Here is a 122,427-nt window from a genome sequence, read left to right as displayed (position 1 = left end):
ACCCTTTGTTATTTAAGGACTTAGCGCAGTAAACTATGGATATATCTGAAGCATGGTACAGTTTTAATTCCCAGAATCCCATACGAGCGGAAAAACCGACCAGTAGAAATGAGTGGGATGCTCGACTGTTAACAAAATACCAGTATTTATGTCATGGTGGAAGTTTTGTGATAACAGTAATGACATAAGAGGAAGCTTTAGCTCGGGTGCTCCTATCTAAATACATGTAAAAAGAGAATTCGTTTTTCTCGGCAACCACTGCACCAATTTTGACGAGGTTTGTTGCATTTAAAAGAAAAACTTAAAGTCTAGTGACTGTTGGTTTCGAATTTTCTAGTTATGGCGTCAATCTTCAAAAAACAAAACTTTCAAATTTTCAAAAAACAAAACTGTCAAGTTTACAACTTCGTAACTCCTATAGGAAAAACGATAATACAATTCTGTGAAATGCATATAATAGTATATCCAAAGCGGACAAAATTGATATATTACACATGAATCTCAAAAAATTTAGTAACATGGAAATACAGCTTTTGCAGAACCCTTGTAAACAACATAACGAATTCACGTAAGATGTAAAATGACATATCGAATTTGTCCGCTTTCAGTTATCTAATGGATGCCGTTCACAGAACCGCGATATCTGTTTTTGATACAGAGCTATCAATATTTAAAAATTGTGCTTCTATTTTTTTCAAACGGTCAAATATTTGAAAATCGTTTTAAGAAAATTCAAGCCCTAAATAGATATTCCGCTTCCAACAGTCACTAGAATTCAACTTTCTCTTTCAAATGCAATAAATTTCATTGAAATCCGTCCAGGGGTTGTCTCATAAAAACGTTTTTGCGTTTTACATGTATTTGAATAGGCCGCGTCGGAGTTGGGCCCGAGCTAAAGCTTCCTCATAAGACAAAAAAGAGACGAGCCCCCCCGCCCCCCCCCCCCCCCCGTCCCACTTCTTGAGTGGCTGCGTGCGCCACTGCGACGAGGTGCAGTCGACTAGGACAGCGGTCATTTCGCGAGAGGCGCAGCTAAAGCAAAATTCACCGGTTCCACGCCTTTTCTCTGTCAAGTTATCTGTCCACGCCACTTGGGACGAGAAAGAAGTTTGGTTCAACCTCGCGCCGTTTCGGTTGGGACAGAAGAAGAAGACATGCAGTCATGGATGGCTGCACGGCGTGGGCGCTGCTCTGCCGAAGGTACAGCGTCGTGCTGGTGCAGCTCTGTGAGTCGTGGGGCCTGCTGGGAATCCTTCGCGCTCCTGTACATCGTCTTTTCGCGTCTCTGGGCACGGACGGCTGCTGCGATATCGACGCGCCCGTTCAAAAGTTGCACCTTCACTTGCCAAGGTACAGTTTTGCCACGAAAGGCGCGGCCGCATCCAAGGCGAACCACGACCTAGTAGAAAGTTCTCCTGAACCAGGCGCGTTGGGGGCTGACCAGCCGGATTTTCGAGGTGACATGCGTGCCTGGATGAGTCGCAACAAGCGCGAGAAGCCACTTCGCACTCAAACCACTGCAGCCAGCGATGTGCGCCAAGGAGGTCCTGACGAAGACAGCGTAGGCTCGCGTTGCAGCGGCGTCGAGAAGGAAGCAACTTCAGCGGTCGACGAGCCGGTCGTCAGAATGTTCGCTAGCGACGAAGCACCGAGAAACCGCAGCCGACCATCCAGTCAGGGTAGCAGTGATTCGCTCGGCAGCTCTCAGGTGCCTTCAACACGGAACGAACCGGTGGCCGCGGGAGCTGCAAGGAGCGAACCTTTAAGCGAACCTAGTGACTCGGCATGTACGGAACACGAAGCATGCGCCGTGTGGCCGAGACCATTACTGGAAAGCACAGCGGAGTCGCCCGAGACGTCGGCGTCCGGCAGCGCTGACTTCCTCCCCTCCTTCGGTGTCCGCAACATACTGAACTTCAACAAGAAAGACAGCATGAAAAAACTGTTTCGCCCGAGAAGCAATGAAGACGTTTTGGAAAGTGAAATTGAAGCCATCGAGTTAGACGTTCTGAAATGGGAGACGTACGAACCGTCTCATGAAGAAGCGCAAACATATAAAGGCCGCATTGCGACGCCCGGTGGTTCCCCCCAAAGGCCGTTTAGCGACGTTGACCAAACGGTGAAGACCTGCACCGCGTGTGACGTCACCACATATGAACCACGGGCTGATAGCTTCGCAGTAGAGATGGAGCTGGTGCGGCTGACAAATGAAATTTCGCCGCACTCGCCTGCGGATGACGAGGGAGACGAACACTCGGACGAAGACGAGGGCGTCGGAGACCGCGGCCTTTGGTCGACGCTGTTTGATGGCCGAACGCGAAGGTCATCCCTCGAGGTAATGTCAGCAGACGAAATAGAGATAGATGAAAAGGTGGCTGCGTGGGACCCTTCGCAAGAGAACAGCTATGCTTTGCAATCTCCCGGTGAGCTGGAATTGTTCGACCTGGAAATCGCGGATCCCCGTGACAGGCAAGCATCGCAAAGGCCTGCCGAATTTCGAGCACGTATCGAGCATGCAGTGGATGATACGGTATCGCAACCGTTCAAGAAGGCTTTGCCTGCAGCGACTGCGGATCACGGGCTGTACGACGATCTGAAGTGGATGACTGAGGAATCAGACAAGAGCGAAGACGAACCTACTCGGCGGATATTAGCAGAACGTCTCTGTAAAAGAGGTCCTAAGCAGAGGTTTGGCAGAATGTCGCCAAAAAGAATATCGCAAGTCGCGGCTGCTGTGACAGCAGTATCTTCCGTTGATCTGAAACCGCAGTCGAAATCGTGCGAGCACCTTGAAACTCGCCACGTTAATTTTCTGCCGACTTTATGCGCGCCGAGCACCAGTAAAATGTGGTTTCCTTGCGAAAAGCCAGACGACAGCCACTCACCGCAGGAAACCACGGAAGAGTTTTCTATTGGCTCCTCTTCACCCCCTTATTGCCCGGACGAAGAAAAGCAGCTCGAGCTCGTTGAATGTCCAGACGAGGCCGGAGCACTAGAAGTTCGGAGCGTAGACACGCACAGCAAAGCCGAGTGTTCAGACGACACCCCCGCTTCCGAGGCGTTGGTGGCCGCTTCGAGAAGCGGCGTCAGCGTTATTCCTCGAGCTAGTGGTTTTGTTCCCGACGTTGAAGACGAGGTCTTGCTAGACCAGGCAGCTTTACGTGCGCCAAGCAAGAGACGAAAGAAGCGTCGCAAGCGCTGCAAAAGGAAGAGTCACCAAAAGAGGAGGCTGGCAAAGATAAAGAAGAAAGAACGGAAGGCGGCCGCCACACGGAAGGAGACGCACGTAGAGACCAAGGATGAGAGCCCCGGGACCACAGCTGAGACCAGTGTGGTCCGCCAGCTGGTCCCTCGCACGCACACCGAGCTACCTATAGAGTGGGGTCTGAGCTGTACCTTGAGCGGCGTTGGGACCGGTCTGCGTGCCAGTGAGTTTCAGGACGATGAGGTGAAGGTTCAGGACACCGGCGATGTCACTATCTGCATTCGGACCTCAACGCGAACGAAGGCTGCCATGGTGTGGCCTTTCGGACCTCCTGCCGACTGACGGTCTCGTCGGAACAGGCGTCGGACAACTGTTCGTAGCACCTGACTGTGCTCCACACAGACGCTTCTGCAGTTAGGCTGGACAATTCGCACCTGTTGCGTGACCTTATGTGCTGACAGTAAAATGCTGCGAAAATTTGTCGAGACTACGGCGCAGCCATATACTTTCGAGCTATTGTTCATTAGTACAGTTGTCGAAGGACAATTTAGTTGCGCTTGTACAAATGTCTAGGAATATGCGCTGGATTTTGTTATTAGCCTGCAAGGTATTTGCAAAAATTAACTGGTGACATTCTTCATCAAGCACACGTTTAACATGATTTCTCGGCGTATATGGGCTATTTTGAATTTTGGACGTTTGCGCGGTGGTATGACTTTCAGCCTAATCTGTACTAGACGAGAAAAGGTTACTTTATTAAAGCGTACCTTCACGCCACAAAAGTGGGCCTGCATTCCCGAAAATGTTCTTATAAAACTGTGCTTATAAGAGCACATTCAATCACTGCGTCGGACGCGGCAGACCAATGGCAAGCTGCACCTACGAATGAAAAAAAAAAAGTGACTTCGGCCCCATAGTTATCAAGTAAAAAATTTATAGGCGACCCTAATGCTTGACTTACGTGTCTCCTAGTGGCACTCGCACCTCGGCGTTTGTGTTCTTTAGGTTAACTTCAGGCGAACGCAATGCACTAACCGAACTCGGAGGCAACTGTTTTTCATTAATTATAGCTGGTTAAATATAACGCCACCTTCTTGTGTGTGACGTCATTAGTGATGTCATTACTTCCGGTTTCTACTTCCGGGTTTCTAGGAATCTTGCCAAAGGGGTGCTCAACGTGGCGGGTCTCTGAAGTCTACGATTCTGTGCTGTGCGCGGTAACCAGTGATTCTTAATTCTAATTTTTCCAGACAGTTCAGTAACACAACTTGTAAATAAACTTGTGATCTGTGCTCGGATATCAGATCTACAACGAAGCTCATACATTTTGCAGTGTACAATTTCTTTTCTGATTTATATTGAATTTCGTCCCCGGTCGTCCCAGTGACTTGTAATTAATTCCATTCATTTCAGACACTTCAGTAATTCGGTTTGTAACTAAACTTATGGTCTGGTTAATGAAACCCATAATGAAACCCACAAATTTTGAACTGCACTATTGTTTTTCTATTTTTTTCTGATTTATTTTGAATTTCATCTCCGGTCTTCTTAGGAGGTGAACCGAAAGTGCTGCGCAAGAAACAAGGGTGTCACTTGATGCTCGTGCTACTAAAAAATCGTCAAGATAGAACGCTTTTGTGATATACCTTGTGGGAATCGGTCCTCCTGTCCATTCCCGCGCTTTTTCGCATAGGGAAATACACGCTACATAACACACGGCTCCTAATACGCACGGAACGTCACACGAACTCTCGTAACAGGAGCCGCCACCAGTGGTATCCAGGTGTCTGTCCGTCGCCACGCTTACGTAGACAGACAGACAGTGAAAGCGGACCAGAAGTCGTAGATAGGTGACGTAGATGAGAAAGTAACGCGGCTGTTTTGTTTGGGGAATGTGATTGTGGCCAGGAAAAGACGCTACTTCAACAGCACTTGTAGGGAGCTCAGGCATGCTATAAGCGCCAGACTGGTAAACCACCCCCACCCCCGCTCCCTCTTGACCTGGGGAGGGGGCGAGATGGGGGAGGTCCGGCAGGTGTTGTACGTCTTATGCCAGGTATCCTGGTACACAAAAATTTGGGAGAGGGGGCATGTGCATAGTGTGCTCCCCCGCCCCTCCATTCCTGGCTACACCTATGTGTCGAACTCTTGACACTTTTTACTTCGTCAATGCGGCTCGTATGCTTCGTCAATGCGGCTCGTAAAAACGAGAGGATAGATAGATAGATAGATAGATAGATAGATAGATAGATAGATAGATAGATAGATAGATAGATAGATAGATAGATAGATAGATAGATAGATAGATAGATAGATAGATAGATAGATAGATAGATAGATAGATAGATAGATAGATAGATAGATAGATAGATAGATAGATAGATAGATAGATAGATAGATAGATAGATAGATAGATAGATAGATAGATTGTGCGAAAGGCAGGGAGTATAACCACGCTGAGCCCATTTGGCTGTGCAGTACTGATGAAAGGAAAAAAAAATAGCGGACATAATGAGAAAGAGAAGTTCACAGCCACATACGTACACACACTCTGAAGCGTTCATACTGTCGATAACCATCGTCATCGTTATATTTTTTTTATGTCCACTACAGGACGAAGGTGTTTCCCAGCGATCTCCAATTATCCCTACCTTGCGCTTGCTGATTGCAACTTGCGCCTGGAAATTTTCTAATTTCATCACCCCACCTAATCTTCTCCCCTCCTCGATTGCGCTTCCCTTCCCTTGGCCTTTGTACAGCCTAAAGAGTGTACACTTACAAATAACCTATGCCCGCGCATTGGTCGTTCCCACATAAACACATCCACCTAATTTACGGTCGTCCGTCCGGAATACAGTAGGCATCCGAATCTGGTAGCGCCCTCTTGGCCAGCTTGTAATAGCGGCAGCGGATCACTTTTGCCGCAGCTTTAGGCTGGCGTTCCCTCGTCAAGATGCCCTTGCGGTTCCCGTAAACTCGGTTGCCCTTCTGCGTGGTCATGAAGTCGGCGAAGTTCCACACGTGCTCGCCAAAAAAGAAGCCGCTCTCGCGCAGCTGGTCGAATGCCCGGTGGAAGCAGCCGAGGGCCTCCGTCTGGAAGTCCTCGGTGAAGACGAACGACGGGTCGGAGTGGAGGCCGACAACAGAGCCTGCTCCGTACTCGCTTATCATGATGGGCTTGCGGTATCGCTCCCACATGTGTCTGTACTCGTCCACGATCTGCGGCACAATGACCTCGGTCGAGCCGGTGTCACTGTACCAGGCCGGGTAATTGTTGTGCATGATGACGTCCATGTGGTCACCCTGCAGCGCGTGGGAAGATAATGGGTTTGTCCTTGAGTCTCGAACCAAAAATCTTGTCCTTGAACCGAAAAAGACTACCTTTTTTTTGGTGTTGCATGTGTATTGGTAATTTACTAAAACAGCTGTCATCTTTTTTTTTTGGTATTGTTACTAAACAATAAAGAAAAACATCGTGATCCCCTATCTGCTGCGCCCCGGCTGAAGTAAGACGTCGCATTTGTGGTTAGTTGGACACAAGCTGTGACATTTGTTTCTTAGCGTCGATAAAGTACACGAATGGTTACTTTACCCCGAAAACCCATCATCAGAAAAGCGAATTGACAACTTCAGTGCAAAATTTAAAGGTGCGTTTTGTTTCGTCCCAGTCGCCATGTTTTTTTCTAGTGAGCAGAAGGAAAAAAATGGACCCTTGCCTTGGGAGCTGCAAATGGCAACAAGAGGAAGGCAGCAAATATATATCAGTCATGGAAGTATGACGGTAGACCAAACGCATCGACTATGATCAGAAATTATGAAAACTTGAGACAAACCGGCAGCTTCCAGAAATGGCGGCGGGGGACTTCATCTTTTGAGTCCTACTAGCCTACGCATGTGTGTTCTAGCATTTATGGCCTCAAACCCTCATGCTAGCGTGCGGTACATAATTGGGCGCCCAGGTACCGATTTCCAAGTCATCAATTTGGAGGATTCTAAACGACTCGGCCTTTCACTTGTACCATCTTAACAAGCACCAATGATTGAAAAATAGGGACCTGCAGAATCGTCTAGATTTCTCTAATTGGGTCCTCGCAAAAGCTGATGAGTCACCGGACTTTTTCAGCAACGTCATGTGCACAGATGAAGCGAGTTTTTGCCGAAACGCTCAGGTAAATTTGAATATTGCACACTAATTTGAGCGCATCATGATTTGCGCATAATGCACACCGGTCATCTTTACAACTCCTATATCCTCCTCCCTAGTGCAGGGTAGCAAACCGGAAACTCGCCTCTGGTTAACCTCCCTGCCTTTCCTCTCTTTCTCTCTCTGTTGGAGTGACCCCAATCCACACTGGGTAAAACACAATCGGCACTAGTACCAGTGGTCGTTCAATGTGAGGTGCGGAATTTACGTCGGTGTTATAATCGGTCCCATCTTCTCCGATCGCACACTTAACTGGACAGCGTTACGAGGACGAAGTCCTTGAAGGAGTGGTAGGTGAGTTCTTTAGCGAAGTCCCGCTGACACGTCTTCCACTTTTACGTTATCGGCAAGATGGCGCGCCAGCACACAGCAGCAGCCGAGCCCGAAACTGGCTAGATGCGACTTGTCATGCGCGATTGATTGGAAGGCACGTGCCTTTAAATTGGCTGGCTAGGTCCCCTGATCTCTCTCCACTCAATTTCTTTCCTCGGGGTTATGCGAAAGAGCGCGTTTACATGATCAAGACGGACGTCATATGAGCTCAAGGCAAGGATAACGGATGGCTGCCGTAGGATTCCAGCGTCGGTCATCAGGAAAGCCACAGAAGAGGTGATAAAGCGGACTCAGTACTGCGTAGCTGCAGAAGGAGACCTATTAGAACACGTCCTCTAAGCAGCACAATACCCGACCAGGAAGGCTTCCGTTGCCACCACCATCAATAAGCAAGGTCAAGTCACAAACGCTCTCACAGTCAAGACCCACAAGTCCGAGATAGCAGAACAGGTGGCCATCGCACTCGCGCTCACAGACCCGACCACCACCCACGTCTACAGCGATTCACGCTCGGCTGTCAAAGCCTTTCAGAAAGGAGCAATTGCAAGCCAAGCTCTACAAATAATCAACAGATCCGCACCGCTGCAGCATCACACCATCTGCTGGTTCCCGGCACACCTCGGAGATATCGAGGACGCCCCTCGCAATCTCAATGAGATGGCTCACAGGAGCGCGCGAGACCTAACCCTCCGCGACGCCACCTTATCTGGTCGTGACCATCCCAGCGAGAATCGCGACCCTCCCTCCACATATAACGAGATAACAAAGCACTTTTATCTAGACCGCAGAATATACAGCACACCTCACAATAAGCTCACCAGGCCTCAAGCCCTCACGTTCAGAATGCTTCAAACAAACACGTACCCCACGCAGAACAGACTATCTCACTACATGACTGACCTATACAAAACATCATATTGCGAAAATTGCCATAGCACACTAGACGTACATCACTTGCTCTGGCCGTGTGGTCGGACCCACGCAAACAAGGATCAAGACTCCACCAGGCTACAAGAAGCATTACGCAGCACGGACCTGGCGGAGCAGCTATGGGCCGTCCAGCGAGCCCACGATGCGGCCAGGGAGTTACAACTCCCGGTCCCAACGTGGGAGTAGCCCGCTCTATGGGACCTTGCGTCCCGTAGCTCGCAGGACCACTCATTAAAGTTATTCAATCCAAAAATCTAAGCAGCAGCTGGTGTTCTACGGCGCTTACAAATTCATAGATAACAAGAGCACATTGAAATCTAATGTTGCTGTTTTTATGCACACGCTTCGATTGCCAATTCGGCTCGTGTATAAGTGGTACATTTACTTTATTGAACGCATCGTTTTGGCGTTTTCTCTACGCGTGGGTCGCTTCCCGGTCTGTTTTCATTAATTCTGGTTGCATTCTTTTTTTGCCTCGAACCTGCTTTTGCTGCAAGTATACAATCTCATGAAAAATAATACCGTCACTTTAATTTGGCATTGGTCCGAAGCAAGCTTCTGATGCGGAACATAGATGCTATAGTTATAGTTAATAGTTATAGTTAATGAATATAGTTATAGAATAACTCTTTCGATGCGGTGCGAACACTGCCGGTATTTTGAAACATTCTATGCCTATTACATTGGTTCTCGCGTTTCGTGCGGCATAGAGAGAGAGAGAGAGAGAGAGAGAGAGAGAGAGGCTGCAGTTTCTCCGGAAAGGCGAAGCAGTCATAGTGATAGCTGAGTATAAGACAACTACACAAAGGAAGATTACACCACCGAGAGACGCCAGATTATTGATTTTGCGAGAGGACTCAGTCTGTGAAATTGAACTGTCTCTTACTATGAGGTCTTGTGTATTCTAAATTCTCATATTAGGCCGTCACATTGAACAATTATTCGAGGTCACACGAAGTTTCTTCCAGTGCAACTGTTATTAAAGGTTATATATATATATATATATATATATATATATGAATGGGGTTCCAAAAGCTGGTCCCCGCTGCCCCCAGGCCTCCCGGAAAAAGAGAAAACTTGCCGCCTGTGCTTCTCGGTTGCATTTTTTAAAATATTGCCTGTCAATTAAGTTGGGGATGCAGCCCTTACACGGATATCTACAGTAAGAATTTTCCTTCGTGTAATTACATCGCTATCACTAATACTGATTCACCTTTCCGGCGAAACTGCAGCCTCTCTCTCTCTTTACTGGGAGTCCGAGTATAAGCGCTGCTGCGCATGACTGGTATCGAACGTGATTTTGAGTGAGCCCGGCTTGGCCTCATTGCGGTTACCGAGTAAATTATATATGACATCTGCATCCAAGTGGTGATGTCTCCATCCCTAATAAATGTTATAAGCTATCAGAAGTGCTTTTTTTTTCCTTGAGTCGTTAGCATTGCGGACTGGGAAGAGAAGCAATACTGAGAGACATATAATCGACGTGTATTTCTCATGCCGTTGGTAACAGACTGTGCCGAAAGGGTCCGTAAAATCGGCAAGTTTTTTTTTAGGGTAAAAAAAGCACGCAAAGCAATTTGAACCGAGGTTAACATGCAGCAACATATTCATTCTCTAGGCATAGGCTATCCAAATCATTAAAAATAATTGTTAATTGGCTACCTCCCCTTGAAAAAGATATATAATAAATCCCTTACAATGTATATAAATATACTATGTTTGTGCGTGGTGTTCACAGTGCAAATAAAAAGAATGTTGAAGTTAGAAAATATGGCTGAATGTGAATGTGAATGTAAATGAATGTGGATATGGCAGCTGGTGCCTTTAGTACGCCTGTCCTCTTATTACCGGTACTTGTGGAAATAAAGCGAAAGTATGAATTAAAAGCTGTACCCGTCCGCATCGACAATAAGTAAGTAAGTAAGCTTTTAACCACAATAAAATTCTAAGTGAGAAGGTAGAGGCCACTCGAAAAAATCTCAAATCATGTGGGTAACAGAACTATGGTAATAACACTTTAGGGGGCTTGGAGGGGTAGGCTTCGGCATCGCGCACCCCCCCCCCCCCCCCGGAGATGCCGAAGTCTTCCCCCCCCCTGTCTCGGGTCTCGGAGCCCCGCGTAGTCAGCGCCTATGGTGCCGACTGACGTCGTGCAAACCGTGTCCTCACCGCTAGGTCCTCGTCGTAGTTCTTGTTGAGGGCCGCAGTAATGGGTCGGGTGGCATCCAGCTTGCGGACGTAGTCTGCGAGACGGGCGAAGTAGCCACCTGCAGGATGCACGTTGGAGCGCGGCTCGTTGGCCACCGACCAGAGGATGACCGAAGGTCGGTTCTTGTCGCGCTGCACCAGCTCCCTCATGCGCTCTTTGTGCTGCTCCAGCATGGCGTCATCGAACGAGCTGTGCCAGAATGAATTAACGATTGATTGATTAATGAACTGACGGACCGACCGACCGACGACCGACCGAACGACCGACTTAATACGCATAATTGAATAATTAGACAAATTTACCTAATTAACTTTTCGACTAGTTACATTAGCGCACATGTTGCAAGACATGAATTAGAACCAGTATTTTCAAAAGCTCACCCATTCGTAACGAATTTCGAAACTAGCGCGCCATTTCTGAGATAAGCGTACCCAAGCTTGCTGTAAAAGATGCACTGTTGTTTTACTTACTTTTTTTTAGCAATACGCCTCTTTATGCATTTTTACTGTTATTGGAACAAACGTTACAGAAACACTAATCCATTTCGTCGCAATCTTTCGGAATGCATATCTCGAAACTGGTGTCATCCTCAGAATTCCTTCTAAGTGGATATGACTTTAAATGTCACCAGCTACAATTCTTGAAGTGCAACATGTGGCGTCAACTTAATTAGCCTAAATAGCACACATTTCTTAATTAGTCAGATATTCGCTTTCATCTCTTGTGCAAATAATCTGTGCCTCTGAGAGTAATCCAGCTCAAGAAATAGAATTGTGCTACATGTCACCGGTGGCATTAAACAAATAGTCGCAGTTTCGCCCGAAAGGCGAAGTATCGATTGCAATAGCAAATTAGTAAACAACTATACGAAGTAACGATAGTAGTTTTTTCGGTCATACAAGCTTGTAAACATAGGCATACTAACTAAATTAACAAGCATGGTGTCACGCGCGCACAAGCAAACATGAACACTTCTCACTCGATGACCGCGAAAACTCGCTGTCAAAACAATGGAGCGAGGAAGCGCGGCAGCAGCAGCGAGCGAATTGACCTTCGCGCAACGTCTCGCATCAACGCGAACTAAGCTGCGGAAACAGTGCACGGCGAACTGTGTCCCTGTCGAGGATGGCTTTCAAGATACAGCGGCCCGGGCGGACGCGCGCGGCAGCCCGGGTCGCCCGGAGTAACGCGCCCCCCTTCCCTTCCTACCGCCCCCAGAGCCTCGCACAACGCAAGACGACGCGTTTCCTTCCCGCTTTCCTACCTTGCGTGCGTGAGTTTGAGCTGCGATGGCCCGCTCATCCCCACACGCTTTCACTCGCACATAGAGCATACGGCGCGCGGCCGTAGTTATAGAGTATTTATACAGTATATATATATATATATATATATATATATATATATATATATATATATATAAAAGCAGTTACTCTTAATGAGCAACAAAGCTAAGATGCATATTGTATTATACATCCCAAAAGATCACATTTAAAATATAAGCACCTGTCACACTGATCTCGAGGCCGTGCGGATGTTGCGGGGAGAGATGGAGTCGGGAGACACAGGCGAGCACAGCAAACAGACTGTACTAACAATAACCCCAAAATAAAACACACTCAAAATGTAATTCAAAACTCAACCGACAAATATAAAACTCCACACTCAATTGCCTATCCTAAATAATGTCCTTGTCTTCGCCTACGTGCGTCCTTAGCGCGTTTCGCGCGAATATGTCCAGTGACCCTGGCCTGTGGCTGCACGCTAACAAAACAGAACGCTCTTACGAGGCCCAGTCGTGGTACGCATCTTCAAGTCCGATGTGCGTCGGCTCTTGTTCCCAGTCGGTGCTCCCGCCGACTCCGCAAGTTTTGCTTCCTTGGTGTCGGCCGGTCAGCTTCTCCGTCTCGGATGCCGGCGTCCCGAACTATGGTGAAGTGTCACAAAGACCTGCCTGGCTAGGCCTAACACCGGGCCCCGCCGCTACCTCTCCGTGTGCCGACGAGAAGCCCCGGGGTCTATCGTCCGTGATGGTCTGCCGAAGAAGGGGGATCCAATTCCTGGAGTGCTCGGTAGCACCGTGGGAGGCTGCGGCAGGTCCAGGGAGCCTCGCTCGACCGTCGCCGAGGTCAACGGCTACACCCTGGGTCGCCAGCACCACGGGCCTGTCCGAACCTCCATGGGTCCCGTCGCCAGTACAAAGCTGGTGCTCCAACCTTCCTGGCCCAGAGCCCTGTCGATAATGCCTCCTTGGCGCTGTTAAGAACGGCCCAGCTGAGGTGCAAGTTTTGCCAGCCAGTTGCGACAGCGGCGTCAACTTTCCTGGAACGCCACCGCAAACCTCTAGCCACGGGGTCACTAAGTCGACTGTGTGTGAAGAACAATACGCGCGTCCTTGACTCTCCGTCGCTGAAGCCAAGATGAGTGCGACGAAGCAGCCTTTGTGCCTGAACCCGCCACCGCCAACCTGATCTGCTGTGAACGAGGGAGTCCCCGAGGGAACGTAGTTCGAGGCTCCCTCCCACGCGCCGTTCAAGAGGCAAGACAATGGGCACCTGGCGGCGCGCTGCGGGGGTCAGCTCGGGGAATAAAGGCGCCTTTCCTGAAGTAAGCCCCGAGTTCTACGAAGTCCATCTGACGTCGGCTCCGGACCATGAATCTTTGTGGAAGTGTGTGTGTGTGTAAGCCGTCCCCCAGAGAGGCGGCTTGTTTACGATGACTGGACGAACGTTTCTCTCACCTTGGGATCGAGGGGGGATCGAGTGTTTATAAACCGTTTGTGCGGCTGCTCGGTACTTTTCTCTCGCAGTCATGCTAGACTGATGAACTGCAACGTCCTTATGTAGATACCGTAAATAAACCCATATTCCTCGTTCTCGATGAGAAGCAGTCCTTACCTTCATCAACGTCCTCAGCGTGGATAAGTTGGACGACGGCATGGGCCAGCTACCTTCTAATTCATTCCCAACTCCAATATTGACAACTGATTACGAGCGATGGGATTGAGCCCTCAATCCTTACAGCGCCGCTTCTCCTCCGATCACACCTCGGGTCACGCGCCTCGAGGGCTCGTGCCGTTCGGACCGGTCGGCGCGCATCGTCCTCTTCTTTTTTTTTGTCTCCCCTGCCTCTTACATATGACAGCACCACAGACATGTCTAGGATGTACAATATTATGATACGTTAGCTTATGAAAATACTGAGTGCGAATGGATATTACATACAATAAAGAATGTGAAATATAAATTGCGTTTCTCTTTATGTGTATTCAGTCAAGTTTACAAAAATACGCTCTAATTTGTTTTCGAATCAAGGTACTTACGATAACATTTTTTCCCCTAAATGTATCTAAGAATGAACGTTGCGTGTGTTTTAGTCACTGCATGAGATAATTTGTGCGCCTGCATGGTACTAACCACCTGCCATTGCTGCTGGTACGCGCCTCACTAATTTCTCATTCAAGTGGTGACGCATGCTTTAAAAAGGTTCTACAGTTTTCGGGGGCAAATAAAAAAGGTTACAGTAGCCGGTATTCATAAAGTTTAGTTACTCGTATTATGTCATATTTACCAAAAAGTTGCGCAGTAGAATGGAAATAAGGTACATTCGGTACATGTCGAAGTGCTCGTTTTTGAAGTTTATGTGCATGAAGATTACGCTTCGTGGCGGTAGCCCACACAAGCGCACAATAATTCAGATGCGATTAAAACAAGGCATAATATATCTGCAACTTTACTTTCTCTGGAAAAAATGACGGCAATGGGATAATACACTGGCGGCAGATGACAAAGATTTCATAACTAATTCAATGTAATATGTCCAGTTCCTATCTTCCGAAAACGCAACGCCCCATACTTTGTATTTCGTCGAGGTTTAAATGTACGCACCATCCAAGATAATTCTTGATTTAAATAAGACAGCCTGCATCTTTCCTTGAATAATATGGCCTTTGATTTGGAACTATTAATTGTCAGAGCGTTATTACGAGACCAATTCGACAAATTGCAAACGATACTGCGAAATCTTTGTAACAGACGGTGAAGATTATTGCCAGAGACATACAGGCTCGTACCGTCAGCGTATAGTACAATGGATGCGTCACTTGCTGTTTCAGCAATATTGTTTGCATATATATTAAACAAAATCGGGCCCGAAACGCTACCCTGTGGCACCCCTGATTTAATTTCCCTATAGGAAGAGCAGCATTTCTTTATAGCAACGCACTGGTTCCGCCCAAACGAGTATGATTGAAACAACTGACTTGCCCCGCCACGGATAGCATATCCTTCTAGTTTACTTATTAAAATTTGATGACTTAAACGGTCAAGTGCCTTGCTATAATCAATAAAAATACCCAACGTTAGTTCTCCCGCATCAATGTCATTCTTTATTAGCTCTTTTCGACGTAAAAAAGTTGTTTCGGTTGACCTGCCCGGGCGGAATCCGTGTTGACAATCAGAAAGAATGTCATTCTTCGCAAAGAAATCGTTGATACGTGCAGAAATGAGCTTTTCTAAACCCTTATAAAATGCTGATAAAGTGGAAATAGGCCTATAGTTCCCTGGGACATTTCGGTTACCACCTTTGATGGAGTGTATTTGGATGTATTGATTGTAATACATGGATGTATTAGCCGTATTAGCTCTATATCATTAGAGTAGGCACCACTGCCGTCAAGGGGAGCGCGGGCTTCTGGAAAATGTTCCGTGCCGGCTTCGTGTGAACGCTTGCTTATACTCAAAACACGGCCGCTCGATCACGACGCGCTTGCATGTTCGGATCGAGCAGTCGTGCTCAAAGTTTCCTCATCTGTTCAGGAGTCACATAGTTTGATAAAAGCGGTCATCATGGGCCAAAATTGAATAGAGGATGAAAGGGTGTAGAGATCGATTACCGCAAGGTTGTCAAGAGCCCAGAAAGAAGGCACGTAAAGCTCACGTACGAAAGGCCCACAGCAGGCGCCTCGTCGATGACGGCGATGCCCTGGGCGTCCGCCTGGTCCATAATCTCCTCGGCGTACGGGTAGTGAGACGTGCGGAACGAGTTGGCGCCCAGCCAGTGGATCAAGTTGAAGTCTTTCACCACCAGCGCCATGTCGAGACCCTTGCCACGGATCTGCAGTGAACGCCGCAACTAACGGTACGTCACCTGCCCGCGGAGTCCATGCCAATTTGCTCATCAATGTCATGTTTTCAAATAGCGTTGACGCAAATGACGCATTCGGCAGGAGCGAAATATCGATAAAACGGGTACTATTCCTTCTAGCAAACTGTTTCGATACTAAGAACGCATGCTTAACGTCTTAGTACGCGGGTTATTCAGCCGCGTATTTAGAGAATGTGTGTGTCTGTTCTTATGGTGTTATACGAAGGCTTGCTTCTAAGGGCAATGCGAAGGCAATGGTGCTGGCCCGTGAATTAAAGGCCAACTGCAACGAAATTTCACTTTGGCTTAACTTGGCAGTAAATGAATGGTATACAGTACTGAAGCAATCTTGGCAAATATGTATTGCGTAACTGCGTAATGTTCTTCTTAGCAGAATTTAAATGGCACCTAAGCAGACGACATGTGCAGCTGGTGGTTAGTGGTTATGTCGCCTCCGAGATTTTTCAGCGCGCCACGGGTTGCAGCGGCCGGCGCCAAATCTCGGAGGACATGCCGAGGAGCGGCGAATACATAGTCTAATAATAATAATAATAATAATATTTGGGGTTTTACGTGCCAAAACCACTTTCTGATTATGAGGCACGCCGTAGTGGAGGACTCCGGAAATTTTGACCACCTGGGGTTCTTTAACGTGCACCTAAATCTAAGTACACGGGTGTTTTCGCATTTCGCCCCCATCGAAATGCGGCCGCCGTGGCCGGGATTCGATCCCGCGACCTCGTGCTCAGCAGCCCAACACCATAGCCACTGAGCAACCACGGCGGGTCAATACATAGTCTACCTGGGCGACTTCACACGGTTTTGGCGTACGTGGGACCCGGGTACCTATCTCGCCTCTTGGTCAAAAAGAAATCGTCAACCAAGTGTCGACGCTAGAAGATGAGATCGACGTACGCTTTGGTTCAGATGATTCTGTGATTAAATGTTAAATATATATCTCCATTCTATCCTTGTCTGCTTGTTTTTCCCGTTAATTATTCACTCATTTCCTTTATAATTCATACTGTGTTTCACGCGCAATGAAGTCTACCTTGTCTTCTTTAGCGTCGCAACTTGGATGACCCTTTCTTGACCAAGAGGCTAGTTGGGCCAATCTCGGAGATAGTGGCCTATGCTGCAATATGGCTAATTTGCAACTATACAGCAAAATTAGGCCAGTACAGTTAATTTTGCCTAATCTGCGACTAATTATCACTTCTGGTGGGCACCGGCGAAGGCTCCTTCCCGACAATTACCTCGCCCAAGCCCTGCTTATCAGGGTGTCGAACCAAAAAGTTTTTGGGTTCGGTTCGTGTTTAGGCCCGGGCTTCTGCATACTTTCCGATTCGGTTTAGGTTCAGCTCCGGAGGAAAACATAACGGTTCGCACCGGTCTAAACGGTTCATACTGGTTCGAAACGGTTCCAAATTAAGGAAAATGAAATGTTTCAGGAAAAAACGTTTTTCAGCCTCAACCGCGAATTTATTTGATTGAGAGGTAATTTAGTTCTACGCTAACGTGACACGGACCGATGTATCACCGGTGTTTCAATATTGCAAAAGAAATTGCATATGCTGTGACCCCAGATGCGCAGGCGTACTGTGATTTGTATTCGAAGGCCACAGTGCTCAAGGCTAGAGCTGCACGAAAAGTGGGACGTAGACGTAGGGTGCCTCAATGGATGTGACCATGGCGCTCGCGTTTAGGCGCCCTAGTTGGAGGAGTGTTCCGATATTTCTTAACATCATTAGAGCTACGCAGTTCAAGAATCCTACCGGAGATAGCTTCCCCGTACATGTAGTTTCCGTAGTAGTATACCGTTTTGTCGTGGAGAAGTGAGGGTGTGCGGAAAATCGGCTTTTCGACTGCACCAAATATAAGCAAACAAATTTATCGCTACCATGTGAAGGCCAGAACAGCAGGGCATATATCTGGATTAACAACAATCATAAAGACATGCTTTACTGGGGTTTTGTCTGTTACTGTGCTCTTAGGCTTAATCAACGACTCTTCCAATGATTCGCTCAGTCTCATGAACACGGAAGGAATGGGACACATATGTATATACGATGGCTGGAGGAGTGGAACATCTGCCCCACACCTCCCTAATTGCGACACGTGCCTTGGTCATTTTTTTAACCGCAGATTTACTCTGTATAATTAATTGGCTACTTATTCTGGCATATATTAAAGCTTTTCTTTTCTAAATATTTTTTAGAACTTAATTACTACATGTAAGTAGGTATTCTACGGGATAAGCGAACTGCCCCAGGAATAGCGGCAGAACAGAGCATGACAATTAAGGGAACATAGACGTTGAAGAGGCTGCCAGCACATCGAACGACAAGTCCTTTTTCTTGACGTCAAAACAAACCGAGCTGGAGTGGGACCTAACTCTCCCTGACAGTGAGCCACAGTAACCGACTTTAAAGAGTTCTCGCGGCAGGTTAAAAACATTACTTTTCGTAAGGCTGTGCTTGTACAGTCTTAGCAGGAAAATATCCATAAACATTTTTAAGGGCAAGAACAAGAGCACTGACGTAGTAGTTCTGCGGAAACCCGCAAGGTGGAGAGAAGTAATGAATAAAGGGAAAAACAGACATCCCTTTATTCATTACTTCTCTCCACCTTGCGGGTTTCCGCAGAACTACTACGTCAAACTCTTGCCTCTGCTTCGTGTTGTCGACAAATTCGACTTCGCCCTGCTATCTGCTAGCCGCCTGGTTAGCTCAGATGGTATGAGCGGCTGCCACGGAAAGGCGGTGATCCCGGGTTCGAGTCCCGGACCAGGACGAATTTTTCTTCAACTATGAAGCTTTTCTTCCGAGGAGCCCGTATGGGTTTCCTTTGTAGCAATTGCTACGAACGGGTGGATGCCTGTTTTTCCCTTTATTCAACAAGAGCGCTGATAGCATAAATATAGTTAGGAAGGTCATGAAAGAACGGTAGGCACACTGTTTTTTTCTTGTCCATCCGGACGCATAGTCCAGTTTCAAGCAATGACATTGTTACAAAACTGCCAGAGCAACAAATGGCAGGGGGAACCAAACAACTGAGGTCCTTGTTTGTGTCCAATATTGACTTGCTCACGTGATGCCCCACTCCTACCAACAAAAATTGTGCAGTAGGACACATTTTATTGTTCGTCACTGTCGTTTCTGCAAACCACCCAGAACTTCCTAGAATAAAGAATTTTGTTGTTGTTGTAGCCGAATGTCTGGTTTAATTTGAGATCAGTTCAATGTGTATTTATGTTGTAAATAGACTAAGCAAGACATTCAAACCTAGATACTGTCCTGTTCGTCTCGCCTCTCCCTTAAGGGCAACTTTGGGTGCGCAAAAATTAACAAATTGAGCATCACAACCAGGCACGTACCCAGGATTTTTTTTCGGGGGGGGCCCACCATTTCCATAATAATAATAATAATAATAATAATAATAATAATAATAATAATAATAATAATAATAATAATAATAATAATAATAATAATAATAATAATAATAATAATAATAATAATAATAATAATAATAATAATAATAATAATAATAATAATAATAATAATAATAATAATAATAATAATCCTGTTTTATGTCCACGGCAGGACGAAGGCCTCTCCCTGCGATCTCCATTTACCCCTGTCCTGCGCCAACCGATTCCAACTAGCGCCTGCGAATTTCCTAATTTCATCGCTCCACTTAGTATTTTGTCATCCTCGATTGCGTTTTCCTTCTCTTGGTAGCGATTCTGTAGCCCTAATTGTCCAACGGTTATCTAACCGGCGCATTACATCACCTGCCCAGCTACATTTTTTCCTCTTGATGTCAATTAGAATATCGTCTATACGCGTTCGCTCTCTGATCCAAACCGCTCTCTTTCTCTCTCTTAACGTTATGCCTAGCAATCCTCGTTCGATCGCCCTTTGCGCGGTCCTTAACTTATTCTCAAGTATCCACCCCATATGTCAGCACTGGCAAAATGCACTGATTGCACACCTTAGTTTTCAATAATAATGGTAAGCTTCCAGTCAGGAGCTGGCAATGTCTGCTGTATGCGATCCAACCTATTTTTATTCTTCTGTGAATTTCCTTCTCATGATCAGGGTTCCCTGTGATTAATTGACCTAGGTAAACGTACTCCTTCACAGTCTCTAGTGGCCGACTGGCGATCCTGATCTCTTGTTCCTTTGCCCGGCTATTTATCATTATCTTCATATTCTGCATATTCAACCCCACTCTTACACTCTCTCTGTTAAGGTCTCCAATAATTCGTTATAACTCGTCTGCATTGTTGTAGAATGGAACAATGTCATCGGCAAACCGAAGGCTGCTGAGATATCTGTCGTCGATCTTCACTCCTAAGCCTTGCCAGTTTAATAGTTTGAATTCTTCTAAGCACGCAGTGAATAGCTTTGGAGAAATTGTGTCTCCCTGTCTGACCCCTTTCTTTATAGGTATCTCCCTGCTTTTCTTGTGTAGAATTAAGGGAGCTGTAGAACCTCTGTTGATATTCTTACGCGAAAGAAGAGTCAGTGAGACGAGAAATTATTTACAGATTATATTTACAACAACGGTTGCAGCGCTGACCGGTTAGATTCACAGCGCGAGCCCAGTTAGTTCTTCCTCCTCTTTTCTGGAGTGATGGCACCCACGCACCTCGTTCAAACAACCAAATACCACACGCATGTAGCAATATTTTTCAAGCTTTTTACGTAAGCGTTCTGTAGTCCTTGATTACGCAGTGCCTCTATGACTGCTGGTATCTATACTTATTAAAATGCATTTTCGTAATCTATATAAGCCACATAGAGAGGCTTATTGTACTCTGCAGATTTCGCGATAACCTGATTGATGACATGGATGTGATCCATCGTAAGGTATCTCTTCCTGAAGCCAGCCTGTTCCCTTGGTTGACAAAATCCAGTGTTGCCCTTATTCTATTGGAAATCATTTTGGTAAATATCTTATATAATACTGGGAGCAAGCTAATGGTCCTATAATGTTTCAATTCTTTACCATCTCCTTTTTTTGTGAATTGGTATAATGTCTGCATTCTTCCAGTTTTCTTGGGCCCTTGCAGGCGAAAGACACTTCGTATAAAGAGCCGCCAGTTTTCCGAGCATTATGTCTCCTCCTTCTTTGAATAAATCGACTGTTATTCCATCTTCTCCTCCCGCTCTTCATCGTTTCATGTCTTGCAGGGCCCTTCTGACATCGCTAGTTATAGGAGAGTTTCTGTATCCTGTTCATTACTGTTTTTAAGTGAAGTATCGTGACTCCTCTGGGTACTGTATACAGGTCAGCTTAGAATTTTTCCGCTGTTTTTACTATATCTTCGAGATAGCTTATGATATTATCCTTCTTATCTTTTAGTGCATACATCATGGTTTGTCCTATGCCAGGTTTCTTTTTTACTGATTTCAGGCTGCGCTAATATTTTACGGCTTCTTCAGTGTTTCTCATGTTATAGTTTCGAATATCAGTTATTTTCGCCTTGTTGATCAGTTTTGACAGTTCCGCGAATTGCGTAACGCTGTGCGGCTGCCAGTCCCATACAACCGCGTAGAGTGCAGGACTCTGTGATTCCAGATGTACTGCGCTCACCGCGAAAGGTTAGAAAAACACCCACATAAGCACAGCAGAGAAGTGGCTACGTGAGGCGGTACGACCGATAACTGTAGAAGCGTCATTCAAAACAAATAATTATTCTCCACTTCCGGCGTGGCGTTTTCTCTACTTCCTGTTTAAACAAAAAGATGTTGATCCATAAATATTCTCATAAACAACGGTTACCTTTTCTTTTTATTCGCTTTTGCTTGCAGTTTGGTTGTTGCCTTGGCTCTCTTCCTTAGTAGATCGCTTAATTTCTCAACTCCTTGCGATTTTTGTTTCCAGTTGCCAACTTTGCACGAAAAGGGCTATACAATTAGGGAAAAACAGACGAGATAACGGGCGACCGTCATCTTGCTTATGGGTTTAAGGGTTATTGCAGGGTTTCATGATGGATGCTCTTTCACATTATTTTATTTCCCACCTTATCTAACCCACATCACGTGTATATGGTTCCGGGCGTCTGCCAGCGTCGCGGCGAGCCGAAACTCAAGGAAATAATGAAGCAAAGGGAAAAGTTAAACGCAATTGGCGTTTTCTCCGGCCGCAACTTGTTCAATGAGAGTAGAGACCAGCTGAGTAACAGCCGCATCCCTCTCCTGGTCCCAGGATCAGCCTAAACAAAGAAGGTTGAACTAACAAAGCAACAGCTATGCGCGTGACGATTGAATAGATGGTGACAACTGAACGCATCTCGAGTTAATCGCGCGGGTGCGGAATCTATGAGAAAACTGTCCTTCACATTACAAGAGATGCCGATAACTACCGCCATCTAAAAGGAGTGAAAAAGGCAGCATAATGCTGAGCGATGAAGAGCTGCCAAGTCTCAACATTGATCTGGCGGCGCTTTAGGAATATGTGAGGAGTGGTGTCGTGGGTGGGGAGGGGGGGGGGGGTATGCCAATTGATTTCGGGGGGGGGCCCGGGCCCCCCCGGGCCCCCCCCCCCCCCCCTGGGTACGTGCCTGATCACAACTGTGTCAAGGTTATATGAAGGTTATATACTCGTTTTTATCGAGTGGCCGTTCCTTTGGTATCCTTTCACGACACATCCACTCATATTTCGAAAGTAAAATTTTGTACTGAGGCTACTTTGTGTATCTACACTATCTTAAACTGTAGGCTTTTTAGGCAAGCCGAGGTTTCGTTTCGGTTGGCCGCGCCAGTTACTTTAGCGCGTAACCATACTGCTGACTGCGCTGATGCCCGTTTTCTGAACATGACACCATGCCCCGCCCCGGCTGCTCACGTTCGAGTCCTCGTGCTTGCCGAAACCCATCAGGTAGAAGGGCCGCTCGTTGATGAGCAAGCTTTCATTAGTGACCCGAACGGTGCGGATGCCCACTTTCTGGTAGTAGACGTCGGTCGCGTCGCCCACCGTGGCTTCCACCTGCACGGAAGAAATTACCAGATGTGAGTGTAGTCGAGCACGCAACAGTGCGCGGTGACGAGCATAAGGTGTGGCAATGGAGGAGACGACACAATAATGCATTTCCGCCTCTCGGGAGAAAATATGCTTTCAGAAATACTTATTTCAGGTCTGATTTTTGACGGGGTTGGTTGGCGTCAGCGGCCCAATTATTTGGCCCCGGAGTAACTTCCAGTTTTCCGTCTGGATCGCTGTCCCAGTGGGTAGTTAAGCTTTAGCTGAAGTTGTGCTCGCTTTGTAAGAGTTCTCAGGGAGATGACAATGATCTGACGAAGATTATGATGATGACCATCATTAGGAGGAGGGCCAGGGCTATGGCAACGACAGGCAAAATCGTGGGAAAGCCGTTCACTTAACGAGTTTGTTCATTGCCATAAAAACTCGCAAAATTTGTCAGTGCTAACCCGAATAGGGTGCATTTGAATAGTGAAACAGCCTTTCCGATTCCACCACTTTCATTCCACCGCGCTAGACGAGCGTAGAGCCTACAAAAAATGGAGTTTGGGGAGCGTGCTCCTCCGTTAAATATGAAGGAATGTCAACCTACATATAATATTTAATGGATTCAAAAATGGAAATAGGGTCTATTTTCTATTGTAAGGCCATCATGGCGAACCAGCTCACGTCGTGCACACGAGGAGGCGTGTCCTAAGCACGCTGTCTTACCCTGGCCGTGTAGAGGAATCCCGGCTCACTGTGCATGCCCACGGGCCACCACAGCTTGGCGTCGCTCAGGGACAGCTGACCTGCGCAGCCTGCGGACGAAGCGGCCACATCGCCCCGATCGTCCAGCAGGACCACGCGGCAGGTGGACGTTCCGTTCTCGGTCTTCACGTCAACGCTGAAATCCACCACAGCTGGAGTTGCGCAGTACGGGAAGATCAGTGTTTGCATAGTGTTGTTACACCGTCATCACGTTGTACTGTGGAGGAAGTTGTACAATGCTGTGAATCTATAATAATAATAATAATAATAATAATAATAATAATAATAATAATAATAATAATAATAATAATAATAATAATAATAATAATAATAATAATAATAATAATAATAATAATTACTATTATTATCATTATTATTATTATTAGTAGTAGTAGTAGTAGTAATAGTAGTAGTAGTTAACAAGTGTAGCAGTTTGGGTGGCTGTCCTAAAATCAGCGCGTGCAGCACATGCACTGCGCTGTATGCGTGTACTCGTATCAGTGTTTCCTTTCTTCATCCCTGTCTAGTGCGAGTTACTCATAAAGGTTTTTCACTCAGAGAGTAAAGTATGCATTAACTGACTCAGAAGTGGGCCATATCAGCTGCACCATTGCGGGGGACGAGTAACAGACCTATGGACTCCTGAGGGAGAAAGTGCCAATGGTAGGTAAAGACATCGATCGCTCGAAAGGTCCCGCTGTCAGGATTGGGGGCTCAATCCCATCGTCCGTGGTCCTTTGCCAAGATTGGAGTACGGCATGAATTCGAAGGTAGCTGGCCCATGCCGTCGTCCAACTTATTTACGCTGACATCGTTGATGAAGTGAAGAACTGTTTCTCATCGAGAACGAGGAAAAGGGTTTATTTACAGAAACTAAATCAGTCTAACATGACTGCTTGAGAAAAAGAGTATTAGTCCAACAGGACTGCATGAGAGAAGTGACTCAGTCTAACATGACTGCTCAAGAGAAGTGTCCTCAGCATTTGCACAACCACAGTTTTTATACACTCGATCCGCCGGTCCTACGACGCGGCGACTGTTCGTTTACTCATCAACAACGCGCCGCTGCTCTGCAGAACAGTTTACGTACACAAAGGCAACCGCGCTCTGATGCCCGACGACGGCGTTGGCGGGTGCCGTTCCGGGAACTATCGTTGCCGATCGAGGATCGCTCGTTGTTCCGTGCCACTCCGAACCGGGAGAAGCACAAAAATACGCCGTCCCCACGGCGGCTTGTCCATGCGTGTCAAATCAGCTCCGCGTTGGGGAACTCTGGAATCATTGTCCACACACCGAACTCGTCCCGTCACAATGTCGATGGGGCTGGAGGAAGGAAGCGGGTTTTCAGCACAAAGGCCGCTTCTTTGAACGCCTCCCAGCTGCAGCGACGGAGAGGGAGAGGTGCGCGTCTTGCACCCCTTGTCGTAATCGGGTGGCAAGGTGGCAATCTTGCCTAGCGGCTCGCCATTCTTGACAGCGCCTCCATGGCCCGAAAAATCTCGACTGTCTAGCGCTGACAACCGCTAGGCAGGAAGAGAACGGCTGCTGGTCAGGGGGGGATTGATGTCTTGGCTCGCAGCGACCACTTGTGCATTGATGTCACCACCCCAAAACATCCAACAAGGACAGGCAACTGCAAAATGAACCCCGCAACACGGCTCTGCGCCGAGATGGCGTGCATTGGCTATCACTTTAGACTCGCTAGGCTTCAAAAAAAAACAACAACAACATAAGTGCAGAAGCAAACAAAAAATGCTGCATTTCGCTATGCCAATTTCTGAAGCAAATTCCTGCTGACACATTCAGCAATCATGGAGGGAATCCTGCCAAATGAGAGGGGATCTTCTTCGCTTAATAAAATTAACACTAGTAACCCTAAAATTTAGGCGGGACCCCCAAACGCAGAATTCAAATTAGCCTGCTCAAACCATCCGCATTGCTATGCAACTTTCCCTTCTTATATCTAACGGAGAAGTTGTACTCTTGGAGAGTGAGGCTCCATCGGAGCAAGCGGCCGTTTTTGTGTGACATTTGATTGAGCCACGTCAGAGGACAGTGGTCGGTCTCGAAGATGAACTTCGCTCCGTACAAGTAACACGACAACTTCTGGGCGGCCCAAACCAAACAAGCACATTCCTTCTCTGAAGCGCTGTAGGCTTCCTCTCTTACATTTAGTTTACGGCTGGCGTAGAGGATAGGATGCTCCTCGTTATCGTCGCCGACTTGACTAAGTACCACGCCCATACCTCTGTCGCTTGCGTCGCATTGAACTATGAATTCCTTTGTGTAGTCTGGCGCGCGAAGCACAGGGCGAGAAACCAATAGCGTTTTCAAACTTTGGAAAGCGTTCTCTTTGTCCTTATCCCAGTGTCCGTTACTCGGTGCTCCCTTTCGGTGGGCGTCTGTTAGTGGACTTGCCAATTGCGAGTAATTCGGAATGTACCGTTGATAGTACCCCACAAGTCCCAAAAATGAACGAAGGTCCGTTTTCGGGCGCGGCTGAGAAAATTCTCCAATCGTAGCTATTTTCAGCTCAGCCGGCCGTCTCATGTCCTGACCGACAACATGGCCCAGATAAGTAACCTGCGAACAACCAAACCTACACTTTTCCGCTTTCATCGTTAAGTCGACTTTAAACGTACGAAGCCTCGCATTCTTGTCGTAATAGAATTTGGCGTTCCTTTGAGCTATTTCCATGTCCTTTCCGACTAGTTCTCGGTTTGCGCTCAGCCGTTCCAGTAAATTTAGCACGTATTCAACCACTGTCGGGTTCTCCCCTCTCTCCTCCCACATCTCTCTTAACATTCTCAGTGGAGAACGGAGTGTCCTCCCATACACTAGTTCTGCTGGTGAGAACCCTGTCGCCTCATGTGGAACCGTTCGCAAAGCAAACAAAGTTGCCGGCAGACAGTTCTCCCAGTCCTCCTTGTGCTCGTAACAGAGCGCACGCAAAACTCGCTTAAGCACCGAATGCCACCTCTCTACACTGTTTGACTGAGGGTGATAGACAGAACTGTGTATTAACTTTACCCCGCACTTTTGCAAGAATGTGGAAGTCAGTGCGCTCGTGAATACTGACCCTTGATCTGCCTGAATTTCGGCTGGAAACCCAACTCGTGCAAACACTGTCAAAAGCGCGTCTACTACTTCGGTGGAGCTGAGCTCCTTCAAAGGGATTGCTTCTGGAAACTTGGTAGCCGGACACAGCATGGTAAACAAGTACCTGTAGCCTGATTTTGTTTTTGGAAGAGGCCCTACCGTGTCTATTACAAGTCGTCTGAAAGGCTCTGTTATTAAGGGCACTACCTTCAGTGGAGCTTTCCAAGTCTCTCCTGGTTTACCAGAACGCTGGCAGGCGTCGCATGATCTTACAAAGTTTTCTACAGCTTTGAAACAGCCAGGCCAGTAGTATTCCATAAGCAATCTTTCCTTTGATTTGTTTATGCCTAGGTGGCCGGACCACCCATTTCCATGACAAAGACTCAAAAGGTCCTCCCTATACTTAGTAGGTATGACTAACTGATCTAAAATCTTACCCTTTCGATCTCTGTAATGCCGATACAACAATCCTTCTCTCTCATGTATCGTTAGGTTGCGCCTAGCAATGCCTTCTTTAGCTGTGTCACGTAATTTAGCTAAGCTCTCATCATTCTTTTGCTCAGCTGCCAGTGACTCTCTATCCACGCGTAAGAGTTGATCGAAGTTCTTTGAGGCCGGTGATAATAACGACCCTGTCTCGCTTGTGAGCGCGTCTGCTTGCTCTTCCTGCAGGCTAGAACTCTGACACTCTAGTGCTACGCTCTCATTGAGCTGGTCAACTGGCAGGCTCTCCTCAACTGTTCTTTTGTCCCTCGGGCCTAGCTCGGATTCGGGTATTGAAGCTATCCCCTTTTCTGCTTCAGCTGGAGGAGCTTGAGCATTTTCAGCCGAAAGCGCCGCGATCTTACGAGCTTGGCCTCGGGTCAATGCCTGTACTATGCCCTCTCCCAGTTTGAGCCCTCTGTCACGCAGTAACTGATTCGAACGATTCGAAAAGATGTAGGGATACTGCAGTGACAAAAATTTGGAAACTGCAGCCTCAGTCTCTACCTCCCCGAATGGTCCACTGATTTTGACTTTGGCCATGGGCAGACACACGCTGTGTTCTTCTACAACCTGTTTTATCCACGCTACTTCTCCGGTGAAGTCATCTACCATCACGTAAGACGGATGGACAATGTCCAGCGTGGCGGCACTGTCTCTTAGCACTCGGCATGGTTTTCCATTAACTTGCAGGTCGTGGAGATATGGACTTAAAAGTTCCATATTCTCATCCTTTTCCTCCACGTAGGAAAAAACTACGCTAGACTTCTCGCAGTTTACAGCTATATGTCCCAGTTTGTGGCATTTGTAACAGCGAATTGGTCTAAAAGATCCGAACTTTCTTTTCTGTTCTTGTGCGGTTTCTCCGTTAAGTTTCTCCTTGCTCTTTTCTGCGGGCTTTTCCGCCATGTCTACAGGCTTCGATCGTCTAGTTTGCGCACCCTTTTTGAACGGAAATGGTTTCCGCGGTCCATTTCGACCGTCCCAGTTTCCCTCCTCGGCGTTCAACTTTCTACGGGTTGCGTACTCTTCGGCTAATTCAGCCGCCCTTTCCACAGTGTTTACATTACCTCTGTCTTGCACCCACAGTTTCACAGCTTGGGGGATGGTTTTGTAAAACTGCTCTAGACACATGCATTCAATGATCATGTCTCTGCTGTCGTACGCTTCCGCGCTTTTAAGCCACTCGACTAGGTTGGCCTTTAAGCTATATGCAAACTCCGGATAGCCCTCGCTATCTTTCTTGCCTGTGCTCCTAAACCTTTGCCGAAAAGCTTCGGCTGAAAGGCGGTATTTCTTCAGGAGACTAGCCTTAACTTTTGCATAATCATATGCATCCTGCACACTCAGTCTGGCGATTACTTCCGCCGCCTCACACGGCAACATAGACAGCAACCGCTGTGGCCATGTACTCGGGCCGAAGTTCATCTTCTCGCAAGTCCTTTCAAAATTGCTTAGGAACAAGCCTATGTCGGTCCCGACCTCAAATGGCTTTAATAGCCTGTCCATGCGGTACGATTCTGCCTCACTTGATCGACCCAGAGCGCCTTCACTTCCTTGAGGCAACTCCAAACGTTTGCTTTCAAGTTCAAGTTGCATTTTCCTTAACAGAAACTCGCGATCTTTATCGCGTTCCTCTCTCTCTCGGTTTTCTCTGTCCCGTTCTTCTCTTTCTTTTTCCCGTTTCTCTCTCTTTTTGAGAAGTTCCAATCCCATTTCAATATCTTGCTCACTGGCCTGATTGGAAATTAGCTCCAGTAATTCTGATTTGAGCATTTCCTTGCGTACATCTAGGCCCAGTTCCTCACCAACAATCAACAACTCGTCTCTCAGCAGTGTCCTTAACTCCATGACTGCTGCTTTACTGCCTTGATTCTGCTCTCTAAATCTAGCTAGTAAAACACAACCTAGCTAACACACAAAAATCTAGCTTCCCTACTGTTCTAAACAGAACAACCACAAAATGAAGCCTAGAGAGTCAAAGCAAAAACCAAGCACTCACCGCAGATACAGCACCATGTCGCAAAGTCCATCTCACCGCTGTCAGCCAGTTGTCAGGATTGGGGGCTCAATCCCATCGTCCGTGGTCCTTTGCCAAGATTGGAGTACGGCATGAATTCGAAGGTAGCTGGCCCATGCCGTCGTCCAACTTATTTACGCTGAGATCGTTGATGAAGTGAAGAACTGTTTCTCACCGAGAACGAGGAAAAGGGTTTATTTACAGAAACTAAATCAGTCTAACATGACTGCTTGAGAAAAAGAGTATTAGTCCAACAGGACTGCATGAGAGAAGTGACTCAGTCTAACATGACTGCTCAAGAGAAGTGTCCTCAGCATTCGCACAACCACAGTTTTTATACACTCGATCCGCCGGTCCTACGACGCGGCGACTGTTCGTTTACTCATCAACAACGCGCCGCTGCTCTGCAGAACAGTTTACGTACACAAAGGCAACCGCGCTCTGATGCCCGACGACGGCGTTGGCGGGTGCCGTTCCGGGAACTATCGTTGCCGATCGAGGATCGCTCGTTGTTCCGTGCCACTCCGAACCGGGAGAAGCACAAAAATACGTCGTCCCCACGGCGGCTTGTCCATGCGTGTCAAATCAGCTCCGCGTTGGGGAACTCTGGAATCATTGTCCACACACCGAACTCGTCCCGTCACAATGTCGATGGGGCTGGAGGAAGGAAGCGGGTTTTCAGCACAAAGGCCGCTTCTTTGAACGCCTCCCAGCTGCAGCGACGGAGAGGGAGAGGTGCGCGTCTTGCACCCCTTGTCGTAATCGGGTGGCAAGGTGGCAATCTTGCCTAGCGGCTCGCCATTCTTGACACCGCTGCCTGCTGCTTGAGTGCTGCCAAAGATTGCTTTTGTTGCGATAGAAATTATATGCGCACTCCAAGTGCATTTCTGCCGTCACCGTGATGTTTCGTATAAAGTACTAACGATAACATCGTCGCCGCGCGCCGTACGCTGTATGTGCGAGTGAAAACTTGCAAGGGTCCACCTACGATCGCTGCTCAATCTCGCGCGCGCGAGGGAGGATCGCGGTGCGTAGAGTTACTGTATATGCTACCAAAGGTAGCATATACAGTATATACCTTTGGTAGCATATACAGTAACCCTAGCGGAGCGGAAGCGCGCGCGCCGTCTTCTGTCACGCGCGAGGCACGTGGGGATGCGAAGAAGGAGGGGGGGGGGGGTTCTACTCCGGCGACTGTAAAGGCGCTTTAGGCGGCTGCTGCTTAATGCGCGCCCGTGCGGGCTTCATCTTCAAAGCGATCTGCGATGTAGACAAAGTGCGCGGAGTGCCGGTAGCTTCGTATGTGCTGTGCTTTCGACGTTTAGTTCGTGTTGCAGCGAGAGACAGCACCAAGGTCAATTCGTTCGCGGTTGCTGCCGCGCTTACTCACTCCCGCGTTTTGACAGTGAGTTTCCGCAGTCATCGAGCGAAATGCGTTCACGTTTATCAGTGCGCGCGTGACACTGTGCTCTTGCCAATACTCTTGCACACATAAGGGAATGTTTGCAAGATTATACGGCCGATTAAACTAATATGCTTTAAAGGGTAGCTTATAGCTGTCTACTAATTTGCTATCGCAATCGATGCTTCGCCTTTCGGGCAAAACTTCGACTTTTTTTTTCTTATTTTCTTTGCTTTTAGTTCACCTCTAATTTCCTCGTATCTGGGCAGCGTGCGTACCTGCAACATTGGCGCGCCCTTTCTTCGCCAAAAGCATACGGAAGACGCACAAATTTAACAGTCTTTTGTCGCCGTGAGTGACAGCTAGAGAACTTAGCACCAGCAGACAAGGAGAACACGGTCTCCCATGCACACGACACCTCGTACAATGATCTAGACGTTAACGACGGCAATTGCACAACGCGCACGCAGGCATTCACTCACCGAGTTCATTCGTGGCCTTCTTGGTCACGAAGAGGACGTCATCTATGAAGTTACTCGGAGTGGTGTACAAAGCGACGCTCCTGTGGATGCCCGCATAGTTGAAGAAGTCGAAAGGTACATCCAAGCGATAGTAGCCTTTGGGATACCTGGTAGTGGATTGGTGATGTCGGTAGTAATTTATCAGCACATAAAGGGGATTCGTGATCGCTTGACACACACACACACACACACACACACACACACACACACACACACACACACACACACACACACACACACACACACACACACACACACACACACACACACACACACACACACACACACACACACACACACACACACACACACACACACACACACACACACACACACACACACACACACACACACACACACACACACACACACACACACACACACACACACACACACACACACACACACACACACACACACACACACACACACACACACACACACACACACACACACACACACACACACACACACACACACACACACACACACACACACACACACACACACACACACACACACACACACACACACACACACACACACACACACACACACACACACACACACACACACACACACACACACACACACACACACACACACACACACACACACGTGTGTGTGTGTATATATATATATATATATATATATATATATATATATATATATATATATATATATATATATATATATATATATATTGCCACATCCTTTATGGTCGCCGCGGGTATGTGCGGCGCGCGAGTAGAAAAACAGAGACGACAACGACGTCGCGTTGATTGCGCTGATAAAGTGCTTTTACATGTCCTCGACACCGGCTTTCCCGTCTCCTACTATAGGCTGTGACAATATATATATATATATATATATATATATATATATATATATATATATATATATATATATATATATATATATATATATATATATATATATATATATATATATATATATATATATAGCTTTAACGGACACATCCTGAATGCATGCATGCGTGCATTCGCGACAGCCTAATACGACGCATTCACAGGCGACCTCGTGTAACCTATATCCAAAACACGTACACTTGCTCTGCAGCGAGGGCGTCGGCGGCACCGAACGACAGGTCAACCTAGTGTGAATGCGATGCGCTAAACGTATAGTGTGCTCTACGATACACTGTACTAGAAGGACGAAGCGACTCGCTGTATAGTTGCGCATTTACGTGAACGCGTGCTCTTGTTGCTCTTGTCTGGCTTGCTGTCGTAATGAACCGGTCAATGCGCGGGAAAGTCTTATGTGCGAAAGTCTTCGTGAATTAGGCGCCATCTTCTTTCGCATACGGTTTGTTATATCTGTACAAGTGCGAGTGCATGATCAAGCGGCATCTTATAATAATCAAAGGTAAACCTCACCTGTCGGTGTTATTCGGTCGAAACAGTGTACCCGGGGGAATGGTTGCCGCGGTGAGCGTGTTGTTTACCGCCACGGTCAGCAGGTTTTTGCGTCCATAGTGGAGGACTTCCGTCACCTGAGGAAATTTGTCATCGCAATAAATAATAGTGACGAGAGTTGTTTAGCAGAAGCAGTATTCCTCCTCCTCATATATATAGTGCTCCTCCTCACAGCTCTCACGCACGGGCGAGCTCGTGTGGAAGTCGTTAGCATAACAATAACGGCCAGACCACACTGTCTGCATGTGCGCGCCTGTTTACGGAAAGGACAGTTAGCCTCGACTCAAAACACGCACCGTCATCCACCACTTGAGCGTATCCCCAGGGCCCACACTCACGAAATCCGACCAGTAGCGCAAGCCGTTCTCCAGCGAGCAAGTGCAAGTCAGCCGTACATAATTAAGGCGTGTCCCAGTTATAACGTTAGCTGGGACAGACGGTACATTATGTGTTATCCACGACACAGGCGCCCAGACTGGCTTTGGACATTGCATGAGCTATCTTTTCCTCCGCACTCGCAGGCTCTGATTGGTGGGATCGCAACCTGCCGCGCAGGTGCGCTCCCACCTCGCGGTCAGACCCGCATATGGGTCAGGCTTAGTTCGCTAACTTCTGCCCTTCGTTGCTCGTCAATCGTTTCTCTCTGCGCTTTAGTTGACACCGCGGAACACGCTTGCTTGGGGTTCCCTGTATAGCGCACATGCCAAATATGTGCGCACGTTTTATGGTGGTGGACTCTTGTTCGCTTTCCGCACTGACTGATAAAGTTATAAAGGCTAGCATTTTGCTGTCGAGTGAGTTGTGCACGCTATAGCAGGTGCTTTCTTGCATACGTGCTGTGTATGTAGGCCGCATGTCCATGTGAAGGTGCGAGAATGCATTTTTACCTGGAATACGATTCCGCTTCGAGCGAAGGTGCGAATATATAAAAAATCATATACGGGAAGGATGTCCAGATAACAAAGAAGGAATAAATGCTGTCGCATTTAAGAGAGATCGAGCTTTGTTTCGGAGCATCATACGCTCACAGCCTTGTTCGCTGATAATTGTCATTCGTAATGAGCTGCGCAAGATGTGTGCTGCGTACGGTATTATTCACCATCCCGAACTTTAGAGATCCATGAACTCCAAACGCTAAACAGTGCATCATTATCCAAGCTTCTGAAACTCAACTATAGTATATATAGTGGGATTGCCTGTAGGCCGCACTATCGTGTCTCGGCAGAGACGAAGGGTATTGATTAAGGCTTTGAACTATACAACAGGGAAGGTGATAAGAACTAAGAGAAAGCATGATTTTGAGCAACGCAAGTTGCGAAAATAACCGATTGTTCCACGTTTGACTCCATTTTAGAGGGTTGAGGGTGGAAACAGACACTTCCACCGAAACAGTCACTTCCGGAGAAGTGGCGGTGCTACGAGCTCTCTAACAGCGTGTACGCATGAAGGAATTCACCTCTGCTGAGAAGGGCAGATGGCCGCCCACGTGCGTCACCACTGGCGCCCCGTTCAGGTAGACTCGGGCCTCGTAGTGGACACTGCCGAAGCGCAGAAACGCGCGAGGTCCTCCGGGGCCCCGCCGTGGCTCCCAGCGGGCGGGAGCGAAGAACTCCACGTCGTACCACACCCAGCCGACGAAGTCGCGCAGCGCCTTGCTCTGCGTCACGTCGTTGAAGCTGGACGGGACGGGCATCGGGATCACCGGCCCCGACTGCAACGAGCAAGAGCGAGCGCCGCTTACACGTCTTTGCGCTGGGACGACCCAAGAATGAGGGAGCACATATACCTAAGGCGCCACGTGTCACACCACGCGAGGCTTCGTTGAGTATGGGCAGGCTATAGCTTACGTAAAGGGCATAAGCGACGCCGCTAAGGAAAACTGTGTGCTGGGTAAAGTTTGTTCAGGGCTCGGATATAGTGACATTTAGGAAAGATCGAAAGGAGGAGGTAATCCGGTACACCCCGCTTTCAATGAAGGGGCAATAAATAAATAAATAAATAAATAAATAAATAAATAAATAAATAAATAAATAACGCTCCAAAAGAGCTTCATGTACCGGCTGTTACGTTTCGCCTACGACGCGCGATATGGCCGGCGCGGATACAACGGACGTCGGGGCTTCGTTCAAAGCGGCGGACATTTTGGCCCGTTCGGAGCGGCCGCGACGCATCCCCGCCGAGCGCGTCCCGGCATGTTCAGTGCCACGTGTCTTTGTGTGTGCGTGTGTGTGTGTGTGCCCACGCTTGTCAAAGCGCGGCAGCCGGGGAGAGGAGCTCCCCCAGTGTGAAGCGAGGAGGTCTGACCGGCGCCGGCCCGGCTGATGCGTCACCTCCTTGTCTCTACATGTCTTTCAGTCCGTCCGTGCCTCGCTGTCACGTGGTGTCATCTCGTGACCTTCCTTCTTGCCCGCGACGCCAAGAGTATAAGAGCAGCTGCCCCCGGACGCCAGGAGAGAGGCTCCGATTTCTTCTGTTGAGTAACGTGCTCTCCCGTCTCTCTACTTCGGTCGACCTGACCGCCCGCTCTTTGCGATGCTAGAATAAACAAGTTGTTCTGTTAGCAGTCGCCTCATGCTTTGCTGGGACCTTCGGATGCTTCCAGTGTGCCCCAGGCCGCCAGGCCAACGCTACCCTTGGGGCTTGCGACCCATTTGCAACAACGGGCGCCAACGGTCCGGTTGCAACAACGGGTGTCAGCACTGAGGTCGCAACAACCGGTGGCAGCGCTGAGATTCCAACAGCCGGTGCCATCGGTGCGGTTCAAATACGGCATGGCATTATTCATGGCATTATTCACTCATCTTGTCGCCTCTCCAGTACTGAATATATCACCTTTGCAAAAATCTCTTCTGGTATAGGAGACATCACGCGCTTAACATTACACCATTTTTTGCACGCACTAGTGCTTTTAAGTATAGCTTTTTCCCTAAACCAATTGAAACATGGAATTCGCTACCAGGAACCAACCGTATACTCTCCCATTAAATGAATTCTTGTCGGTGCTCCCTCAACATCGGGATTAAACTTTCCTTCTTTGTTGCCTATTGTATTTCTTTCTTGTATTGTAGTCTACTATCCACTCCTGCTGTAGTCCTACCAGGGGCTGCAGTATGTGTAAATAAATAAATAAATAAATACCCAAGGAGGTTTGAAACCTCCTTGCATATATACACCGAAGAGGGTGCCTCAAGGGTCAAGTATAGCAAAGGAGGCGTACGGAGAGAAAGCTGAGCGTTGGATCATTTATTTATTATGCGAAGCATATTACGAGAGCTCAACCCAGCTCCTCAGGCGCGGCGGTGTCGCCTTGAATACCACGTGACACCGTGACGTCACGACAGAGAAGAAGTGGCTTTGGCTCAACTCTTGCAAGATGGGCTGGGTGGGAATCGAACCAGGGTCTCCGGTGTGTGAGACGGAGACGCTACCACTGAGCCACGAGTACGATGCTTCAAAGCGGTACAAAAGCGCCTCTAGTGAATGCGGTGTTGCCTTAGAAACGAGCTGTTTCTAAGGCTCAGGCGAGCGTCGCTTGCTCAGGCGCACATTTCGTTGCCGCGCCGAACGCTGCGTTGCTCGACGCTCACCGCGTCCAATGCGGGGCGTCCAAGGCGAAGCAGAGTAACGCATGAGTTGTTTCTTCGTCTAGCCGAACCAAATATAGCCAAGCAACAGCAGTTCACCAAGCTAAACAGTGGTTCAACAACTAAAATAAAGGCTAGTATGCTTCGCGTCCTGGGCTTAACCTTACCTAAGCCACAGCCATTTTTTATTTATTTATTTATTTATTTATTTGTACATATGGCTATAGCGGCCAAACTGGCGTTAGTGCTGTGCCCAATTCGTGAAACTGTTCATTCGTATAAGAGTCGTTTGCCACTGCCCACTTGTCTCCGCACGTGCTATTCGTACGGTGGGCTTTGTGAACCCGCGCCCAGAGCTCCGGAGGTGGTCTAGAAGAATGCGCGCAGACGGCGCTTACGCCTCGGCTAATGCGACGATCGACAACGTACGAAGTTGGTCCGTATTCTTCAATCTGCCATGAGGCGCCTTTCCTATATATATACACAGAGGAAATCGGGTGCATCCTGAATATCATGCTTTGAAAGCTCCAAAGTTGATTACGGTGCAGGCATTGCGCGTTTTCACGTGAAAGCCGCCTCGGCAATAGTGGCGCAATCCACCTTTCGATAAGAACAAGGACATTACCACGCGTGAAGTTGCATATGCGGAGAGCTGCTGTACAGCAATATACAGGGTGTTTCAGCGAACACTTTCAAAAATCTTTAAAAGTTGCCTGTGCAGATATCACAATTTTAGCTGATGAGCTGGTCTACTCGAAGCGGCGGACAGTACTTGCACAAAAGAATTGAGATCCAACATTGAATAATTAATAAAAAATCACTAATTAAGTTTTTAACTAATTACATTATGGCCCATATTGCAATTTACAAATTTTAGTTGTGGAGTTCGCAAGGTGGATCCACTCGGAACGAATATTCAACATGGCCCCAGTTTCTAGAAATAAATTCCCGAACTTTGCGGAGAAATTCATTGGCGTTCCAGTTAATTTGTTAACAAAACGTCGTTTCATGCACTGAAGCACGCAAGTAACTGGAACGCCAACTTATATCTCGAAACTGGTGTCGTCCTTAGAATTAATTCCAAATGGATCCGCCTTGTGACTGCTAGAATTTGTAAATTGCAATATGGGTCATAAGATAATTAGCTAGTAAGTTAATTAGTGATTGTTTGCTAATTAGTATATATCGCATTTCAACTTTTTTTTGCAAGTTGTGTCCACCGCTTCGAGTAGACCAGCCCATAAACTATAGTTGAGTTATCTGTCACAGGCAACCTTTAAAAAAAATTTAAAGTGTTCGCTGAAACACTGTATATTCGCGCCCATTCTGCCTCATTTTTTTTTATTTTTTTGCTAGGTTAAGATTTATCGTAGCTTGTGTGTGAGCGTAAGTGCTGTATTGTTCGTTGCTCACAAACACGTCGTACTCATGCGTCCCTTGCTTTCGTCGAGTTATCAATTTCCCGCCCCGCGCGCTCAAAAGGCCCTTGCGATAAGGCAGCTTGGTCGTGCGCCGCGTCCGTAAACGGGTTCGTTGTACCTGATCGCATACATTAGTCTCGAACGATATAGAGAAAGAAATTCTAAAAAAAAGAAATTATGGGGTTTTACGTGCCAAAACCACTTTCTGATTATGAGGCACGCCGTAGTGAGGGACCTCGGAAATTTCGACCGCCTGGGGTTCTTTAACGTGCACCTAAATCTAAGTACACGGGTGTTTTCGCATTTCGCCCCCATCGAAATGCGGCCGCCGTGGCCGGGATTCGATCCCGCGACCTCGTGCTCAGCAGCCTAACACCATAGCCACTGAGCAACCACGGCGGGTGAAAAGAAATTCTCGTACCTTGCAGTAGATGCGCGAAATCGGGGCTTTCGTTGATTGATTCAAGGCATTTAATCAGTTTAATGAGAAGCTTTAGCTCGGGCCCAACACCGATGCCGCCTACTCAAATGCATGTAAAACGCACAAACGCTTTTCTGAGATAACCACTTGCCCGATTTTAATTAAACTTGTTGCATTTTTGAGAGAAAGGTAAATTCTAGTGACTGTTGGACGCCAAATTTTGATTTATGGCTTAAATTCTTTAAAGTAATTGTCAAAACTTAGCAAGCGTGAAAAAAAAATAGGAAGCCGAAGTTTACAAATATGTAGCTCTGCACCAAAAACAGATGCCGCAGTTCTGTAAACTGTATTCGTTATAGCTCCTAAAGAGGGTAACTATTAGGGGTGTGCGAATATTGAAATTTTCGAATACGAATCGAATACGAATAAGGCGAAAAACTGTCTTCGAATATCGAATCGAATATCGAATATATGTGTAGTATTAAAAAATTGCAAAACGAGGTAACAATAGCTTTATTACCCTTTTCAGATCAGAATCAGAATCAGTTTTTATTCATGACAAAATGATGATAATTACAACATATGTATATACAGAAGGAGGTCCCGTAGTTAGAAACTGAAATGGGACCTCCTGTGCATGATGACTAGAATTAATAATACATACAACAATGGCAACATGAAAAATTTACAAACAAAGGTTTTAAGAGACAAGGCATAAATGAACAGAAAAGCAGCATATGTAAGTATTAAGCAAAAAACAAGGCTTCGACTTAGTCAACGAAAGGTGAAAAAAAAATAGCTAAAAGAAAGTGAAATAATATATATATATACGCATATATATATATGCCGGAAGGAAATCAAGAGACAAAGAGAAAGTTAATAATACAACTCATACAATACTCAAATGGGAAAGTCAGAGGAAGTTAAAAGAAAATGCTTAAGTTCTGTACGAAATCTGTGAGCTTTGAACAATTTTAAAGGGAATGGTAATGTATTCCACAGAGATAATGCTGAAAAGTGTAGTGATTGCTTACCATAGTTCGTGCGAACTAAGGGCAAAATGAAGTTAATATCTTCAGCAAATCTAGTATTATTAGTATTAGTAAGGGATGTCTTCGGTATGATGGTTACTGGAATATCATTGTTTAATGCCCTAAAAATAAATATGGCCTGGTTATATTTAACAAGGTCAGTCACATTCAAAATATAATGTGCATGTAACAGCGGAGTTGCGCTAATGTTACGAGGTGAAAATGTTATTAGCCGAATAGCTCGATTCTGAATGACTTGCAACGAAGTTAGGTGACTGTTATAAGTGTTTCCCCATGATTCAATGTTAAAAAATAATATTGAATGAATGTTAATAAATAATAATAAATAATATAATAAATTTAAAAATAATATTGCATTTTACGAGGCTGCTTCAGGTTGAAGAGGCACTCATTATTGGCAATGCACTCAGGTAATGTCAGGTAATGCTCTGTCAGGTAAACGCTTGTTACAGATTATCGCGAAGGAAAATTGACTGCTCAACATGTTCAGAAAGTAAGGGCTCTCTATGCACTGTGACAACATTTGTCCAGGTAACATTTTCTAGGTGCATATTTTATTGCGCATACTTACAAAGCCCGAAATTACATCATATATTGTTATGAAAGAGCCCTGGAATAAAGCTTGGTAAAAAAATTGAAATTGATCATGTCTTACGGGCCTGATGCAGATAGACTGGAAGAGAGCCTACACATTCATAGTAAGGTTCGTTACAGCACTTAAGATCACAGTGCTGTAACGCTGTGTCGTCGTTTTGTACCTTCTTTTGTCCCTGTTTTGTGTTGCGCTGTAACGAACCTTACTATGAATCCCAACAAACTGGCCCAACTTGCCATCTTGATGCAGAGCATACAGATAATGAGCGGATCATGTGAAGCTCTCAGTGAATAAACATGTTCTTAGGAGAATGTGGAGCAAGCATATAATTCGTTAATTGCTAAATTATTCACAGTCTTTCCGAATATTCGCAGTTTCAACCATTATTCGGCCGTCCTCGAATATTCGGGATCTTACGAATATGCAATGCTCGAATCGAATACGCTTCGAATAAGGAAAATATTCGATTCGTATTCGAAATTTCGAATATTCGCACACCCCTAGTAACTATGATGCATCAATTTATATCTTACGTGAATTCAATGCATTGTTCACAGTGGCTTTGCAAAAGTCTTACTCACGTTAGAGTGGTATATTGGAGAGCCATGTATGATGCATAAATTTTGTCCGCTTTAGATGTACCATTCATAGCGAGGGCCCCGAATCTGGCAGTCTTGATGTCGTTAGGTAGCATACGAGGGTTTATTAGGCATGTGCCTGCTCAACTAAGGTCACGTGTTACGTGACGCCATCGGGCAGAGGATGATCCACATCCACCCACCGTTGTTCCAAGTGGCGCTGGCTAACACTCCTAGGTCTAGATCTACTAAATACACAATTAAGTGGACGAATTGATAGCCGTCGCCGTTGGACAATTTGTAGTGCAACGCACGCGTAATGCGCAGGTTGTGGGTTTGGCCTCCACCGGCGACAGGTTATCTTTTCGTTTACTTTCATTTCTTTATTTCTTTATTTTTCTGCATTCTAATTTCAACCACAGCTAATTTTCCCGATGCTTTCCTTGGCTTCATTGTCTGTTGGCTTTAGCTGATTATTATGAACAGTACACACTTTTTTTTTCTTTTTTTCTGGGGGTCGAGTCTGTTCGATGAACCGTTCACTATCACTTTCCTCACCTGACACGTTGTATGTACTCTGACATACAAAGGTTCGTATAAGTATCATAATAACATGGAACACTTAAGATCACACAATGGCTATGCGTATCACACAATGGATATGCATCTTTCAGCATGCTGTTGCTATTACGGCTCCGATTCGCTCCTTGGTGTTGTGCTCTACAGATACAATGGCAATTATCGGTGGAAATAGGGGAGACTTACTAAATAAAAGAAGAAAAGGTTTCACACTGCGTACGTCGACCCTGTTTTCCTCTGGGTTCGATTATTGCAAAGCTGAATTGTTCGGGGACTGGCAAAAGCGGTACGTGACATCCTGAAACCCTGATTACTGGCCCTTGATCCGGCTTCCTCACTAACACTTTGTTAGGCTGCCAGTTTTGCTTGTTTTCATATTAAATTAGTGCCTTAATCCCTTTCCCTCTCCCTTTTTTTTGTCAGGTTGCTCTATCACTCACTGAATGATTGAGTACACCAAGCCCTCAATGTATAACGTTTATTTCCGCAACGAACGGGCAAGTTTATTTATCATTACACGAGTAATACGGACGCGCACACAGAAAGCCTGGGTCGCATTGTCACGCGCTGTGTCGCATGTATATATACGGGGCGATAATTTTGAAGCTTTATGGAACGTTTAAAAATCGCCTGTGGCGGGTAGCTTAGTTCTTGTCTTAGACCTCGATTATACTAAGAGGCGGTCACTAGTATTGGCCTCGAGCTCCACCACTGGAAAAGCTGGCGCCACCGTCGGCGTGACGTGCTAGGAGGGATCACGTGGACATAGCGGCCGCGTCGGCTGCTTCGGGTGCGCCGAAGTGAGCTGAAAACGAGTTTAAATTCCCTCGTACGCTGCGGTCCTCATTTAGTGGCGAAATTTTCCCGCTTCGAGTGTCTCTTTTACAACGCTTGAAAGCACTACAATAGGTAGTGGCTGCCTTTGAAGGCGCGCAACATGGTAGGCTACTGCTCGGTACCGCAGGGTCGGACGCACGTAACGGACTCATTCACACGTAGCCGCAGGACAAGAAGCTGCGTGAAGCTTGGCTCGCGAAACATAAAACCGGCAAACAGTCATCGGCTACAACTCGGGTATGCAGCAAGCACAGACGCGAGGAAGATTTCTGCTACGGCGCCCGGTCTGCGATGTTCTGAAAACGCGCACTGAGACGCTCGCCCGTGTCCGCTGCCCGACTAATGTCATGACGGTTTGGTCTATGAACTTGTCGATGCTATAGATACTGGCAAGTTCAGTGGAGTGGAAAGGCAGCGGTAAGAAGCACATTGAAAAAAAGCATGGCATATGGTCATGTTTGTGTTATGAATTAATGCACTGGATTACAAAAAAGGAGCAGCGTGAAATTGCACGCTGAGACCACCGATAAACATACAGTGCGACGCAACTCGAGAAATAGTATTGAAAGGTCAAAGAATTTAGAAGAAAAAAAAGATTGAATCGTCGCGATGGCACATCACAGTCCCCATAAGCGTCGAAGCTTCTACAATGAAATTATTTTTGAACAGCTCTGATAGCGCCTACGCAACAATGGTTGCTTGTATACTGTCAAATTCTCATATTCTGCGGCCTAAAGCTCATGGCACGGTGCGAAAACGCGCGCGCGGAGAAAGCGAAACAGTGCACGGACAAGCATGCATGCAGACGCGCAGTCGGTCGCTGCGAATCTGCGCGATCGCTGCATTAAGGCTTCGTTCTATTACGCTCCATTTAGTAATACAAACGCTATAAGAACATATTTCACATAGTTTGCTCTCAGCATTCACCTACCTTTCACGCAAGAAGCCGGTTCGGGAGACTCCATCGCGGCGACCGCGCGCAGTGGCGTTCACTGTACGTATTCGGTAAAGAGATAGCGTCTGTAAACGATTGTGTGCTTTCAGTTTGCCCAAGATTATTATGTAGACAGTAAGAAACTTCTCTCGTTTCGAAAGTACTTACAGAAATGTCCGGGAGAGCTCGCGCGTGGTGTTTTCAATGAGCGCTGACAGCAAAACCTATGAGGAGCGCGCCACGTGATCCCTCATACTACGCCAGCGAGGCGCTTCCGATAGATGGCGACTCCGTAACTCCTCGCCGCCAATAGCACGAGAAATCGAAACACATATTCAGCTGATTAATAAAAATTGTCTAGTTACCTTGTTAATTAATTAACTTACGCCTCATATTACAATCTACGAATTGCAGCCGGTGAGCTTGCAAGACGTATCCACTTGAAATTAATTTCCAAGGTGACACCAGTTTCGATATATTATTTCCCAAAGTGCGGGACGGAATACGTGGGCGTTCCAGTTACTGCTGTGCTTAAATCCGTAAAAGAGTGTTTTGTTAAAAATATTTCGAGGACATCTAAGCACTCATTAGTTCTAGATGCGAACGCATTAATGTCCAATTGAATGCTGCTGAGCGATCCTTCGAGTGTTGCGCTGCGAGTACCATACCATAACAGTACGTGCTCCGAGCCAGCAAGCAGTAGCAGCAGCTTTCGGCGCCAACGCTGAATGCCACCGACGCCCTGCGCGACAGTCAGACCGAGGAACAAGCAGTGACCACCAAGGCCGGTAGGCCAACACCCTCTCTGGATTACGTTCATACCAGGATATGCCTAATAAGTGCTGTGTGCCCACCTGCTGGAGCAATTACAAATCGGCGCCGAAAAATCATGCGTTCATGTTTCCGCAAGATCAATGACAGAATATTAGGTGCCAATGCTAAGGCAAAGAAAAGCTGGAATTCTGCGGAATAAGGCAGCTGTTTCTTTGTAAATAGTTGCACGAATGTTTTGTATCCCCATTGCTAAACTCGTTTGAGGTGTTGTAAATATGTGGACTGCGGCACTGTATGTAATAATGCCTCGAAAGCGGAATTATTCATTTAGAGCCTAATCTAGACTGGAATAAATACATGCGTCCTGAATGTGAAGAAGGGTACACCAGTGAAGTTGTCATAAGATATGTGTTATGGTGCAGTGCTGACATTTTGTTCAATAACTTTTGTGGTCGCAATAACGGCAAACTGTTTGACGCCGACGATAAATCAAGGCAAAGAAGCTACTCTGAAGAAAAGGGCAGAACTGTGACTTTTCAATATAAGCCATGCTCCCTCTCATCATTTACCCGAAATTCATTCTCAATCCTAAAATTGAACCATTTCATTTTTTATGGAGGGGCTTTTTAATAATGCAGCGCGTAAATAGTTTTGCATAAATAAAATAATCTTGGAACATCTTGGAACAGCCGTAGCACGACTCCAAACTACACCTGGACAATTAGAGAACCTTCTCAGGAGGGTCTCCAACCGACGGCACGGAGTTAAGGAGGAAGATGCCTGCAGGCTAATGCCAAAAGAACCCTCCCCCGAGAGAACTCTTTAGGCGAGCTCCTTCACACGAAGAGTGGGAGATGAAAACGAAAACGTCCAACCCGCAAGACCAGATATACGGTTGGCGGAATGGGCTGATAGCGTTGCGGCGAAGCAGACGCCACGCTAGCCCACACCGCTGGGAAAGAAAACTCCACTCAACCTTGACAATAAAAGTTTTCTACCCGCCGTGGTTGCTCCGTGGCTATGGTGTTGGGCTGCTGAGCACGAGGTCGCGGGATCGAATCCCGGCCACGGCGGCAGCATTTCGATGAAGGCGAAAAGCGAAAACACTCGTGTGCTTAGATTTAGGTGCACGTTAAAGAACCCCAGCTGGTCGAAATTTCCGGAGTCCTCCACTACGGCGTGACTCATAATCAGAAAGTAGTTTTGGCACGCAAAGCCCAGTAATTTAATTGAATAAAAGTTTTCTCTCTCTCTCTGGAACACCCTCTGTTCTCTGCGGGCCATCTGCTCAACTATGCCTAAAGAAACAATAACTGCGCTCTGGTTAACGTTGCCCATAAGGGCGATCCCTTCATTCAACCCGTATCCCCGAGCACGCCGCCGGCCTTTTCTCCGTGACGTCACTCGCCGAGCGCGCAGGCCTTCTCTTGTCTAGGAGGTGTTGGGTAGGCGCGCGCAGCAGCCCAGCGAGGGTGAGAGAGATACGGAACGCGCACCGGCTTCCGAGAGACGGCGGCACCCGCGCGCCACGTGATTGCCCCGCCCACGACGACCCGCCTCGCCCCGCTTCTTCGGATCGTCGTATCTGCTCTGTCGAGGCCCGCTGGTGACGTGGCGTCGCGGCGATGCCCTCTCCTCTCACACAACACCTGGCGCGCAAGCGCAGCAGCAGATGTTCCGATTCGCCCCCCTCTGCTCCACTGAGGCCCGCTCGTGACGTGGCGTCGCAGTGAATGGGAATGTACGTGCCGCTTCGCCGCTACTGACGCACACTCTTAAGCAAAGTTACACCCTTTGGCGTGCCCCTTTTGCCACACAACAATAATCGTTTTCTGCCTTGATGCGTTTCCTTTCTTTAACGCTGCGAGCCCGGTACTTTCCAGTAACGAACGGCACGCGCGTTACACCCTTTAGAGTGCCCCTTCTGATAACGCGCGTGCTGTTCGTTACTGGAAAGTTCCGGGCTCGCAGCGTTAAAGAAAGGAAACGCATCAAGGCAGAAAACGATTATTGTTGTGTGGCAGAAGGCGCAAGCCAAAGGGCGTAACTTTGCCTAAGAGTGCAGGCTTTTTCGCTCAATTGGCTCTTTGACTCTTTCCCATCAAAAAGTAAGTGAAACAACAGTGCATTTTTACGACGAGTTTGATGGCGCAAATTTCCAAACTGGCGTCATTCTGGAAATTCATTCCAAGTGGATACACCTTACAAACTAACTGGTTACAATGAGGGAATTGCAATATGTGCCGTAAGGTCATAAATTAATGAAGTCGAGAGTATGAAGTAATCCTGTCTGGTCGGAATGATGCATACTTAAAAGGAAGAGGTCCAGACACCTACCAAAATGGTTTAAAATATATATTTACGTTACGGCTTCCCCACGGGAACAAGGCTACCGGGAGGGAGCCGAAACGTGAATACATATTTTAAACCATCTTAGTTGGTGTCCAAACCTCTTCCTTTTAAGTAGTAATAAATTAAGAAGTTAATTAGATTTTTGTTAATTTGTTGAATATGTGTTTCGATTGGTCCTGCTAGTAACGTCCGCCTCTTCAAGTAATCCAGCTCAAGGGCAAGAATCATTCTACCTGCCACAAGCGATATTTAAAAGTTCCGTAAAGATTTAACATGTTCACCCTGTACACACTCTTCCATTTCTGTTTGCATGCTTAGGCAGGGCAGAACTTCAGCTTTAGCGCGGTGACCGGCTTTGCGAAAACTTATGTAGCCATGTGCACGTTTACACGTTTCCGAAGATCACGGATCCGCGCACTCATTTTTCATGCCGTCATTGACGCTCATTTGCCAGGCGCATATACGATACTGGCCGAGATGTCTGCAGGCGATTTTCAACGAAGCGATTGCTGGTATTTTTGAACTCTTCGTCTGTTTTAGGCCATATCTGTTGGCGATAGCTGACGCGCGGCGCTTGACCGGTCGACCGAGGGCAATTTGGGCTGTGTAGCGATACGAAGCCTCATGTTCCCACCAATCGCCAGTCGTTGAACACCTCCCGACGGAGCTGTATATACCGAGGGTAGACCTCCGTCTGTCGAACAGCATTTTGGTCCGGGCCCCAACCAAGGTGAATGTCAAACTTTCGTTTACTTTTTATAATTCTTTTTCTTTAGATGTAATTTGTGTTTTTACAGTTCGGGGATGGTTTCATCTGTTGGTGGGTCAAATATAATGAGTTTCTGCCTCCAGTTGGCTACGATCGAGGCATTTTGTTCTGGTAATTCCCGCATGCAAATAGCGATCTCTACGAAAAAAAGCACACCTTCTCTTGCAAACTCTTTCCTTCATTTCATATTTTCTGTTTAAATATGAAAAGCTTAAGGGGTCTGCAGAGCAAACAGACAGCGCAAGAATAGCTCCGCGATCGATCACGACTGCTTTCGCCCAAGCTCGAAAGCAGTTGCGGAAAAAAAAAAAAACAATGTGCCTCGAAATATCTCATTAATCTTACTTTACAGGAACAACCTGTTATATTGTTCCGGAAGGATAGCGATTACGGATAGCTGTTATGCTACGGATAGCGGTTGTGGATAATAAATGACGGAAATGTATCAGACGTAGGCAAATATTCACCCTAGCTATTTTTTTCCCGGACGTTAAAAAAAAGAAAAGAAAGGTCCAGTGCAGTTATGTATGTCAATCCTCGCGATATACAGGTTGTTTCACGTAACTTGAACCAATGATTTTTGAAAAGTGGTTAACCGCATCTGAATGAAACCAACGACATGACTTGCTGTCATTTGGCGTTCCTTATAGGGTACGTTTTATAATAAAGCGAAGTTTTCTTTGCCTCTTCCGTCGTCTTTCCCACTGCTGCTGCTGTCTGGCACACTGCGTAGGGGGGGGGGGGGGGGGGGGGGCTCAGAACGTAAAATATGTCAAGCGGACAAACTATGCAGGGCGTGCTGAAACAGAGTCGCATTACTTAAAGCGCATCGCAGGGTCCACGCGACACTACGGAAGCGGTCGACCGTCAAATGAATACTTCTGTGCACGCTGCGGTAGCTTTGCGCCTATATTGCATTGCTCGAGGTCGTAAATTTGGCCGAGACAGCCGCATTTCGAGAGGGGCGAAATAAAAAAACGCTCACGCACTTTGATTTAGGGACACGTTAAAGAACACCATGGTGCCAAAATTAATCCGGAGTGCACCACTACAGCCTGCCTCATAATCCGGTTGTAGTTTTGGCACGCGTACAGCCCTATAATCGAATTCAAGTTCAATACTTCTGCCACAATGCGTGCTCAACCCTCTCGGAGGTTATGAAATATGGCGCACAACGTCGCCTCTATGTGCGCTGTGTACTACGCAGACAAACAGCAGTGGTGCAAGTAAGGTAACGTTTAACATCAACTCACCACTCTCGTGTTACAGTAAACGTTGAAGAAATTAAGCTTTAGCCGTCAACATCACCGCTAATTGTCGTCAATCAAAGCATCCAGCATGGAAAGCTTCGCTTACATTGATTCCCGCAGTGTGTGGGATCTGCATAAATTTACGGTTATTTAGTAAGATCAATTAGGAATTTTTTAAATATTCGCTTTAGGGTCAAGTACGTTTCTTTACGTTGTAGAGGGCATTCGAAAACGACCGATCCAATTTTTTGTGGCAACGTACATTCTGCGTGGTGATTTTTTCCGGCGTTTTAATGCGTTGGAATTAGAAGTATACACGGACTGTGTCGAGGGAGTTATTCTGAAAAACACTGGAATGTGATGAACGCGGTTTAAGTCATGGATCCGGGACCCTCAAAGAAGTGCGCCGTAACGCTAATGCATTTATTTCGCATTTACCGCTAAATCGTTACTGAACGTTTCCCACTTTGACACTCTTAATGCGAATGCATTAAAATTAAAAGCAAAAGGCAGTGATGTAGCGCGCACAGTCACGCACACATGTATATACGAACCGATGAGAGTGGTTGTTGGAACCATTTCTTCACGAAGCCCTCCTCGGGATCAGAATCGCTGGAAGCGCGGAAGTTCCACACCCCGTCGAGGAGCTTCACCTCCCGTGTCTCCGACTCGCGCGGGTACAGCGCCGAAGCAGCGCTACACGCGGCTAGCGTCGCGACCAACGCCAGCGCACGTCGAATGGCGTCCAGGCGCATCGTTGTCCTCTCATGCAGCGACAGCGCAGCCGACTCGACTCCCTGCGAGCAAGCGAACCAGCAGCTGAAACTCGAGAGCTCGCATGCAGTCTCGGGAGCCCTAGCTTATCGTCAACGCTGTCTCTCTCTCTCTCTCTTTCCTATCTTTCGTTCCAGATGTTCGGATACCCCGTATCGTTGGCTTGGGGAAGGCCCATTGAAAAATTGCCTGCGTCGGCTTTCTGCCTACTTTGCTGATATATATTTAAACGAGCTCGTGCCCTCTCCTGCGTTTGGGATATCTCGCAGACGGCAGGTCGGGTCTGTGAACCGTGCTCCCATATGGGGAACCAGCGCTGAAGCTTCGCGTGCCGACAGCAGCGCTGTAACACACAGCCTAGCGAGCGGTAGACACAGTTTCCAGTAGCACACGCAGTGATTTCGTGTCAGCAAATTCGCCGACTGTCTTCAGTCACACTTTTCACGGCTCCTGAAACGGCAGGGAACCGACGTGCTAGGACGTAGCAGCGCATGCGCTCTGCGCAGCGCGCATGGCCTTGGACAGAACTTGGCTGGCCATATCGGGCTAGACAAACATTGATACAGGCGCACGTTTCTTATCGTTCAATATGTCGTGCCATCTTCGTAGCCTCCCTATCGGACGGTTTCAGCATATTTTAGTAACGCATAAAAAATGTCGTAGCGCCTCCTGGGCAGCGCTGGTTCCCCATGGGCTGCAGAACTGAGCGTATTTTCCCTCCCCCAAATCACGAAGAAGAATAAAGTTTGTACAATGAGTGCAGAGGGACTCACAGCGGCCCCAAGGCCGGCAAAAAATGCCGATGCGCTCTGTCTTGTCTACTGCGTGCTTTTCGAGCAGTTATAATATAAGCCAGCGCACGTGCGTTTTCTCTGTTGTTGCAAAAGCTTGACAGCGGCTTGAAATATCGAGGGCAGTACAATGTACAGGCAACTAAAGCGAAAAAAAAAGGAAAGAAAAAGGCAAGAACACTAAAGGAGACCTAAACAGGGAGAAAATGCTAACTTGGGCCGGTTGATACATGTCCGAAAAAAATAAAAATAAATGAGTAACAGATGCATGGAAATACCTAGAAAAACCTGTCTTGACATTTTCATCCTAACACTGTACCGAGTAGTACTAATTAACGGTCTGGTTAAATAATTAGGTAGGTAAACAGAGAAAAAGGAAGGCAAGGAAAATTGCTGCTGACCGCAGTAACTGTCTAGCGCAGTTTACTGACAGCTGATTCGCGGTCAGCAGTGGAGGAAAAGGGAGGGGGTTGAAAGGAGAGAGAATGAGAATAAAGGATAACTATTAACATAACATCGCCTTGTGAAGGGAAAGCAACGCAGCCTCTCTCTTCTCCCTCTTCGCGGAGTTTGTGTTTAAGGAAATGCAGGCACTCTCGGAACTGGCACGGACATCTCGCATATTAAAGAGCGGCGCATTTACACTACATATAGCGTTCTTACTTTTCGTGAAAATTTCACTCCTGTATTGCAATCGGCTTAGGTTTGATTATTTGATTAAAACAAAGAAAGGAAGAAGAAAGAAAACGCCATCTTTGTAGGCGCTTTCTAGCGCAGCGATGGTGCTGTGCCGCTCTAAAGAAACGTCATGTCGGTCTATAGCTATAGGGTACTCTTCCAAACTATATATTTGTTAATTTCGCAGTGATATATAGGTTATCGGGGAAAAATTAAGGATGAAATGTATTATTATTATTATTTTTTTTTGTGCCAGAACCACGCCAGAACCCCAGTGCCGGTACGTCAGTGCGAAGTCACCGATGCCGACTGAGATACTTTCCCATTCAGTAGGACAGATGATCAGGCAAGTCGGTATACGTTCGATCATAGTTGCAATAGGGCGACGAAAGACAAGGACAAAGAAAAAGGAGGGCACACAGCACGGCACCGTGTGGTGTGCCTTCCTTTTTCTTTCTCCTTATCTTTAATCGCGCGCTGTTGCAGCCCTGAGAATACTATCTCGTATTTGGGCCATTGTCGTCGCGCAGTTAAAGTTCTTGAACTTTGCCAAGTTGAGTCAAGATTGTATGCTGCAAACTATCTTGCAGCGTATTTTCCTTTTCGCGTACTATGCGGTCTGGAACATTTCGCGGACATTCAACGAAAGAATAGAATGGTTACCATATATGTATTACTTATTCAATGATTGCGTATCACACTTGTATAATGTAATGCTTTAGGCTGTTGTGAAGTTAATCTTGAGGTACAGACAAAGACGCTTAAAAACTTGCATCTTCCCAGAACTGAGAGACAACGTCCACGAAAGTGGTGCATTGTGCTTTTCAGGGCAGCGAAGTGCTAGGCATGTTAACTAACGTGAGTGCTAAATGACTGAAGCATCGTTTCTAGACAGCGCAATGCCCTGCTCAACAAACAAAAGAAAAATGCAACCATTGAAAGCGCTCACAGGACGAGGTACTAACGACTATGCACTCGAACAGACTGATCAAACAAAGTGAAAAGTACGGAAACTCCGGATGGCATGGATTCCATCGAAAGTCGTAAGGTTGTGGCAGTATTTAGTTCTTCCGCGCCACCCACATTTCCACGTACTCTGAAAAATCGAGTAAAAATGCACAGGTTGTTTGAAAGCACAGAGAAAGCATCATTTTGAACAGAATCTGCAAGCGCGCGCAAACGTCGCTACCGCGTCTTGTGGCTCCGCCTGACCTTAGGAGAAGCAACCATGTCTTTCTGCGGCCAAGTTTGGCGGCGGAGATCCACTGGAGCAAAACCAAAACAAAAAAACGAACTGTGATCCCGCCTGTCGCAGTGGAGAAGCTGCTCAATCAATTGTTCTCTCTGGTTTAGTTTTTCTTCTAAGAGCGTATCTACCTCTTTCGAGTACAGTTCGCGTTATCGTCGCCGCTGGGAGCAGCAGCCGCATCTTACGTCCGGTATGATGTCAAACAATCGCGAGCAGTCGGTGCGAGCGCGAGCAGCCCCGCTTTCGCCCTCTCTCGTTCTGCAGCGCGCTACAGGTTTCGAAGCATATGGTTGATTCCGCGACGTTTCACGCTAGCTGTACCACCTGTTCCGTCCCACCGGTAGCTTGTACACACCTCACGCAACCGTTCATATCGATCTTGGAACGCTGGCGTGTGTTCAGCTGAGCGTTGTGTGGCCGAGAGCGTCAGACCAGGGTGTTGAATGTCAAAGGCTTCATCTTGCAGTTCGGCAGTGTGTTCCTTTCGGACGCGCGAAACCTCGTGACAGCTGACATCTCCGCCGATGTCCAATAGGAGAGTGATTACAAACTCTTGCGGTGCTGGAGACTGTGAATATGTACTGCTTCAGGACGCAACAATGTGGGCACAATTTTGATCGCTAATATTTTGACGTTTCGTTGCAGATGTATTAAATGGACGCGTGTCGCGTTTTGTGAAAACGTATTTCTAAAGTAGCGTTTTACTTTGATGCAGGATTAATTTGCATTATGTTTGGTGAGCGGTTGCTATTTCCGCGCCTTTTATTACACTACGTGGTGATCGAGGTGCACGCAGTGTAGTTTAAGCTGTTCCGGGACGACCTGCAAAATTTTAATTGTTGCACGACTTCCGAGCCGCGAGCGACATGGCGCGCATCAGTGTATCTGTTTTAGAAAAAGAATATCAAAAGCATCCGTCTGTGCCCTAAGATGTATACTGTGTTGAACGACAAGGAATGTAGTGCCTATAATGCACTATTTAAAGCACATTGTGAACGTTGCTAAAACTTCTTAAAGCATATTTGAAACATAACTCAATTCTCTTGTTTTGAATATACAGCCACAATATTGCAGATTTTTTTACCTGCTGAACATGAGACTACTGTGGGGTTGTCATATAGCAATTTTCCCTGTCGTGGCACTTGACTGAAACAAGACTGCTTGCATAATGGTTGCGAGTTTTTATGTACATAAAAACTGGCAATCAGTATGCAAACAGTCTTGTCTGAATCAAGTGCCATGACAGGGAAAACTGCGCGCCAACCAGCGAAGACCTTAAACAGCGTTTTGAGTGAAGATGGTGTGGTTGAGTAGTTCCCTCCCCTCCTCATATCGTGTATTTGAATAATGTATTGCAGCCAATGCATTTAGCTTATTTGTTTTGCTAGCACCTACTTCGGAACAAGGGAGGATAGCCGCACAGTTAACTGATTTACTTTGGTTGTAAATTTTGGCTGTATGTATAGAAGAGTCACTCAGGTGTCGCCATGTATGTTAAGACAGGTTTTAAGTTTCTAAAGTTTGCAGCATCTACAGGTCTTAGCCTAGGGAAATAAGTCAGAGCTATACAACTTCTTGCTTTAATTATGCTTGTCCAATGAAATGGAAGATAAACTTAAATGTGGGGGCAAGCTAAGGCATGAGTGGCCATTCATTTCTTCTGCATATTGCACATGCTTTGCCTTGCATTCACTGCATATACAAGGCAATCTACAATCTGTAAGGCAGTCTACAACATCATTGTTCATTTGTAATATATCTGCAGGAAGATGGAACCATATGATTGTGATCTGAATGTCGGCCAGGACCTACGAGGTTTCACTCTTGGCTATGGAGTGACCCAGCTGCTTGGACTGAGCTGTGTCCTCATGGTAGTGGTTTGGACAAGCCACTACTTCGGCGGCTTCTCTGGCCCCAGCAATCCCAAGACTGAGTTCAACTACCACCCAGTCTTCATGGTTCTGGGCATGATTTTTCTTTATGGGAATGGTGAGTGCCCCCTTACATGTGGGCTAGTGCAGGAACAGTTGTATTGAAAATCATTACTTTGTAGTGTGCCCTACTTTTCTTTCTGACTTTAGGAATTTCATGTTAGGTTGTAATAGAGAGTTTAGCTTGTCTGCAAATTTCGTATAGTTTATGCATTACCAGGTTACTGGAGCGGTGGATGGCACTATCAAAACTGGCAGTGACATATTGCTACGGAACAGCCGCCACAGTGAGGCTGCACTTAAGAGGAAGAAGACGATGTGGGCCCCGCTTGATATAGCGTTGCCATTTTGGCCTTCCGTTAGCTTCCCTGTAAATAAATTGTATATAGTATTGGGCTCCAGCTACACGTAACATTAATTTGGTGGACGTGGACATTCCCTGTACCCGTCATGGAGCTTCGCTGCAGTCGCAACGGCGACAGTGCAACTTCGGCTCCGGCTGGTGGCACTTCATCTACGCAACCGTCTCCGCCTGCAGTCCCGACCTATGTCGCCATCTCCCCCCTCATGATCCTGGTGTTTTCAACGGAGTCGGCAGTCCTGATGTTGACGACTGGCTCCGCTTATACGAACGTGTCAGCACCGGTCACAGGTGGGATCCGACTATTATGCTTGCGAACATTCTTTTCTACCTCGACGGAGCTCCACTTGCATGGTTTCGGACTCACGAAGAGGAGATCTCGAGCTGGGATCTCTTCAAAGAGAAGCTCCGCGACCTCTTTGGCTGTGTTGGTCTAGACCTTCTTGGACAGTTTCCTCTCTTGGGCTCCGGAAATAAATGGGTCGCCGTCGCTACTGATTATGCTACGTGGTACGCAATCACCAGAGCCCTTCCGACAAGTTGTGCTACTGACGTTGCTGACTTTCTGCTCTATGACATCATTTTAGTGCACGGTGCTCCGCGCCAATTACTCACTGACTGTGGCCGCAGCTTTCTGTCGGCAGTCGTCGAGGACATTCTCCGCTCCTGCTCGACAAAGCACAAGTTCAGCACGTCCTACCACCCACAGACCAACGGCCTCACGGAGCGCCTCAACCGGACCATCACCGACATGCTTTCAAAGTACGTTGCGACCGACCACCACGATCTTCACTTACCATATGTGACGTTCGCGTATAATTAATCGCATCATGACACCGCCGGCTATTCACCATTCGATCTCCTATATGGCCGAGAACCTGCGTTGCCCTTGGACACTTTGTTGCCCTCGGCCACATGTTCAACCGCTGAATACGCCCGCGACGCGATCGCACACGCCGACCACGCGCGCCAGCTCACCCGCACCCGTCTTGAGGCCTCACAGGAGCATCAGAGACGCCTCTATGATTGCCACCATCGCGACGTGCACTTTACTCCGGTTTCTCTGGTGCTTCTCTGGTCACCCATTCGACGTGTGGGCCTTTCCGAAAAGCTGCTGTCGCGCTACACTGGCCCATACCGTGTGGTGCGACAAGTGACCGATGTCACGTATCAAGTCATCCCCGCCGACCTGTCAGCGTCATCGTCGGCTGCAAGTGACATCGTTCACGTGGCGAGACTAAAGCCATACCAGACACCTTTCACCGCGGATGTGTAGATTAAGCACCGGGATGGTGCTTCTACTGCCGGGGGTGATGCTATGGAACAGCCGCCACAGTGAGGCTGTACTGAGGAGGAAGAAGACGACGTGGGCCCCGCTTGATATAGCGTCGCCATTTTGGCCTTCCGTTAGCTTCCCTGTAAATAAATTGTATATAGTATAGGGCTCCAGCTACACGTAACAATATTGTGATGCTTTGTTGAAGTACAATAAATTTCAATAACTTTGATGTTGCGTGAGTATTCTCTTTGAAGGAAAATCATAAAAAGGACTGCATATCAATGACTATGTCACTATCAGCATCTACACCAGCAGTTAAGTAGAATATGGTAGGTCACTGCAGTGTTAACTTTGTGTCCTGTCTGGTTTAACTCTGCGTCACGAGATGTCGCTACCAGCGCATCAAGTGGAGGCATGAATGCTTGCAATTGTGGGGCGGATGCCCCAGAAGAAGCTGGTGGAATGGTGACATTCAGGCAGAGTTGCAGGCATGACAGGCCGCCGGTTGTGATCACTGTCGTGCAGTTATAGCTGTTTATGCCGACACTTTTAAGGCAACTTGGAAAGGACATGTTCGCCAGAAACACCACATTCAGGCCATCGCTCATCACGAGATGCCTGTCGCTGACCATAAAAAGCTCCTAAACATAATAACAATGGTAGAAAGGCGGGAGCAAAATTCTGGGCATACATTGCATCCCTAGGCAGCCAACTGGCAGAATCTATGATCCGCGACAAAGAGACAGGGGAGAGGATGCCAAATCTCTAACGGGCTTCATAATGCAAAAAAGGGTAAGGCATGCAGACACGGGACAAGAGAAGAGAAGTGGGCAACACGAATGCCGGCGGAAGATACATATCATGATTTTGGCTTCTAGCGCGAAGTGAAACACGGACACAGAAAGGAGCAGACAGGACGAGCGCTAACTCGCAACTAAATTTTTGCGATACATATTGCAAATGCGATACATATCGCAATTAAGGAAGCTGAAGAAGCAGGATTGTGCAGATAAGTAGGAGAACAAGGAAAAGAGCTCTGTGTACTATAATTGAAGCTTAGAACAACAGAAAGCTGGACTAGTTGGTAAGGATTCATAATGTCAAAAAGGGTAATGCATGCAGACAGTGACACAAGAGAAGAGAAATGGACAGCACGAACGCCATTAGGGTAGAATATGGTAGGTCACTGCACTATTAACTTTGTGTTCTTTCTGGTTTAACTCTGCGTCACAAGATGTCGCTACCAGTGCATCAAGTGGAGGCACAAACGCCTGATGCGCTGCGGCTTGTGTCGTTCATGTTGTCCACTTCTCTTCTCTTGTGTCCGTGTCTGCATGCCTTACCCTATTTTGCATTATGAATCTTTACCAACTAGCTCAGCTTTCTGTCATTCTAAGCTCTAACAGGCATTACTGACCACCTAGTTAGCTTACAGAATGCTACTAACATCAAGTGAAGATATTGGCCTGTCTACACGTATGGACGTAGAAGGAACTATAATGAATTATCAGGACTGGCAAATATCCCAAATGACTGTTGAGAGGTTGATTGGTCGCATTAATGCACGCACGGCCGGTGCTCTGGATGGCATACCGGCGAGGGTCGTCAGGCACTTGGGGCCAGATTCAAGACAGCAGATGGGTAACATTTGAAGTGGAATTCTTGCTGGCGCTTATCTGCCACTAGAATAGCTCCAGAGCAAGGTCACCCTCATGCGCAAGAAAGGCGGAGACCCCGGATCGCTCTGAGATTATAGGCCGGTCATAGTTACATGTGTGTCATTCAGGGTTTTTGCCCAGGTCCTGAAGGCATGGATGGGAGCCTGGGCAGAGGCAAGCAACTCAGGAGCTACGAAACGGATTCTGTGTGGACCAATGGCTGGAAGATAACCTGTTTGTCCTGTGCCAGTGCAAAGAGATTGCAAGAAAGGAGTCAAGCCCTTTGCTATGCTGCTTCCTAGACATGGCGGAGGCCTATGATAAAATCCCACATCGAGAGCTACAGTGCCTGCAAGATATTAATATGCCACATGCATGGACGACCATTCTTTGCCGCCTATACAGGTGCAACAGGGTCGTTATGACTGTGTGCAGCGTCACATCACATGAGGTAGACGTGAACAGAAGGTTAAAGCATGAATGCCCGTTGTCCCCTCTGCTATATATGCTCTATGCAACACAGGTGGAGCGCAAGTTGCTGTAGTTGGGCCTGGGCTCTTCCGTCAAATTCATCAGCGTAGGTCGTAGGCAAGTGTATTTGCCTGGTTTATTTTTTGCAGATGACATTGCACTGCCGGCCGACAGCGTTACACAAATGCAGGCACATATTGACACCTGCGGTAACAAGATGGCATTGCTTGGACTTGTATTCAACGCCAAAAAGGTCGCAGTGCTGTGCTCCTCAGGCTCCCCTGAAGACATGGGAGCACTGATGCTTCCAGTAGGCCAGGTCATACAGCAGGCGACAGAATGTAGGTACTTGGACATTGGCATAGCCAGCAGGTGGTGTTTGGCAGCTCGAAACCCCCCAAAATTTTATGACCCCTCTCCCTTACCCTCCTTTCCCACGGCACAGAAAGTTTCAGAAGGTGGGCTCAGAAAGAGCAACATGGATGAAAGGGAAAGCTTGGAAGTGAAAGCAAGTTGAAGGCCAGTGGCAGTCCAAAAAGAGGGGGGGGGGTGTTATCATGTGGGTGACCCCTCTCCCATGCACATGCACAAAACATCTTTTCCGTCGCGTCATGAACAAATACGCGAAAGGTGCATTCGTGTCAGCTAGTTTCTGATTGTGGAAAAAGCGACTGATACATTTATGCTTATTGGAAGAAAGAAAGAAGGAAAGAAAGAAAGAATTTTGCTGACTCCACTGGCAACGGCTGACACCTGAACATTGGCCAGAAAGGTGTATGGGGCAGTGAAGAGGTTACAGAATTGTAGAAAGCACATTGTGGGAGAAACAAAGTTCAGAGGGCCTATTTACAATAACTGCAGTATTTACAATGGTGAATATTAGGGAAGTTTGCTCTGTCATATTGTCTGTCATGCAGAAGACGTGCGGCTAGTGGGCATGAATGGGGCGACCAGACAATTAAGAGGAGTCCGTTTTGAAAGGTGAAAGCAGGTGGGCTGTGGCATCTAGTAAGATACCATTAATCTTTTGGGGCCTTAGCTTCATTCGCCACCTGTGTCGAGGCTTTTTCAAAGTGAACACACAAGTTAATCTGTGGCACTGCTCCCCTCAGGCGCATGTGCCTATGACAGGCACATAGCAATTATGGGAGCAGAGAGAGAGGAAAGCTTTATTGAAGGGAAAATTGACAAGCATACAAAAAGCTGTCTGAAGCAACTGCACATTTTTTTGTTGTTGAAAGTATGATGACCTTGTCATTCACTGGAGAATGAACAGCCTTTATTTTGTGCCTGTCACCCACTGGTCACACACAAGTACACCACTGATGAGATCATCCGAGAATAGAGATGCGCAGCCTGGCCTTGCTACTTGCAAGCATATCTGAGACGTGGACAAAGAGGTGATGACGCAAAATACTTTTGTCAGCTGTAGAAGTCCCCCACCCCTTCTTGTGAGCTTGCGAAAAATGGGTGCAAGGAACAAGCCATTTTTAGATAGAAAAGTAGAAGAAAGATGTTGGCTAGCGCCTGCTGCGGCCCAACTAAAGACAGTGCAAAAAATGGGACAAGACAGAAAGACCTACAGAATGCCGATTTGTGCACGGCAAAATGCATGAGGGATGGCGGTACAGGGCCAGGGAATCTAGGAAACAGCCATAACAAACAGGTGGGAGGCCAGATAGGTGAATGTCCGCAACATCTATGCAGCGGCGCTGCCTTGAAAAGGTAAACAGAAATATGGGAATGTTAGGGGCCACCACACCATTGAAGAACCTGGCAAATGTGACACAGACTGATGAAAATAAATGCTTAAGGAGTGTATCGAGTAGAGTGATGAATACGGAAAGAAGGGGGGGGGGGGGGCATGAGCATAAAAGGCATAAAAAATGGAGGTCATAGGGAGAGCATCTCGTCACTGCCAGATCAATCGACACCAGACGGCTGTGGCCACTCGCCCAGCTGAGGTTCATCTACCCCGTTGTAACACATGCTGCTTGCTGCTGATAGCCAATCTTAACAAAACTTCTCTGCAATCTTCAGAACAGCTGGGTGTTGGAAGGCAAGACACTTGCAAATCTCACGGAGCTGCTAGCTCTTATATTTTACTGCAAACTATGGACGCTGTAATTTTGACAAAGGCTTCTAACAAAGAAGGCAGCTATGCTTCGGACTGTCTGCCTCATTGATTCCAGAGTGTTACTTAATAATATGTATTGCATGATGTGAACTACAATACCAAGATTGCAAGTTCCCTCCAAATGTCTCTTCATACAAGTCAGACAGCGGATCACCAAAAGTGATTGAAACTTGCATCATATGATACTATCAAAGTCTTCACTCCAAGGTTTGTTCCTGCATTTTAAATGTAGAAGACTATAGCATGGGCACAGCACAGGAAGTGTGACTGAGCATTAGGCGACTTGAACAATAGTTTCTGCGCCTCTTCCGTATGTAGCCATAGCCAAACCATTCACTAGAAAATCTAGTTAGAAAGCAACCTGGGCTGCAACAAGTCTATTTTTGCTCTTTGGTTTTCTTTCTGGCTCCTTTCTTTCTCCTTACTTTTTATGTGTTAAGTAATGATTAAAGGAAATGTGTGTTTTTCTTTCTTTCATGAAAAACAAATTGATGGTGGAATTTATTGGCCATTTGCAAAAATCCCCGTTTGCTGTCTTGCTCTGTTGTTTATCGTTTTATTTATTTTATTTATTTCATGCATACTGCCAATCCCAATGGGGATTTTAACTCTTCTCCACATACTCAATTTCTCCCTCTATGTGCGGCCTCTCAAGGGGAGGAGCGTGAGCTCAAAGGCTTTAGTATTTCTAGAAAAGTATGTTTTCCTCATGTTCCCGACCCCATACGCAGCTATCGAAGCTGTTCAATGGTAAGAATACATGCATTGTTCTGCTAATCTGTGAATGAGAATATCGTGGTTGAAAAATGTATCTCGTGCATGCACTGGATAAATATGCAAAGGACAATTTACACCATCCTCTTGCAGCTGCAAAGGGGCATTTGCCTGGAGCCGATATATGGCAATAGCGTTGGCAGCGGCTGGTTGCTCACCTAAACGTTCACATTGCGCAGGTGTAACCATCGTGTGATTTTTGTTTGTGTGCTTGTTGTTAAAGACAGTATTGTCTTTTTTTCAAGCTGTCAAACATAACGTTGCTTGTGCTGCTTGATAATGTGTTGTCTGGGCCTTTAAAAGTTCATATATATATCTTTGAATTCTTTTTCACAAACACTGTTTCACCCCAGTTCACTGAACAACACTCTGTCCAGGCCTCAAAGCTGTTTGCAGATGTCATCATTCCCCTTTCGTTCTTATCCAGTATAAACATTACGATTACAACTTCAATTGCTCAAGAAAGTTGAAAGAGTGCACCCGTGTTTTTTGACATGTGTGCAGGCATCCTGGTATACCGTGCACTGAGGAGTGAGCGCAAGTCACGCCTCAAGCTACTGCATGGTGCCCTGCATGCCCTGGCTTTCCTGTCTTCAGTGGTGGCTCTGAAGACTGTCTTTGACTCACACAACCTGGCCAGTCCACCCATTCCCAACCTCTATTCACTGCACAGCTGGATGGGGCTGCTCACAGTGATCCTCTTTTCTGCACAGGTGATGCACAAGTTGTTCTTTCCTCATTCTGCAGCTGCCGCATGTTTTGCATAATTCCAAGGCAAACCTTGTTACGGGGCAGTTTACTTATAACAATACCACATGTAACGATATATTGGTTATAACGATGAGCCGACTTCAGAATATCAACTTAGGCATTAGGGATATGAGAAAAAACATATATGACGATATGTTATTCACCACATATTGGATATAAGAATAGAAATTCTGCCTTTTCGATGCTATTTTTAATGTATAATAATCGTGAAATTTGCTTTGCTAAGTTTCCCTTAACCAAGATAGGCCGAAAAGCTTGCCTACACGAATTCGTATCTGCCGCCATTACCGGGCTGCGTGTCCTGCCAGCACGCCAATTGTGACAGCCACAGAGAGCATTGCAAGTTGGCGCAGTGTGCCACAAGATGGCACCAGGTGCTTCGCATCCGCTTCACCAGCGACCTTACTGAGAAGAGACAGGGAAAGAAGAAAAATAAAAAAAGCCGAGGTGCGAATCGTGTCTGCGCTCCCTTTCTCGAGTCTCCTTTTCTTCCTCAGCTAGCGTAGAAATACACCGCGGAAGCAACGGTAGGTGTGCCGACAAAGCGCGAAGCTGTGTTGCTTGAGATGAAGCTGCCAATTTTGCAATACTCTAAGTACGAGCTTGCACACTTGATTATATTGACAATTCTGAAAACCACAAGCGCCACAATAATGAAGGCTAGAACCAGCGACCATGACAATCAATGGAAAAGGTGGGCTTTGTGCGCTAGGGCAAACCACCATGTGTGAAACCAACATGGTGGCAGCCGCTGGCATTACTGAACTCTGGGAACAGGTTACTACTGGCGACAAATTAGGTGGTGCTTTGATGGAGGAGTTTGCAGATATCGCTGCCTCGTTCTGAAAAAGATCTCCAACAGTGTGATCATTGTCACGACAAAGGGTGCCATTGTGTGTGACGGAGGCGATGACAGCAGCGGCACTGACGACGAGATTGACAGTGACCTGTCTTTGACAATGACCCAAGCGACACAAAGGGCACTGTTGCAAAGTGCACTGTCGTCGATAGAGTTGCTCATTGATTTCATGCACACTAAATTATAGCCGCCAGTGCTTGCGCAGGTGCTGGACGTGATGCACACCGTGGTTGTGAACCTGAAACTTCTGCGAAAGCAAATGCAGATTTCTGACTATTTCAGCGCGCCTAACGCTTGACACGTTGCTTAGAGCCATAAATAAATGTTTCATTTTTCACAGCCCACTTTCTACATCAATATATTATAGTAAGTGGCAAATTTGGTTTCGGAGCTACGAAGGTATGCTCAGCAGCTTTTTATTCTCTTTTTCGATGGCAGTCCAGATATAGCAGTGATCCGTTATAACGATCACATTTTTCGGTTTTCTTGCTATTAGCCCCGAGAATTAGGAGTGGCGCCCTCTCGCGAGTGACGTCACGGCCAGGACGCCGCTTGCTCCGGCTCGCTCGGCTGCCGTGCGCGCTCGTTCCCTTCGTGTATGCTTGGGGTATGGGTGGCTCGAGCCGTACATATTGAAGAATACGTCGGCTTCTTTCAGCTGCCATACCTTAACCACAGTTTCTTTTTCAAAAGCGTGTGAGTCGAGAAACTTTGTGGCTTGGATATCGCAAGCTAAGTAGCGTTAAAGGGGTCTACTAGGTTTTGCAATGCATATATGCGCCGTGTCTATCGGTAAATTTTGACTAAAAAAAGAATATCTGCAAATTCAACGCGCGAAGTTGTGTATGATGCTTCGCTAAACATTTAACATTCCTTTAGTATTTAGCTATGAGAGGCATTGCATTTTACGTGGAAGAAAAATTTGGTAATTGGCGTCAACATGTTATCTGATTTTAGAAAGACACTGCCCAGCGAAGCTCTCATCACGATTCCTATTACTCTGGTGTGTTGTTCTGTTCAAATATGGCCATTCATTAATGCGTAAAAAAATAGTTAGGCGCGCATTTCTTATGAAAAAGTTTGCTGCTACTTTCATCCCCCTCTGAAACAGGCCTCCAAAAAAAACGAATTGCTCATGGCTGCTAACACGACGGCACGTCATGTAGAGTATTTACATAGTTAATTCACAAACACCATAGTAGCAATCACCTGAGAGAAAAGTTTCGTTGTTAAGATCGAGAGCCACTCAATTGAAAGTGATGAAATGTTTCATAGTGGCCCTCAGTAGCCTTTATCGACAATATGGCACACCCCTGATCACGTAACGGTAGCAATCGACTGTTTGTATGGCGAGGCACGCTATGTTCGCGAAACCCATCAGTTCACTACAACTTCGAATTAAAACCATAAAGCATGTTTTTTACAGCGCCAACTGGAATGGCTAAAGTATTCTCGAGCTACTACACAGCAGCTTAGATTTCCTGTATACAAAAGGAAAATTCAAGCACGTTCTGTCTCACCATGTCTCGATCCAGCGTTATTCAATTATACAAACGGATAACTATTCGCTTCGTCGGTACATAAAAGAGAACCTTGCAGGCAAATTAAGTTTGCTCCAATCCAATCGCAAACATTCATAAAGAAAGCACCACAAGCCTTGCATATACTTTCACTTGATTTCTGACCCTCCACCGGGGGAATTTCGATATCTTCAATATGTCCCATACTACTAATCATTGACGCTTCGACTTCTTTCTGGCTGCAGCGATGCGGTCCAGCAGGCATACTTCACTAAAAAAATTGGGCCGAGCAGCCTGTGTCAGTTAGCCAAACAGATTCGTCATGTATATTCCTCAAGCAGCAAGCACCAGTAAATTTCTCAAGTGAGTTTGATTTGATTTAATAATTTCCATTTACACACACACATGTACAGAGGAGTGGTAAGTGGAGGTGGATGAGGGAAAAAAGTCGCACAGACGCGGCTTGAGGTAACCTCACCTCCTTAGGTACAATATGGCTGCATGGGGTAACACATCAAGCGCCATATAAATTACATTTATATAGTGGCCATAAAACATTGCAGTTAGACAATATATGAAAGAACAGTGAAATATTTCCACAATAACAATGCAAAACACACTGCGGCATTGAAATAAATAAATGATATACACTAGGTAACATAGACAAAAAACGAGGAACATAACATACATTATTAATCATTAACAAACGCGCTCTAAAGAGGTGAGTTGAACGTGTAGCATGGAAAAGGGAATATATATTGGTACATTCCTATTTGTACTCTGTAAATAGCTGTAAGCCTTCATTAACTTTACTTCAAGTTTCCGCCGCTTAAAAAAAATGAACACGTGAAGAACTGCCTAATGTTGACAAGCAGTTAAAGAAGCAAGTGAGGCGTGTAGAATCTAAGCTCTAGTATTAGTTAAATCCCCGTGCTACTGCCGAGCGTTTCTGTGAGGAAATGCAAAAATTCGATATTATACCATGAACTACTCGTCGTGAGCAAAGCTGTTTTAGCGGAATAAAATCAACGTAACTGCTGTAGAAGTCATATATAGCCAGCTTTGTGACATACTTGTTGCACCGCGGCAGGTATGGTATCATAACTGGATTCCTATAGGCTATGCTCTTGCGATTGTCTATCCGCGTATGAAAAACCCGCAATGGGCTGGTCTGCGTCGCTTCGGCTGGCACCGTAGCGTTGCCTTCGAGAGCTGCATTGTTGTCTAAGAAATTAGCTCTTTGAATAAATGTTCGCAAAGGAAGATCGTCGTAAAAATATATTTGAGACGACCACCATAAGTATACAAGCAGAGAGAACGAGGGCAAACAAACGAAAACACCGCAGAAAGCGCTCGGACAACGCCCGAACTGTAGCAGACGACAGGCGCGAGTCCGTGCCCTGACGTCACGCGAGCGGCGCTCGCAGCGCCGCTCGTGTTCGTTCTCGGGGCTAATTGTTATAAGTGGACTGCACTGTATTATAAAGTCACATCCATAACAAAAATATGTTCATTATATCTGATTTTTCCTTCTCAAGAGAGAGAGAAAGAAGTTTAATGACACGAAATGCCGAGAGGTAATTCTCAAGAAGAATTCAGGAAATTTACACAGAATAAAAATGGGTTGTAGTGCATTTGGCAGGCATTACCGAGCCATGACATGCAGCTAACTGGCATCCTTGAAAAGAAAAGTGTACAATTATTGCATTCTACTGTTTCTAACATATTGGGCAGGAACTTGTAGGTTAACGAAGACGATTGAAAAGTTAAAGCCTATACACTGAGTGATGGATTGAAGAATGTTAGGCGTAACATATAGAGACAGGAAGAGACTGGTGTGGATCAGTTAGCTAATGGGGGTAGCCAGTACTCTATTTGACATTAAGAGAAAGAAATGGAGCTGGGCAGGGCATGTAATGCGTGGCCATGTAATGCATTGTGCCCACAACCACTGGGCACAACCACTGGGTACAGGCACTGGGCACAACCACTGGTCTAGTAGAGTTAAGGATGGGTGACAAGACAAGGGAAGTGTAGTTCAGGATGGCAGAGACTTGGGTAATGTGATTAAGTTAGGAAATATCCAGGCATAAAGTGGGGTCAGCTTACACAAGACAGGGGTAATTGGAGATCGCAGAACGAGGTTTTTGTCCTGCAGTGCACATACATTGGCTGGTATTGATAATGATGATGTTATCCAATATGCTTTATAAGCATATAAGCATATTATATTCGTTACACTCTGGTATCGGTGAAAAGCATTTTAGACTTCATTATAGCTGATAATTCGTTATACCCATTTTTGTCATATCAAAGTTTTACTGTATAATGTGATAAACATAGAAAGGAACACAAGCATCTGTTACATTTTCAGGACTATGGCTTTGCCGATAACTATACAAAATGAATAAAAAATCGAATTCTTACTATCCCATCACTCTTGCACTAGCATAAGAACACAAGGACAGGGACTTGAACATGAAGAAACAGGAATGAATGAGTGAAGCACTGACAACTGTCATTTATTGAAAAACTCAAGCCAGCATGAAGGGTGAAAAGGAGGAAAATGCATTTGAAATCGTGATCACAGACATTCATTTTATTTATTTCATTTCACTTATTTATTTTCTGAAAGTGCCCAAGAACAACCTTACGACATAATATTGGTGCACTTGTGTTACACTAAAACCTAAAAACAAAACAGAATATCTCAAACAACAGGGGTACAAAATGCAACAAAAAATTGAATTAATCAAAGACAGAAGTCAGATACTAATGAGCAAATAGTAGAGCTGAATATATCAAGATCATGACGCAAGGTATTTTGTTGTGTTAGAAGACGTGTTGTAGTGTTAGAGGTGCCAGAGGAATTCACATAAAAAATGCTAGGATCATGCAAGTTAGGGAGAGGCACGCAGAACATTGCAGCTGACAGTAACCACAGACAGGAGAAGTGGTTGTGTATTAGTTTATACAAGGATAAGTAATAACGGTATTTCCACCTTGTTTCTAAGGGTCTAATATTAAACATGCACACTACACAGTCATAGGAATAAAATACACGGCGTTCAAGAAATTGATTGTACAGGATACAAAAGAAACATTGCTGAACACATTAAATCTTTTGCAACATTGGTTGAATTAATACAGTTCCATACAACAGAACTAAACTTTAATTTCGAGCGGACAAAAGAAGAATACAAGATAATAAATCAGTTGGCATTTGTAAACTCTTTAGTCATTCTTGATATGAGGCCTTGCTTCCTGTAGGATGCATTAACGATGCTTGAAACATGTTCTTCAAAAGGTAACCGGTAGTCGACCAATATTCCTAACTCGTGCGTACAGCTCATTCTTTTCAAAGGAATGCTATCAAGTGAGTATCCATATAGTAAAATGTATATTTTGCGATTAAAGGAAACAACAAGTGTCTTAGTTGGATTAATGCCAAAAAAGCTTGAAGAACACCACTTCACAAGGGAATTCACATCTTCCTGTAATAATTCACAATCCTGCTCCGATTCTGTTTCACGGTAAAGTTTAATATTGTTACAGGGAGAAAAGATGCTTGACAATATATTTACAAAATATGTACAACAGGCAGAAGACTGGCATACAAGATGGAGCCCGTGCACTCGACTATCAGTGAGTGTCATCTTCGTCAGTCCTCTAATCATTATTCGCTACTGCAGCGCCTTGTAGCATGACCCCCGGCGGCGAAGGCGCTCTCCCAGCACTTGGCAGGTTTGAGTGATATCGCTTCAGTTGAGCAACAAGAACGATATCGGAGGAGGATCGTGGTGTGGAGGTATCGAGAGATTGTAACTCGTAGGTCACGTCTGCCACTTGACGCAAGACATGGTATGGGCCTGAGTAAAGCGAAATCAGCTTCTCACAAAGTCCAACTCGCCATGCTGGTTTCCAAGGAAGCACGATGTCACCAGGGTTAAAGTGGGCATCGCGTCGACAAGTGTCATGTATGCGTCGTTGCTTTTCTTGGTAAGTGGTCAGACAGAGGCGTGAAATCTCATGTGCCTCGGTAGTTCTAGATATGGCATTTCAGGCATTTTCTGACATTGTATCGAGAAAGGCTTGGAGGATTGTGTCAAATGGTAGCATAGAGTCTCGTCCCTACAAGAGAAAAAATGGAGAGAAACCAGGAGAATTATAGTGGGACGTATTGTAGGTGAATGTAATGAACGGCAGAGCGGCATCTCAGTCATAGTGGTCAGTGGAGACGTACATAATGAGCATTTCTGTGATACTTCTATTGAGCCGCTCTGTGAGGCCGTTGGTCTGAGGGTGATGTGCCGTTGTAAGCTGGTGCTTTGTAGTGCAGGCGTGCAAGATGTCCTGGACAACCTGTGAGAGAAAGTAGCGGCCCGGTTGATAAGGAGTTGTCGGGAAGCGCTGTGGGGAAGTATCACTGCGTCGAGAAGGAAGTTAGCGACGTCAGTTGCACAACTGGTAGGGAGAGCCCGCGTGATCGTGTGCCGGGTGGTGTAGTCCATAGCAACTGCTATCCACTTGTTTCCACTAAGCGATAAAGGAAAAGCGCTGAGGAGATAAAGACCAACTCGAAAGAATGGCGCAGATGGTATTTCAATGGGCTGAAGATGGCCAGCTCTTAGGGCTGCTAGTTTTTTACGGTGCTGACAAGATTTACAGGTGGCGACGTAATGACAAGCGGAACACTAAATACCAGGCCAAAAGAATTGACGCTGAACATGGTCATATGTCTTTGAGACTTCCCAGATGACCAACGGTTGGGACATCATGATACTGTGCGAGCACAGTCTGACGCATATGCTTGGGAACAACCAGTAGCAATTCAGGGCCATCAGGATGCATGTTCTAACAGTACAATATGCCATCTTGCAGCATAAACATATGTGAAGAGGGGTAAATTGGCAGGTCCGTCAGGCTGAGAATGATGTCTTTAAGGTAAGGGTCGTGTTGTTGCTCATTGGCGATGCCACCAAACGCAATAAGCGCAAGGTCGTGAGTTGACTTGCTGGTCTCAGCCTGGTCTGGTGGGTCTGCTGGATGACACGACAAGCAGTCAACGTCCTCATGAAGTTGGCCTGTCCTATACACCACTGTGTAAGAGTATTCTGGAAGCCATAGAGCCAACTGACTGATACATCCAGCTGGTTCTTTTAAAGACAAAAGGCAGCATAAGGTGTAGTGATTGGTGATAACAGTGAAAGGCCGTCCATAGAGGTGGTGGCGAAATTTACCTACGGCCCAAAAGAGGGCCAGGCATTCACATTCTGTGATCAAGTAATTGTGTTCGGCTGGTGACAGAAGATGGCTAATGTGTGCAATGACATGGTCGAAACTTTGGTGTCGTGCCAAAACAGCGTGTCGGGATGGCGAAGGGGAGCGGTTTTAGCATGCTGGCCATGATGGCAGAGCGCTGTTCTTGTCATTGTGTACCGGCACTCGGGAACTACCACCTGGACGTTAGATGTTTCGATAGCTCGGCCAAGGCTGCGAGTTCCAAGCACTGCGACAATAGTGGGAAATGTGTCCAATGCATCCACAACAGAAGCAGATAGGCCTGTCATCGGAAGTCCGCCATTCTGTGGTATTCTGATAACGAGGATGAACAGTTGGGCTTCTGTATAGCTCAGGTGTGGCGGGTGGGTGGTAGTCAGGTCAGTTGACTGGGCAAAGCGTCTGTAATGCCACGTTTGCTAGTTCTTGACACACAATGGTTTGGGTAAGGGAAATGGTTGCATGGGACTTGTCGGGGTTAAGCACCTGAAGGTGAACTGGGGAGGCAGCATCAATCTCGCGGTGGATGATGCACACAATATTGTCGGATGCAGCAGGAACAGGAGGAACTGGTGGGAGAAGGAGATCCTCACAGGTAGACGTCGCAGCTGTGTTTGGAAGATGTGGGAAGTTCAGAGTAACGCAGCAACTTTTTGCTTCTTCAAAGCGTCAGAATTCATTGATAATGTCTTGCACTGTGGATGAGTTTTTAAAAACCAGATGTGCGAATGCGTCATCAGTGGTACCTTTGAGAATATGCACAACCTTTTCCGTTTTCGGCATCGTGTCATTGGCTTTGCGTCAAAGCACGAGCACGTCCTGGATGTACGTCACATAGGGCTCGGTGCAAGTCTGAGCTCGGCATGCAAGTTCTTTCTGCGCAGCACGACGGCGTCCAATGGGCTTGCCAAGCAGATTGATGAGCTTTTGCTTACATACCTCTCAGCTTGTAAGTTCCTGCTCGTGGTTCAGAAACTACACTTGTGTCGTGCCCGCCAGACAAAATATGATGTGCGCTAGCATCAGAGTCGGGTCCCAGTTATTGTTACTGCTCAACTGTTCTTACAGTTAAAGCTAATCTTTGACCTTTCGTGTTGTCAGAGCTGGGAAAGGTACGCGGGTCACGCAGTTTTGTGAAGACGATGAGGCGGTTGGCGGCAGATGGTTGAGGCACGGTTGGTGACCTGCTCGAAGCATTCTTGTCGCCGCCTTGTGCTGGCATTGTAGATGCCACCAAGGAGCGTTTGCTGCATAAATCTGTCTTGAAACTCGGAAAACCCGCACTCTCCTCGAAAATGTTATGGGGAGAAAAGACACTGGACAATATATTTACAAGATATATACAACGGGCAGAAGACAGGCATACAAGATGGAGCCCATGTGCACGACTCTCGGCGATTGTCGTCTTCGCCAGTTCTCTCATAATTGTTCGCTACTGCAGTGCCTTGTAACAGTATCGTCAGCGTATAAAAGGAGATGCGAATAATGCAGACATTCTTCAAAGTTACTAACAAATATTTTGAAAAATAATGGGCCTAAGATAGACACTTGCAGAACACTGAAAGTTGATTCATAAAGCAAAGAGTACTTAGCACCAACGTGAACATAATTTAACCGAGTTGACAGGTAGTATTTAATCAGCATGCACAGGCTACTACTAATGCCGTAATGCAAGAGTTTATGGATACGAAGATCATGAGAAACAACATCAAATGCTTTTGACAAGTCAAAGTACTGTACGGTGTCTGTCTTTGGTTAGCAACAGCAGGTCCTGCAGCATCAAGAAAAGAAACAAGGTTTGTTTCCACAGACCTACCATGAACAAAGCCATGTTGGTATATACTAATCTTATGCTTAAAGAAAAGGGACAGATGTGTAAACATAGCTATTTCAAACACTTTTGCAAACAGCGACAAGAGGGACACGGGGCAATCATTTTTTATGTCACTCACGCTGCCATTTTAACGAACTGGCACAACTATTGCATTCTTCCAACAAGAAGGAAAGGCACTTGTATGCAAAGCAAGAATAAAGGTGTGTGTAAGGAGAGGAACAAAAATAGATGGACAGCCTTTGATAACAAAACTTGGTATGCGGTCATAAGCAAGACAATGCTTTGGTTTCAACTTACAGCCACTACGATATTGTGTTCTGTAAAGCATGAAATGTTGAAATGGTCACTGAAGCTATACTACCAGTCACCAAAGCTAGGAGCACACGTGGTATTTAGGAAAACTGAGGAAAAATGTTCTGCAAATGCATTGGCGATATTGTCACAGTGTCTAAGAATGCCATGAGATGGATAATTTATGACATTAATTTCAGCCCGCTTAGAACTTTAATCATTTACATTGCACCAGAAATGTTTTGGATCGCATTTTAGATGCTCTTCAACAAACTTAATGTTCATCACCATCTCTACATGTTACGCATTTCACCTGGCTTCGCAAGACACAAAATTTTTTTATACCACGCGGATGATTGTTTTCTTGAACTTCCTATGATACCTTAGCTTTTTATGAAGTAGACCGTGTAATTCCTTAGAAAACCACGTAGGATAGCGAGGAGGATGAAACTTTTTGCAGTGAGTGAAGGCTTCCAAAGCACATTTTGCATTACAGTGAAGCCTCGTTAAACTGTAGTTGGCTGGAGCGCAGAAAAAATGCGTACTAAATGGTAGTACTGCTTTACTGAATTAGCATGAGGTCGAGCATGAGATCGCCCTGTCAAAACGGAACTCAGAGAGAGTGCGATGCAAGGGAAAAAAAAAAACATGCAATATTTATTCACTTCACGCGACAAAAGTGATATTTTAATTTGATGCCACGGCAGCGACGACAGCGGCTTTGAACTTACTAAAGCTGTGAGCCAACTTTTCAGCCTGCCCCCTCTCCTCGGCAAACACTCGCATGGCAGATTCCTTGTTGGCGTCGTGTATTCTTCGTGCACGGGCACGGTAGCGTTGCAGAAGTCGCAGCGTGTTCTTTTCGTTGCGGGGTGCTGTTCTCATCATCATGATTGCATTCATGAGGCTGACGTAATGCGCAGTTTCTGCCACTGTCGGTCCTGAATTGCCCATGCTGTCGCTTTCCGAGTTGTCCTCATCACTGTCGCTAGGTGACACTTCGGCAACAGCAGAGGCAACGATAGCGAAAAGTCGAACCTCGTCAAAAGCGTGGCAGTTTGGGCGAGTTGGTAGGCGACCTCGCTGTCATAGCCGACATGGCATCTTTTCGCGGTCGCAGGAGCGCTGCTAAGCAACTTCTTCGCATTCCAAATGCCACACACCATAGTCAATAGTAGATTCCTGTCATATGCCAGTGCCGGCTTCGTGTCACGTTTGATAGCACGAACGATATCTAATTTTTCTTCTATGCTGAGCACCCGGCGTCTTTTTTGTCCAAGCTTCGGCATGACGAGAGTCCTTGCTTGCACGACGCCACAACACTCTAGCACGGCACCGAAATGATGTTGCTGTTGATGTGGCTTCACGCACGAAGGCACACGGCACTTGAAGGCTGTTCCAATCTCTGAGGCTTGTTGTTCTGCCGGGCCACCCGATGGAGACGATGCACTGCCATGTTTGCGTGACCAAAAGGGGAAACACTACGTGTTAACCGATATGTACGTTGTAAGCTGGTACGGTTTATGCGAATACAAAACACATTATGTTCAATGGCCATTGAGTCGGAGATTTGACTTTACTACTTTTAAAACGAAACTACTGTTTAAGGTGGTACCGTTTAACGATGTTTTACTGTATCAGTACGGATGCTAACTGCTTTGTTGATATCTGTTGATTCAGATCAGTCGGCATCAATCAGATAGTGGTAAAGACCTAGATAGTCACCATTCGGAAAAACAAATAAGCGAAGAAGCTCGCTCAACCCATGAATCATCTCCAGAAAAATTTCGAATTTGAACGGAATGTGCCAATAGTCAACAGGAACCAAATTGCTAACAGCAACAGAAAAATTAACAATGCAGAAATTAGCCAGAATCAGATCAAAGCATTGCCAACGGAATTTAGAACCATGTTAGACTGCGTTAATCCAAGAAATTAAATAAGAACAGTGCATCGCAGCGAGGTGATGATGAAGACATGGATATAGTGCATGAAGAATCCCAAACAATAGACAGAACATTGAAATCGCCAGCTACCAGGACATTATATTTTGCAACATCAACAACTTTAACTAAGTCATTCATATGCTCAGAAAACTGCACGTTACTCATGCTAGGAGGGAAGTAGGCTGCGCAGAGTAACAAATTCTTGCCACCTTTAACAGGAATTTCAACCCACACAGTCTTTGGTGCGATCTGAAGGTCTGCGTGCCTTATAATGCTAAGATTGTTCTGGACAGCAATTAGCACACCACCGCCATATTTAACATGTGCATCATACACGCTGTCACATCTATGAATTGTGTATTCTGGTGGAAAGTAATTCTTGGACAGTAAGTCGTTGCAAAGCCAAGTTTCAGTTAAGCATACAACAAGGTATGAACTTGCTAGCACATCCTCATAGAAATAGGAGAATTTTGGGCATAGACTACAAACATTTTGGTAAAAAACGGAGCACTTCATTAATGAGGTTAAAAAAGACATTACGTTAATTTGTTGCTGGCATCCCTGGATGCATCGTGCCTTCTGTAGAAAGGCTGGAAAAGGCAACCCTTTGGCCAAATGTCTACCAAGTTGATTTTTTCTAAGACATTCTCATTCGCTGTGACACGGAAAGGAGCGTAGCTCTCATTCTTCGCTTTGAGCTTTTGGCAGTCAACATTGTTGCTATCAACAACTTTTTTCAGTGTAGCACAGATTTCATTGCATTTCATAGCACATATTGTGTGCCTTTGTCTTTAAGCATGTGATCACAAGTACAACTCCTTTTACCCTCGCTTTGCCTTTAAAATTAAATTAAGTTACGGGTTCTTACGTGGCAAATCCACTGTATGATTATGAGGCACGCTTTAGTGGAATTTTGGTCACCTGGGGCTTTTTAACGTGCTTGCAATGCACTGTACGCGGGCGTTCTTGCATTCCCCCACCCCTATATCGAAATTCGACTGCTGCAGCCGGCATTTGATCCCGTGACCTCGCGCTAAGCAGTGTGACACCAAAGCTATTAAACAATCATGGTGGGTTGCTTCATCTTTCATCCTTCTTTATGCTTTAAATAGACACCTGTTTGTGTGCCATTTATTCAGTCTGGTTTGCTTGTGCTCATGTCCATGTTCTTGTGATCTTGTGCTTGCGCAAGAAATCTTGAACTTCACCAACTATCCCAGTTGCAAGCATATTTACTGCTGCATTTTTGGTCATTTTCGAGAGCTTGTTCTGTTCAACGTTGGACTGCTTGTCAATCTTGACTGAATGTTCCAATCGGTGCCCATGCCTTTCTATAGGCTCATACTTGCATAATTTTGATCCTTAACTTGGCTTTCGCCAGATAATTTGGACTTGACCAGTTAGCATGCATGTGCCTTACCACTATAGGGATCTCAATAGCGATCCCTTAACTTGCAAGGTCCGTCTCGGCAGAGCTTGAGGGACAGTGAATGTGTTGAACACACATCATCTTCCACTGAAAACGCCTATTTTCCGCCCACCCTAAAAAGATTTTCATGCAATAATGGTAAATCAATGTTGGATTGGGGTATTTACTTCATTCTAATGAACGCTTTTTTCCTCCAGGAAAATTGAGCCAGAAACTGGTCGCAGCATTCGTATGCTTTGCCGCGTGACGAAGCTAAAATTATTGCGGCAGAGCTAACTTTAGGAAACCAGTTGCCACTGTGCAACACATATTAGACCCTTGCCCAGTTTTCTTGCAAAAAAATTTCTTTTGCGTTAGATTTCTACTTTGTTTAGGTGCTTTAATGTTATCTGTACATTAGTTTTCTTCTTTAGATACATAGGAAGCGGGGCACGTTTGATTCGGGGGCTTGTTAGAATTTGGCAACTACTGCCAAATGAATCAGCTCTGTGTTTTGAAGTCTTTTCTGCATCTTGTTCTTCTAGGCTGTGCATGTGGTTGGGCTCTGCCTGGTGGGTGATTCACTGGATGGCGCCTGATAGGAGTGGCGCCACTGTTGGTGCTATATAGTCTTCATTGTCCGAAGTTGAATTGCTCGCGTCTACATCATCAGGCGGGACAGCAAAGCGTGGCTGGAGGCACCAGTTCACTGATGATGAAGTATGAGACCATCGCAGTGCAGCAAAACATGCAAAGTGAGCTGTTGCAGCAAGACAACGTTCCCGTGCCACACAATGCACGAAGTAAGGTACAAATCAACATACTACTCTGATCACAAGGCCATGCTACTGTCGATCAACTTGGACCTGCAGATGCTGTCGCTGGAGCCCATGGATAATGACGACGAATATAAGGTGCAATGCCCTTCAGGTAGCCATCGAACGACGACTACGACATTCTGCCATAGTATGAGGGGGAGAGAGAGAGAGAAACAACTTTACTGGTCCATTATGAAATGAAACGCTTTAAGCGTCTGATGGGGTGGCTCCCTCTTCGTGGGCTCCATATGCTTCCAGGGCAAACGAACCTAATGAAGAAACGTAGTGTCAATATCATGGTGCCACTTGTAAAGTACTATTGTCGCTCGGCAAAGTGGTGTCATCATGCTGAAAAGTGGTGTCATCAAGAAAGAACAGTCAACACAATGTGCATGAAACACTGCTTTAATGACAACTCCACAAATAAACTCAGCTGAGAGCTCACAATATGGCTGGTTTGTCGTGTTGCATTGTTGTGACCTCATAAGCAGCAATATTACACTTGGAAACATAACACAGCAGCACTAAACTCAGCAACATTTCACCGCAACGCTAAACTCAGCAACATAACTCAGCAACATACTCAGCGACAAGTAATACTCTTGCATTTACACATCGTGAGAATTGCTTGGGTGCCCCCATAGTTTTTTTGGCCCCTTAGGACATTGAAGATCAAGAATCCAGAGGCTTATTGTGAAGGTATTGTAAGAGAGTAGAAAAGCTGAATTATCCAGCAATGTCAACTTTCTTGGGAGTAAGGTGGCCGCAATTAAGGGATGTGTGGTGCTGCCGGTAAGAGAAATTTTGTCCAAGTTGATGGGAAGTGTTCGCTTCTTGAAAACGAATTCTCTAGGCGCCTATCGGCAATTAGAAAATGTGAAAGATCCGATAAGTACATAACAAGCAGCACTTGCCGTGGGCTGTTCCAGTACAACACGTACCATTAAGAGTAAGAGATGGAATTCTTCAGTGAAAGATGGAAAACCTTTGTGATGCTACCCATTATAGCTTATTTCAAAGACATGCTTGAACCAGGCCTGTCATGACAGAAACGTTGCAGCGTGGGGCAGGAGTTTAGATGACTAAGAAAATCGGTTCATAGCTGAAGCTGTAGAACTATTTTTGGGAACAATGTGGGCCACTGTGGAATGTGCAACTGCAGGGCTGTATTAACACATGCTAGGCATGAATGCTTGCACTTGAGCTTGGCCAGCAAAAGAGGCTGGTCATTTACTATTGTGATAAATATATTTACTTATGTTTTCTAACGGAAGTAAGCAACTATGGTGCAGCTGTACGTGGCTGCTTATAGCATATCACACTCGTCATGTTAAACAGAGTACGTAGAAATGGTACCAATTTGTGCTATTGCAGCTACTGTGTGGATTCGTGGCGTTCCTGTTTCCTGGAGTGCGCCAGTGGTTGCGAGCTCAGTACCTGCCTCTGCATGTCTACTTTGGACTGGCAATTTTCGTGCTTGCTGTGGCCACTGCACTAATGGGGATCCTGGAGAAGCTCATCTTCACGCTGTGAGTCTTGGTGGAACTTCGCTTTGCATGGTTTTGGGTCATCAGTGTTTTATGATAGTGCAGGTGGATCTAGTTTTACAGTCCCTGTCAATAAACTGTATATGCCACATTAACGGTCAGTTGCGAAACGCATGCCTTTTGAATATCGCCAAGCAAACACTTGTGAAAGTAGCTGTGACGCTTCACAGCTCAGCACTTTATATTCTGAACACAAAAATATAGGCAGGGTTCAATGTTTTCAGTTTAAACCAAAAAAAGGAAAAGAAGATGAAAGTTGGCTGATTTATTTTGCTAAATTCAGGTTTAAGTGAAAGAAGTCAGTTTGTTCAACTTCTGGGTGCACAAGTAACCGAGTTATTTGAATGATACTGACCATTCTTGTGGACACATCGGGATGCCAGAGGGTGGGTCTCTTGTCTTGTAAATTTTTTAGAGTAAGGTCGAACTCAATCTTGACGCTATTGAAAAAGCTAAAAGGGTGGACGTACTTGTGTGCAGTGTCTACTCTTTCCCTGGGATACAGCTAGGAGAGAGAGAGAGAAATAGTGCAAATGATAAACGAAATGCAGGGAGATTAACCATGACTGAGCCCGGTTGGCTACTCTACACTAGGAAAGGGAAAAGGGGAGGGAAAGACTAAAAGAAGAGAAAGTCCACTGGGGATATTGGATCGGTCACTCAGTCCAGATCACAGACGGTGACTCAATCCGGTAGCTTTCAAATATTGCAGCAGTGCTTTTGTGGCCTTTTGTAGCTGCGATATGCGAGGCCATGGTCCGCAGATCTTGTTCAAGGTGAATGGCTTTCCATCTAACTGATTTAGAGCTGGGCAGAGGTCATGTCTTTCATTTCCTGTGCAATGCCTGTGTCACTGCAGGCATTGCACTCGCCGCTGTCAGCCATTCCGATCAAACACGTATATGCATTGGTGAATGCAACAGCCAAGCGTAAGCGGCACAGCATTGTTTCCTCATTTTGGGGAAGCCCAGGTAACAGCTGCTGTTGTGTAGATGGGTCGAGGGATTGCAATTGATGTTGGGTGAATTCAGGTCAGAGCAGAATTTCGGGCAAGTTGATAATCCATTTCAAATGATATTGCGCAACATAAAACGACACGGACGTGAGTTTCTAACACGCTTATCACCCAATTTTGCAATCATCTGCGCTTCAGATATTTCTCGGATGAGCTGCGTACTGCCACGGGAAACAATCGTGCATTGGTCCTCAAGAGGTTTGCAGCCATGATTGCGACAGTGGATTGCCAAGAAACCACCGGAGCCATTTTTTACATTGTTGCTGTGTTCACGGAGCCGACCATTTAGGCAATGCCCAGTTTGTCCGATATATTGCTTCCTACATGAAAGCGGGAGGTTGTAAACCACCCAGTGGACACACTCGACGAACTTTTTTCGGTGATGCTTACTGCACTTATCGGAAGGAACGGAATTTGGATCCGTCAACCTGCAAAGCCTGCCGAGCTTGTTGGCGGCAGAAAAAACAACTCTTACATTCGCCCTTTGGGCTATCTTTTTCAAGTTATGGGATATCCCGTGCATGTAAGGTATAACACTTACTTTAGGGTGTATGCCGGGAGGGGCATCGGCAACTGACTTCTGCGGGCTGGAACGCGCTTCTCTTAAAATGCGTTCCACGACAGACAATAGCACCACCCTAGGGTATCCAGCCAAGGACAAACATCGAGTTTGCGTTTCAAAGCTTACGTCCACTTTATGACAGCAAGACTTGCTAAGGGCATTCTTGAAGCACAAACTGATAATGGCCCGCTTAACAAGCTTAGAATGTGTGGACGAATACGAATGTTCCTTGCTGATAAAGTTATCTTGCTGATAAAGCCACACTTTATGTACTGCGCCCTTTACTCAATGCCTCGCCTGAAGCCTGTAAGGTATGTTTAAAAAAAAGTGATCAAGTTGTACTTTCGCCCGAAAGGCGAAGCAATGATTGTGATAGCAGATTAGTAGACAGCTATTTATTTATTTATTTATTTATTTATTGTACATACTTTCAAGGCCGGTAGGCACAACAGAAAGGAGTGGTAGAGTACATTATTTACAGAACGAGAGAAAAAATAAAAAAAAATAATGAAGGAACTATAAGGCACTTTGAACAGCAAGCTTGAAATTGGTGCTGTCACAAATGGTGACTAAGGAGGCGGGAAGGCGGTTCCATGCAGTGGCGGTTCTTGGTAAGAATGAAGAATGGTATAAATTAGTGCGGCAAGTTGGCACTTCAACTTTGTGTTGATGATCGATGATACGATATATAGCTATGATCGATCGATAGCTATACAAAGTAAGGATAGTAGCTTTATTTATTGGCTGCATAAACTCATAAACATTTGCTTACTAACTAAATAAACAAGCATGGTGTCGCGAGCGCGTTGGCAGACATAAACACATCTAACTCCATGAGCACGGACACTCGCTGTCAAAACGCTGCCGTGAGGAAGAGTGGCAGCAGCAGCGAGTGAAGAAAGTAAAGAACAATGTGCATTGAAATGGGAGGTCCTCAATGTAGAGTATCCACGATGGCATTACAGATGCCCCAAACTTAATTTTGCAAAAGCTTTGCAGGAGGAAACCCAAGAAAATAAATACTGGTGCATAGTGGTCCATCTTTGTGTTTTGAGAAATTAGTGAGCGCGAAGCTTAAACTGATACCATGAAACCAATCTTTTGTTTGTGTCAACTGCCAAACTGTAAGCAAGCCATCAGTTACATACTCACTTTAGTGCACGTAGGACCCCAATCTTTAGTGTGGCACGTTTGCCTCTCATTAGAAAAAACAAATAGGTGTGCATGGGCAAAGAGGCCCTTTGATTAATCCTTTCCGTGCAGAAAGGAAGCCGAGCTTTTCAAGTGTTTACTTGCAAAAAAAAAAGAAAAAAAAGAAAAAGGAAGAGATGAACAAGCCCTGCTTTCCCAGAGTTCCTCCGATTTTTCGCACAGCCCTCAGGATGGTTTGAGCTCCTGCATTTATATGTCCCTGTTGTAAGCAACATCGATGGTACGAGTAGCCTTTTGAATTGAAAAGTTTGGTACATGGTGTTCAACATTTTTGTTGTTGTGTGACCTGTGGTCTTCAAAATGGCGGCCTTTGTGGGGAAAGCTAGTGCTTAAAGCCTTACTGAAAAAAAAAAAAAGCTAACAAAAGAAAAGGTGATTCAGAGAGGTTAGAATCTTTGAGTGAGAGCAATTTGGAACTGTATTTGGATGACAGTGGTGAACCCTTGTACAGTGCTGAGAGCTTAGACTCCACACATGTTTGAAAATTAGTGCGACAAAAGGTGATACCCCGGCTACCAGCTTATTCCTGTTCACCATGCTCCTTGTACAATTCTTTCACTTGGTGATGGTGCAGGAATAGCAGTCAGCTATTTTCTTCAATATTTCGTTGGAGTGCTTCTTCATCTCATTGTTACTGAGACCAACCACTTTGCAATACAATATATTCTGTAACCACCACGCATTGCATATCTTAGAAAACTTCGGGAGTCGATGGACAGATGTGAAATGTTGCCTTTCCAAGCATTTGTTCCATTGCAAGAAGTGACCAAGAAACCATATGCGAAAATGTGCTAGTTAAAAAAAATATCATCCATGCACCACTTTTTGGTGATATTGCTACGGAACAGTATTTGCAATGACGAAGAGGCGAGCAGTGAGGAGACGATGATGACGATTGGAGGCTAGCGCGGGCTGTTGCCTCTTGGCCAAGTGTGGCGTATTCCCTTGTAAATATACTTGTACATAGCTTTTCGTCTGCGTCTTCCTAAGTAACATATCTGGTGGAGGTGGACGTTCCCTGTACCTCATCACGAAGCTTCGCAGTGGACGGTACGTCGAGCCTTCCTTCATGGCTTTTGGCGATGACAACTCGACTCAGCCGCCTCCGACACCTGCTGCCACTTCAACGACCTACATCACTCTCCCCGCTCCCCGTGATCCTGGCGTATTCTCGGGCAAAGATGGGGAACACGTCGAGGACTCGATCGGCCTGTACAAACACATCAGCCGCAATAACCGGTGGGACCCTACTATCATGCTCGCCATTGTAGTCTTTTACCTCGGTGGCACACCTCGAGTTTGGTTTTGGACGCACGAAGATGAGCTTACCAGTTGGGATTCTCTTAAGCAAAAGCTCCGAGACTTGTTCGGCAACCCATACGGTCACCAACTTGCCGCGCAGAAGGCGTTATCCAGCCGTGTGCAGACGTCAAAGGAGCCCTACGTCATGTACATTCAGGACGCCTTGGCTCTGTGCTGCAAAGTTGATGCACACATGACTGAGTCTGACAAGGTTTCCCACATCCTCAAAGGCATTGCCGATGACGCCTTCAACTTGCTCGTTTTCAACAACGTGGCGACGGTGGATGCAGTTAAAAAAGAGTGCCGCCACCTGGAACTCGCTAAAAGCCGACGTATCGACCAGCAGTTTGCCCGTCTGCCCAACACCCCAGCGACATCTTCCTGTGCCGACGCTCCTCGTCCCAACAACACTGGCGATGTTACCAGGATCGTCCGGCGTGAGATTGAGGCTGCCTATCTGCCTGCCTTCGACTCCACCTCCTCCAATGCACCTGCAGTCACTGGTTCCCTGATCCAGGCAGTTGTCCGCTAGGAGTTCGCAAACATGGGTCTTCACACCATCTGCTCGGCCCATTGCCCTGATACCCACCCGGCTTCTTTGACTCGGCCCCGTCTCGCATCTTATCACCCACCATGTTTCCGCGACCCATCTGAATGGCGCACTGCTGACGACAAGCCCATTTGTTTTCATTGCCGTTGAATCGGGCACATTTCTCGGCGCTGTCGCAGTCGCTGAGTTCCCTCACTTATGCTGCCTACTCTCGCCCCTTCGGTGGCCCTTCTCATCCCTATGCCACACGCTCCGAAACATAATGCCGCCGCTGATTCTCCTGCGCTGAACCACCGCTATTCTAGTTCGCCTTCGCCCCAATAACAACAATCTCGCTTTCCCCAGCCCCATCACTCCTTTTCGCCGACTCCCTTTGGACGCCACTCCCAGCCGGAAAACTAGACGATGCAGCACCTCGAGGTGACGCTGCATTGCTCCCTACGCTGCGAAATCCTCTACTGACATTGCCCACTCATCTGAACCTTCTTGATGTGCAGGTGGACGGTGTTTCTGTGTCTGCTCCTGTAGACACTGGGGCGCATTTGTCGGTAATAAGCGCTGACCTTCGTAACTGCCTGAAGAAAATAATCACGCCCGCAACGACGCCTGTTGTCCGTGTCGCCGATGGTGGAGCAGCCCCCGTAATTGGTATGTGTGCCGTCCACATCTCCTTCGCCGATCGCTCCACTATCGTGCTATTCACAGTTATTGCCCACTGTCACCATGACATCATCCTCGGCTTAGACTTCCTCTCCGCACATTCTGCTCTCATCGATTGTTCCGCCAGTACTCTCTGCCTTGACCTGCCTGTTCTGGATCCCATTGAACCACACCCCAGTTGCCTCAGTTCCGTCGACTTTGTTTGCTTGCCACTTTCTGCACTTACTTACGTTGACTTAGTGTTATCCCCACCAGTGCCCGATGGTCACTACATCGCGGCTCCTATGCAAGATGTCCTACTTTCACATGGGATCACAGTACCTCATACAGTTTTATCTATTACGGCAAATTGCATCTGCCTGTCAGTGGTCAATTTTGGCTTGACGACACAAGTACTGTCATGTGGGATGTCTTTTGCCCAACTTTGCTCATTCGAAGATCACTCAGTAGCATCTATTGCAGTAGACAACAAATCAGCCGATCCTCCTCTATCATCGCAGTCAGCAACTTGTACCATCACCGACTTAAAGAAAATGATTGTGCCCGACATGCTGTCCGAGCATGTGTGAGCTCTACCGCGTTCTGTTTTCCTACCACGATATATTTTACTTTAACGATCGTCCTTTGGCCCAAACTACAGCTGTTAAACATCACATTAATACCGGTGATGCGCCTCCTATTCATTGCCACCTGTATTGAGTGTCACCGGCTGAGCGTCAAGTTATTCATGCAGAAGTTCGCAAAATGCTTGCCAAGAACATTATCGAATCATCATGTAGTCCATGGGTGCCGCCTGTTGTACTGGTAAAAAAAGAAGGATAACTCATGGCGCTTTTGTGTGGATTATCGGCACCTTAACAGGGTTACCAAAAAGGACGTGTATCCCCTACCTCGGATTGATGACGCCCTTGACTGCCTCCGCAGTGCTCGCTACTTCTCCTCTATTGACCTTCGCTCCGGCTACTGGCAGATTGCCGTGGACAATCTCGACCATGAGAAGACTGCTTTTGTAACACCCGATGGTCTTTATCAATTCAAAGTGATGCCGTTCGGTCTATGTAATGCTCCTGCCACTTTTAAACGCATGATGGACTCCCTTCTTCACGGTTTCAAGTGGTCCACGTGCCTGTGGTACTTGGACGACGTTATAGTATTCTCCCCAACGTTCGCTACGCACCTCGAGCACCTCTCAGCAGTCCTTGACGTTTTTCGTCGAGTCGGTCTGCAACTCAACGCATCGAATTGCCAATTCGGCCATCGCCAGATTACTGTCCTTGGGCATCTCGTTGATGCGAACGGAGTGCAACCGGACCCAGTAACGAGGCCTCTGCATTCTCGCATCTAATCAACCTTCTCACAACGCCTCCCGTTCTGGCCCATTTCGATCCTTCTGCACCTACCGAAGTCCGTACTGATGCCAGCAGTCACGGAATTGGCGCAGTACTGGCACAACGTCAGCGCGCCAATGACCTTGTTATCGCTTATGCCAGCAGGCTTGTCTCACCCTTGGAGCGCAACTATTGCATCACTGAGCGTGAGTGCCTGGCCCTAGTTTGGGTGGTTGCGAAGTTCCGCCCATACTTATATGGCCGACGCTTTTCCCTTGTCACAGACCATCACGCGCTTTGCTGGTTATGCTCACTGAAAGATCCTACAGGAAGACTTGGTCGCTCCAAGAATATTCGTATACTGTCACCAACAAATCTGGCTAACTACACAAGGATGCTGACTGCCTGTCTCGCTACCCGGTAGATGAGCCTGACGCCGCCGACAGTAGTACCACCAACGGCATTTTCTCTGTGTCTGCCTTCGCTAACATCGCCGATAAGCAGTACTGAGACCTATTGCTGCGAGCACTCATCGAGCGTCTGTGCTCTACACCTACCGACGCATCCATTCGCGGATATGTCCTCTAGGGCGACATTCTGTACCAAAGGAACTTCCTCCCTGACGGATCTGATCTTCTTCTTGTCATGCCAAGACATCTACGACAGACTGTGCTCTTTGAGATGCATGACGCACCCACTGCAGGACATCTAGGGGCAACCCGCACGTACGACCGTGTCCGCCACCGCTTCTATTGGCCTGGTCTCGCTCGCTTCGTCTGACGCTATGTTGCTGCCTGTGATCCCTGCCAGCGTCGGAAAACACCTCAGGTGCTACCTGCCGGTCATCTCCAGCCTACCACCGTCCCTGTGGAACCGTTATTTCGTGTTGGATTAGACCTCCTCAGTCCCTTTCCCACGTCATCCTCTGGGAACAAATGGATAGTCGTCGCAACTGATTACGCCACCCGATACGCTATCACGTGGGCTCTCCCTACCAGTTGCACCACTGATATTGCGGACTTTCTCTTGCGTCACATTATCTCACTTCATGGTGCCCCACGACAGCTGCTTACTGACCATGGTTGTAATTTCCTATCGAAAGTTATCACCAACATTGTGCATTCCTGCTCCACTCAACACAAGCTGACTACCTCATACCATCCTTAAACCAGTGGCATGACAGAGCGGTTAAACCGTACTCTTACCGATATGCAGTACAAGTACGTTTCCAAGGACCACCATGACTGGGACATTGCCCTTCCTTATGTCGCATTTGCGTATAATTCTTCCCGGCATGACATCGCCTGATTTTCTCCATTTTATCTACTGTACAGTCGCAAACCGACCTTGCCTCTTGACTTGGCGCTTCCTCCTACTGCGATCTCAATAAGCGAGTATGCGCGTGACGCCATCGACCTCGTAGACCATGCACGCCAGCTTGTCCATACTCGACTGACGGCCTCGCAAACCACTCAGCAGCGTCGGTACAACGCCCGCCACCGTGACGTACAGTTTTTGCCTGGTGCGCTCGTGCTCCTGTGGTCGCCATCTTGTCACGTCGGACTTTCAGAGAAGCTCCTTTCGCGATACACAGGGCCCTACCGCGTGCTGCGCCAGGTGACGCCTGTGACGTACGAAATCGCTCCTGTGAGTTCAACCTCATCCTCTACTCTGGCATCTAGTGATGTCGTGCACGTCAGTAGGCTCAAGGCTTACTACACTGCTTCCGACTCCGGCCTTTAGTCACTCTGGGATGGCACTTTTGCCAGCGGGGGCAGTGCTACGGAACAGTATTTACAATGACGAAGAGGCAAATCGTGAGAAGACGACGACGACGATTGGAGGCTAGCGCAGGCTGTTGCGTCTTGGCCAAGTGCGGTGTATTCTCTTGTAAATATACTTGTACATAGCTTTTCGTCTGCAGCATCCTACGTAACAATATGTTGAGCAGAGATTGGTTCATGCTCAGATTAAGTTTTTGTACAGATAATGAAGCAGGAGATGATCAGTACACAAAACCGGGACTACGCAAGCTGTGTTCTGTCCTGAGCAGACCTGTTGAGAAATTTCAGGCACTCTGCATGCCAGAGTGAGACATTTTGGTTGATGAGAGTGGGCTTCATTTCAAAGGCAGGCTTTCTTAGAAACAATGCATGCCACTGAAGCACGCCTGTTTCTGGGTCAAGTTTTTTGTTTTCTCCAAAGCGTCCTGTGGATACATTGGGAATCTTATTATGTACGTGGGGAAGGTCTTCTGGAAAAGACAAGTTGTTCTGGCATTTGCTTGACATGACAATTAGCCCTTTCTATGTCGCTGACGTACTGGTGCATTTTCGTGTTTCTGTCCCGCCATGTTGCTTTTGACATTCCATTTAGCAGAGAGGAATGTGAGGACCACACGAAGAGAGCATTTGCGATTGTTCGTGTCATTTCTTTATTTCTGCAATTTCAAAAATAGACTATTGTGTTCATGTTATAATCCCTGACAAAAAACCCTTACTCCAGGGGTGCATCACCTCTGGAAGAAACCTGGCACTGAAAGGGTTAATAACACATCTGTATTGTATGACACGAGACTAAATTCTGTCAGTCATCTGGAGTTTAGACTGATGTTGGTGGAGACAATAATACAGGTTAGCTATGGCAGCGTGGGCCCATGGAAGAGGGGCAAGGTTTCCGACCGCTTTTTGACGAAGCTTTTGGCACAACATTTCCCAGACAACTTGCTGTGTACCAAACAAAGATAGATGAGCAGCTGTGTAATTTGTACAAGGAATGAGTCATTTTGGAAGGTAATAAGGATGTGATTTCCTGGCTGTCATGTAGGCTTGTGTGTGGTACCATATTTTCGTGTTTTACTCCAGAAAGAATTTCTAGAAGTTGATAAGCTACAAAACAGGTTGGAGGATGCTTAAACTTTTTCTCTAAGAGTGGAAGGCGATAGCATTCAAAGATCCATGATTACTTCTCAGACTTCCCGGCAAGTGCAGCTTATGTAATCGTAATGCTTACTGGGAAACGCTCGTGGCGAACGCTTTGCACGAAGGCAAGCTTTCTGGTAGAAATGCAGCCTCTTGCATAGGCTGATCTTCTGTTCTTGCTTCGCATATTTAATATTTCAGTCTGAGAAGATTTAACACAGAAGGCATGCACTGTTTCTGTTTTGTTTCATGACATTGGTTGGGGGCTTTCATTCTCAAAATTCAGAGGAAAATCTTTGTAACGAAGTTTCCCCCATTTCTTTAATTCAATTAATAAGTACGTGCAATTTCCCCTATGCTATCCTTGGTGTCATTGTTTGTTGGCTCCTTATGATATGACTAACAAAAGTCCGGCCCTCTATTTTCTTTCTTCTCGTTTGTAAAAAATATAACACATGGTATGAGCCAGTGATAGAAGAACTTTAGTGCTGTATAGAACATATACAGCAATTTTCGCTCATGGGACGCCGACACTGGATTTCCTGCGACACGGAGCCCTTAACGCTATAGCGTTAAAGCATTCGCTCTCCCTCAGAAACCTTCTGTGCTTGGTTTCGAAGTATTTTGTGTATTGCATTCGAGCATGTCATTTGTAATCGGCAATGCATGGGGTGAAGGGCCTGCGTATGTAGGGAAGCCCGAATTCATTACAGTGTGGAATTTATTTTTCTAATAAAGTTTATATTTTTGACACGAGTCTTATGCTTGGCCCTGCTTTATACAACCAATGGAATTGTTTGCGTGCAAAAAAGGTGCTGTCTTTTTTTCGTTCTTGACTGATCAAGATAGAGTTAGGACGCTTGTTGAAGGCAGAATATGTGAGCTGGCAAGGAGCTTCGACGGATGGTTGTCTTTGCATTGGCGGCAGGTTTCCGACTTGGAGAGAAGCCGCATGAGCACTGGTTTGTTACAGCAGGCTACAGACATTGGCAGTACATGAGCGAAGACAACCGATTATGCCCCACAACTCTCGCCACAGTGCATGAATATGCAACTGCATGGTCTTTTTTTTTTTGGCTCTGAGAATGGCTTATGGTTTTATATTATATCCCTTTTCTTGCCTGCACTGAACCTATTCGATAGTTTTAGTGTCGTGTGCCTGTTGTTCATTGAATGCTACTGCAAAAACTGAATTTGACACTGCCTCAGCAAAGAACTCTGAAGTTCTTATAGTGGCTAATGCATAGCAGTGTTCTGTGCCCAGTTTTTCTGCATGAGCTGCGGTTGTGAAATCCTTTTTATGTGCACCCATTTTCATGTTGCCTCTCGGCAGTGCTTTGCAGCATTTCTCGTCACATTTTGCTAAAGATGTATGGAAGCCTTTTAATCTGCTGCGCTTTTGTTTGTAAGTGGTAGCTCAAGCATTGTGCCGAAATATTATTTTTCAAGAACACCTCCCTCAAGGTGTCAAAACGCTCATAATTATTTGAGATATTTGACAGCTTTTGGTACATTTGCAGTTAACCAGTTTTGAGTAGGCATGGCTTCCTCATCATACTAGCGGTGAATTGCAGCTTTAAAACTGCTTCATAGCAGCTTAGAGTACCTTATCCCGACTGAAATAGATGCTTTCATTTTTCTACTTTCAATAATCACTGAAATACAGGCAATCTTGGGGAGTGCCTGGTTCTGGCATATTTGCATTATCAAGCCCGTAGCCCCACCTGGCCTTCTTAGCACTTTGTTGTTTTAAAACACCGACTCAACAAAAGTGTTGCCAAATCTATCGTGGCTTGGTGTGTTCCCATAAATGCTCCTGCAGGGCGTAGTGTTGTGCAGAGGTCAGAAATGTTGAGAACCTGTTTTATTTGCAAAATAAACTTTTCAAGCTACATCAGTGAACATTCCTATGTCCCTTATGATCAGAAATAATATCAGTAGTTTAATAGTTTGGGTTGTAGCTGCTACTGATGGAATATTTTGTCTTATTAGAGCGCAGTTCTTAGGTATGCAATCCTGCGGCGAGAGTTGGCGTTGTCCTATGGCGTAACCGAGCATACGAGCAAAGCGAACACGGATCGCAGTAGGGGATGAAAAAATTAGCAAGAGTCAAGAGGCGGGAGGTGGAAACGAGGTGGAAAGTGGAGGAGGGTATGGTGAAAGCATGAGGAGAAAAGCGCAGTGCCACGCAATACTTGTAATGACCAGCACAAGATGGCGGCAGAGGAGCGTGCAGTCGTCTGTTCACCAATGGCATGCGGCGAGCATGTTGCATGATACTATATGTGGAAACCGCACTGCAGAATGCGTTGTTGGGCAAGTTAGTTCATTGCATTTGGAAAGATTGGTTGCGCTTTGTAGACGATCACAAGGAAGAAGACAGGACAGGCGCCTGTCCTGTCTTCTTCCTTGTGATCGTCTACAGCGCAACCAACCTTTCCAAACGTACTGCATGAGTGGAGGTCTGTCTGCAATAGCTGCTGTGAATCGCACCCACGTGTCACCCACATGCTACTGTTCTGATCTCCCGATTAGCAATGCAGTCGCATCACGCTTTGATCTGTTTACAACCTGCTGCACGAAACATATTGTCTGCACCAGCCAATATATTGTGAAATGAAAATGTGTATATAGCTGTGCTCAAATTTTGCATTAAGAAGTATGGTAATCATCTGTGAATTTTTATCAGTAAAATGCAAGTACTGACACTAAATCTAATTTTAGACAGGGTATGTCCCTTATGGCTGTGCCTACAAAATTTTCATGTGAATGGGACAGTATGCTATGTAGAAAACTTTTATGTGTGTTTCCATTGGGACACTCAGGCAGTTAGCTCTCCTTTTACTTATCATTGCACCAGTGACAATTAATGTGCCCAAAAAAGGTAATGACTCAGTAATTTATGCTTGTTCATGCCACATATAATTTTATAATAAGCACATTAGAGGTATGTCTTGCTTAGCAGTTATTTTTGACCGTGAAGCCATCTCCTTACTGTGTCTGTTTATATGAATGAGCTGACTACATTTGTGCTGCTGCTCTCTCCTGTGTGCAGGAAAGCAAACTACCAAATGCTGCCTGGAGAGGCTGTGCTGGGCCACATGATAGCGGTGTGCATGGTGTCCTTTGCCACCATGGTGGTGTACCTGACAACTCGAACATCATACCGTCGAACGCCTTTGCCAGAGGAGGCGGCCCTGCCTTTGCAAGCGCACACACCCACTGATTGATCACCGAACTGAACCTAAGACCCAGCTATTGCTTTGAGAACTGCCCCTTTTGATCTGATTTAGTATAGAGGTAGCTTTCACGCTGACAATACCGATCTCTGAACACATTGCAAGAACAATAGCAAAATGTCTTGGGCTCTAATTGACTGGCCTGATAGTTTTGGTTTGATCTCTCCTGTTCTTTTCAAAAGTCCTCATAAACTTAATTTTTATTGCTCATGGATATCTGTATATGTCTAAAGAAATTAGAAAATAAGATGCTTTTATTTTTCTTTCTGCGGGAGATGATATAATAAGAAGCCCTCAGGCTTATTCTGAGGAGTTTGTGTATTCAAGATTGTGAGGAGGGTTCTTTCAAAAGCCATTCCCTTGTGGATTTTCACTTGGGCCCTTCTGTTCTTTTGGACACTTCTGTGCTTATACCTACATTTTGCCATGAACTCATTAAGGTTTTCCTGTTTTGTGGCTTTCTGCATGTTTGATGAATATGCTATTTAGCTGGAAAGTCTTTTAATGTTTACTTTTCAGAGCCACAAAGGATTCTTGCTTGAGAGTTTTCTTGTAAGATTAACTAGGATGTCATCAAAGAAATAGGTAAAATAAAACAAATATAGGTTCCATCGTGCTGCATGATGAAATTGCATCTAGTAGAAGGGATGCATTGAAACAAATACAATAAATAAATAAATCTTTAAAAAAAGCTGCTATTGGGGTCATCCTAGGGGTCAGGCATGTGCAAGCTAACTGGGGAAGTTCAAGTTATCCAGTGGAGGCCAATTTTATGATCGAAGTAACGAAAGTTAGGGCCCATAGAAATGCCTGAGCGCTGGCCAGGACCTTTGGTCAGGATTGAATTAACTAAAAAATCGAATTAATTGGAGTTGAATTAATGGAAGTCTACTGTATAATTATTAAAACTGAGGAGGATATCCTTGCAGCTCTGAGTATGTAGCCAAATTAAGTTATTCTGTAAGATCATGAGGCAGCTTTTGTTCATACCTTACTTGGAAGGTAGGTTCTGTGCTTTGTTTTCTTTGATAAATACTATGCCAACACCACTACTGCATCAACAAAGCGTAACATAGCACTGATTCTTGGTGTCGACTGTTTGTTTAGACTTTGATTTGAATCGTTGTGATGTTTTCAAGTTGATTTGGGTTGGTCTCATACATGGGGTTAACTTGGAGATCTTGGATAATGCTTTACAGCACTTGTCAGTAAATATTCAGTAGAGCGTCTACACCACTTCTGGAGAATTTTGCCTATATTTTTCCGATTTAGGAAGGTTGTGGTGCTGTGGAAGTTGAAGAATTTGCGACTCTTTCTTTGGTAAGTCATACTTGAACATTTGCTGACAATATGCTGTGTTATTTTTATGCTTGTGAATGTCTGAGAAAAGGCCCTTTTGTGTTTTTAGGGCTACCTTGTTTCAATGATTTCAATATTGCTCAGTGTACCTCTTCCCTGATGTTTATTATTTATCCCGTGAACTTTTTTTTCTTTCTGTGGATTTAACACAGTGTACTTACACCAGCTAGGCGCAGTTATTCGTTGTGATTTAGAGCTACTTGGTGAAGCTCGCATGATTACCTTTTGATGTGTGGGCCATAAAGTCAGTTTGCTCCAGCAAGTTGTTCCTTTCTTTTTTAATTCCAAAGTTTGTCCTGCAGCATAAGACATGTGAATCATGCATGTTATATGATGAGCATAATTTGTTGCGTTCTTTGAAGTGCAACAGGGCTCTATGGTGTGGACCATGGTTCACTGAACACTTTGTTGGATAGCTATCTGCCTGAAGTATGCATGAACAGGTCACTGTCAGCATTTACTCGACTCAAAATGTTTCTTGTACGAAGCTACAAGATCGTTACCCGAAGAATGTGCTCGTGGATATTGAAAAATTGCCCCGACATATTTTGATTCCTATTTTGTTATCACTCTGTTCGTGTCACAGTGCGGTCCAAGCCACAATAAGGGCAGCATTTTGTAATGATTCTTTTCTCTCATTTTCTTTTCTTCTGTTATGCTGAGTGGCCTATCCCAGTGCAAATTAGCTTGATGGCATGTGCATGCAAGTGAGCACAGTGCTGAGCGGTCAGTTCTTGCAAAAATAGCATGCTGTTACGGAATGTGTGAGGCAAAAGCAAAGGGAGAGAGGGATTGTTGGAAAGAGAATCGTTACGAAATGTCACCTCGACATGCTTACAGTAGGGTTGTCATACAGTGGAATAGACCATAAGTTTTAAGTTGCCATAAGTATCTCCGGAGATGTGTACAGTTGTACAGAATACAAATTTGCAATATCTTTTTTCATTTGAACTGAATTGCATTTGTTCCTTTTAAGGCTAGCTAAGGAAACAGTACTTGCTGTAATGGGTAAAAAATTCTTGTTTCCTAAACTGGCCCTTGCTGCTTTCCGTTTTTATTTGGTTCCTTGTGCAATGAACGACAACTCCTGAAGTGGGAAATGTACAGCTCTTGTACTTGTTCTGGTGTTAGGAAATAAGTATTGAAAATTGCTTGCAATCATTTTTTTTCTTTAGCTGACTTTAGGGCTCCTTTGTGGTGGCAAGGCTTCATTAACAGTGCAATGATAAATTATGAACAGGATGTTCTTTGTACATTGTGCATGCTTAGTTGTCTATCAACATTGTATTTCCTTGAGTTTCCTATCTTTCTTGTTTATTCTTTTTTGGGGGATGGGGCTGGAATTGTTGATGACCTATATGGAGGTAAATCACGTTGGGGGCAGACACTGTACAAGGGATGGACTTCAGTGTTTATCCTCTGAGACTTCATATAACTTCTTCATTTGTTTACGTATAGCAAGGCAAATCGGTCTTATCACCTTGAAGTTGTATTTATGGCACAGGCACTTTGGTCATTCCTGTTTGTTCTTTGTTACTCAGTTACAACCTGCTTTCTTTTATTACTTTTTTTCTGTGCTGTAAAGCTGTTCTTTTCTGAATTGAAGTTCTTCAGAATTATTTGCAGCATTTCATGTTTGCTTACAGCTATTGTTCATTATAATTTTCTGGCCTACAGCTTTTGTTTTGTGGTCTTGAAACATTTAGCTACTTACTGTTGTCATAGCCATTGCATGTAGTGCTGGTCGGACACATTTTGTGATTGCATCTTTCTCTGCATTCATTTCCTGTCATTTCTTTTATGAGATCAATTTTGGTTTGTTTGTTTGACTTAAATTTCATGTAATACAGGTGTTATCTTTATCAAAGTCATGCTTTGAATGATAAATCTCTTACGCCTGAAGGTTAGGTGCATTACAAGTGTATTTTAATTTTAGGTCCCTGTATGTGAAAGAAGGGCCACCGCTTTTATAGAAGAGCATGTTTATTTTGAAGAACAATTGAATCAGAGTAACGATTGTGTCTGAAATTGCTTTGCTGATTTAGTGAGCCCTAATTTTACGTGGTCTGTCTTTACGTAATATATATGATGGGTCTTATCTTTTCGATATTAGATAACAGCTTTGTTGATTAAGATGATGCTTGTAATTGTAGCAAATGTATGCTTTTATTCCATAATCTTAAGATATAGCATATTGGATATGTATTTGTTTATTTTACCTTTTCGCTATTTGTATACAAAAGAAAAGACGTACCCCTTATGTTGCATTCTATAGCATGCATCACAATAACAGCCTTGTGGGGTACTCGCTTTGTGCTTTGTTTAGTTGAAATTTTATACATGTATTTGCTGCCTCATGTGATGTATGCCAGGATTTTAAAATGAAATTGTTTGTTCTTTGCTCGGTGAAATGAAAACATTCTTTTACCATTGTGTGGCCTCAGTGTAGTCTTGTTGATCGTAGTGTACGAGAGCTGCCACGGAAATGCTGCATTAATGTGCCGTAAAAGCATTGCAAATCTTCGTGATATGTGTATGCATACATGTTGTTTCTATCTCTATTGTCGATAGAGCCTAATGTTTGTACTAATATACTGTGATGTGCCATAATGGTTGAAAACATATCTTGTCTTGTATGCGGAATTTAGTCTAGTCATAGTGAATGTAGCTTATCTGTTACTGCTGCTGCTATTCAGAGTCTTTTTATAGATATTTCTATATGGTGTTGTACTACTGTGCAAAATAAATGTAGCCACTGTTGTAGTGACACCATGACGGTAAGAAAAAGCATAAATGCTGTCATTCACTTGACATGAAGGCGACTCGTAATGATGAATTGGTATAGAGCTTGTGTTTATTCAACAAGTGCGATTTTCAACTTCAACAACAGTAGTTGTTACTATGTTTAATGTCTTCTTTTAAATTCCGGATCGCCCAAAGATTTTTTTTCTAATTTTGCTCCTTTATGGTCTTTCCCAGTCAGTGAAATTTGAATTTTCATGCATTACGCTAGGATTAGGCAATCTTGTATGCAAGCTGCATTTTAAGGACCAGAAAGCTTTTGACGTCATTCTGTCATTATGTTATTTCTTTTCATCTTTTGCCTTGATTCTCAAAATGTGGCCTTTTTTGCACTGTTTCTTTTTTGCTTTGTATATTGAAGAATACAAACATTTGCATCTTACTTTGATGCCGATTTTCTTCATTATAGTTTATATTATCACTACATACCAGTTTGCATTGTATGTGGTTATACCAGGGGTTGTGTGGGGTTGTGAGAGTTATTTTTACACTGCCTGTGAATGTAAACAGTATCAGCTGCTGAATGTTAAATCAGTTCTGAAAGGCTGATGTGGCTCCCAAATGTGTTAAGTTTGTGAAGATTTGCATTTTATCGACTGATGTTATACCATATCATTGAATGCCTATCTTCTGAAACCAAGTGGGCATCTCTTCGATACTTTCTGCTAAAACACATTTTAATTGCACCTGCTTTGTTATGCGTGTGTAACTTTTTGTGGTTTGCTGCCCTAGTTTTTGTGGCGTTTTATTCTCTGTCAATAACTACTGGAGACATTACTTTGATTGCATGCTGATAAACTAAAATAGTGGAAGCTGCTGTGTAATGAGAAGTTGCTGGCAGCCACATCTAGGTGCACTAAAAAAGGGAATTACTGCGTGAAGAAAAGAACAGCACACAATAATATGCATAGAAGTAGGGTAAGCGTAGATTGAAAGTACATCTTGCTTGAGTTGCTAACTTAGAGATAATCGATAGCAGTATCAGATGAATAGGGAAATGCTTGACCAAGGCCTCCTGACATAGAAGCAGACACTGGGTTCATGACTTAGTCCATCGAAATAGTGCAAAACACTTTGTCTTGTTTTGTATGTTGACTCAATAAGCCTTCTCCCAAAACTATGACCTACCCACTTCATCTTATCTAGAATGCTACTTTCTGTATTACAAGATTCACAAGATTATCTGCCTTCATCACCTAAGGCACTTGCTCTGCCAATAAGATTAGACGAACTGCCACATTTTCTTTTATTTATTTTCTTTTCTTCTGCCAACATTCTTCTAGGTCTTTTGTTTCCCTTGGTTCCATTCCGTGCAGAGTAGCATATGTCAGCGAATATACGCTGGCTAAACGCTGTGCTTTTCAATAACGAGCACTCTTTTCCTCTAGATTGGGATAGTGCAGTGCTGTGCTTACACTGTTTCTATGTGTCTTGCATATTGTTGCTTTGTTTACATTCATGAAGCAATTTCCTTCCATAATCATGAACAAACTAGCCCCCTCGAGATGTCCTTAAGTGGACCACCCCTCAATGTTATGTTGGTGTTGCGTCATCAAGTATGTTGACATGATTGACCACATTAATGCTGAAACTTCTACTAAATGTCTCTGAAGCATTTTGCTGGATCGTATGCCAAGTGAAGGTGAAAGCACCATTGTATGTCATTTACAGAGAATGACTCGCACATTGCACAGTGGACTCGTTTGAAGATTATCGTGTGGTGGTTAAGCCAGTCTGAGCCCTCTAATGGTAATGAGCAAAGTTTTTGTAGAGTGTCTGTGTGGGGTTTTCATTTTCAAGGTGACATAGCAGAACAAGTTTAGATAAACTTTTGCAAATGTTTGATAGCATGTACTGAATATGGCTAGGAGGAGGTCCTCTGAGCTTTCAGCACTTTTGCTTGTATACACAAACACTGCTCACATTTTGACCTTGCTGTTCCTCTCCTTTCTCATATTGGAAGTAATTTGTGTGGCAACGCTGTAAATTTTATGTCACACATTCAGAATGCTATTCACTCAAATAGGCCTTTTTGTGTGTAGTATGTGCTGCACATTTGTCTCATGTTTTGCTATCCTTATTTCAGCACTGTTTACAACTCTTATCATAGGACCTAGAAGGAGGATTTTATTGTAAATTCGTGCCTACAGTTGGCTTTTGTCGAGAGCAATGTGGAGCCTGAGTCACGTGTGATAGTACTTCGAGAAGAAATTAATTTCATGTTGCACGAGAGGTCAGGAGGTAGAGGCTACATGAATAAGTCTAAACACTGGCGTTAACCTTTTATCCACTATACATGAGTGTCCCAACTAACTTGTGCCAAAATTTAGAAGTATGTGAGTCCCATGTAGCTGGACAGAACCAAGATAATGTTGTTTGTTGTCGCTTGAAGCAAGTCAAACTTTTTTCTATTTTGCCTTTCATATTAGTTATTGTTAATTCATTAACTTCTGAAATATTCTAATGAGCAGAATCGTCAATCAGGAAACCGTGGGCAACCGTGATGAAATCCTGATACATCTTTCTGTTTCTCAGTACATGCTGCACAAAAGCAGTTTCCAAGCGTTAAAAAAAGCCCACAAAACACGAAAGAGTGCCGCATGATCAGTTGTGCAGCCCCTTTGGTGTGCTTTTGTGGGCTTTCCTTTCCTTGTCCTTATCAAGCGGCAATCTCACTGAAACGCTGTCCGCTTGCAGCTGCTGGGTGCAGCATATGGGCTGATTGCACTGGCACAAAAGTGCTGATCACCTTGTCCAAAGTCACGATTAATATGCTGTGACCACATTGATGCGTCACTGACAGCATCTTAAATGAGAGGAGAAAAAAAAAAGTGACCTCCGCTCACCACTGCCACGTGAGGCCAGAATAAAGTAGCAGCGGGCAGCCGAGCACATGCTCGCGAGTGGTATTAGAAAGAATGGGAAAAGATGAGCCGAGAGCGCCGCCCGACACCATGTCTGGCTCGGCTAGCAAAATGCCGTCGGTCAAAAAGTGTTTGCAAGTGATGCTGCCTACACTGCTCCGTTGCCTTTTTCCTAGTATTTTCGAAGTTGAGATTTCGAGATATCCGGAGTGCAATGAAAAAATGTTTCGAGATAGGCGGAAAACTGGTTGAGAGCCTGGCCAGAAAGAAAAGTTGACTGAACCGATATGTCAGAATATCACAGTTGACAAGGGTTGACTGTATGTGCGACACAGCTCAACACAGTATGGTTTAAAAAGCCAGTCCACCTAATGTGCACTGCATACAAATATGGAGGGGGACACCTGATTTGCATTCAAGACAGTTAAATGCCACTGCTTTCTGCAGCTAAACGAAGTTCATTTTATCAGGGCCTTGAGTGTGAGGTCTGCTTCACAGTGAGCAGCAAAATATAGACTTATTTAAGCTGCTACAAGTGGTCATTGTCTGAACGCCAATTAAGTGTTCTCTTTTATCTTGGTGAGTTTTCTGTACGTTTCCAGTGGAGTGCACTTTTGTTGTAACGAATGCGGAGGGGGCAGAGCAAGAAAATACTTTCTTTAGGAAAGTGCAATGTGCTGCTTGGATTTCTATCTTCTCTATGAATGTCTTACCTGCCTGTTATATAAATCTTCACACTCTAGCAGAAAGTACAATTTTGGCGTGCGGAACTTGAATAACGTCTTGGAACAGGGCCTTCATCTGTTGGCAAAGTTTTCGAAGCTAGGTTTTCTCTCTATACGTGTGTGTAGTACACTTGTCTGTTCTTGTCCCCATCTTGTTTCAGTGCCAGCACAAACACGAACAAGTTGAGAGAAGTAACAGTGTGTGTTTGTGTTTCCATGCCAGCCAATGTGTGTGTGACATTATCCTTGTAAGACTTGGATGTGGTGTTTTGTGTTCAAAACTGGTTTAGTCTGACAACACTTGTGTTGCAGACAGGTTGGTTTCCATTCGTATAATGCTATCCGGTACGGGACTTACACATGAAAGGCATGGCAGGACAAGCACTTGCCGTGTGTTCCTTTAATATTACCTATCTGTGCTGAATGAATACCATATGTATATTATGACCTTACAAATGTTGTATTGAAAGTAATGCAAAAATGTTCATAACTTTTCTATTAACTGATCCAGGGAGTTCAACTTACACATGGCGAGAATATTCAGCTTGTGTACAGTAGCAGTAGTAAAATGAGACACCCGCTATGAACTCAGTGCATTTGGGCCATGGATCTGCCTTGAAAAAAAATTTTTTTCTTTTGGTGGCCGCCACTGTGCAACTCCTTCCACCTACTCTGTGTCATCCAGTCATTGCAGCAAGAACTTCATTTCCCTAAAGCTGAAGTGGAATGGCTACAAATCTGACCTGCTCGGTCAGAACAAAACAATTATTCTGTTAAAATTGACGCTGGACAGCTGCAGCCACTAGCCATCTTTTTAACATGACATAAAAAGACACAATACAGCCTTTTTCCAGGAACTTTTTTTCACACCTAGTCTGTGGCCAGCTTTTCTGTGAAGGCTGTACAGCAATCCACTTGTGCAAAAATCACGTACATGTCCCTTTGTCATTGACAGTTCATCCAGTTGACTGCATCCCACCATGTTGACCTTTTCTACATACGCCTTTCCTCTTGTGTATTATTTATCTATTCAATGCTATTGCATATGACATTGACTTGACCATGATGCTTCTGCAGTTTTTTGCGGGTGTCAAGTATACTGCACCTTCGTCGAGAACTTCATGAGAAAGCATTGCTTTTGCTTTGCTGAGACCCGAGCTTGTCTGGGATGTAGAAAAAGATCGAACCATTTGCGTACTGGAAGGATGACGAGCCACTTTGATCACGTTCATAATTGAACGGCCGACGCCAATTACGCCCGCTTTCGCATTATACTTTAGGTTAACACCCGCATTGGACGACTGGCTATGTAACCATGACATATCACCATGTCAAGTAAACCAAAGTCATTTATATTTTCCTGTTTGTATTTCAATTTAGGTTGTAGGCTTACTTTTATTCCTTTCCAATCTTGACTTGCTGATATGATCCAAAAGCCAGCTATTGTGAGATTGTGTTTGTGTGCACCAGCATTTAGCTCCTGGTTGTCGTGATACACGCTGTTGCCAATTGCTGTTGTAAGATTGCATGGCCTATGCAGTGGACGTCGCTCACATCACTGATGTTGCTTTAGTTGTCGATATTGGTGAGTAAGCTGTTGATGCAAGGCTGGTTGTACGGTGCCGTTGTCTTTCTGGATGTGTCTTTTTTGTGAACTCGCTGTCTGTAATGTGCAAAATAAATACAAATGGGCAACTCAGGATTCACGTGCATCAGTCTTGTGCGGCTTAGTCCGCTGAGGCTTTACCTCGGGCCTACTGCAATTCTCAATGCTCGAGAAAAAAAAAAAACATTTAACGGATCTGAACGAAGATTGTTGCATTAAAAAAAAATCTGAATTCTACGAAACGTACGAAACAGGCTTTTAATGTAGGGCATCATAGTTAAAAAGAATGGTAGGAAATCGGTAAGCTAAAATAAATGTTTACACACTCGCAACCCTGCACCAAGGTTTAGCACATAATAAACTGCATCTGTTGTAGCATCTGAAGCATCGTCGAGGTCGGAGCAGAACTTTTCCATATTGCCACACATTATTCCACAAGTGTTGCTCACCTGTGAAATATCTATTCTTGAGATTCTGTACATGGCATACTTGCAATGTCTTTGCGTTAGTCTTCTTCCACATGAATCCTTGGGATATCCACGTGGATATCAAAGGGGTACCCCTTTGAATTCCTCTAAATTGCGTGGATACTTTAGGTCGCAGCACCAATTCATGCTGTACACCGCCATACACTTCCATATCTTCCGCAACTACATCTGTTCATGACTTCACGCACACCTAATACCACAATATTTTTATTTTCAGGTAGAGCGCTAGCTGCGATAGCATTTCTTCGTAGCGGTTTAGTCGCAGGAAATTCTGGTTAATCACGTGATCGACCCTTTCAGACCGAACTTGTAAAAATTATGTATACTTGACGTAATGCCGTTAGTATTTGTATATACGCCGCTGTTCAGGGTCATGATTTGCATGATTTACAGGGTACAAAAATTTAAAATCTTTTCAGTGGTGCATGATCTTGAGATTCGTGCGTTCGCTTTCCGGCTATGTGGCAGCATACATGCGTATCTTCACGGGGAAGACCAAATATCGTCGCCTCCACCTGGCTGCTCGTTCCGCAGTGTAACAAAATGAGATTTTTTCTATACTGTTATGCTGTTGTCTCGTTGCTTAGAGTAGGCAGGCTGCTCCACATGGCACTACCACCGAATATGAGTGAGGCATTGGTGGGATTCGCATGGAAAATTATGGGCTCGTGCATAGCCTTATATATTGGAGACGATGGCTCGTGCTTCAAGCAGGTGAGAAGTACTGTGGGTGAAGTCGCTGATTTCGTTTCCCCTTTACCAGCGCATTAGGTATGCGTTTGTATTTCAGATAGCCCGAGCCTTGCTCTTTTGCTGGCAACTTTTGGTGCTTGTGGAAAACCTGCTTACGGTACGACGTATACTGTCCGTTTGTTACAAGTATAAACTTTTTCCAGCCGCATTCGGCTCATCTGCTGCTTGGAACCGGTACTTGGCCGCACGGTAATTTTCCACTCGACGTTTCGTAAAAATGAGGGTCGGTCACTGCTGAAAAGACAATAAATGATGTTGAAAGTTGCGATGCCCGCGTCTTTGCAGAAGCTCTTTAGTCAAATATATATTTCCCTCTTATGGTTCTTTAGCTATCTCGCTATCTCGCCACTCCGTTAGGATAAACCCCCTTACATTTCGTAAAGTAGCGACGCTCTCTTCCTCCGCCTTCATTCCTCCTCGTTTCTCCCTCTTTCACCCTCCCTCCTGGACCGTGGCGCCGCCTACACCGCTCGAGCGTAGCAACGGCGCCAACATACGCTCCTCGCCACTCCGTAGACGCTTCTCGAGCGAAAATGGTGCTGAAGCACGGCGCGAGTGCCCACGTGATGCTATTAAGGCAATAACGACGCGGCGTCGGCCTCGGCCAGAGCGCGCGAGGAAGAGGCAACATCCTTCAAAGTGTGCCGCTACTTTACAAAGTTGGGTTTTACGTTAGGAGAGATGATGACTTCACCGCATTGGGATTCTATGTGTGGCTGTGCAGCCTTTACAGGCGCAAAACGTTTTTTTTTTTTTCACGCACACGGACCAACTAAAACGGAAGCAACTAAAATATGAGCGAACTTGTGCTCGAAGCGTTGCCAAAGCTGAGAGTCTTGCGCCAGGATGGAGAAATAGAAAGTGGCACGATCCCAGACAATATTACAATGACACAGCCTTTAAGTCTGGTCGAGCCATTTTCATGGCCAATTAATTGCCAGCTTCAACGGCAGAAAATCTGTGGATGACTGTTTAGCTTACGAGCGCCATAGATACACGATATCCTCTGTTTCTGTAAAGAAAGGATAACAAACCAAACGAACGCATTAGTTCAATATTGCTGTGTACCGCATTTAGCTTATCTCATTGAAGACCAACCGATGAAGATATATCCCTTTAGAATACTGTCAGCGTAATTTTCTACGTAATTGAAGCACGTCAATAACTTTCGAGTTACGAATAGCCCACGTTACTCGTTAGAAAGGCATACCAGAATCGCATACAATCAGAATCGCATAAACGTGCGACTCGTGCACCTATAAAGGGGCATTCAAACACTGCTTGCGTTTTTGTCCTCGTTAAGATGTCGAGCGCGACCTTATCCGGGCTGTCTGAAAACTGCTGTATTCTAGCCCATTTCCGCAAACGAAGGGAGAGCGTGGTGTTGTACGTCGCAGGCTCACAATGCTCACGCATGCGTTGTTACAAATTCTGAAATCGACTAGTCTCAGTGACCCTCTGTAGGAGTGCCTGGCGCTCTGCTTCCTTTCTCTCTTCCTCCTTTCCTTTGATCTCTTTAACCCCTTGTGTGTAAGGCAGCAAACCAAACGCGTGGCTTGCTGACTCCTCCTCCTCCCCCTCCTCACTTTCTTTTCTTTACGTTCTCTGTTTCAGACATCCCAGAAATTACGTCTGTTGTTAAAATTTAGCGTACGCGGCTAAAGCGTGCCAACCTACACCTAGGTCGAGCCGTCTGCTGCACTACTCTACTCTCGACGCAGCGGCACCGTTTCGCGAAGGGGGCGCCACGGTATGTCCTCGAGGCCAATACGCTGCGTCCGCGCGTAATGAAGGGCGCGAGGGCAATAACAACGCCAAAGTTTCGGCCTCCGGCTGAGCCGACGTCCGGACGCGAGGAATCCGACTGACCGCCTTCCTTATTTGGGAACGACCCTCGCCTTTTTCTTCTTTTTCTCGCGGAAGGCTGTTCCGCTAGTTGCGCGCATTCTTCACGTCGCGTTCGACACGATGCGTAGAGCTTAGGAGACGTGGACGATGTATACACATAGTGGTCCTGTGTTTCTTGCTCTCGCAAAAACTGAACGCTCACTATGTGTTGCTCCACACACGCTGTGTATCAGACTCTCATTGTTAAGAGAAATCGATGAGCTACAAAGTAGAAGCCCTTCTTAGTTATTCGATCCTTTTAACCTTGTGGCTCTTGTTTCTTTCTCTGTTTAAAATAAAACACGCATGCAATTTATTCTGTTTCACTTGTGCGACAGGACAAAGTCAGCACTATCCGAAGAAGTAGACTTGTGACAGATATATTAAAGGGGTATTTAACTGTTCTTCTGCACGTCTTACTGCGCGTTATTAGTTGTCACTAGGTGGTGAACCACCTTATGCGTGTAGCCGACCTGAGAAATTAATGCGCAAAAAAAGAAGAGACTGAATTGTAGAAGTTAAGGGTGAATTAAGAACACGCAATGCAATTAAAGACACGCAATTAAAGACAAAGCAACGAAGAAGTTGCCTTTAATTAAAATTTAGTGTGTGTCAGGTCGTTCGTTCTTGCGCCGCTTTGTTAACATTTCGCTTCATTTATTGAGGCGCTGCACTCAAACAGTTAATTGCGTGGCGGCATTCTGCATGCCCTCCCTTAACGTGTTATGGTCTGGCCGCCTGGATCGCGTAGTTTCGTCTAGAACAATAGATAGTACCGCAGTTGCCGTGGCCTCGAGAAAACGATGCGCGCGTATTCCGCACGTGACATCGTGGGGATGATGGACTCAAAGTCAATGTTACTACGATTACACCATGGCCTACCCCGAGAAAAGTTTACAAGATAATATCTGGCTCTATCAAGCTCAAATGAGCATCAATCAAGCATCTATCAAGCTTTAATGAGCAAGGAATTTAACGTAAAATTTCATAGGATCCCATCCCATGTAGGAATTGAAGTATTGAAGAACACTATTGCACGCCTAGCACGCACATTTGTCTCAAAAGCAAGAGCACCAAACATTCTTCAGAACCCTAAGGATGCCATCCGCATTCACTTTAGAGCGACTCACCAGACTCCACACCAAGCTTGTGCCTCTCATGGAGTTACTCGCGAAGAAGCAACGCTGTTTTACCGCATCAGAACCAATTCCGCGCACACCCCGGCTTGGTTATTCAAGACGGGACGATGCGCTTCTCAGCTCTGGGCCTTCTATGGTGATATCGGCAGCATAGAACATTGCATTTGGCTATGCCCGCAGTTCGACATGGAAAGAAAAGCGATGGTCGCCAGCCTGCAAGAGAATGGTCTTTCGCAGTGGACTTTGAAGACGTCATTTTTCCCGGAGGGCCCGCGGCAATCAGGAAGAGAGTGCAACGGCTGCTGGTTGCCTTCATGCGAGACACGAGGCTCTTCGACACCTAGTGACACACATAGTGACGCTCATAGGAGGCTCAGGCGGAACAATTTCCGGCTATGTATTCCAGGCACCACCACCACCCCCACCACCACCCCCACCACCACCACCACCGCCACCGCCACCGCCGCCGCCGCTGCCGCCGCCGCCGCCGCCGCCGCCGCCGCCGCCGCCGCCGCCACCACCACCACCACCACCACCACCACCACCACCACCACCAGACGCTCGAGTCCGAGAAATAAAATGGAAGCAAACTAACTTGACTGGCCAAATTAAATGTTAGGGTTTTACACGCCAAAACATCACATGATCATGAGACACGCTGTAGTGGGGGTCTCGGGATTAATTTTGACTACCTGGGTGTTTTTTAATGTGCACCCAATGCACTGTACACGAGCGTTTTTGCATTTCTCCCCCATCGAACTTCGGCCTCCGGGGCTGTGATTTGATCCCGCTTCGTCGGGCGTAACAGCGTAACGCCAAAGCCACTGCGCGCCCACGGCTGGTAAAGTTCACCGCCTAACGTGCATCCAACAAATACCGGACGCTTGTTCTTTCTTGATTCGTACTTCCGTTTGTGACGTTGCGTATCGATCTCTCCGGCTATCTACATGTATAATCCTGCTTCTGTTTCCCGAACGTGCGCCAACCAGCCCTAAGCGGTAGTCACGCGTTGATCTTGATCAATGACGATCATTTTAACTCGAGAGCTTAGACAACGCCGAAAGTTGGATTAGTTGAAAACGTGGACCTCGTTGAACGTTTCCGGCGCTCTTAAGAAAGAAGAGGAAGGGTATACAGAACAAGTTGTTGCGGTATAGGGTTGCCAGGTCGACGTCTCCCCCGCTTCCCGATATCGAGTATGTCGCGTCTTGAGCGCACTGCATGCAACATTTAAAGCAGCAATTGTGTCCAGGAAACAAGGGAACGGCCGCGAGGGGATTTTCTTTCCCTACGGCCGGGGAGGCACTTCACAACCCTTGCAGGAGGACGCGCTCTCGGGAAGCGCGCCTCGTTCCCTCGCCTCCGACGCCGCCATGCGTGGTGGCTCGGAGGCGCACGGGGACCCAATGAGCCGGTCGGCAAACAAGAGCGGCTTTTGCTAATTGGACGGCCGCTCTCGTTCAGCGCTCGGCCTGTGCGCCGCGTGATTCCGCTCGCCGCCGCCGCACCTGCTTCCATCCTGCCGGCGGCGCCGGCTGCTGCTTCCTGTTAGCATCCTCGGCCGCCTTCTTTCCGATCGGTTTGCTATTCTCCCTTTTTTTACTGGCTCTCGGACGGAACTGGAAGAGAAGTAAGCCGAAGAACGAAACAAAAAAAAAAAGTAAAGCGAGGAGGAATGACAGCTGAAGCGCCGGAACCGGCTGTTTGCGTTCCTTGTTTCCCAGTCCGACGAGGATGATTCCGCTCATATACAGCGCCAGGCGCGCGAGCGCCAGTCTGCAGCCCTCGTGCGGCACCCGCGCTCCGTGAGCATGCCGACAATAAGCGGACGTCATAACGGCCGACGAGGGAGGAAGTTCGCTTGTTTACCTCGTTATAGACAATGAAACGGCCTCGCTTTCTCTCCCCCTGTCGACGACGATCATTGGCTGGCGCTAGCTTGATGAGAGGCTTTGGTCGCGTGCGTACCAAATGTGTTTGATCACGATTATTTTTTGTTCTGTTCTATAATTTGTTTCTTTCCTTCTTATAGGAGCGGTGGTGTACTTGTGCAAGCTTCTCGCTGATGAATCCGCACGGAACAAGCAGCGTTGTCTGCCTCATTATTGCTATACTAAACAACTGCAGCCAACCAAGCCTAGCTCCACTAGCGTTGCAATGGTTGAAGTGAAACAAAACAGAAACTGATTAGGCCTTTTCTTTTTGTTCGCATTTTCTTCAGAGCGAAAGCGAATTCGGACAATGCATCAACTTATACAGAGCCAACCACGAGGTCGAAAAGCCATCATTCAATCTCGCCCATACCGCGATTGTCCTGAGCGCAGAAGCGAGTTACTATAGGGAATAAACATGCTCAACGATTGCGAGATCTCGGGGGCGTTAAGCAAACAACCATGGTTCAGCTAGATATTAATTAGGGATTACAAAAAGTTTTGAAAACTTGTAAGCGCAATAATTCTTAAGGAACGATATATAAGGAAAAGAAGTAGTTTAGGTGCGTACTCAATAGGCTCTTGTAGCGTCTGCAAGGGACTGCAGAGACAACAAGGCGAGACGAAACAAGGGTATACATGTATACCGATCACCTGCCAAATCGGTGCCTTGATAAAGTTGAAGGACCCAGAGAGCTAAACTTTAACGAAAGGGAGAAATATGAGAGCCTAGCCAAACGTATGGCGTGCTATTGCAAGTGATTAGAATGCATAGTGAAAAATAAAATAAAAATAAAGGAATATAAGAAAAATGTGGAAAATAAAGAATACAAAATAAAACACTGAAGACGCACTAATGCGCGAAGTAACTTTTACGATTAAAAAAAAAAGATTCGGTAACAAAAGACACGCACGAAACGTAAGAATGTTGCGCGGACAGCTGCAACGTTCTTCTTGTCTTTCGCTTCGTGCCATTCTAGCGGTTTCTTTCCTTTGTGGCGGGGAAGGAATTCAGTTAAAGTTTTTGCGAGCTCGCGAGCGACACTGCGGGGCACCAGATTTCTCCTCCTTCTCCGTGCCGAAGTTCTTCCGCTGACAACAGACCGAACAGGCAGCTTCGCATGCACTGCTGCTGTCCGAACACTGAAAGTGGACACACGTGAAGAGGGTGCCCACTTCGGTCGGCGCCGACGACAGAGGAATGCGAAGCGAGCAAGTCGCCTCGGTCAGCCAAGGCTAAAACTTCTTCATCGAGGTACACACTCTTCCGAAACCGCTGCCAACAATCCTCCTCGTCGCCGTCTTGCAAGAGAGGCAGCCACGGACGCCGGTTCAATCCCTTCGCGTTGCCTTCGAGACTTGGAAGAGAAGGCCGTGCCGGCGAGCAAGTCTTTTCGCTAATTAAGAAGGTTGGGGGGACTCCCGCTTCCCGTAGCGGGGCACCACTCCGCTTAAGTGTCTTGTCCTCGGGGGGAAAAAAGTTGAGGAGCTAGTGACCCCGCCAGGGGCGGCGCCTGTTAGTGGTCACTGCTTGAAAAGGGTATACAGTGCGGTCTGTTTCCCCGCGCCCTCTAACCCGTTCGTTCGGGGTTCAAACTCTCGCGAATTCCCCAAGTGCTTGACCGGGTCTGATTGACCGCACGCGCGCGCACTGGACCTGAACTATGCCCCGAGCAAAACGAAGGCGCCAGCGCCGGCGCTTCGCTCTTAACCCTGATCACTGTCTCAGGCACCCCGTGGACGCACGCACGCACGCACTTGGCGATGGGATTGTTGTACGACGTGTCGTGTGCGTGACCCAGAGTCGCGTAATAAGGCTGCGGCACTGCCCTTGGCCGAATCGCTGTTCTTTTTGGGCTACACAAAGCATCGATTTAATGTAATAACTTTAGATAAAAGCATTATTGTTTTCAGCACAATGTCTGCCACCGTTCAGGTATGAAAAGTAAGGTCTGTCGTAATGTGAAGTTAGTTAATATAACACCGCATATTATTAAAGTACGCTTCCGCTCGCAGTCGTTCACGTCACGTGGTTCTAACAGTTTTCCAAATAAATATGAGGTGTAATGAAAATATTAAAGACAATGACAATACTGTATTTAAACTTTTATACAGTACGCCGTTACAACTACTGGTATTATACGAAGGAGTAAATATGCATATACCCCCCTCCCCCCCCCCCCATAAACAACACCTCTTGCATGTACTGTGAGCGCAACTACCGCTAAGTATTTTACAATAAATTTCCTTTTAGCGAAATAATTAGGTGATTTGGACCACATTACTGTAGAATATCACAAGCGCTGCATCAGAACATCCTCGCACTCTCTTCGCCGCACGCTAAAAAAGTAAAAACTGGATTCTGGAGTTTTACGTACACCAAAACCATGATATGATTACGAGGCACGCAGTAGTGGGGGACTCCGGATTGATTTTGACTACCTGGGGTTCTTTAACGTGCACCCAATTCGCGGTACATGGGCGTCTATTGCAGTTCGCCCATATCGGAATGCGGCCACCGGGGCCGGGATTCCATACCGCACCGTCAGGCTTAGCAGCACAACGCCAAAGCCACTATACACCACCAAGCGGGTGTCACCGTCCAATGGCAATGCGAATACTTCGCAAACCAGCATGCTTGGCGTTCGCATACCAGTGCATCCAGGCCTAACTACGTTGCACAATATATGCTTGAACTTATGGCAGACTACATTTCTAAGTTTCACACGTGTGGAATGCCTAGCGATAATCTCAATAATCTTCTCAATATCAATCTAGTGACCGGTTCATTGCTAACAAAATATCTGCACAAATCCCGATACGCCATGTTTAGTCTTTTGGTATTGGTCAACTGTATTAATGCTCCCATAGTTGCATTAATGTGCCCGTCCGGCATAGCCACGTCAACTAAACCCTTTATCAGACGCTTTCGTTGAATAGACTGATGTTTGTTGTAAGGCTAACGACGACCTGCTACTGAGTAAAGCGCCCGAGCTATCACGTTTTAACGTGACAGCGTTAAGGGCCACGTGTCACAAAAAATCCGGCGTTGGCATCGGCGTTCTGCGCCGGCCTCCAGCGTCGGGTGCCATTTCGGCAAAAAGATTTTCGAACCGCCCATACCCAGGCCCTCCATGTGGCTCAAGGAAGCTACTGAACTAATTGAATTTTTGAAGCTAAAGTAAAACAATCGTAAAGTACAACTTACACACAACTCACAGACATGATAGCGTTTGATTGTAATTTGAATATACGAGAAAATGTAATTCTGTTACGCTAAAACTCAAACAAACCCCTTTTCCAGCGTTTCTACAATTCATAGACCGGCCACTGTGTCCACCATTTGCGCACGCCGGCGTGCGATTGTCTCGGAAGCTACGGAGTGGTGCGTCCGTTTCCTTGAACCACTTCCAGATGGCGCTTGCTTCCACCGCATGGTGGCCCACGCAGGAGGCCGCGTTTCTACCAGAAACCCCATCTTCGTGCATAGCATTCGACGCGAGCATTTTCCGGTAAACATTACGGTTACATATGTTGCTGTTGCCGGGAAGCATGAGAAGCATGAAACGCGGCGTTTCACTCTTAAAGGCGAAGCTTAAGCGTCCTCCAATTTTTCGATTTCTCACAATAAGGGTCGTTTGAATCTAATGTGAACCAAGTTGAGCTTCGTTAAGCACCCTTAGGACTTCTTACTGAGAACGAGGTCAGGGGATGCAGTGTTTGCAAGGAAGACACCTTTGTTACAAAAAAAAATGTCAGTCACTTTGACGTATACGCTAAAGCGGATGAAGGCAACCACAATGTCTCTACAGATTTTGGGCACTGGTGAAGCAATTAGTTAAAGTTGATGGTGGTGAACCGGACACATAGCAACGGCAAAGGAAACGATCGAAAATGGCCGATACTGGCAAAGAACCACGAATATGCTATCTGTCATTATAAGTGATCTAGCTGTCGCGAAGCGCTAAGCCACACGCGCAAGCACGCGAGCACGAAAATTGGACCAAGGAAAGAAAGATGTCGATGCGAGTAAGTGCAATACAGATGATTGCGGCTTCTATAATTAGGTCTTGCGCAATACCGACCAAGGTCGTCCAAGACAATTTAAGGTTTGCGTAATGTGGCAAGTATAACGCGAACCGAGAGCTTCCATTAGCTTGCACATACGAGGAGACTCTGTTCACATTTAAGTGTTACTTCAATCAAACTCTCACTGTTGTGCGTCAAAGTTATTCCTAATTATTTAAGTAATTCATTAAACCTCGCTCCAGTTTAGTGCCAGTTGCTCACAGGGAGAGGCGAACGTGAAGAGTTTGGAATGAATAGCGTGCACGTTCGCGTCCACGAATGCCCTTTATCACTGACGGCAGATGGGCGTACATGCTGCGAAATTTTTAGAAAGGTTTATCGACAAAAGAGATTTAAAAAAAAATATACAGGGTTTATTACGTAACGTGTGGCAAACCTCGCTTGGATATAGTAATATTATTTTTATGCGAAGCATATTACGAGAGCTCAACCCAGCTCCTCAGGCGCGGCGGTGTCGCCATGAAACCACGTGACACCGTGACGTCACGACAGCGGAGAAGTGGCTTTGGCTCAACTCTTGCAAGACGTGCTGGGTGGGAATCGAACCAGGGTCTCCGGAGTGTGGGACGGAGACGCTACCACTGAGCCACGAGTACGATGCTTCAAAGCGGTACAAAAGCGCCTCTGGTGAATGCGGTGTTGCCTTAGAAACGAGCTGTTTCTAAGGCGTGCGTCTCTTGCTCAGGCGCACATTTCGTTGCCGCGCCGAACGCTGCTTTGCTCGACGCTCACCGCGTCCAATGCGGGGCGCGTAGTCGCTGCCCTGTAGCCCATTGTCTTACACCCCTTGGCGGGTCGACGGGAACGCTGTCGCGTTCCACTCTTGAAGGCGAAGCAGTAATGCATGAGTTGTTTCTTCGTCTAGCCGAACCAAATATAGCCAAGCAACAGCAGTTCACCAGGCTAAACAGTGGTTCAACAACTAAAATAAAGGCTAGTATGCTTCGCATCCTGGGCTTAACCTTACCTAAGCCACAGCCATTTTTTTTGCATTTCGCCGCGCTACTGGTCTCTCGAGGCACTTTGCGTGCATTCGCGGGCTTCCTTCAAGCTCGGAAAAGCACTTTTATATAGCACGTATATTGTGCAACAGAAAGCTGTATCGGGAGTGTCTCATGTCTCTCTACAATTTTCTCGTTGACACTTTTCATCGAATTATAATAATTGAGAAGTTTAATAATTAACTAGGACTAATTTATGAATGAATAATCGATAATGATGACTAATATAATTAGCCGGAATGCAAGAAATAATCTTAGTATGTCCAAGAGACGACAAACAACATTACCTTGGTTCGGTCTAGTTACGTGGCATATGCATATTTTTAAAGTTTGGCTCAAGTTAGGTGAAACACCCTGTTTGCTATAGTAAATGCGGATCCCACGCACTGTCTGAATCAATGTTTTGCGAACCATTTTGCGGGTAGCTGGCCATCTAGCCTCGTTTGGGGTTGCCCGAGGTGTTACCAGTTGGCACAAAGTGTCAGTGCAAGGCAAGCAACTGTTTAAGGCAGAGAGTTGGGCTAGTTGGAATTCAGACGAAGACATATATGTTCCAGCGCGCATGAAAATTTGTTCCAGTTAGAATGACATGTTCTAGCGCCTAAGATATGTGCTATTATCTTAACTCCACAGAACTAAAGAAGGCGCCAGCGTATATCGCTGCCCCCGTTTAATCTTGCTTTGCTAAGGACCAACACAAATCATGTTTGTGGTGTACGGTGTTTACTACAGGACATGTTCCAGTGCGTGCAGGAGAAAATGAAGCGCATTCCTAGCTTGTCGCTTGTTTCGCATGTCTTGAGCATTCCCCAAGACAGCCTCTGAAGTTGTAAAGCGTGTGCAAAGTATTCTGAATTGCATCTCTGCGTCCCACCTCTCGCTACAGTGGAAGCACCACGCAGTGAATGACACTAGTGCCACTGCGTCACTTAATGAATATGGGACTCCAGGGTCAGCTGATATGAGTCACTGTGTGCAGCACCCGCCTCACGATCGGCACCGAGATTGCCGGCTATGCCACGGCGGATGGGTCGCCACTGTAACGCTGCATTGTGGCTTAACCTGCGATCTGTCTCACGTAAGCAGTTAATGTTTGCAACTAGCTAGCTAGCCTTGCAGACGTGGTGACCTTCGGCATTGCGCGGCATTGTGGCTTAACCTGCGATCTGTCTCACGTAAGCAGTTAATGTTTGTAACTACCTAGCTGGCCTTGCAGACATGGTGACCTTCGGCATTGCGAAGTCGCTTGCGAATCGCCGAACATCATCTACTTGGTGCTTCAAAATTTAAGTGAAGGCTGTCCCCAAAGTGGACAGTCTTGTATATACCTGTGGTAGATACGGCAAACAACTTTGCACATATCAAATACTTGTCAGCTAAGAATAAACTTGGAGATTTGTTGGATGAAACGGCATGCCTGACAGGCGTGATCAGAGTAAACGCGAATTACGCGATAAAGAGGAAGCACCCACCTGCACGTTGCTTTCAACGAGAACATTAAAAAAAAAAGAAAATGAATGAGAGTTGACCAATTCTTCTTCATTTATCGCAACATTCGACATGTTCTACATGTTCGACTTGTCATTACCAAGCGTTTCGACAGTGCTACAAAGTTCGGTCAACGAAGTAACTAAACCTCATTGCGATCAATAACAAGCTCCAACTACGATAATGAAGTTTGGCATAGTTGCTTCTAGAGACCGCTGATTTTCGCAATGTAGCTTGAATTCTGAGCTGCTTGACGAAAGTGGCGTTGCCGCAATGCTCTGAATCGATCGGGTGCTGACGCCGCACATTCTCATTTTATTGGTTTGAACGCATTCGCAAGAAAAGAATTTTGGACGTGAAAGGCGCTCCTCTAAGCGACGAAAGCGCACTGTCATGCCGGAACGAATTGCGAGCGGGAACAAACAATTGGAACAGAATTTAAGTTCACTGCTTGAAGCTGCGGTGCACGCAACGGAGTGCTAAGTGCTATACGGCCAAAGAACTAAACGTCCGTGGGTCACTACCGTCAGTTCCACACGCTATGGTGAGTATGGAAAGGAAAATGCGCCTCTTGCTATGTTTTCTCTTGTTCGCGCTAGATTATGGTGGTACAGTTCATGGATAACCGGTGTCCAATGGTTGTGTCCTAGAATGTCTTGGAATAATGATTACGCTGTGTGTAGCGCAGGTGTCTTGTCCTTTTTCAGTTCCTTGTAATATGTCGTATATACCGACAACGCCGACGGTCGATCACGCCGTCGTGCCTAGAACGCGCTCCTGCATGACGGCCAATGAAGGCAGCTGCCAAAGCATTAGGCGACTAGGAAAGCGAGAGGAGACAAGGCATTTCTTAAATCTAGCCCTGCATAGTCGCAATCGGCAGGTTTCGTATATCGCGCGTTATCGCAAATGTCGTCAGCGTACTCTGGAGCACTCAGCTAGTGCGTTCTAGACAAGTTGCTTGACCTCCGTACTTCCGTGGACCGCAGGAAAACATGGGCTTTTAATGCACGCCCGTAGGCGTGATAACAGCAAAAGTGAATAACGTGCTGTAGAGGAAGCACCTACTCGCACGCTGCTTTCGTTGGTAACATCAAAAGAAAAAAAAATGAAGGAAAGCTTACCGGTACTTATTTATTTATCGCAATGTACGGTCAATAACTCCGGCCGGCATGGCGAAACGGTTCTCCAGATATAAGGTCGACCACCTAAAAGCCTTCGTAGTGTCGTCTGTGATTATCGTGGCTTCATTTCTGGCCGCCACTTTGTTTCGCCGCTGACCCTTTGCTGAGTTCGTAATTGCATGGGGCCACGTCGTGCGATAGGTTTCTGGCGTGCTTAGCTTTCCAGAAAGCGTTTTGATCGGATGTTTTCGTCCGGCGACAACGAGGTAATTTTATTTTGATATTTTGCGCGACGTATGTTGCCCGACTGACGCCGTTGCTATAGAGCTACCGCTACAACAGGTTGCACAAGGCATGTGGCGTTATCCGAACAATGTGTGCGCAATTATGCCCTTTCAATAACTACGTTATATCGGGAGACGGAGTAAAACAAAACAAAACAAAACAACAAGAAACAAAGAAAAAGGGAACACCTCCTTGAGACGCAAGCACGTAACACATGAGAAGAAAACCGTTGCGATGTCGGGAAACAGATGTAGCCTAACTGTTCCATGATCCGCTGCACAATGTTTTGTTACATCGGAGAACGAGTACGTTCATTCGTCGGCAAGAGTGGTCGTCGCAGACAGGTTGAGGCCTTATGCAGATGCCAAAACCGTATGCACAGTTGGTGGAAGGCTAATAACGATGTGATCCGCATTTAATTCGTGTATATGGCTTACGTTCCCTTGCTTTTCTCCTCAACTTTGCTATTTACTTAGTAGGCTTAGAAAGAATTTTGAGGTCTCACGCGGCGGATGCAAAGAACCACATTTGTATCAGCTCCTTGAACGTCCCCGAGTCCACGCGCTATCTTCTTGGTTCAACGTGGAACGGCGCAGCAGGACGACTACGTTTTGGTGCATCGCTACGAGCAGAGAACACCGAGGTAGGAAACTGGCTGCGCGCTGCGCGACACGTATACGAAAGAACGCACGCAGGCTTCAGTGACCAGGTGATGCCATTCGGTCCTCGGAGCTATAGTTTCCCCAGGGACCGCCATCTGTGTAGCCTTCAAGTACTAACCCAACGCCTTTTATATAATAAGCCCTCTAAACCCTTGCAAATTACCGTTGTTTTTTCGTTAGTGCAACATTCTTGTCCCGCGAGTCGGGTAGTTACGTCCTTATGTGCGAGTTTCGTATAGCGCGATGAAAGCAGATGAGCATGCCGTAGATCCGTCTGCAAGAGATGCGCGAACTCAAAGGTTCTAGCCATCTGGCGCGGCTCTTAAACTTTCATGTGCGGTCGCGAGAATTCCAGTAATAACGATGAAAATCCGTTTTCCATGTTTCAGAACTTTGGGAAGGCTTATCCTTGAACGGAACGCCATCGCATTGCTAGTGTGTAAGACATGCTTTAGGTAGTTATTTAGAGCGCAAGAACTGTTTCTCAACGGCTGGCGCATTCGCGATACTGTTCGCTACATCTACAATATCCATTTTTAGCGGGCGCTCAAACCACAATGCGCGTTTGTTTTGTCTTCTTATTTCACCACCGTCGGCACGCCATGATAGAATCAGCGCTAAAAGCATGTATGTGTGTATGGATGGATGGATGGACGGATGAATGGATGGATGGATGGATGGATGGATGGATGGATGGATGGATGGATGGATAGATAGATAGATAGATAGATAGATAGATAGATAGATAGATAGATAGATAGATAGATAGATAGATAGATAGATAGATAGATAGATAGATAGATAGATAGATAGATAGATAGATAGGACCGTGCTTTAAAGCTGGGAAGCGCGTAGCCTTCAGCTGGCTTCCTGCGACCCGTATAGATGCGCGCAGCACCATTGTTCCTCCCACGCTGAAGCTGAACATACCTCTGCAAGCACCGAGCTTTCAGCAGTGCACAGCACGGGACGCACCCGACAGAGGCCGGGGGGCGCGCAGCTCGGGGTCCGCTTGTTGCGCCGTCGGTTTTAATCTCGTTTCTGCCGAGAGCCGCGGGTGCACGAGCGGCGCGGGACGCAGTGCGCCTCAGACCCGGAGAGTCGTCTCTAATTAAATTAGAGCCCTCGTAATCGGGAATCCAGGAGCGAAAGACGCACGTACACCCGTGGGAAACGGACGGGAAAGAGCGCTCGGGGCCCACTCGCGGAACGTTCCGCTGCCGGCGCCTCCTCCGCTGAACCCGCGCGCGTTCCGCTGGGCATTGTTCCTTTGTTTCGCACAACTGCTCACGCGTGCGAAGCGGAGGACAAGGGGGAAAGGGCATAGCGCTTGCCGTGCTCGCGTGGAACGTCTATTTCGAGCTGGTCTCGAACGGGACGCCCTGTGCACCGCATACGTGTCGCGCAGTCCTTATTCGCATTTTCAACCTCGCTTATAATACTCGCTGTCTCTCAGTCATCTTCTTTCTTTGTTTCCCCATCTTTTTTTTTCCTTCTGTTCTTCCTGGCGTGTCACTTTTCTGCGGCCGCGACATACAGCGCTTTTCTGACGGGTAAATTTCCCCCACGGCAAATAGCTTTGTGCTCGGTACGCGTGGGACGTAACGGGATCATAATCGACCTGGAAGCAGCGACGTGATTCGCAGACTTCGCAGCGTGAATAGTCGGTCGGTTTCGAAAGGTCAGAGGCAAACGAGGGTACAAGAATCATGCTGTAAAATGTAATGCAGCGTGCGATTCTGCGTCTTTGTACCTATATGATTTTTCAGAGATGCACAGAAGTATAGACGGAAACGTTAAGGATCGCAATATTCATTTACGCAGATTGTGTTCTGTTTATTCCACACAAACGCATTAGCACATCCTCACAACGCCGTCACCACTGCAGAGATGACATCGATATGAGTTACACTGTAAAAATGCTTACACCCTTAAGGGTGTTTGCTTGCCACATGGGTAACACCCCTACCGTTAAGGCCTTAAAAACACGTTTAAGGGGCAAGATCATATTGTTGGTGGGAACCAATAAGTACATCTTGTTTACTGACTTTTTCTTGCAAGTAAAAATGATGAAAGCTGTGCCAGGTGGCATAAAAAGTGCAATAAATAAAGTTTCATATCTACCCCTGCGAAATTCTCCAGTCAGATGTTTCTATGCGCTCAAGGCTGTCAGTATGATTAAATAGTTTTCAACTACGTCTTTTGTCATCGCACATCTAATTTGAGCTCCATTGTCGTCCTTTATAAATTTGTGCAAGACCCTAACGGTAGATGTGTTACGCGTGTGACAAGCAAACACCTTTAAGGGTGTAAACATTTTTACAGTGTAGACAATAATTTAGGTCACACCAAGAGTGGCGAGTCGCATACGCGTTATTCCGCTCGCAGGCCTGCAAATCGTGACAGATTAACTCCACAATCAAAGCCTCAATCAAGCTAGTTTACATAAAAAGTTGGTTGCGCAATCACCAGCATTTCTTTCTTAACCATAAAATTATACTAGGAACCAATATTATTTTTTTCATAGACAGTGTATTAGAACACGCTTCATTTTTATTTTCGAGCGTGTTGTAACTCATCGCTCCTATATAATATTTCTGCGCAATTTCAAGCAATATTTTCTTTATTCCTCGTGTTATCATGCACATGTAGCGCTACATGTTATATTTGGTATTTAGAAGCATTTATACTCTGCCGGTCACTCCTCACCTCAACCTGTCTGTCTCAGTTCTACGCCTTTTTATTTTGCCTGTGTTTGGCAGTCGTACGCGAACACCAACGCTAATTAGGGTCTTGCTTTCCTTCTTCTCGGCCGAATAGTATCGAAAAGGCTCTACACGAAGGCGCTAAAGTACAGACACTTGCTATGCGAAGAGCGCACATCGCTGAACACACGCCATGTGTATACGAACGGGTTCGAACATCGACGGCGAGGCGAATAAACCGGAGCTGGAAGAACGGACGACCATAACGTTAGTGATCGCAGTCCAATAGGGACACGGTTGAACGTCCACGAATGGTGGTCAGCGCGTCGCGCCTCATCCCCGCTGTGAATATTCCTCTCACTCAAGACGTCGGGTAAACGTCCATAAGACGTTCCCCCATAACGCTCGTAATACTCTTCCACTTCTCTTAAGACGACCCACACACACACGCCCGATGAAATGATCGACGCGGCGCTATCCTTCGGGGCTCTCGCAGGTCTGAGAGGTGGGCAGCGATCTATGTATTCGAGCGGCCGCCCACTCAAAGGCGCGCGCTTAACCTGCAGGACATCAGCGCTCGGCGCCGAGAGAATGAATAAAAAGGACCTCGAACTCGTTAAAGACGCGCGCGCTCGCTCGACGCCCTGCGATTTCTTCCGAGCTGCGGCAGCCGATGAATGAAGGGGGAGGTCGCGGGGACGATTACAATGGCGATTACTCTGCGCCGCACTGGCGCGCGCCCGCGCTCTCATCACCATCGACCACGACGGCGAACGGCGGTTGTGCTGCTCGTCAAGCGAGGCAGGGAAGAAAACAACAAAAACGAAAAGAGCCTCGCGATCCCGCTTCCCTTTTAACGCAAGTATGGGACGCGCCGATGGGAGCGATATAGTGCCCGTGAGAAAGTTTGTATCGCTTATACGCTGCGCCCAAGCCCCCGCTGCTGCCGCCATCCCAATCTTGTAGGCTCGACAATTTTTCTCTCTTCCTCCCTCTTTAACGACCGATCGGATCGACGACGAGATGGAGTACGACGTGCATACCGAGGGTTGCACGGGAGCGAGCCGGGTACGCGTTTCGGGAATTATACGTATATAAATATATACCCCGGCGATCCTCCCTCCGAGTCTCTTCCATTTCCTTTGATATAGCTTGTTTCTTCTTAACGCCGGCGCGTGGTATAGTATGCGCCAGTAAACGGGTATTGAGCCTAAGGGCTTGTGGACAGGAGTGCTTCATTATGTAAAACCTCGTTTACTTTAACAAATCGACGAATTGCTTTAAGCCTTGCAGCGCTATTCAGTGCACCCTCTGCCTGTTGGCAGCTGACCGATACCTGGGTGTGAGTGCTATACATCGCCGCCCTATCGGGGTTCTCTTCGGTATATAGTAGATAATGGCAGTGCGTCCGCTGGCCATTAGCAGCCGAAAAAAAAGGAAAGAAAGAAAGAAAAGAAGAACCACGAAGCGAAATTACATAAGGTGTTTTATACTTTTCGCCCTTACAGTTTTTTGCTTGTTTGAATAGAATCTCACTATATCGGACGCAGCATTTAATCTTATGATAGCGACGACCGATATCACCGCCATTCACTTGTTCGCATTCCGGGGAAATATATGTCGAATAGCAAAAGGAAGAAACAAGAACAATGCGTTATGAAGAAATTGTTCGGGCCAGTACAAATTATGTGAATGCGTGAGAGGCACGTAGTATCGGGCGACCGCCCAACGGTCATATTCATCCTAGGAATAGCTTTGTATGCGGCTATCTGGAGGGACATTTTACTATTACGTATCTATACGTATAGTTCGTATTCCGCAGGACAAGAAGAAGAGAATAAAGAAGTCCACTGCTGGTAGGCAGATTTCTATCCTCTCAAAGAACTTAAGGGATTTTGCTTCGGTCGTGCGTCACCTTTAAACTCTCAGCGTTCTCTCATCTGACGCTCAGCTTTCGGCGAGCTCAGAATAGGACTACTAAGCAGTGAGCTCCGGCGCAGACGGACACCAAGAAGAACGCGATGTTGACCCCAGCGCCGCCTGTCAACCCACGCCGTACTCAGCCCATCCCGAAACACTGGCCTGACCATGCGACCCACCAAACGCTCTCCCTAAATAATGATACAAGTTACCGTTCCCCAGTTATATCTAGGTCACTGAGGAAATCGACGTGCTTTGATGAGTGGCGTTTTCTTCGCTTGGCACGTTCCATCTGAGACAAAATTCCGCGGGGCAGTAAAGAAATAATGTAAGCACGCTACTGTTGCTAACGTTGGTTCATTCCGTATGTCGGTAGGACTGCCGATCCGTTGGCCTCCCGTTAATGATGGGCCTGTGTTTCAGCGTCGGATCCTTTACTTATCCCGCTCCGCTGAAGCGATATACGTGACCTCTGCAAGTCTTTCTTGAGCCGGCCTTCATGAACAGGCTCCCCCTGGATGTGCTTGCTTGTGGAACCTTTTCTGGCCCTTTGTCTCTCCTGTTCCTTTTCCTGCCCTGCAAGGCTGCCCAACCCATTCTTTCGTCTGGCAAACCTTGATTAATACCGAACTGCAACGTCGGCTGACAGATTGTTTCGCGAAACGACCGAGCAGGCGCTCCCGTCGACCCAGTCGCCGCAGAGAATGGGGTCTAGCTGCTGTATACGGAGAAAAGTCAGCCGACCATGAAGCGGTTCGTAAACGACAAATCTGTCCCTCTTTCCTCCCCTTCCCATTTTTTTTTGTGGCTGACCCTTGCAACATTTTTACTGCGCTGGTTTCTTCTTCCTCCTTCGTATTATCGCAAAGTTATAGAAATTTGATTTTGCTGCCCCTCTCGGTATTTGTTATTACGGTTAAGGTTTCTCTGTTACGAACAAAGTGAACACTTCTTTAGGACCAGGCTGAGTTGCGAAACACCAGATAGTATTAGTCGTCTGGGAAAGCGAGTTGCCCTTTATTTCTTCGCTCGCTTCATCAAAGGAGACGCAAGGTCGCAGAACACGCACAAGAGAGCGAGACATCGCTACTCCTTTCATAACGGGACATTTTGTCGAGAATTTTTCGTCTATACGAGACATTACCAGGTTTATTTTAGGCATGCGCATGTACCATGAACTGTTTCGCTCTCCACCAGTTCTGCGCCTGTGTACACGTCTTGCCGTCGCTTCTGTACTCGTATAAACGGCCTTGTCCCGCTTTTCTGCAGACTTCACGATCGTCGCAATAATCATTCCGGAGACAAAAAAAAAATGCGGTATAGGGGCAGACGTGACGCTAATCGTCTTTTTTTCCCCTGTTTCTTCTTTTTCTGTCTGCTCTCTAACGTATTTCGTGCCTGGTTTGAAAAAGGGAGCCCACATGCATTTGTTCTTTTTTTTCTTTATTCCGCTGTTCGTCAGCGCACTGTGCCGCTGCTCCGACATACAGTTAGGCTTGATTGGTTCTCGTTCCATCGCGTCTTGGCGACAAATTGGGGGACCTCGGTAACGACGCTTCCATCTGGGAGCAAGTGAAACCCCCCTCCCCCCTTTATTTCAGACACCACCATTCTACGCCTCACCTTATCCCTTACACTTTTTACGACTGCCTGCGCGAAGTCATTGTTTATTTCTAGCACTCCGGTTCCAAGCTCCGCTGTCGTTATTTCTTTGGGTTCTTAGCGCATGGGTTGAGCATCTAAGTCGGCAAAAAAAAAGAAGAAGAAGAAGAAGACCTCGTGCCCGTCTTTTCAATTCAATACAGCATGGCGTCCTCTGCTCTCGGTCAGAGATTGAGAACTGAACGGGAGATGAACGCACTTCACTGGGCCGCCGTCTCCCTGCTTGGATGTGAGGGCTCTCTGGGGAGCTTGAGGGGTCCATTGGAAGGACCGTGGACACCGGTGTCGAAGATGGGATAAAGCCGTCGCTTTCCTACGGCCCAGGCGATACGGACGAGAAATTTGGCCGTAGTCGTGCCCCACCACGCTTTCTCGCGGAGAGGAAGACAGACCGTCCGAGGCCTTCGGTTTGTTTCCGGCTCTTGCGAAGGCGCGCGTCCTGCAGGGATTGGCCCACGCGTTGTGTCAAAGCGAAATTAAATGAACAAGCTCGGATGGAAGGGACAGCAAGCCGTACTGTGCGTCTCCTTCAGTGTGCCGCGTTGTCACGAAGATTGGACTGTCATTACGTTTACGGTAACGGAACCGATATGCTGGGATGTCTGGCCTGTCAAGCGTCGTCATCGAAGAACGACCACGGATTGTCGATCTCAACGATCCATTATCCTAATGTTTAAAGTATAACGACAAAATGTATGCGGGGTGATCATTTGATTCTGGTTTTTCGTGTAATAGCGTCAGGAATAGCTTGTTCGTGAAAATCTCGTTTTCGTCGTGGTCTACAAGGAGACGAGTTTAATAAGAGGAATGTAGAGTTCCAGCATTTTGTTCGAGTTTGAGTATTTTTGTATACAGGTTGTCAAAACTATCATGCACCAAGATTTAAAGATATGCAAATGCCACGTGGCTGAACAGAAATAAGGTAAGGTTGCCTACCGTCGCTTGGAGATACTCAGGTAATTTTTTTGCATTCTGCCTAATTACCTAATTATTAGAAATGATTAATAAGCTTCTCGAATATTATAATTAGATAAGAAGTGTCAAATGTTTTTCCGAGCTTGAAAGAAGCCCGCGAATAAACGCATAATTGCAGCGCGACTGGCCGCTCGAGGCACTTTGGGTCTATTCGCGGGCTTGTTTCGCGCTCGGAAAGAACACTTTTATGTAGCACGTATTGAGCAACACAAAGCTCTATTGGGAGTTTTGCATGTTGCTCTACAATTATCTCATTGACACTTTTTATCTAAGTATAATATTTGAGAAGCTGACTAATTAATCAAGACTAATTATTCAAGTATGCGGAATGCAAAAGGTAATCTGAAAATTTCCAAGTGATGGCAAACAAAATTTCTTTGGTTATGTCCAGCTATGTGGCATTCGAACACATTTAAATCTTGGTGCACGATAGTTGAGACACTCTGTATATGGTCACGTATCATAACCATCCGCCACTTATCTCAACCGCACTAGCTCTACCATTGCTACAACGTTGTCGTCGCACAAGAACTGACCACCGCATCACTAGCGGGTCACAACCGCTTGTGACGACATATATATAGTCCAGTTGTAGTGATCGTAAAGAACAACACAGTGCAAAACTGCGGTAATAATCCGTTTATTGGGAGAGCTGGTGTGCAGAGAAAAATTAACGCTCGAATTGCAATGATAGTGGCAAGCGCAGTCGTCGGAAGTCGAATCTGATCTCCGCTCGCTATTTACCAACCTATCAGAGTACGGTATATCTTGACATTATCACGTGAGTGATACCGACTCACAATTTCGACCTCCTGCGAGGACAGATTTCCACTGTTTCTAACGCATGAAGCCGTTGAGTTGTCAATTTCAGTGCATATTTTTTTCCTGTTTCAGGCTATCCTGTCCTGTCAGACTGCGAAAAATTAGACTGCACTTCTGTTCTAAGAAGTGTAGCTCACCGCAACTCGTTGCCAGAGTGATACAACTCCTTGCGTTCGTGTAATTGTCACGGAGTCTGCCTTGCATTGAGATTGAAGAGGCTTCTGAAGCCGTTACAGTTTCTACAGCGCAGATTCATGATAACGACAACGACAACGTCGACGACGACGATGATGATTGTAGTTTTTGCCGCAAGCCAATAAAAACGGCTATCGCCGGGCCACCACGAGGCCACATCAACTGCAGCAGCAATCGTGGTGAGTACGTATAGTTGTCTACAAAGTAGTGGCAGATAGCAGCAATTATGTATGTATGTCAAAGTCCGTTTCACTTAGCCTTGGAGACCACTCAGAGGATCTTGAATTACTGGACAATTCACTGCCCTTCTATCGGAGGTTTGTTGCTCAGAGAAACCCCCGCTCTACCCTTTCAGTAAAAAAAAAAAATCATTTCTTCGTCGGGGCACACGCACATTAATCCTACCATGTATCTGCTCTCTTCTCCGTAGTCTTTCTCGGATGGAGGGAGTCTTCTATTATAACAAGGCACGCGTACTTTCTGTTTTCTTTCTAGAGTTCTGAGTGCTTTTGTGAACTTGCGCACATTCTGCAATACATCGAGGTCTCTAGTCTTCGCCTGCATTTCAAGGAACCGACCACACCATGGCTAGCTTATCAACTGGAGAAAGATATGTTTTGAAACCATGCATGAGGACCATTCTGGAGTATTGTCCTATGGACTTCCGGTAGCTGTACGTCTCCAAGCGCCGTGACTTTACTGTCTGGCTGGGGGGCTTCTTATTCTACAGCTCAGAACCTAATAACGAACTAATAATGATAACTAACCTAATAATGAACTGTCCAAAATGTGCTGCTCTAGCTTCCACAGCGGACATTCGCAACGTATTGTGGCTTTGCCCATAGGAACGAGGCATACTCGAGAAAGTATACTAGCTTCCAAGCTACGAACGGATCAAACAGACAACTA

The 122,427-nt window shown here is 46.1% G+C and overlaps 2 protein-coding genes across 2 annotated transcripts; one reads left to right on the top strand and one right to left on the bottom strand.

Annotated features, from left to right (window-relative positions):
• Nucleotides 1–5,418: 5,418 nt before the first annotated feature.
• On the bottom strand, nucleotides 5,419–48,648 carry LOC139054594 (beta-glucuronidase-like). Its single transcript, XM_070531828.1, has 9 exons — nucleotides 48,425–48,648; nucleotides 34,181–34,435; nucleotides 32,686–32,801; nucleotides 31,250–31,395; nucleotides 23,725–23,915; nucleotides 22,879–23,019; nucleotides 15,821–15,993; nucleotides 10,842–11,070; nucleotides 5,419–6,508 (listed from the first exon to the last, which is right to left on the bottom strand). The coding sequence occupies exons 1-9, from the start codon at nucleotides 48,623–48,625 to the stop codon at nucleotides 6,038–6,040; spliced, it is 1,923 nt and encodes a 640-aa protein (XP_070387929.1). The 5' UTR covers nucleotides 48,626–48,648; the 3' UTR covers nucleotides 5,419–6,037.
• Nucleotides 48,649–51,585: 2,937 nt separating this feature from the next.
• LOC139054595 (transmembrane ascorbate-dependent reductase CYB561-like) lies at nucleotides 51,586–89,250 on the top strand. The gene is made up of 5 exons (XM_070531829.1): nucleotides 51,586–51,963; nucleotides 53,128–53,351; nucleotides 60,478–60,686; nucleotides 76,075–76,229; nucleotides 88,853–89,250. Exons 1-5 carry the CDS (start codon nucleotides 51,887–51,889, stop codon nucleotides 89,025–89,027), a joined length of 840 nt encoding a protein of 279 aa, XP_070387930.1. The 5' UTR covers nucleotides 51,586–51,886; the 3' UTR covers nucleotides 89,028–89,250.
• Nucleotides 89,251–122,427: the final 33,177 nt, after the last annotated feature.

This window comes from Dermacentor albipictus, chromosome 1, assembly GCF_038994185.2.
Source record: "Dermacentor albipictus isolate Rhodes 1998 colony chromosome 1, USDA_Dalb.pri_finalv2, whole genome shotgun sequence".
Taxonomy (NCBI): Eukaryota; Metazoa; Arthropoda; class Arachnida; order Ixodida; family Ixodidae; genus Dermacentor; species Dermacentor albipictus.
This window is presented reverse-complemented; position numbering and strand designations above follow the sequence as displayed.

Excerpts from the sequence above, each read along its gene's own strand:
- LOC139054594 (XM_070531828.1), bottom strand. The coding sequence starts at position 48,625 with ATGCGCCTGGACGCCATTCGACGTGCGCTGGCGTTGGTCGCGACGCTA. Across the intron at positions 31,396-32,685 it reads CGACCGAATAACACCGACAG|GTATCCCAAAGGCTACTATC; the intron begins GTGAGGTTTACC and ends ATCCACTACCAG. Across the intron at positions 11,071-15,820 it reads GCGCCTGCTGTGGGCCTTTC|CTCGTTCGATGACGCCATGC; the intron begins GTACGTGAGCTT and ends ATTCTGGCACAG.
- LOC139054595 (XM_070531829.1), top strand. The coding sequence starts at position 51,887 with ATGTCCAATAGGAGAGTGATTACAAACTCTTGCGGTGCTGGAGACTGT. Across the intron at positions 60,687-76,074 it reads TGATCCTCTTTTCTGCACAG|CTACTGTGTGGATTCGTGGC; the intron begins GTGATGCACAAG and ends GTGCTATTGCAG. Across the intron at positions 76,230-88,852 it reads GAGAAGCTCATCTTCACGCT|GAAAGCAAACTACCAAATGC; the intron begins GTGAGTCTTGGT and ends TCCTGTGTGCAG.